Here is a 136,481-nt window from a genome sequence, read left to right as displayed (position 1 = left end):
GAGTAGGGCAAGCCTGTCTGAACCCTTCCCACCCCAGACCTGAAAGCCAGGCCCGCAACCAACCCCAGCCAGCCCTCCTCCACGCCTCTGCTCCAGGGCCCAGCCTGGCAACCCCCTGGCCCAGGATGTCCTGAGTTCCTGTGCCCACCAGGTGGCGTGGTGCACACAGAAATGCGGTTTGATCGCCGGGCTGCCCTCCCGGCAGAGGGGCTGAAGTTTCACAGCAGTCGGTGTCTTTCTCACTTTTATCCCCACTCTTCACCACCTCCTGCCCCTCATGGCCAACCATTTGCATGTGTTCTTGGGAAAACCTCAGCCTGCATTTTCTAGTTTCATATTTAATACACCATATATTCTCACTGTTACTCAGCACCATATTTTTTTAAAACCCACTCATGTTGCAATGGTGGGTGCCCTCCACATGTATTTACCCACTCTGATGGTGATAGGCACCCACATCCCCTTCAACACCGCTCAACAATCCTGTAGGAGCTCCCTTGCCCGTGTCCCTGTGGCCCTGCCAGAGAACCTAGGGAGCAGAATTGCTGGGTCACAGGGCATGCGTTGACAATTAAATGCACACCTCCAGCCAGCTCTCAACTCACCCAGTTCTTGGAAGGTTCCTGGGGAAAGTCTGCGGCCTCATGGGACCATGTGGCCTGGCCCAAATTCTTTCCTCTTGGGCCTCAGGGCAGTTGGAGGGCTGCTGGAGGGTGGTCTCTGTCAGGAGTACCTTACAGAATTTCCTGTCCGTCCAATGGTTAGGACTCTGCTTTCACTGCCAAGGCGAGGGTTCAACCCCTGGTCGGGGAACCAAAATCCCACAAGCCGTATGGTACGGCCAAAACCAGAACAAAACAAGCAAACGAAAGAGCACCTTGTGGTTATAAGACCTTAGGTCCTGCTGTCTCTCGCATGGCCTGCTCTGCTTATCTCTACCCAGCCTCGCCAAGGCCAGGCTGGTCCATGACATGTCCCTGTCCCGTCTTCAGGAGTCTTTCTGGTGCTAAGAGCCATTCTTTCCTACTCCACCCTGCCACTGAACTACCCCAGTTTTCTGCATTTTCCCCAAGGTCTCTGCATCAGCCTGTCCCTCCTATGTGATCAGTTCTGTGCTATATGTCCATGGGCAACTTACTTAGATTCTCTGTATTCTCTTATGTAGATTCCCATATTGTCTGTAATATGGAGATAGTAATATCACTACTCATAATCGGCACATAGATATGATCCCTCCTGGCTGCTGCACTCAGCTCTCTCTGTGACTCACTGATGCCCTGCTTCTCACACATTCAAGTAGCTATAACTCCTCCTCCTGCAGGAAGTCACCTCTGATTGAACCAGATATGCTCCTGAAGCCCTTAACCCAACTATCACCTAGTAAGTACTCAAATATTTGGGGAGCTAAAATTTAAAATAACGATAATGGCTGTGATTCATTGTGCACCTACTATGTGCTAAGAGTTCTTTATCCTACTTCACCTTCACCAGAGCCCTGGAAGGCAGATTTTATCATCCACATTTCACAGAAGAAATTGGAGACTTAAAGTGACTTGCCCAAGGTCACAGGCAGGTAATTGTCAAGGTCAGGGCTGGAATACAGGATTGTCTGACACAAATGTTTTTCCCCTACCCTACCCCACCTCCTTCAGAATCCCTCCCCCTCATCATCCTTCCCCCATATACCCTGTGGGTGTGCTGCATTTGAAAATTAGTTTTCAGTATACACATAATTTAGGGATAGAGTCTCCTTATAAAAATGTTAAAGCAGTTCAGACAGACCTGTGTCACCTGGAAGCAAGATCTTCCATTCTGCCCAAAGAATCCCACTACAAATAGCATCCTGTGAATCATTCAAGCCCATTTTCCATGCATTTTTGGGCATTCTTCTGCATGTGTAGGGCATAAATAATATGGCTGAGTGTTTTTGTTTGATTTTCCATAAATGATGTGAGTGTGCTGTGTCTCACTCTTCAACATGCCTTTCCCCACCCAGTGATATGTCCTGGGGAGCTGTGCCTGCTTAGAGCCTTGCCATCTTTCCTTGGAACTGCCATGTGCTATTCCAGATAGATTTTGCTTCCAGAACTGCCCTCTACATGTTGTTAACAGTTCTCAAGATTAAATAGAAGACTGAGGGGCTTCCCTGGTGGTCCAGTGGCGAAGACTGCGAAATCCCAAGACAGGGGCCCGGATTCAATCTCTGGTCAGGGAACTAAATCTCACATGCCGCAACTAAGAGTTCACCTGTCATTCAAGATTCCACATGCTGCAAGGAAGATCAAAGATGCCGCATGCCACAGCTAAGACCGGGGCAGCCAGATAAAATGAAGACTAAAAAATTAAAGTGAGGCTGAAATGCCCCCACATGCAGCCGTCCCTGTGTGCTACGATGTGTCCTGTGAAGGGTGTGGGCAGTCGCCGCTTCTAACAACACGTGCCACAGTTCTCAACTGGGAGCCACTGAAGGCTCTGGGGAGCCTCAAATCCCTGAAATCTCGCCTAGAGTTATCTATGTGTGTGGACTATTCTGGGGAGAGGGTCCCCAGAAAACCTCACCAGTTTTCACATTTCCAAAGGGCCTTATAAAAGCTAAAATACTCTTCCACCAGTTTTCACGTTTCCAAAGGGCCTTATAAAAGCTGAAATGCTGTCCCACACTACCTTCTGTGCCTTTGCATAATACCGCGTGATGAGCTCACAAGGACAGGGCGGGCGGCATGAAGCATATTCCTTCCCAGAGGTTGTGCCAACAAGGATTCAATCTAGTGCTGAGATGACCTTTAAAGTCAGATCTAGGTCGAAAGTCTGGCTCCAACCCTCACTGTGGGCAACTAAGTAATATCTGAGCCTCAGTTTCCACTTTATAAAGTCAGATGACTAATACCTGCTTGGTGGGGTTGTTGTGAAGACAGAATAAAACCAGCTGTGCCAGGCATCCTGCCCCACCCCTCCTGCCTGCCCTGGGGCCTTGGCCATCCATTCCCCCACCCTCCTTCTAGCAGCATCATGGAGACTGAATACCACAGTTCCTGGCCCTCGCACCTTAGACAGGTACCAGTTACTCCTCCAATTTGAGCTTCAGTTCCTGCATCTGTAGCACAGGGTGAAACCCAGTAAGACTATTGGAGCCTGACTCCTAGGGTGCTGGGAAGTCAAGTTGTCAGTGCACGAACTGATTGGAAGCGGGCTGCTGGCCAGAGAGTGGTCTTCAAAGTGCTCACTGTCGCTCTGGCCCCTAGGCACACCTCCAGCATCTGAAGGGCACGAAGTCACCACTGAGTGATCACTGGGTGATCAGGGATGCAGAGACCAAGGGATGGCACCAAATGATGGCTTGCTCTCCTGAAAGTCATCTTTCAGTCCAAATCAGATGAACTCCTAAATCCTTCCCTCCTGGGGTCTTCCCCCAGAGCCCCACCTTCCCCCCAGGCAGTTTTGTGCCGCGCTGCTATGAGGGGTGGGAGTCAACTTCCTGAAGCCTGGGCACCCCTGGAGGCCCACACACGTGGGTCTTCTCCTGCTGCTAAGGTGACCTCCTGGTACTCACTTTGCTAACATCTTCTTACCAAAGACCTGGCACAGCAAGGGGAGAACCCATATGTCTGCGAAGAGGTGCTCGGGTCTCTCCAACCTAAAGAACTCCTTGAGAAGCAGTTGTGACACAGAGAACTCAGCTTAGCGCTCTCTGATGACCTAGACAGGTAGGATGGGGGCAGGGGTGGGTGTGGGAGAGAGGGCACATAACATACTTAAGGCTGATTCATGTTCCTCCAAATAAAAACAAATAAATAAAAAGCTCCTTGGGGGCGCCCCCTAGCTATAGCTCACCTCTCCTCTTGAAGAAGTTCCCTTGCCCCGTTCCTCACCTCCCACCCCACTGGCTTTGCCTGGGTGTTCCAACTGAGGGATGGGTTTGGAGAAGCAGAGACAGCCTTTCCTTGGGTGTAGGAGGGGGCTGGTGGCAGGTGGGGAAGGACCCACACCCTCTGTCTGGGAATCCGTTCAGGACTGGGTGCCAAGGACTGCACCGTGAGACAGGGCACTGCCAAGGAGCCCGCAGGCAGCTGGGCAAATGCAATGAAAGGCAGAGACCCGTTTCCTCCTTTCCTCAGCCAGCGTAGGCCCCAGGGGCCGCAGCGGACAGGAAACTGCAGATAGCTGGCCTCCAGCGGGAAGAGCTGCCCTTGGCCGGGTGGAGGGAGCTGGCCTAGGAGGTGACTGGAAGTGACTGCCAGTGTCCGCAGAGCTCATGCAGCTGGCGCTTCCGGAAGACAGTTTTAATAGCTGAGTGAGGGCACGTAACCAAAAAATATTTCCACCAGAGTCAGTGCCGCAGAAAGAGCAGGAGCTATGAGGTCAGATGCACTGACTTCAAACCCTAGCCCACACCTGACCCCCTGTCCCCTGACCCTTCTCAGCTAGGCTTTCTCAGCCGTATCTCAGGCACCCGTGACCGCAGTGTCACTGTGAGGACTGCTTGGGATAGAATCTGTCAAGTGCCTGGCACAAACTGGCACAAAATAAGCCCCTAATACATTGCTTTCTTAATACATTGGGGTCTCTGCTCCTGCTACCATGTGCTAGAGACCCCAGGCCTCTAGATGGGGTGATGGATGAAGAGATGGAGTGTGTACACCAAGAGCTGCCTCTGTAGGGGGAGTGGCTGGACATTGACAGTAACTGGGTAGCAGTGTGCCTAGCCTGGGTTGGGGAACTGGGATGGGGCCCTGGGATGGGACAGGGATGAAAGGTCACTGTGCTATAAGAGAATAGGCAGCACTTTGTGAAAACTGTCAATAAAACTGGACAGGGAACAGCAAGACAAACCCCAAAGTGACCCCAAAGTTGTGAGTTTGTAAGGTAGGAAGGTTACTGCTAGAACAGTCACGGAGAATGAGCAGGGTTTCAAAGCTCTGGGAAAAGTGACTCACCAAGGTAACCCATGGAGAAGGAAATGGCAACCCACTCCATTATTCTTGCCTGGAGAATCCCATGGACAGAGGAGCCTGGCGCAGCCTACATGTAGTCCATGGGGTCACAAAGAGTCAGACATGACTTGGTGACTAAACAAAAGTGACCCAACCTTCGGGCAACCCCACAAGCAGCTGATCTTGACCCCCAGCCCAGAGCGTCTTGTGTGGACCGAGTCCCTCCATCTGCACTCTGTGAGCCAAATGACCCAGTGTTCTGATGGCCTTGACTTGCTGCTCTATCATCTCAACTGTTTAACAAGCTGCAGCCTTCTAGATTCTCCATCACCTGCTCTACTGCTGGGGCTCAAGTCAGGGCAATGGGCCAAACAGAATTCAAGTACAGAGATGCACGAGTTCTATGTGGGTTTCATTCCTACAAATCTACACTGGTATTTAGGAACCAATGTTTCATGATAATTCCCATTCACCTGCCTGAAGTGATGGCTGCCCTCTGAACCCTGTAGAAACCACAGCCTCATAAACTGCTTTGTAACTATCTTTACTGTTTTCTAAATGTTTGAAGATATTAAAAATATTTTTGTGTGTGATTGAAAGCAAATTTAGGAATATTCTATATTCGGAAAAGAAAGAAAACAAATTCCAGTTAAGGGTTCCTTGTTCATGCCTGGCTAATCCTGGTACGATATTTCCAAGTTACAACCAAAAGTCACGTTTCATTATGGGTTTTCTCCAGAAAAGCACACATAGATTCTTTGGACGCAAACATGAACTCCAGCTTAACAGGGTTATCAGTCCAGACTTGGCATGGGAAGATAGCCTATGAGCAGGAATCGGTGGGCATCCAGCCAGTGTGGGCGAAGTCCACTGGGGAAGGATCTCCATGCAGATATGCGACGCTGTGGGCTTCCCAGGTGGCGCTAGTAGTAAAGAACCTGTTTGACCCCTGGGTCAGGAAGAAACCCTGGAGCAGGGCATGGCAACCCACTCCAGTGTTCTTGCCTGGGAAATTCCATGGACAGAGGAGCCTAGTGGGCCACAGTCCACAGGGTCACAAACTGTCAGACACAACTGAAGCGACTTAGCATGCATGCACGCAACCCTGTCCAGCACCAGTCCCTGGAAATATATCATAAATGTCAATGTCTGCCGACTCCTATACTAGACACCTGTACTGACTCCTAAATTGAGAATCCAAATTTTAACCTTTGAGCTCTCAATATTTTTTGTGTGCATTTACGGAGCACCATAGAGACAGCCATGAACAAAACAGTTGCTGTTTCTGAGCCCCAGTGGGGGGCGGGGGTTATCAGTTACAAAGAGGTGTGGCAGCACTGTGCTGGGGCGGGGAGGATTGGTACCAGGCATAGCAGAGGCCCCATAGAGTAATAAGAAAGGATGCTGGACTCAACTCCTCTGTGCACTTACTCCATGTATAAAATAGGGACCTCAGCCCTGCCTACCACCCAGCGTCATCATCGAGGCTTCAGGAAGCCTTCGCAGTAGGCACGAAGTGAGATCACAAAGGTAGAGACATCTGTCCAGCAAAAGGACTGCAGAAGTAGAGGTTTGCCCTCAGTGAAGTTCAGAGACCACACTGAGTGAGGAAGTTCCTGGCTATCCAGGAGGAGGAGGAGAAGGCCGTGAGGGGGCCTCTAGAGCCCTGGGACCCAGTGAGTATATGAAGGGTCGGAGGGGAGGTTTCAGAGCACAGCAACACAAACCTGCTTCCTCCTGATCCCATCACCACTGCACACCATGCCTCAGGAAATATCACAGTCACGGGGGAGCCCCAATCCTCCAAGCTTCTCAGAAGCAATGTGGCTTCCTACCCCTGCGGACTGGGTACTGTAAAGCCCCAGGCAAATATATTTTCCAGAAAGTTCATCATGTCTCTAAACTCCGTGGTGAAAGATTCAGTGATGCTGTGAGGTGAAAAGAACTGGACTGGGCCCCAGATAACCCAAGCTCCAATTGAATCTGCTGCTTTCCTCTGTGAAATGCAGTGGGCTCCTCAGCCCCCAGATTGACACAGTCATAGTGAAATGCTCAAACCACACGGGTGGGAGTTCCTCCACTTCTGTTTGGAAATGAACTCGGGCCACAGCTGGGTTAGCTGTGACGTGTCCTTGGTGAAAGAGGTACCCTACGCCTTCCCCAAAACAAACTACATATCAACCAGCAGTGACGCTTAGGAAACACAAAGCTCTCCTCTCCTTTAAATACTCACCACCAACTTGAACACAGGGAATCTATTCGTTTGACATTTACTGCACATCTACTATGTGGCAGGTGTTGGAAATACAGAGTTAAGAGAAATACTATAGCAGGACTTTCCTGGTGGTCCAGTAGTTAAGAATCCATCTGCAATTCAGGGGATGTGAGTTCAATTCCTGGTCAGGGAACTAAGATCTCACATGCCAAGGCAAGATCTTATCTATGACACAACACCCAATGCAGCCAAATAAATATTTTTTAAAAAGAGGAAGAACAAAATCAGAATTGAAAGAGACAAGTATACCCCAGTGTTCATCTCAGCACTGTTTACAATAGGTAGGACATGGAAGCAACCTAGATGTCCATTGGCAGACAAATGGATAAGAAAGTTGTGGTACATATACACAATGGAATATTACTCAGCCATTAAAAAGAATGCATTTGAATCAGTTCTAATGAGGTGGATGAAACTAGAGCCTATTATACAGAGTGAAGTAAGTCAGAAAGAAAAACACCAAAACAATATACTAACGCATACATATGGAATTTAGAAAGATGGTAACAATGACCCCATACATGAGACAGCAAAAGAGACACAGATATAAAGAACAGCCTTTTGAACTCTGTGGGAGAAGGTGAGGGTGGGATGATTTGAGAGAATACCATTGAAACATGAATATTACCATATGTGAAATAGATGACCGGTCCAAGTTCGATGCATGAAACAGGGCACTCAAAGTTGGTGCACTGGGACAGCCCAGAGGGATGGGATGGGGAGAGAGATGGGAGGGAGGTTCGGGATGAGGGACACATGTACACCCATGGCTGATTCATGTGAATGTATGGCAAAACCCACCACAATACTGTAAAGTAATTATCCTCCAATTAAAATTATTAAAAAAATTTTTTTACTAGGAAGAACAGAAGAAATACTATAGCCACATTCGTATAGAATACAACCTGAGCCCTGGCCCAAAGGCAGGGAGGGAGGTGGGACCGGCCAGGCTAGCAGCTGGCATGTGGGCAGCTGTGCGTGGACTTGGTGGCCACAGCTCCTGCTGCCAGGACCATCCCATCCCCATGGGCCAGCAGAGAGCCACAGCTCGGGGCCAGCCTGGGTCCCAGCCAACGCGAACACATTTGGAACACAGGTTTGGTGTTCATTAGAATTTTTTGTGTGTGGGAGAGGGTGATCTCCACGTCATTCTGTTCTGCCATCTTGATTCCTCCTCCCAAAATTTTTTTCAAAGTATTTATTTATTTTTGGCTGTGTTGTGTCATGGTTGCAGCATGCGGGCTCTCTGTCACAGCACAAAGGCTTCTCTCAAGTTGTGGCGCCAGGGCTCCAGAGCACGTGGGCTCAGTAGCTGTAGCAAGAGAGCTTAGTTACCCAAAGCCTGTGGGATCTTAGTTCCCCAACCAGGGATCAAACCTGTGTCCCACTGCATTGGAAGGCCGATTCTTAACCACTGGACCACCAGGAAAGTCCCTAGACTTCAGGGTTGTTTTTTTTTTTTTTTTAAGTCATTCCTTTTTATCTTTTATCCCTAGCATTTTTGAAAAGTTGGAAAAATAGTACAATCGACATATACTCCTCATTTAGATATGACGATTGGTAATTTCTTTCAGATATCATGACACTGATATCAGATATCATGATTCAGATATCTTGAAGCACTGACATTGCTTCAGTATCAGACTTTTTAAAACCATAAATATATCTTATAAATAACGGGAACGGGTAAGACTAAAATCAATTTTTATGTGTAACAAAAGAAAAAATACACGTAAGTGGGGTATCACTCTGCAAGCAGTTACTTACTAAAAAGCAATTTAATTCATTACAAAGGGAAGCCTATGGGACAGCAGATCTGCAGCACACTGTTCAAATAAATGGATAACCGTGTAATTTTTTAAAATTTTTATTGGAGTATAGTTGCTTTACAATGTTATGCTATACAGAAAAGTGAATCAGTATATACATATATATATATACACACACACATACACACTGTGTTGTGCTTAGTCGCTCAGTTGTGTCCAACTCTCTTGTGACCCTGTGGACTGTAGCCCAAGAGGCTCCTCTGTCCATGGGGATTCTCCAGGCAAGAATACCACAGTGAGTTGCCATGCCCTCCTCCAGAGCATCTTCCTGACCCAGGGATCAAACTCAGGTCTCCCACATTACAGGTGGATTCTTTACCATCTGAGCCACCAGAGAAGCCTAAGAATACTGGAGTGGGTAGCCTGTCCCTTCTCCAGGGGATCTTCCTGACCCAGGAATCAAACCAAGGTCTCCTGCTTTGCAGGTGGATTCTTTACCAGCTGAGCTATATATATGCTTCCCTGGTGTGTATATATGTGTGTGTGTGTGTGTGTGTGTATCTCCCCTCTTTTTTAGATTTCCTTCCCATTTAGGTCACCATAGAGCACTGAGCAGAGTTCCCTGTGCTGTAAAGTAGGTTCTCAACAGTTAACTATTTTATACACAGTAGGTGGGCTACGGTCCATGGGGTCGCGAAGAGTCAGATACGACTGAGCGACTTCCCTTTCACTTTTCACTTTCATGCATTGGAGAAGGAAATGGCAACCCACTCCAGTGTTCTTGCCTAGAGAATCCCAGGGACGGGGGAGCCTGGTGGGCTGCCGTCTAAGGGGTCACATAGTTGGACTGAAGTGACTTAGCAGCAGCAGCAGCAGCAGCAGTGTGCACATGTCAGTCTTAAATCTCCCCATTCATCCCACTTCCCCGCTCTCCCCTTGGCATCCATTTGTGTCTGTGTACCACAACTTTACCCTCTACATCTGTGTCTTGTTCCAATTTTAGTATACGTGCTGCAAAGCGAGCACCCATGCAAGGATTCTTAATCATTTGTCTATTGTGGGGACCCTGCATGGAGAAATAAAATTCGCAGACAACTCTAAAATCTCATTTCAAGCAAGGGTTTCATTCTTCTTCATGAGCAAACCTTTAACCAGAACCGGCAGCAAACCGATGAGTCAATGTAAGTGGGTAAGGACAGTGTCAGTACAGTACATGAACACGTGCCAGCTGGGCAGGGCGTTGGGTGAGCCTGTGGGGCTGGGGCATCACTGCCCACTCCCAGCCTGGGAAATCCTGGCAGACCCAGCACAGCATCCCCAAGAAAGGCCAGCACTGGGAGAGAAGGTCTCTCTCTTTCCTCTTCCTCAGGAGAGATAAATCAACAAGGAGCCCAGAGCAGGGAGCCGGGAGGGTGGCTCTGATCGCCCGCCCACCAGATCATCAGTCTCAACTGACCGAGAGTTGCCTCTATTTGTCATGTAAATATTTGCCCTAAAATCAACTGCCAATCACAGTTTCATAATACCCAAGGGTATCCCAATTATCCAAGGGCGCTGATGAAATTCTCACAATAAGTTTAAATTCACTTCCTTTAAAAAAAAAAAAAAGGGACTTCCCTGGCTGTCCAGGGGTTGAGACTCCACGTTTCCAAGACAGGGGGCACAAGTTCAATCCCTGGTCAGGGAGCTAAGATTCCACATGCTGCACAGTGTGGCCAACAAAATAAAAATAAAATTTTAAAAAGCTAGTGGTATGTCTTACTATATAGCCTGTCATAATATCAAGCAAGTGACAGCTGGTTATCACTGAATCTGACTGGAAACCACTGGCTTTAAGAAATCATAAAGAAACTGGCTTGATGGTAAAAATGGAGAAGCAAACTCATTTTCACTTTGAGCCTAGGAAGTCCAACTAATTCGGGAAATTACAAGCATTTGGCAAAAACAATTCAGCAAATGTCCAAAATACTGAGGGGAACTAACCTGCAGGTGGGAAACAATAAAATGAAATCCTGACATTTTTTTTGGTTGTTAAAAAGACTGAATTACAAAATTAGGGGAAGGAAAGAAAAGCAGCTGTTGGGACAGATTTGAATTTCAGTTAATCATCTGATTCCAGTATCATGAAATTTTCATCAAAAACAAAAATTTTCAGCAGCTGAGAGAGGACATGAGGCCAAGAAAGGCAATAGGAGGATGGAGCAGAGAGGCCAAGGAGGCTGAGATCAGCTGAGGCCCAGCCACGCCCTGGCCCCACCCCTGCAGAGGGGAGGAGGCCGGCCTCTGGCAGGTCCTGCCCACCAGTGCCCCCTCCATCCCCCCACTTCACTAAAGCAAGGCTGGGCTTGAGGGTGTGAGGGACTGCCTGCCATGCAGGCAGTGATGTGGCCTCACCATCCCTGCTAGAGGTGGCTGGCTTTGGGTTATTTTTCCAGGAGTGTTTATGGCCACAGGCTGATCCCTGCATTCTTTGCCTAGGTCCCCATCTGCCACCAAGGGCACACCCTTCCAGGTGGCTGGGGTGAGGGCCATGCCTGGTGACCCCAGAGGCACGCCCACCAGTGGAGGAGCCAGCTCCCTGAGGTGGTGACTCGCCCAGGCACTTGGCTAGTTCGCCGCACAGGCCTGACGGGAAGTCAGTCTCCCAATCACAAGCCCGATGTTCAAGGTCTGTCTGGCGGTGGGGCAGCAGAGAGAGTCAACCCAAGGGTGGAGCCGGAGGCTGCGATGCTGCAGCAGACTTGTGGATGAGGTCTATGAACCCAGAGAGATGAGGCTCTTTGACTTGTCAGAGGCAGCTTCTTAAGGGCGGAGGAGGGAAAACAACAAAAGCAAGTTTATACTCATAGGGAAACATAATCTGTGATTATAAATATTTCATGAGCAAAGAAAGCGGTACTGACTGAGAGACTGGGGTGGGGAGGGTGGACAGCAAATTAGATTCCACTTTGCAAAGTGATAGGGCAGCTGGGATAGAGCGCAGTCTAGGCTATTCTGGGCGGTGCGCTGGAGGCCCTGCGTCACGGTCACTGTCAGGGAGCGGGCTCTGGCCCCCGGCCTCTGGAAACCACAGCCTTCCCACGGTCAGCACAGAACACCTTGGGAGGCAGTCATGGGGGGAGGAGGGGGTGGGGAGTGGATGGCAGGACGGTCATTTGAATGACTTGGGCAAACTTCAACAGCAGGGAGGCGGGCCAGTGCCCTGCAGACCCATGAAAGGATGAACATGCATTCTGCTGACTAAGGGCGGGGGGAGAAGTGAGCCCGACCCCAGAAAGCAAGTGCCCTTCCAAGCTAGAGGGCAGCTCTGGTCAAGCTGCCCTGGTCAGAGCAAAGGCGATGCCCGGAGCAGTTGGTGCCAGGCTAAGGACAAGCCCGCCCTTCCTTTCCCTCAGGACAGGGGTCTCTCTCTCTCCTGCAGCCCTTGAGAAGCAGCCCAGAAAGCAGAGGCCTTAAGGGCTTGCTGAGTAGCAGCTGCTGCAGCAGAGACTCTCCCCACTGGGCAAGCAGGCCCCAGTGTGGGGCAGAGACCTCAGCCAGTCTCCCAGCCCTTCCAGAGGGCCGGAGGAAGAGGGCGGTTACTCCTAAAATACCCAGAGGCCCTTGAATCAGGCTTGGTCAGAGGAGCCCTGGCAACCAGTGCACGCCTCGACCAGGAAGATGGAAACAATCTCCGCTTCCAAGCAGTCAAGGCGGAGCTGGTGAGGCTCCAAGTGAAGCCATTGAATCTGGGAAAACCAGACAGTCATCACCTAGACTCACAGCCGGTGAGACTCTGCTCAAGACGGCGAGGACTCCCCAGCCATGAAAGACCCCAAGACGTCATGGGAGGACCCCCTGAGCTGAAGTCACTGATTGGATATGCCCTTGAGACCAGCTGCTAGTTGCAAGAATCACCCTGAGGAATCACGTTACCTCTGAAAGGCAAATCCTTGTGGAAAATACAGGATCAGGGGCTGCCAAACCTAAGGACCGTGAGGAACTCCAAAAATGCACACCCACATAAATGCTTTCAGGACACACCCTAAGTGCTATTCCAAATGAAGAGACTGTTTACATCCAGCTACCTGCAGGACACCTCTCAGAGGCGCCTCCGTGTGGATCCCCCAAAGCGCCTCCTCCCCCACCCTTGGGCCTCTCCCCGAGCACCCAGTTCAGCGTTCTGCAGGACCAATCGTCCAGCAAAGGCAGCCGCACACCAGGGACCCACTGGCCCTTCCCCAGCATCCGAGCGCATCACCAAGCCCAGTCAACTGCACCTACTAAAGGCTTCCGCTCCCCTCCTCCACCCTAGGCCAACAGCACATCATGGTGCACTCCGGCCTCCCCAAGTGCCCCTCCACGATCAGTCTCCTTCAGGAGATCAGCAGGGAGGCAGGCCAGTGCCCTGCAGACCCATGAAAGGATGAACATGCATTCTGCTGACTAATGGTGGGGGGAGAAGTGAGCCCGACCCCAGAAAGCAAGTGCCCTTCCAAGCTAGATACAGACTTCCTGTATCTTCCTTCCCACCACCCCAACCCTGCTTGCTAAATACCCTACACCAGTATCCCAGCACCCCCAGGATGCAGCAGACTTCCCAGGCCCAGCCAGCCCTGCCTCTTCCAGCCCCATCCTTCCCCACATTCCCTCCTGCTCACCTGCTGCAGCCACACTGGCTTTTCCTTTGAGTCCCTGGGACTTACCCAGTCCCTTCTGCCACAGGGTTTTTGCACATCCTCTTCCCTCTGTCTGGACCACTTTCCCCTCCTCTCACTAAGCTAATGCCTGTCCACTTATTCTTCCTAAGGTATAAAGTACATACACTGCACTGAAATACGCAGCTCAGTAATTCTTCACAGATGTGTACATTCATGTGACTCCCACTCAGATCTAGATTTAGAGCGTCCCCAATATTGTAAGGTTCCCTTGTGACCTTGGCAGTCTACGCTCCTCCCCCACCCCCCAGGTGACCGCTGTTCTGACTTCTATCACAACGCCCCTTCGTTCAGAAGGCAGCCAATGCAACCATTCCACGGGGAAGCTGCCTCCGTTCCCACTGAAAAAGCCTCACCCCGCCATCACAGGCACTTGTTACACCTGGGGACCTGCGCGTGTCGGAGTCGTTAGGTGACCGGGGTCGATCTGCCCAGGAGATCAGGGATCTCTGCTCACCCTCACCTTGTTCCCAGCACTGGCAGCTGCAGAGCAGCGATGATGGAAAACAGCTGATGCTTATCACGTGCTTACGATCACCAAGCACTCAGAGGTGCTAACTCACTGAAGTCTGACATCAACCCAATCAAGCAAATACCATTATCGTATCCCCACTTGACAGGCAAGGAAACTGAGGGACTGAGAAGTGAAATAACCTGCCCAAAGGCATTGAGTGCAAGAGGTGGAGTCAGGAACAGAGCATTGTGTTCTTAATCATCAGGCTATTCTGCCTCTAGAGGCCGCTGGAATGTTTAATAACGAGAAGTGGCCAGGACATTTTGAATGAATCAAGGAGTGACTTTATTTTTTATTTCTGGGCCACGTCGTGGGGATGAAGCATCTTAGCTCCCCTGCAATGGGAGTGCAGAGTGACTGTAGAAATGAATGGGAGAGATTCCATTCGAAGGGATGGAAGGAGCCCCGCCCAAACCTCCACAAGGAGGCCAGCAAAAAAACTGGAGATAAACTATCACTGAATCCCCTGCACAGCCCCACCATTAGGTGCTCTGCAAACACCAGGGCTAGCGCACTTCCTGCGGTCAGGGCAGGCAGCTGTCATCTCTGGGCCCAGAGCAGCAGTGGGGGCCTAGCAGAGGGCAACCCGTGGTGGAGGAAGGAAGGCTGGGCGGGTTCTCTTGGAGCTGGGAGCCCACGGTCTGCTGGAGGAATCAGTCCCCTGCTTCACTCACACTCACCCAGTAATCCAGTCACCTTTACTGAGCACCTCCAGCCCTCTGACACAGGGAGATGACATTCTGGAAAGCAAGTAAGTAGTCTGCCTGGCTAGAAAGTGAGGTTCTACTGTTTATCTACAAATTGGCATTCAGCTTGTACTTCAATTTTCCAGCACCTGATAATCCCGGGTGAGCTCACAGGCTACTGAGGGCAAAGACCAACCGTCTCGAGTGGCACCTTTTAGCCGTTCCAGTGCCATTTACCGCACAGCCACACCCAGAAAGCTCAGGAAGAGAGGTACGTGGAAGCGTTTATTTTCCCACAGGACACCGTTCCCGGGCTCCCTCTCAGCAGAGGCACAGTTCTCAGAACAGCTCCATCCACGAGTCCCCGCGGCCAGTGCCTGGGCTCTGCTCACACGAAGTTCTGCGCGATGGCCAGCACCTTGGAAAACTCGCCTTCCCTCTGCCGGAGGCTGGTGGGGATGGGTGTCTTGATTCGGGTCCCCACCGGGTTCCCGTTGTCCTCAATGAGGACCACGTTGTTGGAGTCAAACCTAGGGGTCATTGTGGGGCCAGGCATGCGATGCCCCACGATGAGCGCCTTTTTCTTCTGCCCCTTGATGGCCAGCAGGATCCGGTCGCCCACCTTGCCCACCCCGTTCTTGTTATAGACATGGATGCAGCGAGGAGGGCGATGGTAAGGGGTGTTCCCCAGGGCGCTGTTGTCCACCACGCGCACCCGCGTCATCTTCTGAATTGCGCCAAGGCTGCCAGTGGTGCTGGTGGAAGAGGAAGAAAGTCTGAGGCCTGCAGCTCTGCCGGCCAGGGCGCAGCGGCCTCGGCCAGGTCCGGCTTGCAGCTCGCAGATCAGCAGGGCTCTGACAACGGCGGTGCCCTCACTGTAAGAAGTTTGTTACAGCTTCTGGTGCCGGGTCAGGACCTTGATCTGGGTGGGTTTTAAAGGGGACCCAATATTCTGTTACAGTGAAAGGCATGGCAGCCCTAATTTAAAGCCTCTGGTTTCCAACAGGCCTCGGAGGATTAAGGGAATACCTACAGGCCAGGCCTTGCCCCGCCAAGCCTGCAAAACCTGCTCCCCCTGAAAACACTGACTCCCAGATGTCCCATCTGCATGGTGTTGGGAACCATTAGATCCGAGTGGGTATGTCTGCCTAGGGAGTCCCTTGACACAGCACAGCAGAAATTGAAAATAAGCTAACAATCTTTTAATGTCCCCCCACTAGAAAGAGCACTATTAAAGGCAAATGGGCTACTGCTGGGCCACCTGATGACAGCAGGAATTCTAGTTTCCTCTGCCACTAGGACCCCAGTGCTGGTTCTCTGGGGTGACCCACGGTCCTCTTCTCTCCTTCTACATGCCTGCCCTGGGCAATGTCATCTATTCCTGTTGTTTCCGACTAGTGAACTCCATCTCCAGCCCTAGGCCTTGCCTATCTTCCAGTCCTGCAGTTCCACTCCAAGCTCCTCAAGTGTCCTACCGAGGCTGCAAATTCAGTCAGTTCCACAGTGACCTCACTGCCTCCCCTGCAAGCCTCCTCCAGCTGGTGGGCTTTCTGCCTAGACAGTGGCTTCTCCAGAAACTCTAGCTCGCGAGCCATAAACCTCTCTCCATCCAACCTCTACTGGCACCACCTCCTGAACACCTCTGACCCTCCCCTCCACCCCATCAACAAATTCCTTCATCCAGCAGCTCACACTCTTACACCAAACCATTATGTTCGTGTCCTAAGCAGCTCCCTGCATACCTCACTCTGCCAACCAAGACCTCTTTTTAGAATATAAAACGGAGGCCACTCCCTTGCTCGGGACTGTTCAGTGGTTCCCCTCGTCTACACTGTCAACAACCTGGTCCTAACGTACCTGTCTTCTCACGTCCTCCACCTCCTGCCACTCACACATCTGCTCTGAGCCCCAGGGCCAGGAACCCCTGGAGCTCTCCAAGCCTGCCCAGCCTCACAGCCCTCTCTGGGGGCCAGGACAGGGCCTGCCCCCACTTCCCTTCCAGGAAGGTGGCCTCTGTCCGCCTCCTCCCCCTTCCCCCCTCTTCCTCCTCTATTAGCAGTCCCTGTCTTGAGCCTTCCAAAGAACTGTACAAGCCTCTATTATTATACTGGTCACATTTTTCTTAGAGTTATTTGTTTCCAACTTTGCTCCCATGGCCAACTGTGAGAACTCTGCCAGGGCAGGAGGCAAGTCTTATTCATCTCTCTATGACCAAACCCAGGCACAGGCTCAGTAAACGCTTGCAGAATGAGTGCACGAACAGGGCCAAAAGGCATGTTTGCCAACAGGAGTGCAACCTGCACTCTCCGCCCTGGCTTAGCATCTAAACGGGAAGGGGGAGGCTGCCACACTTTCATCATGCTTGAGTGGTCATAAGCCTGTGATGTAAAAATACATATATTCCATTTTAAAAAGAGAAGAGTTTTGCCCTCTACTTTTATTCACTTATATATATATTTTAAACTGAAGTGCAATGTGTTAATTTCACATGCACACCGAAGTTATTCAGTTATACACATAAATATATAGATATTTATTCTTAAAAGAGAAGGTTTTAATGCACTTAGGGAAGAACAGGGTCAAGAGACAGCATTTTCACTGGAAGAGTCTGGTACGCATGGAGGTTTCATCTTCCTCCGGGTCCATTCCCAGTCCCGTCCCCAATAGCACCATCGGCCCTTTACCTATCCCCATCCCCCAACCCAGGCTGCCCAAACCCCAGCTCCATCTATTCCTTTAGTCTGCCCGGACCCCAGGCCCACCTCCCTGAGTATCCACTGCCACTCTAGTCACCACAATACCCAGCCCTGATGGGAGGCTTACTCAAAGACACAGCTGGAAGAACTCATTAGGAAAAGTTACCTGAAACAGCGCTGGCTGAATGCTCTGCTCATGTGGACGCAGGGGCCCCAGAGCCCACTAGGGAAAGCCATGGGATTCCAAGATGGCAACTCCTGCAGGGAAAGAGAGGGGCAAGAATTTATTTCTAAGTCAGTGTCCTCACTCAGAGCCAGTAGTTTGGTGTATTTGGTTTTTGTTTTGTTTTGTTTGAAAGACTATTGGGGACTTGTGTGGGAGATGGCACTTTGAGCACAAGATCATTAGTCACTAAATATAAATCTTAGTGGTTAAAAGATAGGCAGATGATTAGATGAACTCCAGCGACAGTTTTGCTGATTCATATTCTAACTGGGGTCAGAGGGCTGGAATGGCCCGCAGCAGTTCTCACTGTGGGTAACACAAGAGCACAGTGAGTGCCTTCACCATTACATCACTTCCACAGGCAGGAGGAAGAAAGGAATCCCATGGGACACAGCCAGGCAGGGACCACTTCCCACATCCTCCACAGAGGACACTGGTCCCTTGTTGACACTCAAGTGCCTCTTGAAATCAGAACTTCCACTCCTTGGAGGAGAGCAGATTACCCGGAGGAACCACCCAGGTTGTCCACCACCATATCACCTTTCCCTCAAATGTAAAAGCCAGACACCTGGACAGCTCAGGGTTAGCAAAGCAGTGCAAAGGACACCCTCGCCAAGCCAGTGACCTCGGTCTCTATTTGGATCAGGGAAACTACCTGCCCCACACAGCAGCTGAAAGTGGGGTTTGGGAGAACAAGGTGGAGATAAAAGAGTAAACAGCAGCCCAACACTGGTGACGCCAGCTTGCAGAACCTCAACCCCGTGGCTCCCTAGCACCAAAAACTATGGTCCATCCCCCGGTTTCCGCAATACCTGGGTGTCAGTGACGGGAATATTTAAGAAAAACCTACAACCAATTGGTAATTCCAGCTGCAAAACAGGCCTGTTTTCCACCCAAATGTTTGGAAACACAGGGCCTCATTCAAGAGCTCTGCTGAGAAAGCCTCTACCACTGTAGTATTTACACAAAGCTCTGCCTTGCCTAAGTTCAAAGCACCTTAGATAAGATTTTATTTAATAAAGGTGGAGAAAAGTCACTATTTACTTTCACAGAAATACCTAAACACTCCAGAAATGCTTATTAACTATGATTTAACCTCAAACCTCAAGCTTATTCTCCAGTGTTTCCTTAAGACAACCCAAGGAGGAGTGGCCCAAGTGATCAGAAAATTACATGCAAAAGAAGATGGTCAACTTATAGAACAACTGACACATAAAATCAAAGACTATCAGATGACGCCAGCTTTACCTTCACAGCTCCGTGGCCCTGGACAAGGAACTATCAGCTTCGGCTTTCCCAACTGTAACTCGGGGTTTCCCCACCAGTAACACCTACTCACAAGGCGGTCGCGAGGTAAACCATGCAAAGCATGGAGCCCAGTGTGCACACTCAATACCTATCAACCCTCTCTATCATCATCGTCATCATATCACATCCGTTTTGAAGATGAGGAAACTGAGATAAGAGAGAGAGACGGGGACTTGCATTAAGCCCCATAACTAGCCAAGGGCACAAGCAGAACCAGAAGTGGACCCAGCTTTGGCCCAAGGGTCTGCCCTCCACACTGTGTGGCCTCACTCTCCGTACAAAGCCCACTTCACACGGGGGCTCGGGGCAAGAAGCAGCTTTGGGGGTCACCTGGTCTTTTTCTGCTTGCTTCTTTTATGAAAATGGATTCGGTAGAGTAGTTACACTGTGTCTCAGCGCTTTCCATTATCATCTAAGTTTCCCCAAAACTATGAAATGGGCACTATTATTCACTCTACTTTATACTTGAGGAAATGAGGTCCAGAGAGGTTAGATAATCTGCCCAAGTTGCACAGCCAGGAGCGATGAAAGCTGAAATCTGAACAGCAGTAGTTGGCTTCCCGAACCCACACTCTCTTATTCAGTGGAGTTAACATGCTAACTTCAATTTAAATGTTAATACTTTTCCGATCATTAGATCATCTTTGTTCCATCAGGAATACTGCGATCACAGGCATGTTTTACTCAGCCCCAACCAACTCAGTGCTTGCTGAGTCAACTGAAACGTAGACAAACAGCAGGTGAAACTTATTCACTTTTATCCAATTTAGGTTTCGAAGACAGTTTGTAGTGTAGGTGGCAAGAAGAGCTCCTCACACTGAACAATAATGGAAAATCGGCGTGTTTTTTTTTTTAAAAAGAGCTCTGAAAAGCAGTCTTTCTGGTCCAGGTTGACGCTATGTCCAGTCTCGGCCAAGCCTCCCCATCTCACTCTGGGGCCCCTGCTCGCTCTCCTGGGAGAAAAGAGGCTCCTCAGAACCCCCAAGCGAGCCAGGCTGCACCCACATTCCCTCTCCTGAGGACTGCAACACCCAGCCTCTCCACTCAGCACCATTTCCTCCACCATACTCATGGGAGTCCAACAAGTGCAGAGGAGCCTATGGGCTTCCCAGAATTTTCCCTGCCTTGGGAATAACAAACTCTCCCATTCAAGGCACCTCCCGGAAGCCTGCAGGGCGGTCTGTACACAAATCACAACGGGCCTGTCTCTGCGCCTTGCTCAAAGCCACCCCCACCCTCTGGGCTCACCTCTGCCCAACTCAGCAGCCCTGGCTCCAAACACACCTCCTCCGAGCAGCTCTGTATGAGGCTGTGGCATCCGCTGCCGCCCCTACTGCACACCGAGGACATCTGGGCGTCTGTGCCAAGGAACTCCGTGGCTCCAGCTTTCATCACCAAACTCAGACATGGAATACATTTGGATTTTTAAGATAAGGCTGATCTCCCTTAACATTCCAGTTCTTGCTACTCACTATCCAAAACTCAAAGACCACAGAGATCTTGACAACGTGGTATCTGAACTCTCTACAGGAATTCAGGACTCACACACACAGAGAGGATCACTTGTACTGCCCTCGAACACAAGAGTAACACACTCCCATCTCCAGGGAGCACCTCCATTTTCACAAGAAAAGGCCCAATTCAGAGACTTTTCACTAGGTCTTTAGCGGAGCTGATAGTGACCTCTAGACCCAAAGGACTTAAAGACATCCAGTGGACAGCAGTAAGCATTCCTATGAACTTGAAAGCATAAAATAACCAAATATATTTGTATATTAAAAAAAAAGCTGTGGTCCCCTCCACAGCACCCCAGCAAAGAATCCCAGCAGGTCCTCACAGAGTGGGAATGCAATAAATATTTAATGAATAAAATAAATGAGGTAGCCAATAGGCAGATTCCCCCACCCATGGCTCCACACAGGGAAATCTTATCTGTTTATCAGGAACCCACACATCACATGCAAACGGGCTTTAGGAGACCCATGGTGCTAGTCGTGGGAGGATGAACCCATGCTACGTCTAAAGGCCTCTGGAATCATCTCCTGGGCCTGGCGCCATCACTGCCCACTGTGGAAAAACACCTCATCCCACCACTGAACAACTGGTTCAGATCAGGGAGGAGTGATAGAGGCAGTAATTTACTTCACAGCAACTTTGACTGACCTTGATGTTATTTCTTAGGACAAATCCATCCTGTAGACACAGGCCCTGATCCACTTCGGATCAGACTATATATACTGCTCTGTTTCACAAACAACGTTATTCTGAGTCCTGTGTTTGTACAGCAAGCTAACTCCAATGGTATTTCCTCCTCTACACTCTCACTCAGAGGAGACAAAGTATTCGGAAGACTATGGTGCCAGATTCGGCTTTTCAGGCCACTTCCTGATCAGCGTGGAGTACTGTCCTCCAGGGTGAGCACATGAATCACAACTTCTGGTGGTGGGGGAACGGGGAGGGCAAGAGGAAGAAGTGAGAGAGACAGAGAGAAACTACTTAATATTACCCAAGAGTCGTGCTTATTTTCCATCCTGGTTTAAGCTCTCCCTTCAGTTGTGAAGGTCAGGGAGGACTGCAGATTTCAGGGACACATAGGTGAGTTTTTCACTTGGCATCACTTCGGGTTAGGGTGGGTCCCACTGGACTCTGTGATGGCAGGAACGGTGCCTGCCCTGTCCAGAGCTGCCTGCTCAGGACCTACAACAGTGCTGGGTACACAAATGGAGCTCAGCAAATATCTGTTAAATGAATACTATTTACCTGCAATTGCAATTCACCGTCCAGGTCTAGAGAGACTCAATATCGGAGGGTTGGTGGTCTTTCCTGTGTCCTTCATTCAGCCTTCCACTGGCTTGGGGGAGCTTCCTAGAAACTGAGAGCTCATTTTTAGCTAATTTTAATACAGACAGACTGAACTAAAAAAGCAGAGGGATGCTTTGTAGAAAGCTAGAAAGTACCATTACTTGAGCTTTGCATGCGTGCGTGCTAAGTCTCTTAAGTCATGTCCGACTCTGCGCAACCCCATGGACTGTAGCCCACCAGGCTCCTCTGTCCATGGGATTCTCCAGGCAAGAATATTGGAGTGGGGTGCCATGCCCCCCTCCAGGAGATCTTCCTGACCCAGGGATCGAACCAGTGTCTCTCACGCCTCCTTTAATGGCAGGTGGGTTCTTTACCACTAGTGCCACCCGGGAAGCCTACTTGAGCTTTAAGATCAGCAAAATATTGTACTTAGTATCACAGATCCATGTACATTTATACATTGTTTCTACCTAAACAATTTCCCTCTTTAGGTCTGGGTTCTAAAGAAGACAGAGAAAACAAAGAGCTCAATACAATCACAAATGAAGGTTTAAAGGGGAGGTTTAAAGGGGATTCTGTTAGTAAGTGGAAGAAGGGAAAAACACTAAGAGAAATTAAATGCAAGGTCCAGCCACAAAACAAACTCTGCCTAGTATAAAGATATAAATGTTCTTCTTCATTAAAGCAGGAAAACACTGAGGCCTGGCAGTTCCAACAAATTAAAAAAAAAAAAAAAGAGAGAGAGAGAGACCTCCTTGGACCCTTCACCCTGTCATGCAGACAGCTCCTCCCATCTCCTTCAGGTTTCGCCCCAATCATTCTGGACCAAAAACTACTCTTAATAAGTTGCTTAAGTACTCATTATTGTTTTGCTGGGGAAGGAGTCTCTTTCAGTAGTTTTGTGTTTATACACCATCTCACAATTCTAAGTATTTTCACACAGATCACTTTCTTGGCTGACTTCATTCCCGAGCACCCAACAGAAACACAAAGACATGACAAAGAGCAACCGTTCGGGGAGGGTTGATTCCACTAAGGATTTCTCAACAGTTCTGAAGGTTCAACAGAGTGCCAAAATTAAGTCAGAATTGCTAAGCGACTTGTCCTAGGAATGGAAGAAGGGTAGAAAGCTGTTTCTACTACACCCAGCACAATACCTGAGCAGGTAAAGTGCTGCTTTAACCACTAATAAACTTTACAGAAACTAACATACCCCACACAGTTCCAAGTACTCTTTCTCCTTTCTCAAAGCTGCCACATCATCTTTTAAAAATCAAAACAACCATCTTTTCAATAGATAGCTGCTCTACACACAGCACAGCCTAGGACCAGCTCTCAAGCTGATTCTGATACGCCTGCAAAGGTGTGAGTTTTCAGTGTCTACTATCAAGAAGCAAACATCCAGGATTTCCCTGGTGGTCCAGTGGTTAGGACTCTGCGCTTGCACTGCAGGGGGCACAGGCTCGACCCCCGGCTGGGGAACTGAGATCCCACACGCCTGGGGAACTGAGATCCCACACGCCGTGCAGCGGAGCCAACAAACGTTTTCAAAAGAAGCAAACATCCCTCAACAGCTCGATGTGCTGTTTCCACCATGGCTACCAATGAGGACCCCAATTCTCCATTTTTTTTTTCTTTTGGGGAAGTCCTGGATGTTTCCTTCTTGATAGCAGCAACTGTGAAAACTCACACCTTTGCAGGTGTATCAGAATCAGCTTCAGAGTTGGTCCTAGGCTGTGCTGTGTGTAGAGAAGATATCTATTGAAAATAAAGATAACTGTTTTGAATTTTAAAAGATTACGTGGCAGCTTTAAGAGAGGAGAAAGAGTACTTGGGCTGTGTGGGGTATGTTCTTGTCCGTGAGGTTGCACAGCCTGTGGGATCTTAGTTCCCCAACCAGGGACTGAGCCCAGGCCCTCAGCAGTGAGAGCCTGACATCCTAACCGCTGGACCACCAGGGAATTCCATCCAGTTCTCAAGCTGACTCACAAAGAAAAAAACATTTCCAGGGTTTTTGTCTCTGTTTATTTACCTTTATGTGTTTATTAACTTCTATATCTGTTTGTTCCACTTTGTTACAGGAGTATTTAAAATCATGGTTCTTAAAAATATCTGACAGCTCTTGATTATTCAAGTTGGTTTTTCAATATGTAGGTTTTAATCTATTCTAGCTTTGATCCCCTGCCATCCCACCTCACAGGTATGGCAAACACCTATATTTCTAGAAGTTTGTAGCATTCCTGGTATGGTCAAACTGGGAAAAACTGTACAAGGCAAAGTTAAATTCTAGTTAATCACCTCCACCAAGCCAGTGGCAAGGAGCTAGGTTTATGGAGATGTCAGATGGGCAGGCAATGGCAGGGGGGTGGTTGGGGTGGGATGAAAAGCCCAAAGAAAAGTTATCTCCTCCACCCCACCTCCCCTCTTCTCCTGCCAAGTCTATGACCTTGGAATCCACTTCTCCAGGCCTCAGTGACGCTGTCAAGCAAGGGTCATTGGGAAGAGCAAGGAGGCATGGGAATGAAAGTGTTTTAGCTTCACTCACAGAAGGGGCTGTTTTCAAGTCGGGGAATCCCTCTCTGGATTCTGACCAGTGAAAACAGCCTCACTTCCCAATTCTCAGGGCAACACTATGGGTGTCAAAGATCACTCAGTCCTGAAAGTGTGTTTCAGCTTAAGGTACACATGGAAGGGCTTCACTGGTGGAGCAGTGGATAAGAATCCACCTGTCAATGCAGGAGATACAGGTTCCATCCCTGGTTTGGGAAGATCGCACGTGCCTTGGAGCAACTAAGCCCATGCACCATGCCACAACTACTGAGCCCACATGCCCCAACTACAGAAGCCTTTGCACCCTAGAACCTGTGCGCCATAATGAGAGAAGCCACCACCACGAGAAGGTCGCTCACCACAACTAGAGAAAGCCTGTGCAGCAACCAAGACCCAGCACAGCCAAATACATTAATAATTTATCTTTTAAGGTAGATATGGAAAAGTGGTCCCTCTTTTCTAATGACATAGATGATTTTTTTTTAAGCTTTTGACAAGGAAACTTTCCCATTCTGAGCTGTGTTTCATTGGGGGAATAATAGGCTACCTGGCACCTTTTTTGTTTTAATTAATTATTCATCTGGCTGCACAGTTACCATACACGGGCTTAGTTGTTAAACATCACACATGATCCTAGTTCCCAGACCAGGGATGAAATCAGTGTCTCATGCACTGCACGGCAGATTCTCAACCACTGGACCACCAGGGAAGTCCCCTGGCACCTTTCATAAGAGAGTATATTACTTGACCCAGAGCAATGTTTCTGGGATCTGAATCATAGCCTTCTCACACAAGCTGGTTGTCATTGTTAACACACGTGTAAAATTGCACCAGGGTGAGCCACAACCCAGAACAAACCGTCAGCTTCTAAAAAGGAAGATCAATTGTAACCTGATTTCTGAAACCCTCCCAAGCCCCTTCATGGCCATAAAAACTATTCCAATAACAAAAACAACAGGAAAATCCAACTTATGTGGGTCCAGGTGTCATAACACCAAGACAAGAGTGGGGTGAGACAGGCTTCAAAGGACTCTTGCATCATGTAAGATGCTAAAAGCTGAGGAGAGTATAAATAATTATGTTCAGTGCCCAACAGGCTCCCTTCTGAAATATGAATTCCAGGGAAGGTTTGTACCATTCATATTCAGGGGCAATAATAAAACATTTTGGCCGTTGTCCCTTCATGTATTCCACAGTGTATTCAATTCAATTCTCACTTCGGGCTTTCTGAAATGTTTCCTCTGTTAATATGCGGTGACTCTTAACTAGGCGCAGGCAGAAATCGATCGGGAATCCACCGCATGTTAACATACCTAACTGCATTATTAAAAAGATAATAATACATGAGAAATACCTTCTAGTGATCCTCAGGGTTCCCCAAACCAGGTAACAGGGGCTCCACTTCCACTTTCCAGATACCCATTACAAGTGCTACTCGGCAAGGGATCGCACCAGCTCTACAACCATAAAATCAACACAATATGTAAAAAGTTCCATAGGAAATACACATCCAAGAAGCTCTAAGGGTAAAACGGACAATTCCACACAAGGGAAAAACAACAACACAAAGAGAAGATTCCCTGTCATCCAAACTGCTTGCTCCTACCCAAAACAGCTCCCAGAATACAAGCCTACAAGGACTCCTCCCACCAGGCAGTCTGCCAAACATGGCTTAACCCCATCTCCCTTTCTGTCCTTCCTAAGTAACATTTCCTACTCCAACAAAATCCTCTTTCTTCCATTGTACATAATTCCATGAGTGAAGAGTGAATTTTCTTCTAGCACAGCCTCCCTGAAAAAACCAACCTACCCTACTCCTTACTACATATCCCTGCTGTCCTGACTGCATCCTCACAGACAATTTTAAATGACTGAAAACTCAGGTTGATGAAGGCAAGACCACAAACAGGAGAACACAGGAAATCAACGCGCTTCAAACTTTAGTGACACACAGAAACACATTGTATAACACCTCCTAATATACTTACACACACTTCCACGTGTGTATACTTGAAGCAGGTGTCCAGAAACAATACTACCCTTCCTAAGTACAATGCACTGATATTTTCTATTCTACTTCACTTTTTCTTAAATGATGGCCATGATCCACTAAATTGATTTCCAGCTAACCAATGGCACAGTTGGAATGGGAATTCAGTTTGAACTGCATGTAAACCTTACCAGTGCCTTCCACAAGCTACTAATGAGCCCTTGAAAAACCCAGCAGAGAGCAGACACACTAACCAACCACAACCAAATAGGCAGTGCCCATTTTCTGTCCAGCAACCCCACAAGTATCTGCCAACCTTCCAGCTTTCCCCCAGTAACCCAAAGTGACTCCATCATATGCTATTTTATTAACCTCTTTATAAATTCAGCCCATCAATCTCTTAGGGTGGCAAAGTTCATTTACTGCCCACCACATAAAGCAGTATTTCCCTTCTGTCCGCAAGCTTGTTCTCTAGCTTGAAGGGAAGAAAGCCTTCCATGAGCCCACAATTAAACAAACAAGTTGGTATTTCCTATGCCTTTGTCATCTATTTTGTGGGTAACATACAGGAGTTATGCACACGCGCAGACACACACACACACCCACCCCCTCTCTCTCTCATCTTTCCAGTCTTAATCCCTGGCAGATGCAGCCCCGGGTGAAATGAGAAACCAGGGAACCCCCTGGAGCCGGGGGAGCCACTCATCGGCATGACCGTGAAAGCGGTGGACTCACCCTCCACACCAGAGAAGCGCCTGGCAAAAGAGTCACAAAGTCATCTCAAGACCCAAGTCGGGAAAGGAAAGAGAGAAAGAGAGAAATAAGACAAACCGGAGGAGCCGTGCCAGACTGATCGGCCTAGGCCACCTTGTGAAGCCTGGCGGCAGCCCGCCCCAACCCCCAAAAAGCAGGTGAGAGCGGGCCGGGAGCGCGGGGTCTCACAGGCCCCAGAGAGCGGGGCCGCCCTCGGAGACTGGGAGGGAGCAGGGTCCGGGTCAGAGGCCTCCCTCTCCGTCGGGACCCTCTGCCCCTAGAAGGCCCAGGATCCCCGCACTCCGGCCCTTCCTCACCCACCCCGGGGGAGCGCGCCACGGCTCCAGCCGGGAAGAAAGGAAGACGGGAAGCAGAAAGTCAGGAGCGTGACGTCCCTTCCCCCCAGACACTGCATACCGCCTTCGCCGCCCAGGAATATCCCGCCGCGGGCCCCACTGGCCGGGCGCCGCCTTCCCCCCCACGCGGCCTCACACTCTGCGCTTGCGCGGCGGACACAGCCGGGAGGGCGGCGATCTGAGGGTGCGCGCGCCTGGCGTGTCCTGGCGTGGGGGGTGTGGCCTGTGCGGCCCCGCCCCCTCCTCCTGCTCCCCCTCCCTCCTCCCGCTCCCCCTCCCCCAGACACTGCCGCGGCCGCCGCAGGAGCCCGGAGCTCCAGCCGCCCAGCGACTCCCCCTCCCCCTCCCCCAGCCCCGCCCCGCCCCAACCCGGGGCTCGGAGCCGGAGCCGAGTCTGCGCTTGGGGGTGAGTACGCGACCCTTCCCCAGCCCCGTCTCTTTTCTTTGAGGATCCCACCACCACCCTAAAGAAAAACCCCGATCTCAGATGCGCGTCCCCTCCCTTTCAACCTCCTGCGGGACCCAGAGGTGCCTGGGGCCCGCGGGACCAGGGGTGCCTCGCTCTGCCCCCAACCCCGGCACCATCCAGAGCCTATCGTGTGAGTCCTCCGACCCCTGCCTGGGGTCCAGAGGTACTCCGCCCTCTGTCCCCACCCCTCGAGAGATCCAAGGGGTGGGACCTCCGCCCCCGGTCCCCTAGCACCACTCTCCTCCCCACCTGCCCCGTCCAGGTGCGCGTCCCCTCCGCGCCCCTCCGGGGTTCCAGCTGCGCGCGATCAGCCCGCCGCCGCGGTAGGGAATCTGCCGCCCCCGCCCCCGAGTTCTGGATTCCAGGGTCGCCAAGTCCAATGCCCTCGGCGTCTTTTTTATCTTTTCCCCGGCTCCAGGGGCCGAGTACCCCCGAAGCCGGCCCGGGGCAGGGGGTTCGGGCTCGGGCAAGGGCAGGGTTCGCGAGAGCTGGCGCGAGGCCGGCCGCTGCCCTCGGCCGGTCTGGGGACTGATCTGAGGGCTGGGGAGGCGACTGGCCCCGGGAGCGTGTCCTCTCCTTGCGCCCCACACAGTGCAATTCATTCATGAGCCGCCCGGGCCTGCGTTGGAGGGTGCGGTGGGGAAAGGATTGGTTCGCGGAACCGGAGTGGGGCAAAGGCCCTGTTGGGGGGAGGGGGCGTGCTTTGTCCCTAACCCTCCCTAACCTCCTAGGGTGGACAGTCCCAAAGCTTTGGCGCCTTCTTCCCCAAAAAGATAAGGACCCTTGGGAAGTGGAGAGGAGAGGTCAGAGGGGCCGGCTGCCCTTGGGGCTCTGTGCTGCCACCTGCCTGGGTCCCTTGGGTGGAGGACTGGCCGGTCAGCACTCCACTTTCCTGGAAGGGGCTGAGGGGGTTGGGGGGCGCACAATTGTGAGGACTAGGACTTCCTTACCCAAGACCACTCTCCAGCCTCTCCCTGAGTCTGCATCCCCAAGCCCCTCCTGAGGAGGAGCCCCAAGTCCTGCCTCCCAGGCACCTGTGAGGAGGGGAGTGGCCCTGCCAGCTGGGGGCTACCAGCAGGCATGTACTGGCAGTGTGACTATCTTCCAGGCTACCAGAGGGTCCAGGCCCTGGCATGCCCCAGGTGGCACATGCTGGGACCTGCTGTTGGCTCACCCGGTTGGATCTTGGCCTCTGGTTGGGAGGGGAGGGATGTGGCAAGGCAGAAGGCAGGTAGTGAGTAGCCAAGAAGCCCCTTTTAGACATCTTACAAATTCCCTCCAATTATAACAGTCTTGGAGACCTGGGTTCAAATTCCAGCTCTGCCATTCTTTAGCTGTGTGACCTTGACAAGTTACTTAACTTCTCTGAACCTTAGTGTCAATTTAAAAAGTATGCTTACTACCACCTCCTTACAAGATTAATTATGGAGATCAATCTAGATAGTACAGGTAAAGAGCCTGGCATCCTGCCTGGTAGTTGATCAATAAGAGCTCTCCTCTCTGAACTTCTGACCCATCCTGGTGTATCACCACCCTCCCATGCTCCCCCAACCCCCAACCCCGGCCAGCCTGCTGGGAATGGATCAGTTTGTTTGAAGAGTTTAGAAACATTCCCCTGTCACTCACTGGCTGAGTCCTGAAAGCAGTCTAAGCCCTTAAGTCTCGACAAGAAGCCCATCTAGACTGAGGAGTTCTGGCATACTAAGTTCTGTTTTATTTTGATTTGCACCAGTTCTCCACTAAACCAATCCCTTTCATTCCACACTTTATTGATAACAATAGCTAATTTTTTTTTAAGAATCCATTTATGCCTTTAACTGTACTGAGAGCTTCACCTAAAATCATCTTGTGTAATTTGCAAAACAACCATGTGACTGAATTATTATCCCCATTTATAGATGAGGGAACCAAGGCCCAGGGTGGTGAGGTAATGTGCTCAGGTCAGAAGCCATTATCTGTCTCATCCTAGAGCCCATCCTCTTGGCCACCAGGCTCTGTTGCCTGTCCCCTCCGTCTGCTTCAGAACCCGAAATCACAAACCCAGGGAGCTAGAAGCAAGAGGGAAGGCAAACAGGTAGAAATAGGGTGTGGCATTTCTCCAGAGCTGTAAGTGGCAATCCCCAGCCCCCAGCCTCCTGATGGAAGTGACTCCTCTGTTAGCTGAGGCCGCAAAGTGCTGTAGTTAAAAGCATAGACTTGAGCCACGTTGCCCAAGTCCATATCCAGATCTATCCCAGACTAGCTGTGTGTCATTGGGAAAGTGATGTACCCTCTCTGAACCTCATCGTCCTCCTAAGGTTGTGATGAGGAGTAAATGAGACGATATTTGTAAAGCACTTGGAACAGTGCTGGCATAAAATAAGAATTAAATAGATATTTGATAAATGCATTCTTTTCCTACTACTTTTATCCTCACTTGTGGATACATTTTTTGCCCACCTCTCAGAAGTTGGTAGGGATGGAGTGAGGACACTAATATCTGTTACAGAGTGAAAGACTGAAGCCCAGGTTACATAGTAACAGAGCTAGTCTCCATCTTTATCTCTTCCCAACAGACCATACTGCCTTCCTATGATCCCAAGTCCTAAATTAAATCTTCCCTAGTAACTCTTTAAGAAAAAACTTTTAATTTATAGCTTCCTGCCCCCCCCCCAACATGCACACACTTCTTGATGATAAAATAACCTTCAGTGAGCTAGAAATAAAATCCTCCATCACTCTCCCTACACCTTTCCAGCTAAAGCCTCAGTGTCAGACCAGAGAAATTCTGGGATACCACTGACTCAGACAACCCTGTAGAGTGGATGAAATGCCCCTCTCTCCCCCAAATATTCTGCCTCAGTCTCTTCCCTTCTCTCAGCTGCTCTCTGTGAAGGCTTTGAGAGCAGCTGCCCAGGGTGAAATTCAGCCCAGCAACCCCGCCTCCACAATTAAGAGCTTGGAGTAACCCAGTCGGCAAGCTGGCAAGCTGAGCCACCAGCCCTGGCTCCACCCTTTCCTGCCCTGTGACCTCCCTGTGAGTGGCTTCTCCTCCGATGGGGAGTGTGCCCTGCTTACTTCTGGGTGCAGGTGGGAAGAGCAGTACCACTGAGGAGGGAGTGCTTTGTGACTGTAAAGAGGGAGGTGGCAGATGGACATGGTGACTTCAGTCACTAAAGCACAGACCTTGCCCCTCACTCCTCTCCTGGGTTCCCTTATGTAGGAGCTCCCAGAATGTTCCACCTTCTTCCGAGTGGAGAAGATAGAATGAGGGGGTGGGGGTGGGCATGTAACTCCAGGGATGTGGGCTGGATCGATTTCTGAAATGTGTTTGAGTTGGGAGTTAGGGGTGGGGGGACTAGTATAGAGGCTCCCCAATTATTACAGCCCTAAGATACCTCTACCTACCTTTAACCTTTCCTGGGGCTTTTTATATGTACATACCCAGGCTCCCAGACACACCCACATACACATCTCCACTTAGACACTAACAACTCTCTTCATTTCCAAGGACAGCCGTGTAGTCACCCAGCTCCCCACCTCCACACACACAGATACACATATCAACACAAGTTTACACACCTAAACACACACATTCTCTCAGTGCTCTGGTGTTCCCTAGCCAGAGAACACATAATGAAGATTCACAAAGCTTCTGCAGCATCCTGTTCTAGCCATGTCAGAAAAGCATCAAGGTGCCCTGAAAAGTGTTCAGGCTTTAAAAAAGAAGTTGACCTAGGTTTGATGCCCAGGTCCATTATTTTATGAACAGTGTGACTTTGTTGAAACAGTGGGCACTCTATACCTGGCACCTGCTATAGTTACTGAATTAAAAAAAAATTTTTTTTAAGGCAACATGGGCTGGAAAGGAAGAGGGAGGGCACAGAACACAGGCAGTTATTCCCTTAGCCTTCTTAACCCAGGCTTTTCAGAGACTCCCTGGAACCAAGTGAGACACACAGACAACCCCAGCTTCTCTGGTGCCTCTTACCCTGCAGTTGAAATGTTAGGAAGAGGCAGTGGAAAATCTGGGACTGGTGGGTGGGCAGGGGAAACTTTCTGAGCCACCCAGGGGGCTGGGGGATGCTTGCTCCCAGAGTTGCTGACACCCATCCTAGGTCTGTTGTTCTTTCTTTGTCTGGTTTCCTTTCTTCCCTGGGGACACCCCCCGCCCCCTGCCCCCACAAAGCAGAGCTTCAGTGTTGTCAGCAGAAGCGGCCCCCAGGGGCCCTCCTGTAGGATGGGGGTGGGGCCATGAAACCACACCCACACATCTCCTCCACCCCAGAAGCCTCCCCAGAGCCCTGCCCAGCTGGTCCCCAGGCACTTCCAGAACCCAGGCATCAGGGCTAGCTGCCCCTTCCCTTCCCCTCCCCATGCGTCCACTGGGACCGTTGAAGGCTTGAAAGCCTGGCAGTGTCAGGGAAGCAGGCCAGAAGGCACTTCCCTGGCTACAGGGAGCTTGGGCTGGTTAAGAGGCCCCTGGCTCATTCTTCCTTCCTTTGCCAATCAATGGAAAAGCTCGCTGCAGGGCACGGCATTCCCAGCCTGCCCTGCTTGGGGGCAGGAGCAGGGCAGGCTGGGAATTGTAGTCCTTACAACTCAGATGCAAAGAAAATTGGAAAGAGATGAGGAAACCAGAGGAGAGAAAGGTGTAGCTCCTGCCATGACCCAGGAAAAAGAATGAGGGTAAACAGGTGTGGCTGGGCTGAGTGAGACAGGTAGCACAAATGCAGAAGTCCTGCTTTTTAACAGACTTCCCACTGACCCCATCCTCAGACCCCTACTCTGAGGGCAGAGTTGAACATCTCACTCTGAAGCCAGCTATACTGGGAAGGTGGTCAACTGAGTTGCAAACTGAGCAGATGAAACCATGCCATTGTTCTAACAGGGGTAGGAAGAGACAGTCAGGGTCAGGTAACTGGCTCCTGACCCATCTTCCCCTGGCCTAGAGACCCTTCCACTTAGTCTTGGATCTTCAGACCTAAGACCCCTCCCCATCTTCCCTCAGATTCAGCTCTGCTCGCTGCCTGAGACAGACAGAGATACAGAGACAGAGAGAGCCAGTTTGTGTTTGAAGAGAATGGATGTGTGTGTGTGTATGTGTATGGAGGTGGTGGGAGGTGAATTGCTAGAGACTCAGACATCTTCCAGCTTAGAAAAACCGGTCGCCCCAGTCTAGACCCAGGCTGAGTTCCCCGGACCCAGAGCCCAAGAGCCAGGGAAAGTAAGTCTGTGTGACTCAACCCTCCCTTCCTAGGCCCTTATCTCCAGAGGCCAGGGCTCCCATCCACCCAGGCAGCCCGGTGACCTGTCCTCACTGTGCCCTCCCCACGCTTCCCCTGCTGAAGCCCTGAGCAGAACCGTGAGGCGGGCAGGGGCCGAGCCCGGCTGACCACTCCGCCCTCTGCCCAGGAGGACCATGCGGCAGTAGCAGCCATGCTGCCCTTCCTGCTGGCCACACTGGGCACCATGGCCCTCAACAGCAGCAACCCCAAGGACTACTGCTACAGCGCCCGCATCCGCAGCACCGTCCTGCAGGGCCTGCCGTTCGGGGGCGTCCCCACTGTGCTGGCTCTGGACTTCATGTGCTTCCTTGTGAGTGCCCACATGCCCCCCTCCACCCTCGGCACCACACCCTGTATCACAGCTGGCCCACACCCACCACTCTAACCACTCCCCCACCTGCCCCTGACTCCCCACGTGTAACTGCAGGTGGGAATCCCCATCACCCAGCCCAAGTTCAGCCTCGGACCTGCATCCCACCCAGAGTCCTCCTTTTCTCAGACAAAAATCCTGCTCCTCTACCCTGCCCTCCTAGCTGGTCCAGGGGGTGAATGGCCTCCCATCCTGCAACCACCCCCTCCTTCCTCAGGCACTGCTGTTCTTGTTCTCCATCCTCCGGAAGGTGGCCTGGGACTACGGGCGGCTGGCCTTGGTGACAGATGCAGACAGGTGAGGCTCTGGGACCCTCCCCTACCCCTACACACAGGCTGGTGTGCACATTTGCACACCCCCACACACACATGCACATACACCTTGTCCGTGCTCCTCAGGGATAGGAGAGTCAGCCCGCTCTCATCCTCTTTGGTGGGGGGGGGGGGGAGGCGGGGACAGGGGATGAAGAGGGACCGGTCCCAGAGCAGGCATGGGGACACAGGGGCCCACAGCGGGCCTTGGTCCCTTGCCAGTGCCTGGAGACCCATCCCGGCCCCGCTCACCCTGTCTGTTCTCTGTCCCCAGGCGCCGGCGGCAGGAGCGAGACCGAGTGGAGCAGGAATAGTATGTGGGGCGGCAGCCCCCTCGCCCTCACTAAACCAGCTTTCCTTTTTCTTCTCTCTCATGCTTCTCTTCCTACCACATTGCCGGTGTCTTTTTTCCGTTTTCTCCTCTGCAGGCTCATGTTGGGATTAACGCAGGTGGTGTGCTTCGCAGAGCAGGGGGCTCCCCAGCTTGTCTCTGCTGTACTCCCCCATCTCTCCCTCTGGCTCCTGGCCTGGGAGAAGCGGCTCCCTGTGCGCCCCACGCGCGCAGGCGTCCACCATCCCGGTTGGCTGGGGTGGAGGAGCTGTCTTCCTTGGGAACCCACAGGACAGTCACCCTGTTGGTTGCAGAGACAAGATTGGGCGTCTCCAGTGGCTTCTCACCCCCTAACAGCTAGTTCTTCCTATTTCAGGGTTCCCCGCTCACCCGCTCTGGAGGCCTGGGAGGGGGGCGGCCAGAGAGGCTCTGAGCGTGGCCCTCTGTGTCCATCACCGTCTCTGTCTATAGACCTGGCATTGGAGTTGCGGCAGCTGCTGGGGCCGGGGAAGGGGAGGGTGGGGGACACCTCTCAGCCCCCCAGCCCCCGGCCCTTCTGGGGCTCTCTTGGTCCAGCCTGTCCTTCCCCATCACCATGCGCCCCCTACCATTGCCCTGTGCCCAGCGTGGGCTCTGCTCCCCCGGCCCCCACTGGTCAGCTCCGGAACTGCAGGGCCCCGCTGACTTCCTTCAACAGTCATGGGGTGCTGATCAAGACTCACCCTCCCATCCTTCCCCCATCCCTGCATCAGGGCCCCCGGGGCCCCTGAGGGGAAGGCGCGGGTTCAAGGGAGGCAGGGAGAGGGCAGTCACTCTTGCGTGCTTCTGCCTCTGCGCTTTCTGTGCCTTATCTGGAGCTCTGGAGTGGGAGCCCACCCACTCCACCCGGCTCCCCAGGGACTCAGACTCACCCACTCTCTGATCTCTCGTCTCTCCACTCCCAGTGTGGCCTCAGCTATGCACGGGGACAGTCACGACCGGTATGAGCGTCTCACGTCTGTCTCCAGCTCCGTCGACTTTGACCAAAGGGACAATGTGAGTGTCCTCCCCCCAGCTTCTCAGCAGCCCCCCTCCTCCAGGGCACGTGGCTTCAGGTGATACGGAGTCAGAGGTCTACGCAGTGGGGCCTTCTGCCCAGCAAGGGTGATGCTCGTCCGAGAGCCACAAGGTAGCACCCAGACCCAGAACTCCGGGCTCTGTCTTCCATGACAGCCTCCAAACCAGCACAGGTTGAACATCTGCGGTTTCTAAATGTCATTTTCCCCCGTAGAGTTCTGTGCCCCTCTCCAGTGAGCAATCCTAAGGACCTCTTTTTCCTTAGACATTTTCCTGGAAGTAATCATGAGCCTTCCAGGCCTGCTTAGCAAAACATGCAGAATCCATTGTGCTGCTCAGAGGTTGCAGCCTGGTGGCCCCTGGCAATCCAGGGCCAGCTGACCTGCTTGTAGATTGGAGCTGAGGGGCAGGGCTCCTGTAGACAAGGCATGTACTTGGGGAGGCATAGCAGACCCCAGACCCCTTTAGATCAGACCCAACACTCTGGCATTACCCGTCTGGCCACCTGTCATTCTGCCAGGGTGAGAACTCTTACCCTGGTCAGAACTCTAATCCTCAGGCTGTAGGGTGGCCCTGGTCAGTCCAGCTTAGGCTGGGGCCCCTGGGAGCAGCAGCTCCTGTAGCCCCCGTAGCAGAAGAAGCCTGTCAGCTTTCTGAGTTGGACTCATACTGATAAGTGACAAAGCAGAGGTGTCACCCCTCCCAGCCAGAGCTGTCCAGATGGTCCCCAGACTTACTGTCCTGTATCTTGGCTGGAGGGCACCTCTCTCCCCCATCCCATGTTATGCCTGGAAGTCTCCCAGTAGGAAGTTGGGTCAGGGTCTCTCTGCCCAGCTCTTCTCCATATAGCCCCACCCTGCCCTGAGCGGGGTCTCTGTCTGAAGACGAGCCTGGGGGTTTGAGAGCAGATCACAGCTCACAGTGACCCTGGGCTGGTCCCTCTGGGGTGTTCTTGGGGCTTCCCAGGTGCTGCTAGGGGTAAAGAACCCACCTGCCAATGCAGGATTCACAAAAGATTCAGGTTCGATTCCTGGGCAGGGAAGATCCTCTGGAGAAGGAAATGGCAACCCGCTCCAGTATCCTTGCCTAGAAAATTCCATGGACAGAGGAGCCCAGTGGGCTACAGTCCATGGGGTCACAGAGAATCAGACGCAACTGAGCACATAGAAGGTAGGTGGCAGGACCTTGGGCACCATGGCCCACTCCTCTGCTCTTGGCAGCCACGTTGCAGACTCTTCACATTTCAGAAGCTGCAGGTCTGAGGTCCCTTCCCCAGACCCCGGACCCCACCTATCCCCACCCACACAACTGCAGGACTTTTTCTCTGGTTCTGCTGCCCTTGGGTGTTTGCGGGGACCTGCACTCTGAGCCCAGGAGTCTACAGGTGACCCTGTGTAGGCTTGGTCCTTCTTCCTCCCTGAGGGCAGGCACCCCCACTGCCCCTCTCTGGGATGAGCTGGTTTCTCGGGGGGCTGTGGAAGCTGTGACAAGGTGAGCCACAGCCTGGAGGTGGTCAGGAGGTTGGGGTCAGGTGGGAGGGAGGCTGGGCGGGTGGGAGGGAGGCTGGGCGGGTGGGAGGGAGGCTCAGGGGCGGCGGAGGGTGGTGGGATGGGGGCACCAGCTGACAGCCCTCTGCACCCCCAGGGTTTCTGTTCCTGGCTGACAGCCATCTTCAGGATAAAGTAAGTGAACGATCTTCAAGCTCTAAAGAAAAGAGAAACAGCAGACCTGTCATCTCCCTACCAAGTCCAGAGGCCGGCACCTCTGCGGGCCTTAGCGCTCCTAGCCAAGCCAGCACCCACCTCCCTGCTCCGGGGGCCCAGACCCCTACTGTTCCTCTGGGCCGGCCTCACTTTACCCCCCAACAGTCTCCTGTGCCCCTCCCCTGCCCGGGGGGCCGGCTCTGCCCTCAGCTCTCCTCGCCCCTGCCACCCTGTGCAAGCAGGCGCTGGCGCTGCCACCTCAGAGCCATGTGCAGCCAGCGGGTAGGGGCAACAGGCAGGCTGGGGGCAGCCGGCAGGCTGGGGGCAGCCAGCCAGCTGCAGGCAGGAGCCAGTATCCAGCAGGCAGAAGTCAGGAGATGGAGCCAGAGTGCGGCAGGCAGGCAGTGAGCCTTGAGAGAGGCAGGAAGCCAGGACAGGTCAGCACCGCCACCGTCCTGGCCCGTGGGCCCCCAGGGATCCCCACGTCTAAGGGGGAGCACCACTGCTTCCCAGACCGCCCTCCGCCCTCCCCTCCCCCCGTCCCCTCCTGCCACCATCTTCGTCCGCCCTCCTCGAGTTGTCCTCTCACCTCCGTTTCTCCCCATCCCTTGCTGCTCTTCCTCTCTGCAGTGTGCCTTGTTTTTCTTCTCTCTGTCTCTCTCCCCCCATCCCTCTCCTCCTCCTCTCTTTTCTCTTTCCCTCCCCTTCTCCCTGCATCCTTCCTTTTTCTCCCTCCCCTTCCCTCTCACTTCCTCCTCCCTCTCCTCCCAGGACACAGGGGACCCAGAACCTCACCTCCCCTCTTTCAACCCCATCCTGCTGCCAGATCAGCCAGGGCTAGTGTGGACGTGGGCTGGGGTGGGCCAGGGCAGACGAGCCATGGCCCCTCTGGCATGCTGGTCCTCACCGCATCCGCCTGTCCCCGGTGCCCGCAGGGATGACGAGATCCGGGATAAATGTGGAGGCGATGCCGTGCACTACCTGTCCTTCCAGCGGCACATCATCGGGCTGCTGGTGGCCGTGGGTGTCCTCTCTGTAGGCATTGTGCTGCCCGTCAACTTCTCAGGGGACCTGCTGGGTCAGTAAGGGCCAGGACCGGTGTAGTGGGAAGAGGAGGGGATGGAAGGGGACGTGCCCTGACCCCTCTGTCATCCTCTCCCTTGTCCCACCCCCCCAGAGAACAATGCCTACAGCTTCGGGAGAACCACCATTGCCAACTTGAAATCAGGGTAAGAGTGGGAAGCTGGTCAAGTGAGGCCTGGGTCTGTGGACAGAGTCTGGGTGGGAATGGGGAGCGGAGGAAAAAGGGGGGTGTTTGGGGGAGAGGTACTGAGGCTGCAGAGATGATGGTGGGGCCTTGAGGACTGGGGATGGAGCCAGAAGGAGAGGATCCCAGGGAGGCTGGCTGGTGGTGGCTAGAGGGCAGTGTACCCAGCAGGGAGGGTGTGAAGAGATGACCTCTGGGGACAGTGTGGTTGGAATGGGACAGTCTTGGGGTCAGGATGTGGGGTGTGGGGCCTGCCTTGGGAGGGTGTCAGAAGACCTGAGTCTCTAAAGGGGCCCTGTACCAGGGTTGTTGTTTTTAATACTTATTTATTTTGACTGTGCTGGGTCTTCATCGCTGTGTGTGGGCTTTCCCTAGTGGCGAGCAAGGGCTACTCCAGTTGCACTGCGGTGGCTTCTCGTTGCGGAGTGTGGGCTCTAGAATGTGGGCTCGGTAGGTGTGGAGCATGGGCTCAATTGCCCTGCAGCGCCCACGGCGTGTGAAATCTTCCCAGAGCGGGGATCAAACTGTGTCCCCTGCACTGGCAGACGGATTCTTCACCACTGGACCACCAGGGAAGTCCACCAGGGTTTCATGAACACTGGCAGGTTTGGGGGTGTTTGTGAGTGTTCCCAGCCCTGGGGGCCCCACTCACCCTTCTGTCCCACCAGGAACAACCTGCTATGGCTGCACACCTCCTTCGCCTTCCTGTACCTGCTGCTCACCGTCTACAGCATGCGCAGACACACCTCGAAAATGCGCTACAAGGAGGACGACCTGGTGAGTGCAGCAGAGCCAGGCCCGCCCCCAGCCCACCCTCCGGGGACTCTCCTGCTGAGTCCTAAGGTGTGGTCAGCACCCAGGTGAGGCCAGCTGGTTTTGAATCCTGGCTCAGCAGCCCAGGAGCCCCCATCCTGCCGGTTAAGTTACCTCCCCCAGGCTCAGTGCCCTCCTCTGTAGGAGGTGAGAATGGTCCCTCTCCCAAGGTGGGTGGGGGGTGAGGCGAGGAGTGCCTGGAAGGCCCTGGGGCAGGAAATGGCTGTGGGAGTGATTGTCCCTGTTCTCCTATATTTATTCCCCAAACCAGCACTGAACACCCACTCCTTGCACCCACCCTGCTGGGGCCTCAGGGTCTGAGGGTCTGCAAGTAGTACCTGCTCCGCACCCCCATAAAGCCCTCAGGGGGCAAGAGGCCAGGGGGCTTTCACTCTGCTCTCTGTCTGATTTCTATTAGAAACACCGCCCCTGGCTTATCCCGAGGTCTGCTTATCCCACCTGCCCCTCTCTGCTCCCCCGTTCCCCACCCCCTCTCTGAGGGTCAAGCCTCAGGAAGGCAAACTGGCCCCCTTCACTCCCCAGGTGAAGCGGACTCTCTTCATCAACGGAATCTCCAAATATGCAGAGTCAGAGAAGATCAAGAAGCATTTTGAGTGAGTAGCTCCTCCGCCCACCCCGTCCCCAACCCAGGACCCGGGGACCCTTCTTTGCCTTCTTTCAGCTCCAAAAGCATCATCGCAGGCCTCTCTCCTGGGGGGCTCAGGGGCTGTGGTACAGGGTAGGGGGTTATGCTAAGAAAGAATTCTCTGACTCCAAGGTGTTGGGCTGGACTTCAGGTCCCTCAAAGAGCTGGAGAAATACTTGAAAAGTGAGTCCCTGGGCCTTTCCTCCTCCTGGCTTGAACCAGGTCATGGTTTGTTGACCCCGGGTCCATGGGCCCTTGAGGATGTGGCCTTCTCAGAATTGTGCATGGTGTTCTGGAGGCTGTGTGCACGCGGACTGGCAGGGAGAAGGTTCTCAGTTTTCAGTGCATCCTCAGGGAGCCCAGAAGAGCTGGGCTGCATGTTCTCTGAGGTGCTTTTTAGACAGAAGTCTGTCTTAGTAAAGTGAAGAAAATTCACCTCCAGTGGCCAGAACAGTCTGTATACAGCATCTGTTCATCTGTCCACTCAGCGGTTGTTCTCAGGAGCTGCTGAGGTCCATGTGGTGGCCTGGGGACTACAGAAATGAGTGCAAGACCATCGAGTTCTCAGGGCTTCACAGTGCGGAGGCCAGCTTTAGAGGCCAGTCCAGGGTCTGCTTAGAGACTGGTCTGGGGACAGTATTAGGAGTTGGCCAGAGGTCCTGACTAGGGCCATTGGTGGTCTGGATCAGGGCTCGGTCTCTGGTGAGGATCAGGATTTAGTGAGGTCGGTTGACCTGGATGAGCAGTCAGTTGTTGTCCTGGATCAGGATGGGATTGGAGTCACATTCCAGGCCCCTGTGTTACCGAACGACTGGTTTGTGACCAGGGTTTCCGAGTGAATCCTCTTTTTTATTCAACATGCATTTATTGGTCACCTTCTGTGTGCCAGGCATAAATCAATTAGAAACAAGTCCTGCCCTCCCACAGTTTACAGAACAACAGCTATAATTAGCTCATCAATCATTGGTCAGTATAAGAGAACAATTTGGGGTCCCATCTGGAGTTCAAGCTGTACTCAGCATTAGGGAGCAGGCTGGGTCAAGATTAAGGACAGTGTGTGCTGAGAATTAAGTGACATCTCTAATGTTACCGTCCAAATGGAGTCAGCTGTCAACTTGTATAGACAAGTCCTTTAGTAACTTGTCTATACAAGTATCTTTTTTTTTTTAATTGACCCTTTCTTTTATTTATGTATTTATTTGGTTGCACGGGGTCTTAGTTGTGGTAGGTGGAATCTAGTTCCCTGACCAGGGATTGAATCCAGGCCCCATGCATTGGGAGCGCAGAGTCTTAGCCACCGGACCACCAGGGAAGTCCCAATAACAGGTGTCTTTTGGGCAACTTGTGTCACACTAGAGCAGGAGCCTGAGGGTATGGCAGGAAACCTGCTCTCATCTGCTTATATTCTAATAGGGAAAACCAGATGGCAAAGAAATGACCTTGGCAGGTGGGGGTGGGTGCTTAGAAGAAAACCAGAGCAGGGAGAGGGGCAGAGGGCGGGGTCATGGAGGGAGAGGGGCAGAGGGCGGGGTCATGGAGGGAGAGGGGCAGAGGGAGGGGTCATGGAGGGCTGCTGTTTCTGATGGGGTGGGCACCAGGGCCTCTGACAGGGTGGCCTTAGAGCAGAGCCCTCTGTGCACTGAGGGAATGAACCCTGTGAGTGGAGCATCCATGGATCCAGCACACGTTTGTTGTATACATACTATGTGCTTTGTCCCGGGGGACAAAGAAGAGCCAGACGAGTCATGGCCGTGAGGAACTCACAGTCCAAAGTGGCTGTTTCAGGGGTCAGTCTGTGGTATTGCTTAGGAAACAGCCCGATTGGCAAAAACCATCCCAATATTGTAAAGTTAATTATCCTCCCATTAAAATAAATAAATTTATTTTTAAAAATAAAATAAAACTAACAGTCAGGGGGACTACCTGGTGGTCCAGAGGTTAAGAATCTGCCTTCCAGTTCAGGGGACGGAGGTTCAGTCCCTCACTGGGGAATTAAGATTCCACATGCTACATGGCAGCTAGGCCCCTGCACCGTAATTGGAGAGCCCTCACACTACACTGCAGCAAAGACTCGATGCAGCCAAATAAGTCAGTTAATTAAATAAAAATAACGTAAAAGTAAAAAACGAAAAGAATGTAAAAAAATTATTGACCAGCCTATAAGCAGGGGGTTTGGGGAGACTGCAGGCCTCATTGGAGTTTTTAGCATCATGGTGAGCATTATTTCATTGACTCATCCATTCAGCACAGCACAGTGGGTGTTTATTGAGCACCTACTATGTGAAGGCTGTTGACCATGTGAGGGCTGTTGACCCAGCACCTGGGTATATGGTGCTGAGCGGGAGGCAGCCCTCATCCGTGTGGAGGCCCTGCTAGTTGTCAGTATCCGCCAGGGTCTGGGTTCCAAGCCTGGGGTCTATCTGGATTGGAAGACTAACCCAGAAGAATCAGGGGATAACCTATGTGCAAAATCAGGGAACCTGCGTGGGAGGGATTAGAGGATTAGAGATTAGCTGGGTGAAAATGAGGACTTAGCCTGCCACAGGGCTCACAGCCCTTCCAAAGATGAACCTAAAATGGTTTGAGCCACAGCAGTATCAGGGGGCTTCCCAGGTGGCGCAGTGGCAAAGAATCTGCCTGCCAGTGCAGGAGACGCAAGAGACTTGGGTTCGATCCCTGGGTGGGGAAGATCCCCTGGAGAAGGGAATGGCAGCTCACTCCAGTATTCTTGCCTGGGAAATCCCATGGACAGAGCAGCCTGACACGCTGTAGTCCATGGGGTCGCAATGCGTCAGACACAACTGAGCATACACCCACAATTCTAATCCTATATCCAGCGTCAGGGGAAGAGTCCGGAGCCGCCTAGGAAGTGCCTTTCAAGGACACCATCCCAGATTTAAGTTCCCAAATTCTCATGGGTTTGTGAGGTCCATCTTGTTACTTTAGAATCATGTCTCCACATCTTTAACACTTGGTATTTCCTTCTTTAAATATTAAACAAACCAAAAAAAGGCAGGACCTCTATCTAGATTAGGGATTAGGCTCAGGGAGAGCAGTGTGTGATCAGGATGAAAACGGAAGTGTTCCTCCACGCAGGCTGTAAGCCTCCCTCAAGCCCTACTGGGCACCAGCTTCTGAGAGTCTGGTCAGTCTCGAGTCAAGGTGGAGTCAACCTGGGCTCATGGTTAGAGGGTCAGGCTTGGGTCTGGGTTATGCGTCAGGTGGGTCAGGATAAAGGAGCAGTCTCTGGTCAGTGTTAAGAGGTCAATCTCAGGTTTCAGGATCAACCTCTGGTCATTTTTGCACCAGAGACCATTCTGCCGCCCGGGGCTGTGGGCTGGTTAGGATCAGCTTATGGTCAAGGCTAAGTGTTGAACTGTCGCCAGGCCTCCTGGGAACAGGCTTAAGAGAACAACCAAGACTAAAGGAAGTTTCTCTCCACGTAAAGTCCCCAGACAGGCATCAGACCACAGCTGTGGTGTCCCCAGCGCCCTGTGAGTATGCGCTCTCATCTGGGTCCGTGCACACTCCCCCCGCGCGGATGAACAGGAGGAGCAATTTCATTAAGTTTTATTCTTGGGAACTGTCATCTTTGCAGACTCAGAAAGAGGGGGCTTGAACTGGGGCTGTGTGTCTTGAAGGGGATGGGGTCATGGAGGAAAGCTGGGGACAAGCGGTGGGTGGGGTCCCTGCTGAAGGTGATGGTGTGGACTGTTTCAGGGAGGCCTACCCCAACTGCACAGTTCTGGAAGCCCGCCCGTGTTACAACGTGGCTCGTCTGATGTTCCTCGATGCAGAGAGGTAGTGGGGCTGGGGGTGGGAGGGCAACATCAGAGGGGCCCCTGCCCACTGCGGGGGGCATCTTGGCTGCCACTCAGGAGTCTGGTTCCCCTTCCAGTTGTTTCCCAGGGCGTCTGATTTTAATTTACCCCTCGAGCACTTGTCAGTTAAGCTCTGGAAAGATCAAGTCCTGGAGGTTGAAGGAAGGGGTTCCATTGTCCCCCCCCAACCCCATTTGAGGACGTACCCTTCCTCTGCTACAGTGTGAGAAATTTAGGCTATGGAAAGAGCTTCTGGCCCTCAGGGGATGGTGGGGAGACCCTGGACTGGGGACATGTCTGAACCATGCACCCTAAGCAAACCCAAGAGCACAGTGGCTTTTGTGCTTGGGGAGTGGACTCCATGACCCCCGAGCTGGGCCACCTACCCATCCTCCAGCAGACCCAGCTGGGCGGTGGGTGACTGGGCACCTGGGTCCCACAGAAAGAAGGCCGAGCGGGGAAAACTCTACTTCACAAACCTCCAGAGCAAGGACAACGTCCCCACCATGATCAACCCCAAGCCCTGTGGCCATCTGTGCTGCTGCGTGGTACGCGGCTGTGAGCAGGTACGGGGCGTCCTGGGCTCGGCTCAGGCCTCGGGGCCCCCTGGCCAGGGCGGGTGGGAGGTCCTGGGGAGGCAGGTCACAGCGGAGTCGGATGCATCTCCCAGTTAGGCCTGTCCCACAACCTCAGGAACACCCAAACACACAAGCAGGCCTTGCACATAAATACCCCAAGGTCGAGAGGTCCCAGAGGAAGCAGAGCTGGGGGTGAGGACCACGGGCAGGGGCAGCCCCTCCCATCTGTTCCTACATCCTGGACTCCCTAGTCCCGCTGTTGGGTCTGTTCCCTGTACCTACAGCAACCAAGTTTTCAAAACCCAAATCAGAAGAGGTCAGCTAAGAGGCCAACTTGCTGAATTTACTAGCTCTGGCTTTCGGCAAGTTTCTGGATCACTCCGTGCCTCAGTTTCCTCATCTGTAATACAGAGCTGCTTGTACCCACCTCTCGGGGTGCTTGTGAGGAGAAGCGAGTGAACAGAGAGCTTAAGGCCGTGCCCAGGCTGCCGTCGGCTCCGGGTGGGGCCTTTTGGGTGAAGGGAGGGGACCGGCGGCTTGACCAAGGCCCCACCTCGCCCGTCCGTCCTGGCAGGTGGAGGCCATCGAGTACTACACAAAGCTGGAGCAGAAGCTGAAGGAGGATTACAAGCGGGAGAAGGAGAAAGTGAACGAGAAGCCGCTCGGCATGGCCTTCGTCACCTTCCACAACGAGACCATCACGGCCATGTGAGCCCCGCCCGCCCGCCCCAGCCCCGAGGGGCCAGCCGGGGCTCTGGGTCCCCAGTAACCATGCCCGCCTCCCCCAGCATCCTGAAGGACTTCAACGTGTGTAAGTGCCAGGGCTGCACGTGCCGCGGGGAGCCCCGCTCCTCGTCCTGCAGCGAGTCCCTACACCTCTCCAACTGGACCGTGTCCTACGCCCCCGACCCCCAGAACATCTACTGGTGAGCAGAGGGGGATGGCGCTGGGGTGGTTCCGTGGGGCCAGTAGGGCCCACAGTGGGGCGTGGGAGGAGAAGGAGGTCCTAGGTGTCTCTGGGGTGGGGTCAGGCGTGACGCCTCCACCTCCGCAGGGAGCACCTCTCCATCCGCGGCTTCATCTGGTGGCTCCGCTGCCTGGTCATCAATGTTGTCCTCTTCATCCTGCTCTTCTTCCTCACCACCCCGGCCATCATCATCACCACCATGGACAAGTTCAACGTCACCAAGCCTGTGGAGTACCTCAACGTAAGGCCCACACCCCAACCCTCCACACTGTGTGCCAAGACACAGACCCCAGGCCCCCGATCCCCCCGGCCAAGGGCATGTGAGGGGCGTGGAGCCACTCTTCCTCCTGCCCAGTCTACTCTTGTCCTGCTTTTCCAGCCCAGCCCCGCCAAGAAGGTCCCACACGACCATGGGTTGCAGACCCCTCTGTGCTCTTCCCTCGGGCTCCCTGCCACCTTTCGCCAGGAGAGGCCTCCCTCAGTTCACACTCACCTAGAGGGGCTCTCCAGGAAGAGAGAGCCTGGGTCCATCCCTAACTAATCATGTGACCTCAAACCAAGTCCTTATCCGCTCAATCTCTCAACCAAAGCGTCAAGGGCCAGAGCAGATCCTTGGCCTCCAAACTTGGATTCTGATGCCTTTTATCCAAAGAAATTGTACATGAAACTCAGTGTGGAAAAGTGAGGTCGCTCAGATGGCAGTAGTGGCGGTACGGGGGAGCTCCTGCTACTCTGTCCTCACTCCCCCTACAAGCCTCCTGGGAACCTCAAAGTTCATGAGAAGGCACTTTGACAGTCACTGGGTGATAACAGCATAATAGATAAGACCCAGGCTGCCTGCGTTCAAATCCACCCCCCACTCGTACTTCTTACTACCTCATTTATTGAATCTCATTTTGCCTCAGTTTACTCATTTTTAAAATGGGGTAATATCATTATTGTAAGAATTAATACATGAAAAGTACATGATCAAAAAAAAGACCATCATCAGTGCTTGGCACATAGTGGGTGTTCAGAAATGCTGACTGCTAATACAGTTCACGCAGGGATTGTACAGATGGCCCTGGCCCCCAGAGGTTCTGGGCTTATCTATTCATTTGGCTGCGTCGGGTCTTAGTTGTGGCATGCTGGAGCTTCATTGCGTCACGCGGGGTCTTCCATTGCGGTGCACAGATTCTCTGGTTGTGGTGCACAAGACTCGGTAGTTGCAGGATGTGGACTCTCTGGTTGTGGCACTTGCTCTCCAGAGCATGCAGGCTTTCAGTTCCTCTGAGGCATGTGGGATCTTAGTTCGCCAGTCAGGGATTGAACTTGCTACTGCACTGGAAGGCGTGGTAGGACTTCCCACCAGGGAAGTCTCGATGTTCTGGACTTCCAATGAGGCCCTGGGAGCTGGGGGCAGGGGGAGGGGGGCCTGGGGCTCAGTGGAGGAGGGGGGCAGGTAAGCCATGCCAGCTGGGCCTACTAGACCACCCTTACCTGACACATCCTCCCCGCTGCCCTCTGCAGAACCCCATCATCACCCAGTTCTTCCCCACCCTGCTGCTGTGGTGCTTCTCAGCCCTGCTCCCCACCATCGTCTACTACTCTGCCTTCTTTGAAGCCCACTGGACACGGTGAGACAACACCCCTCTATACCCACATAGTGACACTCCTGGGTGTACCCCCTCCACCTTCAGACCCCCCACGCCCCGGGCAGTCCCAGAGCTGGCAAGGGAGGGATGCTGACTGGGATCCTCACCTTGGGAAGGCCCCCTCCTTCCCAGGGGACCCTCCTGGGACTTCAGGAGCTTGGGGGAGCAGGCACGGGGCTGGCTCGCCTGACCTCTGCCCCCACCCCAGCTCCGGTGAGAACAGGACCACCATGCACAAGTGCTACACCTTCCTCATCTTCATGGTGCTGCTCCTGCCCTCGCTGGGACTGAGCAGGTGGGTTTCGGAGGAAGGGGGGGGGAGCTGGGGTGGGGGACGGCGAGAGGGGGAGCAGCCAGGGGCACCAGGTCTGGGGCATGTCCTCAGAACTCGTGGATGGGACGCTCCCTCCTCTGGTGTTCTGGCTACTCCAGCCCCCAACACCTCCATCTCCTCTCCTCCCCTCCCTAGCCTGGACCTCTTCTTCCGCTGGCTCTTTGACAAGAAATTCTTGGCTGAGGCAGCTATCCGGTTTGAGTGAGTGACCAGGGTCCCCAGGAAGGAGACCAGATTGGGGGGTGGGTATTTCCCCCATTGGAGGGTGCAGCAAAGCTCCCACCCCTGCAGTGGGGAGGAAGAGGGGCTTATATCATGGTCAGGCATCCCAAAGGTCGTCCCTGGAGGCTGTCTTGGGTGCATACGTAGGATGTCCGAGGGTCTGTGTTGGGAACCACTCTGGATTCTGAGGTCACCCTTAGGGTATATTTGGGGCTTTGGGGCTTACACTCGGGGGGGTTTCTATGGTGGGCTCTGGGGCTTGTATCCTGGGACTAACCGTGGGAGCTGGAGCTTCACCCAGGGGGTTTGGAAAGGTCTATAGCAGGATCTTGGTTGTGCTGTGGGAATGACGTGAGGGTTCCTAGGGGACTCCATGAAGGTCTCAGGTGCCAACCCTTTGAGTCTCTCACCTCACTCAGAATGACCACGGAGGACTCTGGGGCTCACACCTTGGGGTGTTTCTGGCACAAGCTCTGGGAACACCACTGAAGTCTCAGGCTGTCACCCAGAGGTGTGACTGTGCAGTTCTCTATGGGGTCCCTTCCCTGGAAATCCCTGTGAGGGGGTCTTGGGGGACATGTGCCATGGCTGTTTATGTGGGAGCAGGTTCTAGGGGTCTTGCTCTAGGCCATCTGTAGTCACCTTGGGCTCACATTTAGGGGGTCATGGGTACTGACAAAGATCCCTGGGCTCTCTTTAGGGGTCTCTAGCACTCTCTCCAGGGGTCTTTATGTGGTGCAAGCTCTAGGGGTGCCTCTGGGCTCACACACACTGAGGTTATCTTCGGCTTACTTTGGAGGCATCTGGGGGTTCACATTCAGGGGGCTCAGAGACATGGGTGCTTTGAGGGCTCAGCTGGAGGGTCCACGTGGAAAAGGGCACCTTGGGGGTGCTGGCACGCTGGCAGTGGGCAGGGGGGCCTCTGGGTCCCCCAAGAGTGCAGAGCTGGAGCACCTGGTGCCCGCAGGTGCGTGTTCCTGCCGGACAACGGCGCCTTCTTCGTGAACTACGTCATTGCCTCCGCCTTTATCGGCAACGCCATGGACCTGCTGCGCATCCCAGGCCTGCTCATGTACATGATCCGGCTCTGCCTGGCGCGCTCGGCCGCCGAGAGGCGCAACGTGAAGCGGGTAGGGCCGCCCGGGGCTGCCGCGGCGCGCACAGCACCCCCTGGTGGCCCAACCGGAAACTGCAGCAGCCGTGCTAGAGTGTGGGGGCTCCAGGGGGCCGGGACGTGGGGAGCCGAGTTCCGTGGCCCTCAGTCTCCCCCTTCCCGTCTGGGGCCCCAGTTTTCCCGTGCGTACAGTGACATAGCGTAGCTAACCCTGAAGGCCCCTCCATTTCTGACAGTGTAGTGTTCTGTGATGGGAACTGGGGGAGGTCTGGATCTAGATCCAGGGTCCCTCTGCCCTAATCCCACACAGAGGGCTCTGGGCATCCAATTCCCAAGCCCACCAACCCCGCCAGCCCCTCATCCCTCGAAGGCCCCATCACTGTACCCACCCTGACCTCCGTTTCAGCCACAGCCCCTCTCTCCATCGGCTTCAACCTGCCCTGCCCTGGACACTGGGTTCCCTTCCCACCCCCAGCTTCTTTTCTGGCCCCAGAGCTCCTGTTCCTTCCCCTCCTCCCACCTGCCTGAGCCCCTCCAGTCTTCCCCTCCTCTCCCCTCCCTGAGCCACCCTCCTGCCCATCTCCCCCCCAGCATCAGGCCTACGAGTTCCAGTTTGGCGCAGCCTACGCTTGGATGATGTGCGTCTTCACGGTGGTCATGACCTACAGTATCACCTGCCCCATCATCGTGCCCTTCGGTAGGCACCGCCGCGCCGGGACCTGGGCCCTGCTCGGGGGGACCCAGGACCTCTCCCGCTCCACTCTAGCAAGGCAGGCCACCCGAGTGGACAGGGCCCTGGCTGGGAGACCGGCCCCTCGGGCCTCCCGCCTGGTCCCTGGCTCAGTCTGGGGCTCAGCCTGTGGGGGAGGAGGGTAAAGCCATCTCAGCTCAGGCTGGCTTCGGCCAGTGTGCTGGACCCCTGGACCACATCTCTCCAACATGGCCATATTGCCTTACACCAGTGCCTTCCCGCAAGTGGGTTACTTGGACAGATCACATGACCACTGAGGAGTCTACACGCACACACAGTCGTACACGGGATCCACAGGCACACTTGTACACAGCCCTGTACACTTGGGAAGACCCCTGGGTTTCAGGGAGGGTTTGGGGCCTTACCGCTCATGGAAATACCCTGCTGTAGCTGCACCTTCTAACCTTGACAAGTCCCTCTTCTTTCTGAAAAAATTAAGCGGTTTCTCTTCACCCCCGTCATCCCCTCATCTGTCCTTTCCCCCCACTAACACCCTAATCCGTTCACCACCCTCCCTGATTACTGAAGGCTCCAGACTCCCAAACTAACCACCTTGTCCCCATTCGAAACGTCCCATTCCCTCAACCTCCAGGAAGAGAGACCTTACCGCCTAACTTACACCCCTCTGTTTAGGGTCAGGGATAGGAAAAAAACGACATGCAGGAAGGTGCTTGCTGACCCAAACCAGTAGATTCCTACCAGTGAATTCCTGGTGAGGGGCTTCAGAGTGAGGGGGTTGAAGCAGGGGAAGCTGGGGTTCCGTGCTCCTGCAAGGAGCTTGGGGCTCTATTCTCTACTGGGCCTGGGGCAGAAGAAGCAGGGGGCCAGCCCTCCAGTGACCTTGAAAGGCCCGGGACAAGCCGTGACAGACCGGGCAGCGCTGGTTCCGAGGTCAGGGCCCGTGTGGCTTCCCCCAGGGCTCATGTACATGCTGCTGAAGCACCTGGTAGACAGGTACAATCTCTACTACGCCTACCTGCCGGCCAAGCTGGACAAGAAGATCCACTCGGGTGCTGTCAACCAGGTGGTGGCCGCGCCCATCCTCTGCCTCTTCTGGCTGCTGTTCTTCTCCACCATGCGCACGGGTGAGGGCCGCCCCCCACCTTTGGAGGCCAGGGAGGGGCGGGGGGCAGAAGACCCTCGGGCCATGGTGCAGGCAGAGCAGGCCCCCGGGGCGGGGCGGGGTGGGTGTCGCAGGCTAGGGTCCTGGGATAAGCCGCAGCATATGGGAGCAGAAGTCCCTGGGAGGGGGCCTGGAGGAGAGGTCGCAGCCCTTTCTCTGTCCTCCCACCCCACCCCAGGGTTTCTAGCCCCGACGTCCATGTTCACATTCGTCGTCCTGGTGATCACCATTGTCGTCTGTCTCTGCCACGTCTGCTTCGGACACTTCAAATACCTCAGTGCCCACAACTACAAGGTAGGGACGAGGGGGCAGGGAGGCGGCCCGGGGCGGAGTCCACGCGCTGGGGGTGGGGGTGGGAGCTGAGGGCAAGGGCCTCGCCCCTCACCCGCTGACTCTTCCGGGGCCCCTCAAGATTGAGCACACGGAGACAGATTCCGTGGACCCCAGAAGCAATGGACGGCCCCCCAATGCTGCCGCTGTCCCCAAATCTGCGGTGAGTGCCCCGCCCCCGCCACGGCCAAGCGCGGGGTGGGGGAAGCATGGCTTCCTCAGGAAACCAGGTGTCCCGTCAGCCATCCAGGAAAGGGGGAGCCTGTCCCAGAGCCCGGGGGTGGGGTGGGGATCTGGTTCCACCAGCTGGGGGCTCTGCTCCATGTCCCCTTGGAAGGAGAGTTGCTGCTGCCCCTCCCCCCACAGGCCGGGAGACCCCCGCCCCCTTCCCCCCAGGCCCCCCCACGCTGTCCACGCTCACACCGCCCCCTTCTCCCCCTTCAGAAATACATCGCTCAGGTGCTGCAGGACTCAGAAGTTGACGGGGACGGGGGTCCCGGGAGCTCGGGGGATGAGCCCCCGTCGTCCTCCTCCCAAGACGAGGAGCTGCTGATGCAGCCTGACGGCCTCACGGACACAGACTTCCAGTCTTGTGAGGACAGCCTCATAGAGAACGAGATCCGCCAGTAAGGGAAGGGAGGGCCCTGGCGGCCACGCCCTGCCCCCGCCCGCCCGGCCCCCCACGGACACTAAAAACAAAACGCTAATAATTTATTAGATCTAAAGCCCCTTCCTTCCCCATCCCCTGCTTTCATTAAGGTATTTAAACCTGGGGACTTCACCGCTCTCCCCGACCACGGAGGGAGGGTGGGCGGGAACTCCCCCCAACCTCAGTGAGGAGAGCCCCGAGCCGGCCCCGGGGCAAAGAGGGGTGTGGACAGGGTTCCCCCAGATCAGTACCCCCCCTGGGCTAGTAGTATGATCAGGAAAGGGTTAATGAGAGCCAAGAGGGGTACCTGGTGCCGTGGCTGGAGACCTGGTGGGGGCAGACAGACCAGGGGCTGCCCCCCCCAGTTCTTACCTCCCCTCCCCCCAAGTCCCGCTGGGATCTAGCACCCCAGGGAAGTGGAACCTCCAGCCCCTAGGGGGTTGCATGAGAGGGGAGAGGGTGCTGAGCGGGAGGAAAGAGTCCAGCCCCGAGCCAGGGGGACTGACCTGGGGGGGGGGGGGGGCGGGTGGGCATGGCTGACACTGGAAAATGGGATTTTGCACTGGTTTTGTTTTTTGTTTTTTCCTTTAAAATAAAAATGAAAAGCTCCGAGGCTCTGATTTGTGTTGCTGCCCTGGACTCGTGGCTGGGGTCCAGCTCTCTTCTCTTGGTCTGGAGGACCTGCAAGATCAGCATCGCCACATGACCTGGGCAGGAGACTGCCTGTGTGTAGTCTCGGCATCTCCATCAGGGAGAGGAGAGGGTTCACCATGCCAACCTCCCCAGCGCCCTCCCCTTGCACCCATGTCCCCCCCCGCCCCGCCCCTGCCACCTGCCCTGAGGAAATTGTGGGACCTTTCAGACTGGGGAACAGGGACCCGGGCCCACACTCTAAATCACCAAGATGGACACAAATAGGACAGAAATTCAGGGAAGAAAGGCCAGGGAGAGCCACAGATTCCACGCTGGTCCAGGAAGTCTTCCTGGAGGAGGAAAATTCCAGGACAGCTGCTTCCAAAAACATTATTAGCAGCCTGCTCTGGAGGAGGAAAAGTAAAAAAATAAAGCCACAGGAAGGGACCAAGTATTGTCATTCTTACTTGTCATTGTTGATGCCATTTACCAAGTGGTTGTTATGTGCCTGAAATTACACTAAGTGACTTCTATCCTTCTTAAAGCATTTATTCAGAGCTTGCTGTGAGGTCAGGCGTGGGTTTGCTGTGAGAATTGTATGAGATAATATATGTCAGGTGCCCACTTGGCCCAGTGCCTGGCACAAGGTAAACACCCCATAAATGTCAACTGTAATTAATACTATGCTCATTAATAGGACCTACAAAGCAGGTGTGGTTTTCCTTGTTTTATGGGAAGGGACGCAGGCTCAGAGAGGGTGTGGGGTTTGCCCAAGGATACCAGCCTGGGAGGGATCTTGGAAATGTTCTCCTGAGCATCTCAGTGAACTGGCCCCCAGCCCATCTGTCCCTTCCCCAGTAGTGCCCCCAGACAGACCCTCCAGTTGAAAACTGATCCATCCTCTAAGATCCAACTCAAATTCACCTTCTCTAGCAAATTTCCCGTGAGCATTCTGCTCCACATCCCCTCCAGAGGCCCTCAGTAGGCACAACGTGTACAATAAGAGCCAGCGGACCTGGACTCCAGTCCTGGTTCTGTCACTCACTCGCTGTGTGTCCCCAGGGGACCTGCCTCTCCTCTCTGAATCTGTTTCCTCATCAGTAAACTCAGGGAGCATGACCAGGTGACTCCTAAGGCCCTGAAGCATCTACACACCTGCCACCCACTGCCCACCAAGAGGACCCAGAAAGCAAGAAAGCAAGTCAAAGAACTCCCAAAGGGGCGAGGAGACCTCAGAGGAGGCAGAGAAGGAGGAAGAAATGAGTACCCCAAGGGCCTGCAGACTGTCACCAAGAAATGGCCAACAGCAAGGACAGCAGACAGTGGAAAGTCTGATAAAGACTGCCTGTGTGTCCTGTATGTCAGACCTGCAAATGTGGGAAATGTGTACCCCAGGGGTAACCCAAAGTCCTGGGGGGCTGGAGCTGCTGCTGGGCCAAGGGTTTGGGGAAACCAACCAGCCAGCTGCTGGATGAGCAGAAATTGGCTGAGTTTCCAGCAGGGGCGCAGTTTCCAGTGGTCCCCTGAGGCTGCAAAGGGCGTCTCACCCTTGATCCTTCCATCAAACCATCCTGAGGACCTACTATGCACCAGTGACACAGTGAGGGGCAAGGCTGCCTCCTGGGCATCCACAACCCAGAGGACAAGACAGACAGAGATGGGAGTGCTCACTAGGTCTAGCACTGTTCTGGCACTTTCTATGAGTGACCTCAGAGATAATTGAATTCCGTGCCAGGCCACCACAATAAAGCAAATATCACAGTAAATCAAGTCACAAATTTGGGTTCCCAGTGCACAGGCTGTATATTGTCACCCTGCTTATTTAACTTCTATGCAGAGTACATCATGAGAAATTCCAGGCTGGATGAAGCCCAAGCTGGAATCAAGATTGCTGTGAGAAATATCGGTAACCTCAGATACGCAGATGACACCACCCTTGTGCCAGAAAGCGAAGAGGAACTGAAGAGCCTCTTGATGAAAGTGAAAGAGGAGAGTGAAAAAGCTGGCTTAAAACTCAACATTCAAAAAACTAAGATCATGGCATCCAGTCCCATCACTTCATGGCAAATAGATGGGGAAACAACAGAAACAGTGACAGACTTTCTTTTCTTGGGCTCCAAAATCACTGCAGCCATGAAATTAAAAGACACTTGCTCCTTGGAAGAAAAGCTATGACCAATCTAGACAGCATATTAAAAAGCAGAGACATTACTTTGCCAACAAAGGTCCATCTAGTCAAAGCTATGATTTTTCCAGTCGTCATGTATAGATGTGAGAGTTGGACCATAAAGAAAGCTGAGCTCTGAAGAATTGATGCTTTTGAACTGTGGTGTTGGAGAAGACTCTCCAGAGTCCCTTGGACTGCAAGGAGATCAGTCAATCCTAAAGGAAATAAGGCTTGAATATTTATTGGAAGGACTGATGCTGAAGCTGAAATTCCAATACTTTGGCCACCAGATGCGAAGAACTGACTCATTGGAAAAGACCCTGATGCTGGGAAAGATTGAAGGTAGGAGGAGAAGGGGATGACAGAGAATGAGATGGTTGGATGGCATCACCGACTCAGTGGACATGAGTTTGAGCAAGCTATGGGAGTTGATGATGGATAGGGAAGCCTGGCGTGCTACAGTCCACGGGGTCTGTGTTGCAGTCCATGGGGTCGCAAAGAGTCAGCCATGACTGAGCGACTGAACTGAGTGCACAGAAAACTTATGTTTACACTGTAGTTTATTAAGTGTACAATAGCACTATTTCTAAAAAAATAAAAATAAATCTACATACCTTAATTTTAAAATACTTTTTTGCTAAAAAAATGTTAGGCATCATGTGAGCCTTCAACAAGTCGTAATGTTTTTGCTAGTGGAAAGTTCGGAATACCAAAATATGACAGTCACAAAAGGAGTAAATGCTGTTGGAAAAATGGCTCCGGTAGACTTGCTTGACCAGAGCAAGGTTGCCACAAACCTTCAATTTGTAAAAAATGCGGTATCTTCAAAGTTCAGTGAAATGAGATGGACCTGTCACTGAGTCCTCAGAGGAGCCCTATTCCAATTGATAGATGAGAAGTGTGAGGCCCATGGCCAGGATGTCCCTTGCCCCAGCTAACACAACCTGGACACAGTGGAGCTAAGGCAGGATGAAAAAAACCTTAGGATGCTATGGGAGCTTAAAGACAGGATATCTTGCCTCATTCAAACTTTTTACGGTTCAGCTGAGAAAACTGACATGGAAAGGAGAGTAATTAGTCAAGGACCCCAAAATAAACTGAAATGACTGGCATGGTACCAGACCCTTTCCCCAGGGGTCATGGAATTAAGCCAGGAACACCCCCTCGCCTGCTCTGAGGCATACCAGTGGCCTAACCATGCCAAGAAGAATGTTATGGATTGAATGTCATCCCCCCAAAAAGATATATTGAAGTCCTAATCCCCAATACCTCAGTATGTGGCTTTATGTGGAAATAGGGTCATTGCAGAAACAATTAGATAAGATGGGGTCATGCTGAAAAAGGATGGGTCCCTAATTCGGTACAACTGGTGTCTTTATAAGAACAAGAGAGAGGCACAGTGAAGACCATGTGAAGTCAGAGATGCACAGGGTGGATGCCATGTCAGTGGCTTCAGGAATCAAGGAGGCTTTCAAGGTAAAAGAGATCCCTTTGGGGTGTCAGAGACAGCCCCTACCTGTCAATCTTGGACGGAAAAAGAGGGACTCAGACATCCTGAGATGATGGCATGAGGACAGCCAGCCTGGTGGTGGCCCCCAGGGTGGGAGTCCTGGGTCTCCTGTCCCCACAGGGAGATGGCCCTTGGACTGGTGGGTGGGGACCAGCAGATAGAAAGGGGCCATTAGTACCGGCACCAGCCTGTGGGGGACAAGTGGGAAGGAGGCAGCTGTTAAAAACGTGCCACTGACTTAGGAATCCCAGGGGATTCTGGGAGAGTTCTGGAGGGGGAGGGGTCCTCTGCAAACCCCCCATCCCCAGAACCTTCAACTGTCAAGCACCATGCAAGGTACCAGCATGCTGTACTCTCCAGGTAGGCGCTGATGGGGTTTGTCCCACTGGCGTACCTGGCCGATGAGGACCTCCCCCACCCCAGGAAGGGGCTGTGTGTCCTTGGGGGTGACTACTCCATCAGACTGGATGCTCCCGAGGCTCAGGAGTTGGGCCTCTTCCTCAGCCAGTCTGGGAAAGAACAGGCCATGGATGGTCAGACCCTTAGGAGAACAACTTCCTTGTCTCCGCTGAGTTGGGGAAAGGAGAGGGACCAGCCACTCTGCTGTCACAGCCGCCTGGGGAACAGGCTTGTGTGAGAAGAGCCCCCTTGGCCGTGGCCGTTAGGGAAATAAAAGGCACCCTAGACCCAGTCTCCAGGCTTCTTGGGAAGTGTAGGCCAAGGGGAGACCCAAGCCCAGTCTAGACAACATCTTCATTTACTTAATTTACTCTCTGCTCTGAGAATTAAGGTGGTGTCCCTAAATCTTCAGTCTTTGCCAGCATCAGGGTCCCTTCCCAAAACTGAAGGCAAAGGGAGAAGGGCGCGGCAAAGGATAAGACGGTTAGACAGCATCGCTGACTCAATGGACATGAATCTGAGCAAACTTGGGGAGACAGTGGAGGTCAGAGGAGCCTGGACATGACCTAGCCCCTAAATCTACAGGTCCCCGGTCTGATGGGAGAGACAAGATACGCACCTGGGACCAATATCATCCTATCTATTCACCCCTTGCTTTCACATAGTGCTCTGGCCATCTGCCTCGCCTTCCCCCAGCCAGCCTTGTCTGCCTGTCTGTCTGAGCTTGCCCATGCCTAGGCCTGAGACATTTGGGGGATAACTGTGGTGGAGTGTGCGTGTGCGTATGTGTGTGTGTGAGTCCTCCCTGCCAGCCCAGCTGCTGCGTCAGGAGCGCAGACCAGGACAGTGAGCAATGACCTCTCCGCTGGGTGATGAGCTGGAGGGAAGGCTCCAGGGAGATTAAGGAGACTCATCACCTTGGTTTCTTCTCTGATGTTCTCCAGTTTTCTGGGACACGAGCACCTTCTGTGGTCCTCCCAGACCCCCTCCCCCATCCCAAGAGCTCAGCACAGCCACTCTTGGGGGCAGCCGGGCAGAGGTCTCGGGGAAGCCCCGTTGGAGGAAGGGCACAGAGGCTTCCCTCACTACATGGGGCTCTAGGCCTTTCACTTAACCCGGGTTTCTCACCCTCCACCCTCTTGATGTTTGGGGACAGGATAACTTTTGTTGTAAGACCTGTCCTGCACACTGTAGCACATTTAGCAGTATCCCTGGCCTTTACCCACTGGACGCCAGCAGCCCCTGCGCCCTGCTCCCCAGTTAAGGCAGCCAAAGCATCTCCTGACAGCGTCCCCTGGGAAGAAGAGCTGACTTACCTTCTTTGGGGGGGCCCTGGGTTCCACCCACCCAAGTCAGGAACAGCCTCTCCTGCCAGCAACGGCAACACTGGGTGAGGACCGGCCTGGCAGTGAAACGAGCACGAATTCTGGGTTCGTCCTTCCTCTCAGGACCCTCTTCATCTCTGGGCAAAAGAAAAAACATCCTCCTCCCACACATATACTCGACAGATACACTCATAACTCTTTACACACAGAGACACACACACACTACACAGACACACAGACACATTCGACACAGCCATACACACATACGTTCTCCATGGAGACAGACACACACATACACACATGTACTCCACAGATACACACATACTCCACATACACAGACACGCTACACAGACACACCACGTAAACACAAACACACACTCTCCACACACACACACCCCTTTCTTCGCTTTCCCCTAGTCTGAGGGAGGGAGAGGGAGCTTCCCAATCATTCCTGAGGGAAGCCCAGAGGGCTTAGGTTGGAAGAGAAAGGGCTGGAGGGAAAAGGGGTGAAGGGAATAAGTCCCAGATTCCTACCCACCTACTCTCTCCCCTGCCCCCAGCTCTGGTCTTCCACAACTGGGAACCCCCCAACCTTGGTGTCGGACACCAGGGCAGTCCCAACTTTGCACAGGCCTGTCTGGGGGCGGCCTCACCGAGCGGGTGGCATTGAACCAGGACTCTTCCCAGTGGACAGATGTGAGCATGGGGTCAGGAATGATTCCAAGCAGAGGCACCGAGGCAGCCCCTGCTCCGAGGTGCTGGGCTGGTCAGGGGCAGCCTGGGTGGGTTTGTCAGGCTAATAAGTGGAGAGAACAGGGGTCATTCCTGGACCCGGGGAAGTCCCAGAAGACACTAATGAGGGACTGAAGACTGGGTTTCTCGCTTGGGGTGGTGGGAAGAGTAAGGGGGCATCAGGTAAGTTCAGCCACAAATGGCCTGTGGCCTCCCTAGTCGATGAGCATGGGGAGGTGGTGCTGGGTCCCCTGGCCTGCCTCCAGGGCAGTGTGGCGAGAAGGTCACGAGCCTAGCCTGGGCTCTGCGGTCAGACTGAATCCACCTCAACCCTGACTCTGTGACCTTGGGCCAACCCCTGACCTTGGCGCTGCGGCTTCCTGTTCTGGTAACTGTGGGTAAAGCACAGCCCTCTCTTGGGCCTGGTGTGCCCGGCAGAGCAGGCGCTTAGGCCTGTCGGCTCACTGCTCTAATTCTTCCTGACCAGTTCGAGGGAGGAAGCACAGCTAAGCCCCCGGCTCCTGCCTCTGAGGAACACAGTGCCCCTTCGGGGGCCCAATCCGGTCTTCCCTCTAGACAGCCCAGGACCCCTGCCCCCCTCTCTGCAGCTGCCCCCTTCTTTTCCTCACTCTGGGTTCCTCCTTCACCCCGGGCCCCACTGGGCTCTGTTTAACTTAGACCACATCCTTCCAGCCTTCCCGCTAAGTGCTTCCTTATTTCAGAAACAGCTGAGAATATGGGAGGACTGTCCCTGGGTGCCCGGGGGGTAGGACTGGAGATTCAGAGTGGGTCTCGCACTGTGGTCTCAGCTCCTCTTGCCCCTCCTCCGTGCTCTGCCCTGGGGTTCACTGATGGTGGCAGAGGGCAATCAGTCCACGGTTAGGAAAGCCTCAGGAAGCAGGTAAGAGCCTGCAGTCTCTGTGCAGGAGGACGGATCCTGGGTCCCCCCACTGCCTCTGACCCAGGGTCTGTCAGCCGACCTGACTTTTCCTCTCAGAGACTCAGCTGTGGGGCCATTCCCTAACTGGCTCTCGCCCCTGAGACGCTCCTTTCCTTCTGCCCTCCTGCCCTCGACTCTCCCTTATTTCCCCTCTCCCCAAAAGGCAGTGTCTGTTTGCACAGTCTGGAGATCATTAAAAAAAAAAAATGCTCTATTGAACTGTGATTCACACACACACCTTATAATTCACCCATTTAAAGTGTAGGAGTCAATGGCTTTCAGTACACTCACAGAGTTGTGCAACCATTGCCACAATCAATTTTAGAACCTTTTCATTCTCCCCCCAAAGAAATCTCATACCCTGTAGCTATCAATTTCCAACCCCGCAACCCCCTAAGCCCTAGGCAACCATGATTATATTTCCTGTCTGTATATGAATTGGCCCATTTGGAGCACTTTGCATAATTGGAATCATATCATATGTAGTCCTTTGTGACCGCTGTCTTCACTTAGCCAAGTGTTTTTAAGGTTCATCTCAGTGCTTCATTTCTTTTCATCGTCTATGTATTCCTCACTTTGCTTGTCCATTCATCAGCTGATGGACATTTGGGTTTTTCCCCCCACGTTTTGGCAATTATGACTAATCCTGCTGCTATAAACATTTGTGTACAGGTTTTTATATGGACAGATATTTTTTTATTTTATTTACTTATTTATTTTTGGCTGCGCTGAGTCTTTGTTGCTGCACACAGGCTTTCCCTGGTTGTGATGAGTAGGGCACATCCTAGTTTCAGCGCACAGGCTTCTCACCGCAGTGGATTCTCTTGTTTGCGGAGCGCGGGTTCGCTAGTTGTGCCGCACAGACATAGTTGCTCCGACTCACGTGGAGTCTTCCAGAACCAGGGATTGAACTCATGTCCTCTGCGTTGGCAGGTGATTCATAACCTCTGGACCACCAGGGAAGTCCTGGACGTATTAACATACTTTCATCTCTCTTGGGTATATATACCTAGAGGTGAAATTTCTGGGTCGTGTGGTAATTCTGTGTTTAACTGAGGAGCTGCCAGACTATTTTCCGAAGTGGCTGCACCCTTTCACAGCCCCACCAGGAGTGTCTGAGAACGCCAATTTCCCCACATCCTCACCAACACGTCTCATTACCAATCTTTTGGATTAGAGCTGTCCTAGCAGGCTTCCCTGATAGCTGAGACGGTAAAGAATCTGCCTGCAATGTGGGAAATCCAGGTTCGATCCCTGGGTCGGAAAGATCCCCTGGAGAAAGGAATGGGAACCCACTCCAGTATTTTTACCTACAGAATTCCATGGACAGAGCAGCCTGGCAGGTTATAGTCCATGGGGTTGCAGAGTCAGACATGACTGAGCGACTAACACTTAACTTTCAGTGGGTGTGAACTGACCTTGACCTGCATTTGTCTGGTGACGAATGATACTGAGCATTTTTCATGTGATTGTCGGTCATTTGTATATCTTCTTCAGAGAGACCCCGATTCAGATCCTTTGTCCATTTTTTTTTCTCCCAAAGGTCCAGGTTTATTGAGGGCATGGGGGTCTACAGGGAAGCCCAGTACCTGGGGGGAAGGCCTGCTATCAGTCTGGAAGGCAGTGGCCTGGCAAGCAGCTGGAGAGCGGGGTCTCCAAAACCTGGGTTTACTTGAAAGTGTGGCTTTCGGCTCCACCATGCCCAAAACCTTTGCATCTGAGCATGGCCGCATAGCAGGGCCTGCCTTCATGTTCCACCTGATCCCCGCCCCAAGCTAGGCGTCTTTCCACAATTCTCATGCTTCAGGCCAGGCCAATGCCAGTCCTTCCCCAGGGATGTCACCCATTCAGCAAAGTACACCTCCTTGTTGCACACGGGGCACCAGGGCATGGTGGCGCTGGATCAGGGACAGGCAACTGGGCTGGAGCAGATTGGAGCGCTGGACTCCTTTGTCCATTTTTAATGGGTTATTTGTCCTTTGATTATTAAGCAGAGACCGTTTTTGACAGAGGGATTGCGGCCCACATAAGCCAGAACCGACTCAAGGCCAAGGGCGTGGGCCAGCACCACAACGCCCAGAACTACAACAACCAGAGCTTTGAGGAACTGCGAGCACTCTGCCTACGGAGGGGAGAGCTGTTCGAGGACCCCTTTTTCCCTGCAGAACCCACTTCACTAGGCTTCAAGGAACTGGCACCCAACTCCAAACACGTGCAGAATATCAGCTGGCAGCGGCCCAGTGTGGGCACCGGGAAGGGAGGCGTGGACTCCTGGGGGAGGGGACGTGTAGTGACGCCCCAATCGCTTGCATAATTCCCAATCCCCCACAGCCCTCTCTTGGCTCTGCCCTGGATTCCACCTCCATTCGGGTTAAGGACAGTTCTGGAAGTGCTTAAGTAAAATCTCTCAGGTGACCCTGGGAAGGTCACTCACTGACTTTTGCTGTCACAGCTTACACCTATGCCATCTTCCCACCTCCACCCCATTTCCCCCATCCACGTTTCCCCTAGAATCCAAGAGGCAGGCAGCATTCCCTGAGGAGGTAGGAGGGAGGTTAAGAGGAGATGGCTTGGGCTCTCTGAAACCTTTCTTTCTTCTCTGCAGCAAATCACAAGCAATCCTCAATTCATCGTGAATGGGGTCAGCCCAACTGACATCTGCCAGGGGGTGCTTGGTGAGTGGGGAGCAGGAAAGCCTGGGGTGTCTTTTGGGGCTGGGGAACTGGGACCTCAAGGCTCAAACAGCTCTTCTGTTTCCCTGCTCCTCCACTAAGCCAGATTCCATCCCCACCTGCTGCCATCTGGGTCTGGGAATAAGTAGGGTGCTATATTCATTATCGGGCTTTCCAGGTGGCTCAGCAGTAAAGAACCTGCCTGCAGAAGATGCAAGTTCAATCCCAGGTTGGGAAAAATCCCCTGGAGAAGGAAATGGCAACCCACTCCAGTTTTCTTGCCTGGGAAATCCCATGGACAGAGGAGCCTGGTAGGCTACAGACCATGGGGTCACACAGTCCAACATGACTTAGCAACTGAACAGCAACATATTAGTTATTAATTGCTCCAAGACTCAGTGACTTAAAGCAACAACAAACATCTATCATCTCACAGTTTCTCCGGGGCAGGAATTAGGAAGCAATAGAGCTGGGTGGGTCTGGCTCAGGGTCTCTCATGAGGTTTCAACGGGAGCTGGAGGGTCCCCTTCCGAGATGGCATGCTCACGTGGCAGGAGGCCTCAGGTCCTTGCCACGTAGCTTCTCTGTAGGACACTCGAGCGTCCCCACATGGTAGCTGGCATCCCCCAGAGTGAGTGGCCTGAGACAGAACAAGGGGGAGGCTAGACTGACTTCACCAGCTGGTCTCAGGAGAAACAGGAGGTGACCTCCCCCAGGTTCTGCTGTTAAAAACAAACGAGCCTGCAGGGACTTCCCTGGTGGTCCAGTGGTTAAGACTCTGTGCTTCTCCTGCAGAGGGGCATGGGTTTGATCCGTGGTGCAGAAACTAAGATCCCACGTGCCACTCTGCCAGGAAAAAAAAAAGCATGCGTGCGTGCACTCCACTCCCATGGAAGGGAAGGGGAACTAGCCTTCTGCTCTTGGGGGGAGGGTTGTAGAAGGACTTGTGGACAACATTTTTTAAAGTCCTGCAGGTGCTCCGACTTCCCCAGTCTAAGGTATTAGGTGAAGGAGAGCCTCTCTCGTGTGGGCTCCCACTGCCTGTTCCCATCCTCGGCTTGGACTCCGGGGCCACACACACGGGAATGCGCAGCTGGGCAGTCCTGCTGTCTTTTCAGGAGACTGCTGGCTGCTGGCCGCCATTGGCTCCCTCACCGCATACCCTAAACTGCTGTCCCGCGTGGTGCCCAAGGGGCAGAGCTTCAAGAAGAACTACGCTGGCATCTTCCATTTTCAGGTGAAGGATGATTGGAAAGCCAGAGTTGATTTGTGTTTGAGGCATGTGCACGTGTGCGTGGAGGCTGCGTGAGAATTAGTACATGCTTTGAAGCTTAACTTTCCCCTTTCCTTTTGAAAAAAAAAAGATATTTATTAGGGTAGATTTTTGCCTAATTATTAGAGAGATATCCTCTCACTAAAGAAATTGTGTAAGCTAAGCTTTTAAAGCCCCAGAAGAAAATAGTTGTATTGGTTTGTGATTTTCCTCCTCTATCTCTGTCTCCTACTTCTCGCTGTGTCTCTGTCTCTCCTTCTCTCAGTAGAAGCACACATATACGTATCAATATATGCATGTATATGCATGTGTTTGTCTGTCAACATCTATGACTTGGGAGTTTTGCATAATTTTTGTAATCTGCTCTTTAAATTATGCAATATGTGGACAAATTCCTCAGGTCATAAAAATATTTCTGAAAGTCACAAGAGTTTTTCTGAATCACAAGACCTCAGAAATAAAAGACCAGCCAAAGTCCAAAGGCGGATGGATCCCTCTGGAGGCCATGGCAGAACCTGACTAGAGGCTGGAGGGGCTTTCAGATCTTTCATTGCTTTTCTTGAGGTGGGTGGGCTCTGTGTCACTGGTGTGTCATTGAATTGGCCACCAGGGGGCACTTGTGTAACAGTCCTCTTGCAAGGAGAGGGGAGTGTGTGTGTGTGTGTGTGTGTGTGTGTGTGTGCACGCGTGCGCCTTTGGAAGGGGGCCTGGGGCAGACAGATGCCCACACCTCGCTGACACCCACCTTGCTACCCCTAGATCTGGCAGTTTGGGGAGTGGATGGACGTAGTGGTGGATGACCGGCTGCCCACAAAGAATGGCAAACTGGTATTTGTGCACTCAGCGGAGCGCACTGAGTTCTGGAGTGCCCTGCTGGAGAAGGCATACGCCAAGTGAGTGCCTAGCCAAGCGACTGGCCTGGCCTCCAAGCCTGCCCTGACCGTTGGCAGCGACGGAAGCACCTGGAACCAGGGGAAGAGGCAGGGGGACTGCGGGGCATCCCTCACTTCCCTCCCCGCCCCCTCTGAGGTTGAAGCTCACAACCAGCTGCCTCCCAGACAGAGCCCAGACAGTGCCTTCTCTGTGCCCGTAGGCTGAATGGATCGTATGAAGCTCTGTCGGGGGGCAACACGGTGGAGGGCTTTGAGGATTTCACGGGGGGCGTGACGCAGAGCTTCCAACTCCAGAATCCCCCTAGGAATCTGCAGAGGATGCTTAGGAAGGCCGTAGAGCGATCTTCCCTCATGGGCTGCTCCATCGAGGTAAACCATGCTTGGTTTCGCTTCAGGGCATTTGTGCCTGTCGTTGCTTTCACCTAGAAAGTTCTTTCTCCAGATACCTGCATAACTAGCCCCTTCTCATTCACATTTCCACTCCAGTGCCCCTCCCTCAGGCTAGTTTTCCCTGCCTCTCAATCTCAGTTAGCTGTTCCTACCCCTGATTTCCTCTCTACTTTGTTTTGATTTTTTTCCCCCAACATTTATCACAGTCAGAAACTGTCATACTTGTTAATGTGTATATTCATAACCAAACTTCTCCAGACAGTTTCCATATTCCACGAAGGCGTGTCCAATTCTTTGAGACCCCATGCACTGTAACCCGCCAGGCTCCTCTGTCCATGGGATTTCCCAGGCACGAACACTGGAGTGGATACTGGAGTGGGGGATCAAACCCAGGTCTTCTGCCCTGCAGGGAGATACTTTCCCATCTGAGCCACTAGGGAATCCCTTCCATGAAGGCAGCTACCTCATTTGTCTCTTTGACAGCTGATCCTGGGACTTAAGGTGGTACTTGGCATACAATAGATTCCCAACACCTATTTGTTCAAATAAACAAATAAACCCAGAGTGCCACTGTGAGGCTTCCCCATGGCTCAATGGTAAAGAATCTGCCTGCAAGGCAGGAGATGCAAAAGACTCGTTCAATCCCTGGGTGGGGAAGATCCCCTAGAAGAGGAAATGACAAGCCATTCCAGTATCCTTGCCTGGAAAACCCCACGGACAGAGGAGCCTGGCAGGCTACAGTCCAAAGTGTCACAAAAAGTCAGACATGACTGAGTGACTGAACACAAGAGTGTCACTGTGAGACCCAGCAATTGCATTCTTGGGCATTTATCCCAGAGAAATGAAAACTTTGGTCCACACAAAAGCCTGTGCCCAAATGTTCAAAGCAGGTCTATCTGTAATAACCAGAACCTGGAAACGACTTAGGTGTCTTTCAACGGGTGAACAGTTGAACAGACTGCAGTGAACTCATTTCAGGGGATGCTACTCAACAATAAAAAGACGTGAACTATTGACACACACAACAACTTGGATGAGTCTCAAGGAAATTCTGCTGAATTAAAAAAGCCAATCCCCAAAGGTTCCATATTGTACGATTGCTTATATGACAGTGTTGAAATGACAAAATTATTTTTTTAATCTATTTATTTTTGGCTGTGCTGGGTCTCCATTGCTGTGCAAGTTACTCTCTGGTTGCAGCAAGCAGGGACTACTCTCTAGTCTTCACTGTGGCTTTTCTTTGTTGCAGAGCATGAGCTCTAGGGCTCCCAGGCTTCATAGTTGTGGCTGTGGGCTTAGTTGCCCCAAGGCATTTGGGATCTTCCCAGATCAGGGATGGAACCGTGTCTCCTACATTGGCAGATGGATTCTTTACCACTGAGCCACCTAGGGAAGGCCTTGAAATGACAAAATTCTTGAAAAATGGAGAACAGATTAGGAGTTGTCAGAGTTTAGGGAAGACGGTCATAAGAGGTGATTGTTGGCTATAACAGGGCAGCATGTGAGATGTTAGCGGTGATGGAAATGTTCTGTATTGCGATGATGGTGGTAGATACAGAACACTATACATATGATAACAATACATAAAACATACACAAATGAATACTAGTAAAAGTGGAGGCATCTGTGTTAGATCAACAGATTGTGTCAACATATTCATTCTGGTTTTTATATTGTGCTATAGGGACTTCCACGCTTCCACTGCAGGGGACACAGGTTCAGTCGCTGCTGGGGAACTAAGACCCTGTATGCTGTATGGCATAGCTAAAAAAATAAAACAGAACAAAAAACCTTGATATCATGCTATAGCTTTTTTTTTTTTTTAGCAGTTTTTAAAAACTAATTACTTATTTTTATCTGGACAGCCCTGGGTCTTCATTGCGGTGTGTGGGCTTAGTTGCCCCACAGTGTGTGGGGTCTCGGTTCCACAACCAGGGTTTGAACCTTGGTCCCGGGCTGTGGAAGGTGGGTTTTTAACCACCTGACCACCAGGGAAGTCCCTGCACTATAGTTTTGGAAGATGTTACCGCTGTAGGATGTTGGACATGGGGCACACAGGACCTCGCTGTATCATTTCTTAAAATTGCTTGTGAGTCTGCAAGCACTTGAAAAGGCAAAGTTTAATTAAAAAAATAAAAGTGAACCCAGATCTAAATAAGAACAAAGTCCTAAAAAGAGGGGATAACATGTACACGTCTAGCCGATTCACTTTGCCATACCTCTGAAACGAACGTGACATTTATTGTAAAGCAACTCTTCTCCAGTAAAAATAAGTTTTAAAACAGGGAGTTCAGAGAGTTGTCACCTGTCTTCAGGTGCCCCCCGTCCCCCTGACCCGCTCCTGAGTTCCTCTCGAGCCCTCTGTGTTCTGCAGGTCACTAACGAACATGAGCTGGAATCCTTGACCCAGGGTATGCTGGTGAGAGGACATGCTTACTCAGTGACCGGCCTCCAGGATGTGAGTCTGAGCCCTGTAACCCCAGCCAGGGAGGCTCGAGGAGAGCTTCTCTGACCCTATGCCCCTGACCTCCGCCCACAACCCACCCAGGTCTCCTACCAAGGCAGGACAGAAACGCTGATCCGAGTCCGGAATCCCTGGGGCCGGATTGAGTGGAACGGAGCCTGGAGTGACAAGTAGGTGGCCCGCCAGCGCTCTGCGGGGAGGGGCAGAGCACACCGAAGGCCCCACCCCCACGGAGCAAGGCCGTGCCACCGAGAGATTCTCCATCTAACCAGGGCTCTCAAGTAGCTCCGGGGTGAGGGGAGCCCTGGGGGAGGAACGAGCTCTGCTCCCCCACCTGTCTCTGCTCCAGCGCCAAGGAGTGGGAGGAGGTGGCCCCAGCTGTCCAGAGGCAGCTACTGCACAGGAAGGAGGACGGAGAGTTCTGGTCAGTCCCACGCCCACCCCCTTCATCCTCCCGCCGCCCATTGCACCCGAGCCTTGGACGGGGAGGTTCTAGGGGGGTCCATGGGGGTGGGTGTGCCACTGATGGCTCTGCGCACCCCCTACCACAGGATGTCCTACCAAGATTTCCTTGGCAACTTCACCCTCCTGGAAATCTGCAACGTGATACCCGACACGCTCTCTGGGGACTCCAAGAGCTGTTGGCACACCACCTTCTACGAGGGCAGCTGGCGGAGGGGCAGCACTGCAGGGGGCTGCCGGAGCTACCTGGGTGGGCTGTGCAAGGGTGGGGGTGGAACTCGGGGCAGGGAGTGGGTGATGGGCCACTGACCCACTGCACAACGGGGCCCAGGGGCCCAGGGGCAAGGTCCATCAGATGCCACTGGGCCCTGTTGAGGAGGCGGGCGTGTGGCCTGGAAGCCCGTCCACCCCGGGAAGGGCAGGGCCATCCTGACCTGCTTCCTCCACAGACACATTCTGGACCAACCCCCAGTTTAAGATCTGTCTCCCCGAGGAGGATGACGACATAGAGGACAATGAAGCCATCTGCACCTGCCTGGTGGCCCTGATGCAGAAGAACTGGAGGCGGACAAGGCCCCACGGAGCCCAGCTGGAGACCATCGGCTTCGTCATCTACTCGGTGGGCGCCCAGCTGGTCCCCTGGCCACTCTTGCTCCTGCCTCAACCCCTGGACCACTGCCCACCCACAGCCCCAGGACTAGGACATCCTCCCTTCAACCACACCCCTAGCTCACTCTTTCTTCTTTGCTCCCCACAACGTTGTGTTAGTTTCAGATATACAAAAAAGTGGATCAGTGGTATATAGACACACACCTACTCTTTTCCCACATAGGTCATTACATAGTATTGAGTAGAGTTCCCTGTGCTGAGCAGGAGATCCTTATTGGTGGTGGTATTTAGTTGCTAAGTCGTGTCTGACTCTTCTGCGACCCCGTGGACAGTCCATGGGATTTCCCAGGCAAGAATACTGGCATGGGTTGCCATTTCCTTCTCCAGGGAATCTTCCCTGAACCAGGAATCCAACCCGTTACTCCTGCCTTCTCTCCTGCATTACTGGCAGGTTCTTTACAGCTGAGGCACTGCGGAAGCCAGGTCCTTATTAGTTACCTGTTGTATTTACAGTAGTGTGTGTATATCAGTCCCAGTCTCCCAGTTTATCCCTCCTCCCCAACCCCCTGCCCTGGCTTTTTCTTGAGTGGTGTGTTGAGCTTTTAAGGCAGGGCTGACAGTTTTCTTTCCAAATTTTTTAAATAGAAAACTCTTAAGGAGGGACTTCCCTAGTGGTCCAGTGCAGGGGGGGCAGTTCTATTCCCAGTTGGGAACAAAGATCCCACATGCCTCGAGGTGTAAACAAAAAGGAAAAAAAAAAAAAACATTTAAGGAGCACTTCCTCTGTGCCAGGCATTGTTCAAAGGGCCTTTCAAATAGTAATGCCTTTAATAAAAAGGAAGGAGACTGGGAACCAGAGGCAAGGTCATGTCCAAACTCATCCGGGTTTCAACACACTCAGAGATTTCTCCACAGCCCCCAAACCTCCGCAGAGCCACCGCACCAAGGGCATGGAGTCTGGCCAGGAAAAACCCTTGACAAGTGTTTCCCAAACTGTGCCTTGCAAAATCCTAGAAACGCCCATTTGTCCTTTCACTTACATAGTCAACAGTATCCATGGAGCACCTTCTATATGCTCAATCATGAACAAAAGCAGACTTGAGCCCTGCCTTCCTCCTAGGCTGTGTGTCCCTCAGGTTAACAGACACACCCAAAGCCATTTCTAAGGTTAGATGCGACCCCTCCCGGAAAGGCTGCCTTCTCTACACCCACCCAGAGCTCCCCTGGGCCATTAGTATATTAAAGGTTCTGCAGGAACCTATATTTCTGCAGGAGAGCAATTATTTATCTTGGTTTAAGTCACCTTTTTATAGAGCACCTTTTTAATGAGCACCTTTGTGCTCATTCCTGAGTTTCTATGAATTTTCTGGGAAAAATTAGCACTTCATGGAAAATGCTCTCCCCATGTTTTTTCCCAGTTCTCCAACTGCTCAGCAGCGTGAGACTGGGTGAGTTAGTTCACCACCTCTGGGGGATTTCCTTTCCATCCTTAACCCGAAGTGATAAAATATCCTCTTCGCAAAACTTGGTGTAAACCATACTTTGCTGTCCAAAGCAAAAGGAAAGGTTATTAAGGCTGGGACTTAACAGCTCTTAGATCCCACACGCCTCCCCACACTGGTGTCCCAGGGCCCTTATTAGCAGCAGCCCCCCCAACACCAACACACACACAGCCTAACTTCCATGGACCTGAGCCCCTTAGCCATCCTGGGGATCTGACCTTCCTCTTTCTTCCCTTCCCAGATCCCAAAGGAGGTACCGAAGACGAGGGGCTTGACGCCCGGCAGACACCCACCCCATTCCTGGCTGCGTGTAGATGGGCCAGGGGTGGAATTCGGTGAAGGGTCTGGGGGCCACTGGGTCAGGGTTCCAGCCCCCTTGGGCCCTGGGTGGGAGTCAGGGAAGGAAACGACCACACTGGAGTTACCTGCCAGCCGGACAGCGTCCCCCTAACCTTGCCCAGCTAGGCCTCACTGTGGGGGTCCCTCTCTCCCTGCCCTCCCCCGGAGGACCGTGGACCCACTTGCAGGGCACGTACAGTTTCAGAACCTCCAGGATGTCCACTTGAAAAAGGACTTCTTCGTCAAGTACCAGGACCTGGGTTTCTCGGAGATCTTCACCAATTCACGGGAGGTGAGCAGCCAGTTCCAGCTGCCCCCGGGGGAATACATCATCATCCCCTCCACCTTCGAGCCGCACAAGGACGCCGACTTCCTGCTGCGGGTCTTCACCGAGAAGCACAGCGAGTCCTGGTGAGGGGCCCCACCTCACTGCTCCAAGGCCACCTGCCCCCACCCCGAGGTGTAGGATGTCATGCTCAGGGATCAGTCATCCGGTAGCCCCCACCGACACTGACACTATGTCCCTAATTTTACAGTCAAGGAAACTGAGGCACGAGGCAGGGAAGTCCAAAGTAGGAGCAGAGTCAGAATTGGAACCCCAATCCCATGGCACCCATTCCCTATTGCTTCAGAGACACATGACCTCCCCACCCTTCCCACCGGAGTCCCTGTCTCCCTGAACCCCTGCTAACTCCACACCTTCATCCACTTCTGCCCAGGGAACTGGATGAAGCCAACTATGCTGAGCATCTCCGAGAGGTGAGGGGAGGCCATGGGGTTGGGGGTTCAGGGCAGTGTGTGTGGGTTGGAGTGTGAAGGAGCGCTCTGGATCGTGTCCCTCTCCCACCCCTCTCCCTCCAGGAGAGCATCTCTGAGAGTGACGTAGACCAGGACTTCGTACGTTTGTTTCAAATAGTGGCAGGTGGAGAGGTGAGAGGCAGAGGTCTGGGGGTACTGAAAGGAGGTAACTGGGGGCTGAAGGGGCCAGAGCGAGAGTTTACAGTCCCCCTTTCCTAGGGCAAGGAGATAGGCATGTATGAGCTACAGAAACTGCTCAACAAGGTGGTCTCCAGATGTGAGTCTTCCACCCGCTACAAGCTTTCCTTTAATCACCCTTAATCACCTGCCCCTCCCCCCATCCCAGCAACACACAGCTCACCCCTCCCCTTCTTCCTGCCCCCTCCCTCTCTCCCAGTCAAAAACTTCAAAACCGAGGGCTTCAGCCTGGACGTGTGCCGCCGCATGATCAACCTCTTGGATGTATCTTCCCGTCCAGTGGGCCATCCTGCCCAGGGTTATCCTGCCCCAGCCCCTACCCCTGAGCCTGCCCCGAGGTGGCCCCCTCTCTGGCCAGCCATGCCCTCCTTCTGGATGGGGATTAGGCTCTGGGGTAACAAAAGATGCCAGTTTCTCCTGGCTGTCACCCCAGTCACCTACAGGGCCCTTCAGTCTTGGGGTAGTGAGCACCTCAGTGAGCTGCTCTGCTTCCCAGCCCCCGGGATGTCCTCCCCACCCCCTCCTCTGATATCCTTGACTGCCTCTCCTCTCAGAAAGATGGCTCTGGCAAACTGGGGCTTCAGGAGTTTCAGGTCCTGTGGAGAAAAATCAAGAAATGGACGGTAAAGGGCATTGAGGGGGCAGTTTACGGGGCTGAGAGAGGTCCTTGTGAGGAAAGAGGACTAGGCGGTCTAACGAAGATGAACCTGTAACAGGAGCCCCTGACGAGACATGCGCGTGTACACAAGCACACACACACATATCCCGGGATGGAGTCGTTGACATGCTGCCATATGAAATAGTCAAAATGTTCCCGGGACTTTCCTGACAGTCTCAGTGGTTGGGACTTTTTCCAATGTGGGGGCCGTGGATTGGATCCTGGGTCAGGAAACTAAGGTCCCTGCCTTGCAATGTGGCTAAAATATATATATATTCAATAACCAGCAGAGTCTAGGTATCAACTAACATAAAGAATACAGGCAGAGAGCCCTGAGCAAGGTGCCAGGAGCCAGCTCTGCGGTCACCAGGCGATAGGAATATGGGAGCTCAGGTGTAGGCCAGCGGGGGACAGGGCACGGGGGTCCTGGTTGTGAAGCACTGTGCCCTGCACACGGCCCTACCACAACTGCCTGTCCCTTCAGGACATCTTCCGAGAGTGTGACCAGGACCAGTCAGGCACCTTGAACTCTTATGAGATGCGCTTGGCAATTGAGAAAGCAGGTGGGCTAGGGGCAGGACAGGGTTTGGGGGCTGGGATAGGGGAGGCAGCGGCCAAAGGGCTGGACTCTCTCCTTCCGCACCCCTCTCTCTCCCAGGCATCAGACTGAACAACAAGGTGACGCAGGTGCTGGTGGCCAGGTACGCGAATGACAACTTGATCATGGAGTTTGACAGCTTCATCAGCTGTTTCCTGAGGCTGAAGGCCATGTTCAGTGAGTCAGGCAGGCACCTGCCCACGCCCCACCCCGGGCCACTGGCCCACCTGCCTTCTCCCGCATACCTGCACGAGAAGCCCTGCTCCAGAACACTCCCCTCCACAGGGCGCAGACAGTCTGGGTTCAAATCCCAGCCCACCACTTGCGGGCTCTGTTGCCTTGACCAAGTCACTGTATCTCTCTGTGCCTGTAAGTGAAGATAATAGTGCTGCTTGCATAAGACCACGGTAGACATTAAATGAGACAGTATTTGGAGAGCACTCAGAACTGGCTGTGGTTCAGAGCAAGGCTTTAGGAAGGAGTCCTTATCATTAACTCCCTACGGGACTGGGGATGTAGCTGGAGAGAGGGATACCCTTTCTGACCTCTGCCCTAGTTGAGAATGGGTGACCACTGACTCACCTCCCAACTCTCCTCCCTTTGCCTCCTCCCCGAAACAGCGTACTTTCTAACCATGGACCCTAAGAACACTGGCCAGATTTCTCTGGACCTGAACCAGGTACATGGATGAGATCTCAGGCACCCCCCACCAGTGGCTCCTCTGACCCTTCCCTCTCCACGGACATCGTGCCCCACCTCTCCCATCTTCTGACCTTCTTCTCACTCCACAGTGGCTGCACATAACTATGTGGGGTTAGTCTGCAGGAGCCCGACTTCTTTCCACCACCAGCCCCCCAGGGCTTCTGGCCTGGGGTCGGTGTACTCCCCGTGGCACTCAGCTCTGCAGCCTGCTGATGGAACGTACCCTGGATGCCAGCTTCACTCCATCAGCGGGCCTCCGGGCCCACCCTCCCGGGCCACCCTCCCCACTCAAAGTGTTTTTCTTTTACCCCAACCAGACTTCGGTGGCTGGATTTACTCCAGTTTCCTCCCTCTCCAAGTATATTTCACTACAGGTTAAGTGACACTTTCCCCAGAGTCTCCAGCTGGGGAGGTGGTCCACGCTTTCCACGCTGCTCAGGCTCCCCTGTTTCACGACCCCTCCCTTCTCCCCTCACTGGTGTGGGGGGCATTAATATACTGAACAACATGTGCCACTGGCTTCTGTGTCTCTGTGTTTCTACGTCAGGAAGAGGCTAGCAGGGGCGTAAGTCGTTTCCTCAGCTCCAAAAGGGGGAACCCAGTAGCTCTCCGTTGGGGTGGTACCACACCCCTGTCCAGGGAGCATTTGCAAATGCAATATTGTCACATAGCTAGAGGGCGCTGTTGGCATTTATGGGCAGTGCTGGGGACGCTAAAGGCAAGGAATGCCCCATCACAGTGTGGTACCTGGAGCAACATCCTAGGGGAGAGCTGAGCCGCCGGACACTGAGCCTCCCCTCTCATCTCCTCCCTCAGACTGGAATCTCCAAAGGTGGTACTTCTGCTGTCTCACCAGAGTTCAAAAATCCTACAGGAGTCAGCCAGTCACAGAAATGCACTGAGCCTCCTGGATGTGTGGCTGGGAAGGAGTGGGGGACTGTGGCCACAAATTAGTTCATTCCTGCCTTGAAAGGTATTCCTATTCAAATCATTCTTATTGTTTAAAAACTGCGGCCTGGCTATTGTCCTTAGTCCACCAGTCCTTGACCTTGGAGTCTCTGCCTCAGATGCCTCCAGCTTTCAGCCCCTAAGACCCCAGCCTCCTGCTGCAGTGGGAAGACTGAGACCACCAGCAGTGCCCCCAGCTGCACTTCTCTCAACCTTCCAGATCTCCCTGTGGCTCTCTCTCCTTACCCCTGCCCCGGGCAACTGTGCTTGGGAGCTTTGCAGCCTCTTGTATAGAGACAGCCTCTAAATTCCTTTAGAATAGGGTCTAACGAATCTAAACCTCCAATGAATTGGAATCCTTCCCAACTCTGCGTACTTTGAGCTTCCCAGGGTAGCAGGCTTCATTTCCTCCTGGAATAATAGCTCAGAGGCTTCCTTCTATTTGCATTAAACCCACCCATTCCTTTTAGGCTTGGGGGTGGGGGGTGGGGGTGGGATTCAAGTCTTCCTGGATCTGGTAACCAATTCCCAGCACCAGCCCTGCCCTTTGTCGCCTTTGTGAAAACCACCCATTGCTCCATTGCCTCCCCCACCGCCTTGGAGCAATCATTTCCGGCCCTGCCACCCTCCTCTCCCACCCTCTGCGGTCTTGTCTGAGAAAGAGGTCACAGTCTGTTAACAAGGGTCTTAAAGACTGATTCCTTGACCCACCACCACCTTTTCTTTTCAGAGCAGCTAAGGAGCGAAGGTCCCTAGGTAGGGGCAGGGATCCTTTGGAAGAGGCTGGAAAACTTGAGTTTTTGAGAGGACCAGGCAGTCCCAGTTGGTTCTGGGGAGTCCAGCCAGATGCTGACCCCACCCCTTCCTTGTCCCTTGCCCCAGCGGGAGATGTCACCATCTTCTATCGGATCCCAGGCTTTCACCGCCATGGCTGGGGTTTAATCCCTGCTCTGGGGACTGAGATCCTGCAAACCATGTGGCATAATGCCCCCCAAAATGGGGGTGACAGTGCCTGTCTCAGAGGGGTGCTGTATGGATGACTAAGATGAAGAGGGTGAAGCTCTCATTGTCACCTGAAAACTGGGTTCCCCTCTTAGTGGATGCTAAGCCAAAAGACAATCAACTCAAAGAGCAGAAGGAAGGATTTATTACTTGCAGCAAATAAGGAGAACACTGGAGATCTTCCCCAAAGCTGTGTCTCTCCAAACAGCAAAACTGGGCAAGTTTTTTGTTTTGTTTTTGTGTTTAAGTTAAAAAAGAGTAATTTTTAAATTTTTTATTGGAAGTTTTAAACTGAGGGTATATGCATATGCATGAAGGGGCTTGAGAGCAGGAGAATTCTGCTTGGAACTACGGCAAAGGTTAACAGAGGACAGGCTTCAGTTGATTGAAGTCACCAGGGGTCAGAAAAGGTCAACCTTGTCATCCCATACGTTTCTGTTGAGCTGGTGGTTGAGCACCTCTGGCTAATCTTTACCAGTGAAACAGAACTGGAAGTCATAATTTATAACTGATTGGCCATTCTGACTTCTCTTGCCTCATGAGTCATTTGTTCTTCTGTTCCCTTAAGACCATCATTACTGAGACCTACTCAAGTGCAAGCATTGTGGCCAGGCCTGGGTCACAAAATAGGCTTCGGCTCAAAATGATTTCTCTCATGTTAAAAAACAGTATCTGGTTCTTTTCCTCCGGGGACCCCCCTACCCTCTCTGCTTCCGCTGTCACCATGCTGAGCAGAGCCCCATATATAGTCTGTGCTCTGAACAACCTAAGGGGGCACCATTCACCCCAATTAGGATGTGAGAGGCACCCTCAGAGTTTGACCACATGACTGCGCTGTACTGGAGAAGTGAGATGAACCAGCATACACTGAAAAAATATATCTAATTCACGCATGCATTCAACACGTTTGCAAACATGCCTTCATCACATTCTTCCACACCCAAACTCTAAAAGAGAAGTTGTCCCCCAACCCCCGCCCCCTAGCTACAGCCAGGCCTGGTTGCTCCCTCCTCTTGGTGGTCAAATTTGCTCTCTGCATGCACACCCTGACCACTCTTTCTGACTCAATCCATTCAAATACCCCCTCCGCCAATGCCTGGGAGGCCATTCCCATGACATCTCTGCCATCTCCAGAGATGGTCTGTAATCACACTTTCTGCTCTTCTCCTCCGGTCCTCAGTGTGGGGAGCTTCCTCTGCTCACGGCAGTGTTTTGCTGGGAAAGGGCATGAGACCGTGCTGCCAGCACCCTCCTCAGCACGTGCTGGGTGCCTGTGACTGAGGTTACGTGGTAGAGCTTGCCTCGGGATGACTCACCGCCGCTCTCCATAGCTGCTGCCCCCGTTCCCTTCAGACCCCCTCTTCAGCCTCCATCTGTATTGCAAAGACGAGCTCACAGCGGGGAACATAGGTCCCCCAGAATAGCTCTGGAGTTTTTTCCTCTGCTCTCTGAGAAAGTGGGGTCAAAATAGACCAGAAATCCTGCCATTTGCAATAAAAGGAATGGCCCTTGAGGGCACCGTGCTAAATGAAATAACTCAGAGAAAGACAAACACAGGATGATCTCATGTGTGGAATCTACAAAAATGTTTTAAATAACTTAAAAACAGCTCAGATACAGAGGACAGATTGGTGGTTGCCAGAAGTGGGGATGAGGGCAGAGTGGAATATGTTAAAGTGGTCAAAAGGAAGATATTTCAGTGACAAACATGTGCTGGAAGGAATTCCCTGCTGATCTAGAGGTTAGAATTTCAGACTTCCACTGCCAGGGGCCAGGGTTCAATCCTTACTCAAAGCACTAAGATCCCGCAAGCTGCACAGGTTGGCCGAAGAAATAAAAAGAACAAAAAGTCACGGGGATGTAACATATGGCACAATGACTATGGTTAATAATACTGTGTTGTTTATTTGAAAACAGCTAAGACTATAGATCTTAAAAGTTCTCATCACAAGAAAAGTGAGAAAGGAATGTCTAAATCTAGGAATAGGGTGGAGGGTGTGACAAGAAATATACAGAATGAGCCCAGAGCATCCTGAGTGCCGAAAAGTACGGAAATGCTTTTTTTTTTTTTTAAAGTAGCAAAAACAAAAACCACAATGATGAGAATATGTCAAAGGTGACGTGTAATTCCCCACATCTCAAGTGTGGGCAGCTCATAGTGACTAACTTCCAAAGAGGGACAGGGTGGAAACTGAGAGAAAAGAGTACCTTCAAGATAGAGAAATGTGGGACTTCCCTGGCGATTCAGTGGTTAGGACTCTGTGCTTTCACTGCCGGAAGCCCCTTAGGGGAACTAGGAACGCACAAGGGGTGCAGTGTGGCCAAAAAAAAAAAAAAAAATCTGACAAATAGGAACTTCAACCTCAGGCAGGTAATCAAGGTTAGCATCAAGAGAGAAAAACAATGTGGATAGAATATTTCTTTGATACGATGTGATGAGAATGACATTTTATGGCTATGGTTTCATTCCCCCAAACTGCAAACTCCAGAACTTCCCTGGTGGCTCAGTGGTTAAGAATCTACCCGCCGAGGTAGGCGACACAGATTCAATCCCTGGTCCGGGAGGATTCTATATGCCGAGGATGCAACTGAGCTGGTGGGCCACAACTACGGGGCCCGTGCTCTAGAGCCCACGTTTCACAACGAGAGAAGCCACTGCAATGAGAAGCCTGTGCACTGCAACGAAGACTAGCCCCTGCCGGCCGCAACTAGAGAAAATCTGCATGCAGGGATGAAGACTCAGTGCAACGGAAAATGAATAGTAAGGAAATAGATAATAAATGTTTATTTTAAAGTTTAGGCTCCAGTCTAATCATAAGAAAAATAGCAGACAAATTCCACTTGCGGGACATTATGCAGAACTCCTGAGCAATACTCCTCCAAACTGTCAACATCATCAGAAACAAGGCAAGTATGAGAAACTGTCACAGTCAAGAGACTATATACATACAATGGAGTATTACTTGGCCACAAAACAGGGAATGAAATCTGGCCATTTGTGACAACATGGATGGACTTAGTATTATGCCAAGTGCAATAAGTCAGACAGAGAAAGACAAACACTGGAGGAGTTTACTTACGTGTGGAACCTAAAAAAATAAGTGAATAAACATAACAAAAACAGAAGCAGAGTTATAGACACAGAGAAAAAGCAGATAGTTGCTCGCAGGGAGAAGGGTGGGGGGAGGAGATACAAATCTTGGAGGTATTTTTCTATCAGTATACAGAGAGCTTCCTTATGATTTTTTTTGTTGTCGACTATGCTGGGTCTTAGTCTCGACATGCGGGATCTAGTTCCTAGACCAAGGATCAAACCTGGGCTCCCTGCATTGGGAGTGCAGAGTCTTAACCACTGGACCAGCAGGGAAGTCTCTCCTTTTGATTTATTATAGCTGCATAGTATTCCACTGCAGCAAAGTCTCATCATGTATTTATCCGCTATTTATTAAGTTGTTTGTAACCTTTCCCTACTATAAACAATGCTACAGTTAACATGTCCATATGTCATCTTATATAGTGGAAATATTTCTATAGGATAAATTTCTAAAAGGGGGTTACTGAGCTCAAGAATATATAGATCAGTAACTCAGATACATATTAAATTCTCCTCCATAAAGGTAATACCAATCTAAGTTCCTACCAGCAATATGAGAGTGTCTATTTCCCCACCAGTATTCTTGCCTGGACAGTTCAATGGACAGAGGAGCCTGGCAGGCTACAGTCCGTAGGGTTGCAAAGAGTCAGGCATGACTGAACCACTGAGCACACGTTTCCCCATTCACGGCAGTGTGTGGTCAAACTTTTGCATATTTATAATGTGATAGAAGAAAAACGATTTCTGACCTTGTAATTTGCATTTCTCTTTTTGCAAATTGAAGCTGAGCAAATATTTACATTTTCCTTGCATTTCATTTTCTGTGAGCATAGTCTTTGCTCATTTTTATACTGGGCTTTTGTGTTTTTCCTTATAAAATTCTAGGAGCAATTTACATTTTAGGAAGATTTGACCTTTGTCTGCATAGGGGCTGCAAATATTTTCCTTTGTCATGTGTCTCTCCACTAGGTTTTTTAAGCTTGCCCCATAGACTCCACCCCTTCACTTCTCAGAAATTCCCTCTCCAGGCCATGGGGCCCCTCTCACAGACACATCCAGAAGACCCCCTAGTTCCTCACTCTTCCTGGTGGCTTTTTTTTTTTTTTTTTGGATGTATTTATTTATTTGTTTTTGGCTGCTCTGTCTTTGTTGCAACACAGACTTTCTCTAGTTACGGTGAGCAGGGGCTACTCTTTGTTGTGGTGCCAGAGCTGCACATTGAGGTGGCTTCCCTCGTTGCAGAGCACAGGCTGTAGGGCGCTCAGGCTTCAGTAGTTGTGCTGCACTGGCTTAGCTGGTCAGAGGCACGTGGGGTCTTCTCGGACCAGGGAGTGAACGCATGTCTTCTCCATTGGCAGCCAGACTCTTATCCGCTGGACCACAAAAGGAATCCTTCCCGGCGTCCTTTGATCTCTTGGTGACATCTGACTCTAGACGGAAGAGGCCTCTTGTGAGCAAATAACCTTTATTCTGTCCTTTATCGACTTCAGCGGTTGCACATTCTCATTAGGACACTGAAAACATGGAAAAGTACACAGATGAAAAGCAAAACTCACCATATATTCCGCCTCCCAGGGTAACTGCTTCCAGTTTACCAGTGCCTATGTACATTTTTAATTGTGTGTAGATTTTTCTATTTACAAAGTAAATTTCTTAAATTTATCCAGTCCCTTTGGGAGTGGATAGCTGCACTCTCCCACCTCTTGGGTTTCTCTTTGTCCCTATTCTGTCTCACAAGGAGGTGATCCCGAGGTGCTGACATGGGGGAACGTCTCCCTCCTGCCCACCCCCAAACAGCCTCACTCTCTCCTGGACTTGTTTCTCCTGCCTCACCCCACCCGCTCCAAGCTTAACTGCTGCTCACCCTCCTGCCAGAGACGTCAAACTCTTGGTCTCCTTTGTTCTTCAGAACCACCCAGGTGGAAACCTGAGTTTATCAACTCATCCTCCCAAACAATGCTGGTTTCCCTCCTTCTGCTAGTAAAAGAAGTCAGGAGTAACCTCCAAGACTCACTAAGCATGGTTTCCGGCCACATCTTGTCTTGCGTGCCAAACATTTCCCTAATTCACCCTACTCTGGTCTCTGGGCTTTCCTCATGCTCTTCCTCGCCTGGACACAGTCCCCTTCCTGCAGCAGATCTTCCCAGGACCCTTGGTCACATTCTGCCCATCCTCTGCCCCAGCGCAGCCCTGGCTTCCCTTCCTGAGCCCCACTGCCTCATAGTCCCCCCCACTTCCCTGGCTCTGCTCTCCAGGGAGGCCCCCTGTGAGGAGCCACACTGCACGCACACACCCAGGCCCCTTGCTGGCAGGCTGCCCCATTCTCCCAAGGTGCCAGGCACTTCCCCTGGCAGAACATTTATCTCTCTGTATTGTAATTTCCTATTTACTCCTCTGTCTCCCTACTGACCATACACGGGGGGCAGGACTGTTTTTTTCATTGATGTATTTCGAGTGTCTGCACATATGAACATTAAATAAGTTTGTTGACGTGGAGGAAAGGAATAACTCTCCAGCTAACGTGACTGCTCCCACATTGAACCCTCAAAGCTCTCCATCCAGCATGATTCCTGGAGGGCTAACTTGGCCTGGCTGGACTTGGTACCCTCTTAGGTCTGCTATGCAAGCCCCTCCACCTGGACTGACTGCCTTCCGCTGACTGTCACCGGGTCCTCTCCAAACCTCAACTTACTCATCTGTCTACAGAAGGGAACATTCTGGAAAATTGTGAGGACAAGTGAACGATGTACCTTGTAGATGGCAATGTGATAAATGTGATAAACGGAGTGGGTACATTATTTTTTAAAAAGTGCTACTGTTCATCAAACATGTTTTCTATACCAGGCATTGTTCTAACACCCAACTATTGATATTAATGCCTTTCATCCCAACAAATTAGCTCCTTTTCATAGAAAAGTATACCAAGGCACAGAGCAGTTCTTGACTGATTTGCCTTGATTCCACACTGGCAGTAGAGGAGCTCAGATTTGAACCCAGGTCATATAGCTCCTCAGGCTTCCCTAGCAACTCAGCTGGTAAGGAATCTGCCTGTAATGCAGGAGACCCCAGTTTGATTCCTGGGTTGGGAAGACATTTAAAGACATCTGTTTTGTCATACTTGACATGGAGTTACCGTCAGTGGTACTTATAGACATCTGTCCCCACATCCACACTTCTAGGTCCTCCAAGCATTCTGAGGATGAGGTTTCCAATCCCTTCCCTCATTTTCAGAATTTCCTCACCAAGAGAGAGATGGGGGAAGGAGGAAAGAGCTTACTTAGCCTGGGTGCAGGAGAAGAGAGATAGAAGAGTTTGTGTGGATCCTTTGGTGTCTGTAGCTCAGACCATGGAGGGTGGCATGGTGACATCACCTCCATGTAAGAAGTTTCCCTAGTCTCCCCTCCTGCTCTGTTCTGTTCCCACCCCCTGATGCTAGCCTTGTCCCTGGCGCAAAGCACTATGGGGACCAGAGAAAGGAGAAGGGTGGAAAGAGGCCAGCGCTGGACACCCAAGGAGAGACTGAGACAGAAGGGAGGAGTCCCCCTCCCCAGGGGACAGCTAGAAGCAAGAGGTCTGCCTCCCAGCACCATGCCCCCTAACTGCTAGGTAACACTCTCTTTACTTCTGGGAGGCCAGAAACTTGTTGGATGCCAGGAGTAAAAGAGATGGCAAAAGATGGAAGAGCGTTAGAGAGATCCAGAGAAAAAGGGCCGACGTGAAGGGGACTCTCGTTCATTATTAAATGATCGATATGCAGAATTCAGAGAAGATGCAGAGGACAGCAATTAATGTAACAGAAAATGTCCATGTATTCAGCAGTGTCAACATTTTGCCATATTTCCTGTAGTTTTATTCATTTAGACTTATTTATTTGATTTTCGGCTACGTTGGGTCTTTGTTGCTGCGCTGGCTCTTCTCTAGTTGCGGTGAGTGGAGGCCGCTCTCCCGTGGTGCTCGAGCTTCTCCTGGTGGTGGCTTCTCTTGTTCAGGAGCACGGCTCTAGGGCACTAACTTCGGTAGTTGCATCACGTGGACTCAGTGGTTGTAGTTCCCAGACTCTAGAGCACAGTCTCAATAGTTGTGGTCCATGGGCTCAGTTGCTCCATGGCATGTGGGATCTCTCCAATTCAGGAACTGGACCCTGCATTGCCAGGTGGATTCCTTACCACTAAGCCACCAGGGACGCCCTCTTCATTTTTTTTTTTTTAAGGGGTAGTACATTACAGGGGCTTCCCTGGTGCCTCCGCCTGCCAATGCAGGAGATACGGGTTTGATCTGTGGGTCAGGAAGATACCCTGGAGAAGTAAACGGCACAACCCACTCCAGTATCCTTGCCTAGAAAATCTCATGGGCAGAGGAGCCTGGCAGGCTAAAGTCCATGGGGTGGAAAAAGAGTTGGACATGACTGAGCAACTAGACAACAACAACAACACGGTACATTATCGACACAGCAACTTAGAGCCTTCCTCTCATCTATGTTTCTTAGGTTACTTTTTTTTGTTTACACTTTCTGTATAAACCACATGGCATGTGGGATCTTAGTTCTGAATAGGGATGGAACCAGTACTCCCTACACTGAAAGCTCTGAGTCCTAACCACTGGTCAACCAAGGAATTTCCTTCCCATCTATGTTTCAACTTTTACTACATGGGCATATGTGGGTTAGGCATCTATAAAAAATATATACTGTTGCTTATGTGTTTTACATTTTTAAATACTGGGTATGATTTGGCTTACATTCTTTTGCCATTTGGTTTTATCTTATTCAACATCATTATTTTGAAACTTATCCCTGTTAATATATGAGAGTGCGTTCATTTTATCTGCTGTATTGTATTCCATTTTGATTGCATTTATATTTCTGTTATTTTGTTGGTGGACAGTGAAGTTGTTTCCAGTTGCTGTTATTATAAAAACCATGAATGGACTTCCTTATATATATATCTCCCTGTGCGCACCTGCGAGAATTCCTCTAGAGTCACACCTAGAAGTAGAATTGCTGAGTTCCAAAGAAATGTGTGTTTTCAGCTTTACCAGATATTGCCAAATTGCCCTGTAAAATGATTGTGTCCAGTACTCCATGAATTTCTTCTTCTCAAATAATTTGCCTGTCTCCATGAACCAGTGTGGATAAATAGCATCTCACATTTATGGACCACTCGGAGAAGGCAACAGCACCCCACTCCAGTACTCTTGCCTGGAAAATCCCATGGACGAAGGAGCCTGGTAGGCTGCAGTCCATGGGGTCACGAAGTCGGACACGACTGAGCGACTTCACTTTCACTTTTAACTTTCATGCATTGGAGAAGGAAATGGCAACCCACTCCAGTGTTCTTGCCTGGAGAATCCCAGGGACGGGGGAGCCTGGTGGGCTGCCGTCTATGGGGTCGCACAGAGTCGGACACGACTGAAGCGACTTAGCAGCAGCAGCAGCAGCAGCAGCATCTTTCCTTTTCAAAAAATGACCTGCAAATATCCTCCATTCACTTTTCTGTAATGCTTTTTTCTTCCTGATTACAAAAGTACTTTATTTATGATCAATACTAAATCTTTTTCAGTTATATGGGTTGCAAATTTCTTCTCCTGGTCTGTGAGAGACTTTCACTTTGTAGTGTCTTTTATTTTTGTTTGTTTGTTTTTTTAATTTATTTGGCTGTGTTGGGTCTTAGTGGTGGCACAAGGAACCTTTCATTGTGGTGCATCAACTCTAGTTGTGGTGTGAGGGCTCAGTAGTCGCCGCGCAAGGGCTCAGTAGTCGCCGCGCGAGGGCTCAGTAGTCGTGGCATGCGGGCTCAGTAGTTATGGCATGTGGGCTCAGTAGTCGTGGCATGTGGGCTCAGTAGTTATGGCATGTGGGCTCAGTAGTTGCAGTGTGCGGGCTCAGTAGTCGCCGTGTGAGGGCTCAATAGTCACAGCGTGAAGGCTCAGTAGTCGTGGCGGGCTCAGTAGTTGCCGCGTGAGGGCTCAGTAGTCGCTGTGTGAGGACTCAGTAGTCGTGGTGTGAGGACTCAGTAGTCGTGGCGTGAGGGCTCAGTAGTTGCTGCGTGAGGGCTCGGTAGTCGTGGCCGGCTCAGTAGTCACGGCGTGCGGGCTCAGTAGTCGTGGCGTGAGGGCTCGGTAGTCGTGGCGTGAGGACTCAGTAGTTGTGGTGTGAAGGCTCAGATGCTCTGTGGCAGGAAGGATATAATTTCCCAACCAGGGATCAAACTTGCATCCCCCGAATTGCAAAGTGGATTCTTAGCCACTGGGCCACCAGGGGAGTTCCTATAGTGTCTTTTGTTAAATGTTTTCGAATTATTATTGAAGCTGGGTGATTGATACATGGGGAATCATTACACTGTTATCTCTACTTTTATGTAATTTTGAATATTACCCTAACAAAAATGTTCTTAAAAATCCATAAAACAATTCTCTATCATCCCAAATTCCTAAAGATCAGCTCCTATATTTTATCATTTTACTTTCCACATTCAGGTCTCTAATGCCACTGGAATTTATTTTTGTAGTTGCTGTGCGAGAGGATCAAATATTATATTTCCCTCATAGATGGCCAACTGTGTCCAGTTCTATTTCTGATCCTGTTTATCCCTTCTCCTCTGACCAGAAACTTCCCCTCTGCCCCATATATCCTTAAGTCTGCTTCTAAGCTCTCTATTCTGTTCCTTAGTCACTGTGTGTACTCTCATCTTGCCACATTTTTTTAAAATTAATTAATTGATTTGGCTGCACCTACAAATACAACTAAGTAGAGTCTTAGTTGTGACATGAAGCATTTTTTACTTTAGTTGCAGCATGTGAGATCTAGTTCCCTACAGGCCCCCTGCATTGGGAGTGTGGCAGCTTAGCCAGTGGACCACCAGAGAAACTGGTGGCCACAGTTTTAACTCCCATCTTACCAGACTGGCCACAGTAGTATCTGTCAGGCCAGACTGGTATCACTTCTTCTTTTTCTTCTTCAGATTGACTTGGCTTTTCTTAGCCTCTTTCCTTCCATACAAATTTTACGATCAGCTTACACAATTCCAGAAAGGAAAACACACACCCACACACACACACACAAACCCCAACAGTCCTGGGTTAATTGGAATCCTGTAGAATTCCAGATTCATTTTTGAGAGAAGCAGCATCTTTCTAACATCTTCCTGACCATCGCCTTGTCATATCCGTCCATATACAAGGGCTTTTATTTTGATCCTTATATAAAAATTTGTGTTTGGGGACTTCTCTGGTAGCCCAGTGGTTAAGGCTCCAAGCTCCCAATGCAGGGGACCTGTGTTCGATCCCTGGTTGGGAAACTGGATCCCACATCCTGCAGTGAAGATCAAAGATCCTATCTGTTGCAACTAAGACTCAGCACAGTCAAATAAGTAAATAAATATATATATTTTTAAACGTGCTTGTTTTCTCCATGAGGGTCTTAATCCGTCTTTGTTAGATTTGTTCCCAGGGCCTGTGGGGTTTATGGCTGGCTTTCCCCCCTCCCCCAGCCCCACATCAACTATGCCAGGTACATCCTTCCTTACCCGTTTGGTCCACACCCTCCCCCCCAGGTCCAGGGAGCAGCTGTCTACTCCAACAGCTGACTGTGTCTGTGAGACCTTGTCGAGTGCACGGGGCTCCCACCTCCCACCTCAGGGCCTGTCAGCTGAGTCTGGGGAGAGGCACAGCTGTTTCAGTGGGGACAATGATGTGCATTCTATACAGGCCCCTCTCTGAGCCTCCCTCCCCCGGTCCAGAGCAACTGTTCTTGTGGTTAGGGAAGGGCCCCACCTGTCAGCTCTAGCTACTCTTTCCGGCAATGTCCAACTCCCTGATCCCTTTTCTTCATGTCTTCCACCCACCCTACCCCACCCCTTCCCACCCCTCATGCAGAATCTAGCTCCCTGATTAGGGATCAAAACTGTGCTCCCTACATTGGGAGCAAAGAGTCTTAACCTCCAGGGAAAGTCCCTTCTGAATGTCCTCTGAGCCCGTCTCTCATGTGTGTCTTATGGGCTGATTGCCTGTTCACGGCTCTGTCATTGCCTGGAACTGGTGGGCAGAGAAAACGTGGTCTTGGAAACGGATCATCCCTCTCTAACCTTGGAGGACTGGCTGTTCCCACAGCGTTCTCTCAGTTGTCACCACGTTCAGGTCTCAAATCCTCAGGTAGATTAGCGACTACTGTTGCAGGCAGAGAGGTGCTGTGATGAGTGATAAGGCTAGGACTCTACCCCTTCCCAGTGACACGTCCCATACCTGGCTGGCCTCTGCACCTGCTCCTGGCACCTGCTCCCCTCCGCACTCCCTGCCCTCGGTGAGGCCTCTCTGGCCTCTTTTCAGCATCCTTGTTTGGGGGTTGACCGCTTTCAATGGCCCACCAGCTACAGCCCAGTGCTGACTCCCCCCAGGAATGATGACCCTGGAACACAGCAGAACCAGAATCCAGGCCTCCATGGCTTCTTTAGGTGATAACTGAGCCCCACCACCCACTGTCAGTGGCTGTTCATGAGTGTCGGGGGGCCTTGTAGCAGGCCTTCAAGGAGCAACCTGTCGGGCTGGCCTTAGACACAAGATGTCCTGGGACATTTGGACAACCGAAAATGATGGAAGAAAGGTCGTTCTTTTTTTTTTTTTTAACTGCAGTATAGTTAATTTACAGTGTGTGTGTGTGTTGATTTCTGCTGTACAGAAAAAGTGATTCAGTTATATACATATATATTCTTTTTCTTATTCTTTTCCATTATGGTTTATCACAGGCTGTTGAATACAGCTCCCTGTGCTATACAGTAGGGCCCGGTTGTTTATTCATCATATATATAACAGTTTGTATCTGCAAATCCCCAACTCCCAGTCAGGCAGGAAAATGTTATTTATTGAACACCTTCTAAAAGCCTTCTGGACATCTCCCATCTCTTGTCCTGCCTGAGCAGATTATATGATGATTACCACTGTAGGGAGGAGGACCGACACGCAGCACAACTCCAAGACGTCACTCACACCCCAAGTTGGCCTCGTGCATCCAGAGCAGTACTGAGAGGGCCCCCGAGCCGGAGGGTGAATCCAGATTGGAGTGACCATCGGAAGCACTCTTCACGGGTCTGTCTGGGTCCTAGCAGAATGACTGGCAGGGTGGTACAAGGCTCTGAAGCCCTAGATGGAGACAGCAGACAGGGGTGGGAGGAGCAGAAGGCCCAGTGCTTCTAGGTCTCGCGAGAACACGTTAGCTCTATTCCCAGCTCTCACCACTGAACTGGTTTGCCCATGTTCTTGTCGGTCATGCTGTTGACTCTTGATGTGTGTGTCCTGTGTCCTCAGCACCGCATACACGCTTGCTGTTGACATGAATGGCCCAATTAAATGATGTCTACCTGGGTTCCCCTGGTGGCTCAGTGGTAAAGAATCCGCCTGCCAGTGCAGGCGATGTGAGTTCGATCTCTGGTCCAGGAAGATCCCACATGCCTTGGAGCAACTAAGCCTGTGCGCCACAACTATGGAGCCTGTGCTCTAGAACCCGGGAACTTCAACTGCTGAAGCCCGTGCACCCTAAAGACTGTGCTCAGCAACAAGAGAAGCTACTGAAATGAGAAGACCGCACACTGCGACTAGAAAGTAGCCCCCGCTCATCATAACAGAGAAAAGCCCATGCAGCAACTAAAACCCAGCACGGCCAATAAATAAATACATAAATAAAGAAAATTTATATGAAAAAAATGGTGTCTATGTATGGGGGGAGGGGGTCCCCAGGACATTTCTGGGAAGCCTGTAGATCGGGGAAAACCACTGAAAGGACCTCAGGGGTCATCTATGACTCAGCCTACAGGCCTTAACTTCACAAGTTGGCACCCAAATACATCATTTTTTTAATTGACTTTGAGGAACAGGAGTTTGGGCCAGTTTCCTCCCCTGCCAGCAGAGGACTGGGGGCAGAGGTCAGAGCCACGCAGGCCGGATCCATTACACAAAGCTAAATCAGGAACTAGAAGGAACTGCTCCCTGGCAGCTCTGTTGCCAGAAGGGATGGTTATCTTTCTAGGAAAGGCTGAGGAAATCCTTTTCTGCCCTGGGGAAGGCCACTTGGTGGGATTAATCCCAGGTGAAAGTGGGAAGGAGATGAAGAGAGCTAATCCCAAAGGGGGATGAGGGGTAGAGAATGAACTAAAACCAGATCCAGGCCCTGGACACAGCTGCAGCCCTTCCCCCACCTCCCTTCCCAACCCCCTCTGGGGTTTCCCACTGTTACTGGAGACATCCTGTTTCCTTTACCTGCCTCACTGTCCCAGGTCCCTGGAGCCCCTCCCTGTCTACTGGGGACAGGGAAGGGACAGAGGTCCAGCCCCAGGCCCAGGATCCAAGGATCTCACTGTTGGATGTTTGGTGATTGTTTTATATGGGAGAATTAGAGTCTAAACTGTTACCAGTTCCTTAGCTCAACAGCTCTTCTTTGTTTCTGCATCTTCACATTTCCCGATCATGAACTCTTGAGTCAACATTTCACTTAAAAAGACGAGGACACGGGAGCTTGTCCACGGTTTCAGAGAATCTCACATCTGTGTACACTGAGTTGGGAGGGATGGACTGTGACTTACCCAAGGTCACAGCAATTGTAGATCTGGGTCAGTGGGTGGTGGGATCTCTAGGGTTCCCTGGAGATTACATACTATGGCAGATCCCAGAGGGAACCTACTTCCCATCCCTTGGGCTCACCGAGGTCACTTCCTCCCCTCTGAGTGGCTCTTTCCAGGTAACTGTGTACAGGGGTTCTGCACACATCCTAAAAATGTGTTCAGATTCACAGAGCTCTGGGGCTCAACAGCACAGGCTCTGCAGCAAGCAGGCCTGGATTTGGAGCCCTTGACAGAATACGTACTTATTTATTCTTACAAGAAATATTTATTGCTGAGCACTGGGGACAGAGCAGCACACAAAACAGATATAAGTCCCTACTCTCATGGAGTTTACATTCTAGTTTACATTCTAGGACACAATCAGCAAGATAAGGAAAGAGGATATACAGTTTGTCAGAAGGATTTGCTGAGGAGGTCAATAAAGCAAAAGAGAGGATGGAGAGAAGGCAGGATGGAGTGGAGTGAATGTCCTGTTAAATAGAGTGGATGCATAACATTTGGACCAAGATTTAAAGGAGGTGAGCGATGGAACCATATGGATGCTTGAAGATAGTGCCTTGTAGGCAGGAGCAATGGTAGGTGTAAAGGCCCTGAGGCAAAAACATGTCTGGCACAGTTAAGGAGCAGCAGGAAGCCAGTGCGGCTGCCACAGCCAGAGAGGCAAGGAGTAGAACTTGGAAGCCAGGGCCTCGGAGGTCACAGTTAAAGCCTTTGGCTTTAATTCTTAATGAAAAGAGAGTCATTGGACGGTTTAAGCAGAAAAAGGACAGGATCTGACACATGTTTTAGAAAGATCACCCTGGTCATTGTATGGAAAAGAGAAACAAGAACACCAGTTAGAAGGCTATTATAATAATTCACATGAAAGATGACAAACAGAGCCCTCAGGATTTATTACTGTGGGTAGTGAACTGTGATAAGAAGACAGAGGTCAAGGATAACTTCCAGGATTTTGGTCAGAGTAATTAGAGAGAGGTAGTTGCCTCTCACAGATATGGGAAAGCCTGGAGGAGGGGCAGGTCTTGGTGGGGTGACCAGGCCATTTATCCCCTGTGTGATCTGGGGTAAATTGCTTAACCCCTCTAAACCTCAGTTTCCTTATCTGTACAAAGGTCATGATAGTTATTTCCCTGAAGAGCAATGGTGAAAATTGAGTGAGATCATGAACTCCTTGCCTGCTCCTTGGAAGAAAAGCAATGACAAACCTAGACAGCATATTAAAAAGCAGAGATATTACTTTGCCTACAAGGGCCCGTATAGTCAAAGCTATGGTTTTTCCAGCAGTCGGAAATGAGAGCAGGATATGAGATGAATGGATATGACAGCAGGACAATAAAACAGGCTGAGCACCGAAGAATTGATGCCTTCGAACTGTGGTGCTGGAGAAGTCTCTTGAGAGTCCCTTGGACAGTAAGATCAAACCAATCAATCCTAAAGGAAATCAATCCTGAATATTCATTGGAAGGACTGATGCTGAAGCTCTAATACCTTGGCCACGTGATGTGAAAAACCAACTCATTGGAAGACCCTGATAATGAGAAAAAATTGAGGGTGGAGGAGAAAGGGGCAACAGAAGATGAGATGGTTGGATGGCATCACCAACTCAATGGACATGAGTTTGAGCAAACTCCAGGAGATGGTGAAGGACAGGGAAGCCTGGCGAGCTGCAGTCCATGGGGTCACAAAGAGTCAGACACGACTGAGCGACTGAACAACAAAATGAACACACAGGCATGACACACAAGTACTCAATACATGTCCCAACCATAGTCCAGGGAAGACACTGACCATCACAACTCCTCTGGAAGGGACAGGAAGGGACAGGAAGGAAAGGAAGACCACACCTATACATCTGTACTCTAGCTGCCCCCACTCCCTGCTTCCTCTGGGTAGGAGGACAGACCTTTTTGACAAAATTGAAAGTTTTCTTTCTTCAGGGTTGTTGATGGTGGAGATGTGATCATGATGATGCTAATGGTGGGTCGTGACAGGTTGATGATAAATGATCATATTCCTACATCCTTATTCTACAAAACACTTTCGTGGCCATTATCTCATCTGAGTCCATCAAGGCAGAAATTATATCAATTTTAGGAAGTAGAAGAATGAGGTATTTATCTTATGTACTATTTAAAAAATTTTTAATTTTATATTGGAGTATAGTTGATTAAAAATATTGTGTTAGTTTTGGTTGTACAGCAAAGTGTATACCTGAATATATATATATATGTATACATATACAAAAAAATTCTTTTTCAATTTGTTTCCCATTTAGGTTATTATGGAGCATTGAGCAGAGTTTCCTGTGCTATACAGCGGGTGGTTGTTGGCTATCTATTTCAAATATAGCAGTGTGCACATGTCAGTAGGAGGTATTTAAAAACAAAATAAAAACAAATCTGGACCATCTCTACCTGGCTATCTCATGGAACTCCATTTAATCTTCCAGAGAAAAATGTGGAGAGGGTCCTGACATGGGTATGCCTCTTCCCATCCCTGAGTGGGAGTACCACCTAGCTGTGTCCAGTTATGATATGGACTCTGACCCCACTTCTCCACTCCCCAGGAGACAGCCCACAATGCCTGCTCCCATCCTATTCTCTGTCTGGGCCACTCTGAGCATGCCTGGTGTGTGGGTTTGCAGCCTTACTGCTTCTGAGGTTTGGGTCAGTGGGTCTCATACGTTGTCCCATTCCAGTTACTCCTCCCAATTATTGAGGTAACAGATGAGGTGCCTGGAACCTAGAAGAATCAGTGTGCCTCAGATCACACCATTAGAAAGTGCAGTCTGGGTTTAGACTCTGAGGTCTGCATCCGGTAGGACAAATTACTGCATCTCTTCCTCCAGCCCAGCTGCCCCCTCCCTTCACCTATCAAATACCAGAACACAGCTGTCTCTCCCTTGCTCCCCCAACCCAGGCAAGCTGTTCTGGGTGGGGCTGAGCTGGGTGGGGCAGCTCTGTGTAGTGTTTAGTGAGGATGTGGCCCCTACAGGCAAATTCAGCCGGACATTGATGCTGAGCAGCAGTTCTGACTGGTGAGAGCTGCTGCCCATGGGTGCGGGTGGGGAACTGGGAGGGTAGGAAGTATCAGGTCTGGTTGGATTGAGGTCCCTGAAAAGAGAACTTAGAATTGTCTAGGGAAGAACTCCTGCTGGGTTGAGGGAGAGGGGTTAGGGAATGCCAGGTGACTGAGGGTGTGCGAAGGAGCGGGTGACTGATGGAAGGGAGGATTCCAGGGACAGTAGGAGCGCCAGAGGCTGGGAATGGTGAGCTGGAGGTCCCAGAGCGGGCTTCTCTCTTGCCTTGACTCCATCTCCATCCGTGCTGTGATGAGAATCCTCCGGCCCCAGCCACCCTTTCCAGAGGAAGGGCTTCCAGAAAGCTAAAATGACCCATGAACTGAGATCTGGGGGCTGGTGGGTGTAAACTGAAGCAGGAGTCTACTCCTGCCCACCTCCTTGTGTCTTTGCCAGGTGAGAAGGGAGCAGAAAGGAGAGCCTGGAGTCTAGATCACCTTGCAAGTCACCAGCCATGCCCGCTCCTCTGCTCCCGCTGCTGCTCCGCACGCTGCTGGCCCGTCTGCTGCTGCCCGCTGCCCGCCTGGCCCGCCAGCACCTCCTGCCCCTGCTGCGCCGGCTGGCCCGCCGCCTGGGCTCCCGGGATTTGCAAGAGGCTTTGCTGGGCTGTCTGTTGTTCGTCCTCAGTCAGAGACACCCGCCGGACGCTGGGGAGGCTTCCAGAGTGGCCCGCCTGGAGAGGAGGGAGAGGCTAGCCTCCCAAAAATGAGGCCATGAATCCTGGTAGCAGCCGTGCCCCCTGAAATGCTTTATTTCGGAGTAAGACAGTCCTGGCCCCATCACTGACTGCAGCCTGCCCAGTGGGCAGAAGACGTGGTGGGGGACTGAGCATGAGAGGGGTCCAGCTAGGACATGCCCCCCATCTCCCAGCAGAAAGGACTGGAAGGATGCTCTGCTTCTAGAAAACACATCACCGTCCCTCCCTCTCTGCATTCTTCCCAAGACCTTTCCTAATCACTTCTGGCCTCTGGTGGGAGGGGAACTGACACTCCTCCACCACCCCCACCCCCAGGCAAATGGAGACAGGAGGTCCAATGAGGGGCAATGCTTAACCCTGGGACAATGGACAATTCGGCTAATCCAGACTGTTTCTGGTTTGAGATTTCCCAACTATTAAGAACTTGGTTCCCTACTAGAGAGTTAGTCCTGCCCCCAAAGCCCAGTATGCAATAGGAGCTCAATAAATATTTGTTGCCTTTAATTCTTAGGATGCCTTTGCAGTCCTGTCACACTCCTGCAGTGCAGGACAGTCGAAACTGTCCAGAGGAGACAGGTGGGGGAACACCGCAAGCTTTCCTTTTGCTACCTCTGTTATTGTCCCTCTCAGTCCCAATGCCGTGGAAGCTGTTTCTCTAACTTGACTGTCTCACACTGGGAGTCAGCAGTCTTGGGTCTTGCTGGCAGCTCAAGGTAAGGAGGTTAAAGTCCTCCAGCGAGTGTGGATACTCTTCTCAGCTAGTGGTGTGGGCAGAGGGAGATTTGTTTTTGGAGGGACACTGTGGGCAGCCTCCCCATCCGGAGAAGCAGCCTAGAGATGCATACCCTGAGGGGTACTCTGCCCAGGATGGGGTCTAGGGGGCACAGGGTAGGTGGGGTGTAATCTGAGGAATTCACCTCTTCATTTCTCCTCTCCAGTGGGAGGACCCTCGGGGATCTCAAACAAGAGTTGTCAGAGGCATTTTGCAAACCTGCCTGCAGATAATTTGCTTACTATTTTCCTGCAACACTCCCCCCTCCTACCCGCCTCCACCCTGCCCTGGGCTCCCAGTTCAAGGCGGTAAAGTGAGGACAAGCCCCTTTCAGGACCCTCACCCTGTCTGCCCACCCCGTTAGAAGACTGGTCTAGGGGGAAGCCTCCAGATCAGAGCTGTGGGCCCCCAAGCCGGCCCCGCGGGGCTTTCTGCCAGACCCCGCCTCCCCACACCCGGACACCATCTGCTTCCTCCAGGGGTCATCAAAGCCAGTGCACGTGCTCGCAACCCTTCTCCCCACTCCCGCCGCCCACTCAGAAAGGTGGCCTGGGGGAGGGGCGGGATGAAGGGGATTCGAACCCCTGGTCCCTTCCAAGGCCCCGGGCGCCTTATTTATTCAGCCCGCTCCAGGCTTCTCCTCCCGCTGGCCTCCCAGAGTTCCTCTCTTGGGAGTCTGCGACCGTGCGCGGGGCGGACGCCTGGGTAGTACGCTGCAGCCCCTTCCCCGCCGGGTGGCACAGACAGGTAAGACCCTGAGCGGTCTGCAGTTTCCGTCCACGGCGACGACACCAGTCCCGCAGGGAGTAGGCCTAACGGGAACCAGGGGTCAACTGGCCCGGGAACTTCCGTCCCCGCTCCCCAAAAGCGGAGGCCCCCTGGGAAGTCCCAGCAGGTGCGCGAGGCAGCAGAGGCTGGCAGCGGCGAGGGGGCGAGGCAGTGGTGAGGAGCGGGGCCTGCTATTTCCCCGGTGGGCGGAGCGGGGCGGGGCGGAGAACAGAGTGGGCAGGGCTATCGTGGGGTGGTGGAAATCAACGGAGTTTGCATCTGCGGTTTTTGGCGGAGGTCATTTCCCCGGACTTTGGAGGCCGTGGTGAGATGACTGCCCTCCCCTAATCACTTGCAGATGTACCCAAGGTCAGAGACCTCGGAGCAAAGGATGAGGCAGATGTGTGAGACATGAAGCTGGAAAACCAAGTCCAGTCTTCTTGAACCCTGACCCCCTTACACACCCAATAAGGAAGGTGAGGGACTTGAGGTATCTGACTGAGAGGGCTGGATTCTGTCTTCATCTTAGCTGATATTTTGTTCGTCGTGGATTTTTGTTTCTTGCATTCACTTTGATTTTTTTAAAAAATATTGTATTAAAACATAATTTATCCAGATTCTGGAATATTTGGGCTCCCCCTTAAATACTGCACCTCAGGCAAGTTGCCTCTTTGGCCTCTGTCTGGCCCCAGCCCTGCCACGAGGCCATGGAGATAGAGTCACAAACACAACTGAGAACATACAGTCATGAGACACGTTGGTGACAAACTGCAGAGCCAAGCAAACACACAGCAAACCCAGATGGAGGCAGGGCTAGGAAAAGATAGGACTATGTGTGAGGTGATGAGGCACCCTTGGGGCCTGGAAGTGGGAGGAGGGAGTCACAGGTCACAGCCTCACAGAGGTGGGGGATCGGGTTGGGGTGGGTGTGCAGCTGGATCAGCGCTTCACACCCTACTCCTGTACCCAGGACCTGAGGGAGCCAAAAGATTGGGCAGCGAATGACAAGCACTGGCCTGGTGGGCACAGGCCACTGTGAGTTGGGCTCCGAGGCTGTCCAGCAGAGGGCCCTGGCCCTCAGCAACTGTCCCTGCGTAGAGAGGCGATGCTGGAGGGGTGTGGGTGCTGGCTGGGGGCCCAGGCAAGGAGAATGCCAGACAGGCTTCTGTCCAGCAATAACAGCCCTGCCTGTTGCCATCTACTAGCAGGCTAGGCTTCAGCGGGGGTGGGGAAGGGAACCAGCCTTACCCTGTCTGGTCTGGGACCCTCACCACTTCCTCCCAATCTCTTTCCGCTTACAGCCCCCTTTGCACACAACTGCAGCCACTGGCCACCAGTCTGGCCATGCATGCCGGATCCATTTGGCCACTAAAGCCTGCCACCCCCACAGGCTCAGAGACGGGAAATGAGGATGCGGAGAGAGACAGGGGCCAAGAAAAGGGGAGAGGAGGACCCAGAGAGGTAGAGAGAGGCTGGACAAACACAGGGTAGGAATGGGGTGGGGGTGACCCAGACATGAAGCTGCCCTCAAGCTGTGGGGCAGTGCCTAGAAAAACACCACTCATACCCCTCTTCCTGCCCTCTGCTGGTTAAGGCCAGGGATGATTGAGTGTCATGTCTCTGTGGGTCCCTGAGCCAGTAGGCTGGCAACAGCTCTTCTGAGTACCTTGGGGTGAAGCCACTGATCAGTCCTAAGAAGAAAAATTACCCTTTGCCCAGTCTGTAACTGGAGAGAGGGTGTGACTCTCCCTTATCCCTGTGATGTTAGTACTGCTAATTGTTAATTAGTGTCTGTGACTTTCTCCAGGGTAAAGGCCTCTTGGGTAATTGGGTTAAGGGAGTGGGACTGGACTGGATTTTCTGTCCTCAGTGTCTCTCTAGCCTTTGGATTGTCCTTCTGTATTGAGGGCTGCTGCAGGGGCAGTGATTCCCCTGTTCCCCCAAATTTACTGACCAACCAAAAAGGAGGGAATCCTTCCTCCTTCCTTGCAGGTACGAGAAGGACCAATCATCCCTCAGCGTGCCCATCCCCTTTTTCTCAGATTGGGAGGATGTGGGGCTCAGCAAGTCTTCCCTCCCTGAGTATCTGGATTACGGGATTCACTCAGGATGTAAGACTTTTCCTGTTCCCAGCAGTGCCATAGCTTTTCCAAAGTTCTGGATTTAGAAAGGGTGAATCATGAGAGGGCTACAGTAAGGGCTGCCACCTCCCCACCCCCCACCCCCCGCCAACATTCTCCTCCACCCCCTACACACATTCTCTCTCTAAATCACAGTTGTGGGTGAGCGGATCTGTAAGTGTTAGAGGTGGGAAAACCCTGGTCACACATCATACTGATTCGGTCAGAGGGATGCCCCGGCATGGGGGCTGAGAGGATAGTTCCAAACGAAGAAAGTGGCACTGAAAAGGGAAGAGGGCGCTGGGAAGGAAAAAGGAGCGGCGTGAGAGCGGTGTATGTAGGAGGCAGCCTCGCGAGCCATAATGGAACGTCTGAGACTGTGTCTGGACCGGGCGGTGGTGGGGGTGGGGGGCTCCGGATCTGCCTCAGCAGGTTTGTCGCTGAGAGAGTCCCGAGACGGCCGAGTAGGAGTTTGTGTAACCCCAGCGAGGAGACCAGGGATACATTCAGCCCTACGTGCTCCGTGATGGGGCAGCGTTTGGCGGGGCAGGGCCCCCAGAGGTCCAGTCTACAGAAATAGTACAAAGTTTGGGCCAGGCAGGTACGGGGTCTCGGGTCTGGGGGTCCCTCGTAGGTCCGGGCTGGCGTGCGGGGGGCGGGGCGGGGGCGGGGCGGCGGCGAGCGCCGGGGAGCGGACGTGGGCGGGGGCGCGCCGGGGCGGGGCGAGCGGAGGGCGGGTTTGAATGTGCTCGGGCGGGCGCGGGAAGCTGCCCTGGTGAGCGCGCGGACCTCCACGCGGGAGGACTCTTTCCCAGCAGGTGCTGCCCGGGGGGTGGGAGGGGATCGGGAAACCGGCGGGAAGCGGGGGTCGCCGGGGCCGAATGCGCGCCGCTTTTGCCTGCTGACACGCGGGCAGGGAGGCTGGGCCTGGCAGCTGCGCCGCCGGGACTGGGGGATGCAGGGTGGGGCCCCCGTGCGGAGCCGCGCGGCACGTGGCGCGCCGGGGGCCGGGCGTAGGGTTACTGTGCGGGGACCTGGACCCCAGCAGGCAGGGACGACCTGGCTACCGGGCCTGAAACTGCCTGTCGCCGAGCTGACCTCCCCAAGCGGCGGGCGAGTTGAAGGTTAATCTCGATCAATCTCGTCGTTGGTACCGGGGAGGGGCCGCACCGTTAACTGCGCCGGGTGCGGGGAATGGCCAGGAGAGCACGCGGAATAGAGGTGGAGGTGCTGCCTCTTTAACACCCGGCCTCCTATTGGCCGAACCCGTGTACCTGGCCTCCCTCCCTTCCTGGGCGCGTCCTCGTTTATTCCCAGAGAGAACACCTTTGCTTCACTTAAAAGGACATCCCAGATTTTCTTCCCAGGGGAGAGCTGTGGCGGATGAAGGCTGCTTCCACCCCTGCCCCTCACCCCTGTTGGGGCCACTCCTTTGCCCGTTCCTCTCGGTCACGGTCACCTCCAGATCCTCTTGCCTTGTCTTCCTGTCTGTGTGAGCTCTCTTTGCCAGGATGTGTGTGTAATGGGGTGGGGGAGCGCCTTACACCCGACACAAGTCAGACTGGACATGACCTGACCCCCACCTTACTTTTTAGCCCTTAGTTGGAGTAGAGTTACTCCACCTCCCAGTATATGAGGCTGGCTGGGAAGCTGCCTTTAAACCTCCCTCCCCTCTCCGGAAGGAGCCTAGAGTAAACTTCACATTGAGTTTTGAATTCCAACTCACTCCACTGCTCTGTTGCCTTAGGCAAATGATTCAACCATTCTGAACTTGAGCTGTCCTCATCTGTTCAATGGAGACAATCTATACGAGTTTATGGTGGTTGTGAAGGCAGCCAAGGGCCAGAGAGGGTATCTGCAGGTGGTGGCTGCCCCATATGGGATCCATGGAAGTGGTGAATTTGATGCTACCACAGAGATGTCTCTAGAAGCTGGCGCCGGTGAGAGGTGTTGGGGGCCAGGGGGCCGGGGAGGTGCCCAGTTTGGTGGCTGCTATCAGGGCCCCATCTGGGCAGGCCAGGGCATGGCTGGAGGGAAACCAGATGTTCTGAACTGGTATCAAATCCCTGATTGGGCCAAGGCAGACAAAAGCCAAAGGGGTGACTGATCTTCAGGATGTGGGCAGGAGGAGTGGGCTGCCCCTGGAGTTGAGTTGTGCTCAGGGCTGGGGTTGGGGACAGCAGAGAGCAGGGGTGTAGCTGATGGGGCGTAAGGGTGGGGCTGGGGACAGTGAAGAGGAGGGCCAGAGGGCAGAAAGGAATACTCCTCAGTCTAAAAAAGATTTTCCTGAGAAAGAGGAGATACTCTTGTCTGCCACCCCAGCCTCCACCTGTGTTGAAACTGTACCTGCTCTTTACTGCCTGGAATCTTGCCTGTGGGTAGGGAACAGGGTTGGCTGAAGTAAGAAGCTGGGGGTTTCCCTCCTTCTACCTAATAGAAAACATGAGTCTCTCACCTCCTCTGCCCACCTCCCAGAGTAGAGCCCTCTCACCACCACCCCCATCCTTCTAGAAAATGTGAAAACTGTTGTTCACCACTCTCCCAAGTGCCTAGAACATTGCCTGGCTGGCATGCAGGGGTCCTAGGGAAACATTTATGGAAAGGAAGGGAGAGTGAAAGAAGCCCTCTGGCTCCTTCTGGGGTGTCTGGGTCTGCCTCTCCCTTCCCTGTGCTATCATTGTCCAGGTGTCATGAGGGGAGGAGGGGAGGAAGGCCTTCGCAGAGGCTGGAGTTGACGCAGGGAGGGGTGGAGAGGAATTTTGGGAGGAGCAGAAAGGCCTGTCCAGGTCCTTTCTCAGAGTCCCGAGGGCTGTCCATCTCAGGCTGGGGCCTGGAGTACTGGCTGCACCTGGGAGTTGACCCACCCCCTCAGCTCCCCTGCTGAGACTGCTGGTGGGAGATAAGGGCTGGGTTTTATCTCCCTGGCTGTGTTAGTTCAGAAGGCTTCTCAGAATGGAGGTGTTGCGTCCCCCGGCGGGACCTGGGGGGTTCTCTCCTGATACGCCTGCTGCCGCAATTTTCACTCTGGACCCTTATTCAGGAGCCCGTGGACAAGACCTGCCGCCTACCTCTGAGCTAGGACCACCTCCCACAGACCGCCCGGGCCCCCTCTGCTCCGACCCTTCTGCTGGCAAGTCTGGGCATCCGGTGAGTGCTGGCCCAGGTGGGCGAGGGTGCTGATCCAGTTGGGCGAGGAAGCTGGTCCTCACCCAGAACAGCAGAGCTGGCTCCAGAGCTTGCACCAGAGCTGGCACGTGGGGGACAGGCCCGCCCACCCCTGCCTGACTTTCCATGCCATCCAAGGGAAAGCTGGTTCTTCTCCTAGTGCCAGGGAGCCACACTCCCCCCGCCCCCCACCCCCCACCCCTCCTGAGCAGGGAGCAGGGAAGGGGTACGAAGTGGGGAGGCTGGGGATTGGACAGGCCTGCGTTCCTATCCCTCCATCTTGCCTCCAACTTTGCCTTCAGAAAGGGGAAGAAGCCAGGGGCCTGGGAATGAGTCAGAGAGGAACCCAGCGGCAGGGAGGAGGGGGGAGATGGGATGTCCCCAGGGTTCAAGGAAGTGGCTGTGTCCCCATGCGCATCCTAAAGTGTTTTTCTGGAAAATGGGCCAGGAACCAGGAAACCTCTGGGCATTGGCTGGAAAGGATGGTTAAGGTGCCACCCACAGAGAGGCTGGCATCTGGGGTGCCTGCAGAGGGGGACAGGCTCTCCAGAGCCTGCCCTAGCCATGAGCCCAAGGGCTCCTCGGGAGAGCAGAGAGATCAGACAGAGAGCCCCAGGGAGGGAGGCTGCCCTGGGAGGGAGGCAGGCCGGCCTCTCTGGCTGGCCTGGTCATCACGCCTGAGGCTGCTGCTGCTGCAGCAGATCTGTTTGTTTTACGTCCTCCCGCCCTCCCTCTTCCCCCTTATCTCTTTTCTGTTTCCCTCCTCTTTCCCCACTTCCATCCTTGTCACTGTCCCTGACCCCTCTCATCCTCGCATGACCCCCCTCATGCCTTTGCCTGTTTTTTTCCCTCCCTCTCTGCCATACTTCCTCCTCCTCCTTGCCTGCTCTCCACCCGCCCCTGATTCCCTGCTCACAGACAGCCTTGGCTGCTGGATAAAAATAGCGGAGGCAGTGGCCAGGCCAGGCCGGGAGCCAGGTAGCGTCTGAGCAGGCAGTGGGGCTCAGCAGGACCGGCCCAAGGGGGTCAAAAGGAGCAGCCTTGAGAGGCAGGGCCAGGAGCGGGGCCTTCGGGACCCTACAGCTTGCTGTGTCTGCCCGGCCCTCTTCACCCACCCACCAAGAGTCTGAAGAGGCCTGTAGGGAAGCAGGGCCACAACAGGGCCTCACACTGCTTCTGCCCCCAGCAAGCACCGGAGGGAGGAAGCTGTCAGCCAGGCATAACCAAGAACGCCATCACCATGACAACCAGTCACCAGCCTCAGGACAGGTACCAGGGAGGGAGAACTGGGGTGCCGATCTAGGGGAGTGGGAACGGGTCTCCAGGGGGGCTGGGTGCTGTATCCTTTGGAATTTGGGATTGCCACTGATGATGAGCCTTCCAGCCAGGTAGCTACCAGTCATGTTTGCATCAGAGGGCCCTGCTTGTCGTGGCTGGGTGCTGAGAGCGGTGTCTCCCAGGAGGCCCAGTGCGGTGGTGGCGGCCCCTCCCTGGCCTGTCGGAGTTCCCAGTGTTGCTCTTCGGCAGCTTCCGGCTCCTTGGGCCAGCACCGTAGGGAGACATTTGGCAGCACCCCTCATTCCCAGGCTGGCCAGCCGACAGCGTTGGCCTCGGCCTCAGATGACTTTGGCCCGCCCTGGTCCTCGCTCTGACCTCCCTCTCACTTCCCCACCTCCGGAGCCTAGGACTTCCCTCCAGTTAGACCCATAGCTGTGGCCATGCCTGTGTGTTCTGGGGGAAGAGACCGTAGCTGGTTTCAAGTTCTTCCAGGAGTCTAGACCCCAAGAAAGTTGATAAAGCCATGCCTGGTGCCCAAAATATCTTTCCAGTGCAGTCCCACAGCCCCATCCCCTGCTCATCCCGGCCCTCTGTGCTGAAGGTCACTCTGGCGGTGGGATCTTAGGCACTTAGCTTTATCTCTCTGGGACAGCCTCCCACTTGTGAAGCAGAGGTGAGGTTTACTTGGATGGGAGGGAATTGAAGGAGACATAGTAAGTACAGGCCCTAGAGGTTGTTTGGTTGCATCCTTCCTGGTGTCCTTCGTTCCCAGGCTGCCTGCCCCCCAACCCTAGCACCCCATTCTGGTGGCAGCCCTCTGTGAACCCCTCTGCCTCTCCAGTGGCCCCACACTGGGTCCCTATTCTGTAGGACCTTGGCTGGGAGTTGCTCCCTTCATTTGGGCCTCTGAATCCACGCCTTACCTCTCTTCCTCAGGGTAGGGACTATAGGAGGGAGATGGGAGGGGGCTGCAGTTGTCAGGACTCAGACCTGCCCACCTGGGACGCCCACCCAGGCCCCCGCCCTGTGGGGCCAGGCCCTGCTCAGTTTCCTCATTGCCCTGGGCTTGTCCCTGCCAGCTCTGTGAAGACCGCAGATGTGGACAGTGGGGAAAGTATGGCAGACACATTTGGGGACCACAGGGCTGCCTGGGAGAAGCTGTCCCATCCCAGACAGGCCCCACGGTGTAGGGCTTGGGGCAAGTGAGTGTCCTGACCCAGGCTGGGAGGCTCTTATTTACACTCTGGAGCCCGGATGACGTCTCGTGGCCCATCCCTCCTGGCCTCCTATGTGGTGTAGCCTACAAAGCTGGTTCTGTGTAAGCCAGGAAAAAACAGCTCCCTCACTTCTCAGCTGTCCCAAGACACCCGCATCCCTGTCCTCCTAGATCCAGAATGGTCTGGGAGTTTCCTGACCTCAGATTCCTCTTTGGAAAGCCGCACAGCCCTGCCCAAACAGTGTAATCACTTCCAGCCTGCCCAGCGGGGGTAGAAGACTTGTGTTTTGCTTTCTCACTCACCCACCCACCCCCCCAGCCTTTAGCAAGATTTCCAAAACCACCTGCGGATGTGTGGGTCACATCGGTTCCCAAGCCTGCAGGGTCCCCCGAGTCTTTGGGACTGAGACCCAAGGTCCTTCTGGCCATGCCCTTCGGTCCTATGTCCCTGGTCCCCCTCCGCCTCGGGACTCATCTGTGCCCTTTCCCCCATCCCAGGCCACCTCCTCCTCTGCATGTTCTGCGCCCTGGGACAGCTGGAGAGATGGAAGGGGGTGGCGCTGCCCCAGGTTTGATTTAGGAAGGAAGGTGGGATGGTGGGTCACCTGGCCCCACTTTCCTCTCCCATCCCCAGGTACAAAGCCGTCTGGCTTATCTTCTTCGTACTGGGTCTGGGGACGCTGCTGCCCTGGAATTTCTTCATGACGGCCACTAAGGTGAGATGTGGGAATGGGCTCCCAGGGACTCATCCACTGGGCATTTAGGGCCTGGATACGTGCTTGCAGGCACAGGGCGAAAGGTGCCAACACTCCTCTCTGCAACCCTCACAGTATTTCACAAACCGCCTGGACATGTCCCAGAATATGTCCTTGGCCCCTGCTGAAGTAAGCAAGGACATCCAGGCCTCGGCCAGCCCCCTGGCACCCTTGCCAGAGCGGACCCATCTCAGCACCATCTTTAACAACGTCATGACCTTATGTGCCATGGTGCCCCTGCTGATCTTCACCTGCCTCAACTCCTTCCTGCATCAGAGGTGAGCCCCCAGGCCCCCACCCTGCCCCCCTCGCTGCCTCCTGCCCTCCCTGGGCTGGCCCCCTGGCTTCACCACCCGTCTCTGCCACCGCCTCCTCTTTGACAGGATCCCTCAGTCTGTGCGGATCCTGGGCAGCCTGATGGCCATCCTGTTGGTGTTCCTGATCACTGCCGTCCTGGTGAAGGTGCCCCTACATGCGCTGTCCTTCTTTGTCATCACCATGGTCAAGATCATGCTCATTAACTGTAAGCCGGGCTGGGTGCGGACCTGGGCGGAAGTCCCACGGCTGGTCAGAGAGGAATCTTTTCCTCCCTCTGGGTGGTGAAGATTCAAGAGCCTGAGCAGGGCTGGGAGTTGGAAGGAAAGGGCTGCTCAGCGTCAGGACTTACTGGGAGTCAAGCAGGAATTGCCAAGGCCCCACGACCCACCCGGCTCCCCTCTCCCTTCTGCTGTCCACCCTGTTGCACAGCTTTCGGCGCCATCCTGCAGGGCAGCCTGTTTGGCCTGGCCGGCCTCCTGCCCGCCAGCTACACAGCTCCCATCATGAGTGGCCAGGGCCTGGCAGGCTTCTTCGCCTCCGTGGCCATGATCTGCGCCATCGCCAGTAAGTCCTGCCATCTGTCTGCCTGTCACCCTGGTGGTTGCGGGGAGGAGGGGACAGGGCCGGCCTCTGATCGCTGACACCCTCCGCCCCAGGTGGCTCCGAGCTGTCGGAAAGTGCCTTCGGCTATTTTATCACAGCCTGTGGAGTTATCATTTTGACCATCATCTGTTATCTGGGCCTGCCACGGCTGGTGAGCACTTGAACCCCAGGTTTGGAGTTCTTGGCGGGGAGAGAGGGGGTCCAGGGCTCCAGACCAAGGGGACGAAATCTGTGGGAGGGAGAAGCTCTGGAGATTCTGCTTCTGAATCCACCTTCCTTCCCTTGATAGGAATTCTACCGCTATTACCGGCAGCTCAAGCTCGAAGGGCCCGGGGAGCAGGAGACCAAGCTGGACCTCATTAGTAAAGGTCCGAAGAACCCGAGGAAGCTGGGGTGGAGGATGGCTGCTCAGCAGGGGGGCAGCATGAGCTGGGGGCAAGAATGAGCTTCCTGTAGTGATGCCACAGGGTGGGGGGTAACGCCAGTAAACAAGGGCTGGGCTAGAGAAGCTGGGGGAGACGCTGGGTGGCCTTGAATGCAACTGGGAAGCAATTATGGATTTGGGGGCAGGGCGTGACCTGACCTGAGACTCCTGGGAGAGGTCAGGACCCAGAGGACTTGGGGAGTAGGGGTTGGAGGCCATCTGGGCTAAGCCTTGGGTGGGGCTGTGCACTGGTTTAAGGGGGTGTCCACCCCCAGCTGACCCCAAGCCCTTTTGGGGATTGTGTCATTTCCTGTTGCTCTGTTCCTCCCACAACTTGAAGACCCTCTCACCACCTGTCACTCTCCAGGAGAGGAATCAAAACCAGGCCAAGAGGAGACCGGATTCTCGGCCCCCAGCTCTCAGCCCAACAAGGAAAGCCACTCTGTCCGCACTATCCTCAAAAGTGTATGTGGGGCTGGGGTATCCTGCCTTCTACCCCTCCCTTTCTTCCCTTTTTTTCTGATCCTTTCCCACCCCATGCCCCTCCCCTCCCTTTCTGACTGGAGACTGGCCACTTTCCTGGATTTTCCTGCATGTATGCGTGCACGCATGTGTCTGTATTGGGGAATCTTGGTTCTTTAATGATGCACAGCCACCAGGAAGACACAGACCAGGGTCCCTTTCCTCCAGATCTTGGTCCCGGCTTTCTCCGTCTGCTTCGTCTTCACCATCACCATTGGGATATTTCCTGCCGTGACAGCTGAGGTTGAGTCCAGCATTGCGGGCACCAGCGCCTGGAGTGAGGAAACCACGGGTTCCCAGGATGGGGAAGGACAGGGGCTTAAGAGCAGGGCTAGGAGCCTGGGCGAGGGGAGCCTGAGCTGTTGCCTCCGCAGCCAGGCTCTGCTGGCCCACTCACCCTTCCCCGGCCTGGAAGCACCTTCTCCGTTTCACAGCTGGGAAACCCAAGTCCCAGTGAGAGTCAGGGTTGCTAGATCCTACCTTTCTTGGACCCACTAACCCTCTCCTAATCTACTCTTTGTCTTCCAGAGGCCTACTTCATTCCCGTGTCCTGTTTCTTGACTTTCAATGTCTTTGACTGGCTGGGCCGGAGCCTCACAGCCATCACCATGTGGGTAAGTGAAGGAGGGTCACCAAGCCCCTGTGAGATGGGAGAGTCCAGACTGAGACACCCAGGGAGGGGACCAAGAAAGTACGGTGGAAAGGGGACCGTGCTTTTTTTAAAAAACTGAGACATAATCTATGTATAGTAAGGTGTACAAGTTGTAGATGTACAGTTTAATGACTACACACACATAAATATACACACACCCCTGATGATCACCACCCAGGTCACGCTGTAGCACATGGCCAGAAGGTCTATCTGCCATGGCCAGTCCTGATCAGTAGCCTACAAGGGTAACTAGGCTTGGAGGTTTCAATTCAGATCCTGAGGGCCTCCGAATGGAGCCCCGGGGGCTGGCCCAGCCTGACCGTGGCATGGCCTGGTCCCCGCAGCCTGGGAAGGACAGCTACTGGCTCCCGAGCCTGGTGCTGGCCCGGCTGGCCTTCGTGCCCCTGCTGCTGCTGTGTAACGTCCAGCCCCGCCGCAACCTGCCTGTGATCTTTGAGCACGACGCCTGGTTCATCATCTTCATGGCTGCCTTCGCCTTCTCCAACGGCTACCTTGCCAGTCTCTGCATGTGCTTCGGGCCCAAGTGAGTGGGGAGTATGGTGGCCTCAGGCGGGGCCTAGTGCTCCAGCTGGGGACCCTCAGCAGAGGGAGAGTGAGCGGAGGGAGACTCCTGATCACGGAGCTCAGGGTTTCCAGGCTGAGAGGAGCCCACTGGCCGTCGGGGCCCAGGCAGTGGGAGGGGAGGAGGGGCTCCCAGGGAAAGGTAGAGACAGCCTCAGTACACACCCCCTCACCAAGAGGGAGAGTAAGACAAGTGGGTCAGCAGAATGAGATGCTCTGGGTGGGGCAGGGGGCTGGGTCAGGGACGTCCTAAGGTCGGCTCACCCTCCCTCCTTTAGGAAGGTGAAGCCGGCTGAGGCGGAGACAGCTGGAGCCATCATGGCCTTCTTTCTGTCTCTGGGCCTGGCCCTGGGGGCCGTCTTCTCCTTCCTGTTCCGGGCAATCGTGTGACCGCAGATGGACAGCAAGATGGCACCAGCTGCCTGCTCCTGCCTTCCCCTCTGGGGGTGGGCAGGGGTCCTCTGGAGGTTTTCCTGTCTAGCCATCTTCTGCTTGCTCATGGCCTGTGCTAGGCCCGGCATCCAGGCCCCGAGGAGAGAGCCTCTGTGGATGAACATGAGGACACTGTGGGCTGGAGGGTCAGAGTCAAGGGAGGGGACGCAGCCTCTGCTCATGCGGACCCCCCACTCTTGGCTCTGACCAATACCTGCCCGGGCAGGGGTTCCTAGGCTCAGAGAGAGTTGGGTGTCTTTTCCGTCTGCCTGTACCAAGGGTGGCTGGGGGCCAGGACTGCTTGTTCTGAAGTCTGATCTGGGATTTCTGCAGCCCCCTTCTCCCCATGTGCCTCTTCCCCCCACCTCTCCATGTTCCTACCCATCATGAACACTGTACATTTGCCATTTTACTGCCTTTTTTTATACTCAAACCAGGTGCCTTCAAAGGCTGGTTAAATAAACTTTTTTTTTTTTTCCTCTGTGGCTCCCTGTGTCCTCCAGCCATGGCTTCACGCCCTGGAGAGGCTAGAGGAATGGCAGCCTGAGTCTGGGGGGATGAGCATGACCCAGATGGGCCTTGGCCAGCACTGGGCCTGGGTCCAAGGCATTAGGGATGGGGTGGATCCTCTTTAGTCTCAGAGGCACTACAGTGCCTCCTACTGGGGCCACAGAAGAGAGACAGGCCTGGAGCCAGGACACCCAGACTGTTGGCTGAGATGGAGAAAGGCTATTTCCTTTTGCCATTTCATTCCTCCTTTTGGAGGCCTGGGGGTGGAGACAGTGTGCCATCTTTCTTTTGTCTTGAGTAGCCCCCTCCACTCTGTCCTCACCCCACAGCCTGGGGAGGGAGCTCTCTAAAAGCAGCCAGCTCCACCTCCCCACCCCCACCCCACCAGCAGGAAGAGGCTGTAGCCGGAGGGTTCTGCCTGCCTGGCACCAGGCCCTGACACTGAAGTCAAGGCAGACTTCTTGGCGAACAAGGGGCCTGTGTGTCCTCAGTGAAGCTGGGCCCCTTTCTCCTCCCAGACTCTGGCCTAGGGAGGTGTGCAGTGGCTCAGGAACGTGAGAGGACTCAGTGGAGGGGCCCATACCACTGGAGTGCCCCTTCTCAGAAAGAGCTCTTCCTGATAGGAAGTGAAACCAGAGCTCTGGCTGTCGAGCTGACACTGACCACCCGCCCCCCACCACCGCTCCCCCATGCCCATGGCACTTGTGTCAGGGCTTCATTTCTAACAGTTTAATTGAAGGCTTCAGGCTTAAAAATGTTGGCACATTTTTAAGGGTCTTTGATTAGCTCTGAAGTCCTAACAGGACAGTTAAGTATTATCATATGGGGAACTGGAGTCCACAGATATACCCCAGGGTACACGTCAAACCAGGACACATAATCTGAGGCTAATGGGAAACAAATTGTTCCTTTCATATCAGTTTCAAAAGCAAGGGGTGCCCTGAGTCTTCGCTCATCCCTGCAGAGCCCTTTGGTCACGAGGCTGAGAGAAAACCGCACCCTTTCTCTGCTCCCTCTCGACAGACCCCTGGTACTCACACCGGACAGTCCTGCTGGGCTCCCTCCTCAGGACCACAGCCCTTCAGGGACCCTGTGCTTCTTCCCTGGGCCCCTTCCTGCCTCTCGCCTGCCCTCTCAGTACTCCAGCAGGTCTACTGCAGCCCATCACACACACGGCTGCAGCATAATCTGAAAAGAACACTGAGTCACAGGCTGGTCTCTCCTGGAGCACGCCAGGCATTTCCTGATCTTCCTCCACCACCAGCAGCCGCCAGTTTCCACAGTTCCTTCCCCCTCTGCGCCTTTTGTCACTGTGGCTTATGCTCTTATCTTACTCCAGCTACCAGTCATGCTTTTCAGGTTCAGGTCCACGTCTTACGTTTTCCCTCTAAGCTCCTAGGGATACTCGGAAATGTTCGCTTCCTTGCCTCTGCTTGTTCACCCTCAGTCTGCAGGCCAGACTCCAGCTGTGTGGTAGGACTCAGTTCAACTCCAGCAGTGACTTGAAGGACAAACATTTTAGATTACAGTCACATCTTTCTGCACTTTGAAAAAAAATTTTATGTATTGATCTGGCTGTGCTTGATCATGTGAGATCTAGTTCCCTGACCAGGGATTGAACTCAGGCCCCCTGCATTGGGAATGTGGAGTCAGCCACTGGAAGTCCCCTGAGTGAAACTGATGTTTGAAGATTAGTAGAATATCTTTTCCAAAACTTTTTCTAATGCAATTATCAAAAAAATGTGAATCTCACTCATTTTACTCAAGACCTCACTGTTCTCACCTGAGAGCAGGGTGGTTAGAAAGCTCGGGGGGGGGGGGGGGGCGGGGTTAGAAGAGCTCCCGGCCCAACTGCAGTGGCGGTTTCTGACCACAAGAGGGCGCTCTGCAGGCAATACTGCCTGCGGGAGGCAGGCCTCGGGGGCCTCACCTTTCCTCCGCACTTTGCTTCCTGTAAGGTGGGCAAAGGCTGGGCTTGTGCCGGTCATCTTCCGTGTGACATTTCTGCCCCAAGCAGTGGTCTGTGCAGAGGCTGCTGTACTCCCTGAGGTGGCCACCACAGCCCCACAGAAACTTCCTTCTTTAATTTTATTTGATGAATTGTTGGGGCTTCAAACCTTTGAAAAGTTAAAGAGCCCCAGCAAAATTAGCCATCATCCTTAAAAACAGAAGTGAACCATCAGGTATAACTGATGAATTGGAATATACCTGTTTGCAGTCTTTGGAGTGAAAAGGGGAAGAGTAGGGTGAGGGGTAGTATGATGGAGGCAGGTGCTTGACAGGCAACCCCCCATTACTGGGAAATTTATTCTCAGGATGTAAAACTCTTGATAGTGAATCAAAATGGATGTGAGCAGAGAAGTACAGAGTCACCTTAAAGAGAGCCGGGTTCTGGCCGGCAGGTCCTGCCTGAAACCCAAGTCTTGACACACGGGAAGAGTGGCAGTCTGAAGGAGGGACGCCAGGCTTGCAGGGAGGCCCGTCTGGTTTCTGGGGCAAGCCAGTAGAGAGGGTGAAGGTGTGCAGAACCCACGTTTCCCCACAACCCACCAGGAGCCTGTGTCCCCAGTGGGTTCCTCTCGCTCGTCTCCAGCTGACCCGGCTTCCTGCGTGGGTGCCCTCGGGAGAGTGTGCTCATCAGAGCCCCACAGCCTTGGCGGTCCGGGTGGTCCCTGCCAGTGAGCCCGCCGGCGTTCTGGCTGCAGACAGCAGGGCAAATGCTAAATGAGTCAGCAGAACCACACAAAATCAGGGGCTTCTGCTCAGGACAGCTACCCGCTCCCAGGACCTTTGTACGGGTTGGGGACGTGCTTCAGATTCAGAGACGAGGACTCCATCTTGGGCCTGCCAAGTACTGTCACCCATCCTCTGTGGCCCAGATTGTTGTTATTTAAACGGGGTGATGTGTATGAACTTGCTAAGGGAATTAAACGAGTCTGCGGGAGAGCCTGGGTGCGGGAGATGCGAGCCCTAGAGATACAGGTGCAAGAGTCATTAGGACGACCTCTGCCTGGTGGGCTCCCTGCCCCCGTCTAAATGACCTGCGCCTCATCCCACCACGCTGTTCGGGCCCCTCCCCTGCATCTTCAGCCCCGGAAAGCCTCGAGAACCAGACCTCATTTCCTTACCCCCAGCCAAGTGCGAACGAGCACTCGAGTCCCTGCCTCGCGCGCGACAGCCGAGAACCGCCAGGCAGGGACGCGAAAGAGGGCAGCCCGCGTCCTTCTCAGCCCCGCCCCGCGGCGGGGGCTGGGGGAGCGACGTCACCGTGCTGCGCGCGCCCCCTCGCGGGAGCGCGGCCTGCATCTGCGCAGCCCTTCTTCGCATCCGGCCCCTGCCAGTTGTAGGGGGAGGCGGGGGCGGCAGACTTTACTACCCCTTAAGTCCAGGTGACCTTGAGCCAAGCGCTTTCCATCTCACAGTCGTTCATCTGTAAAGCAGGGGTAATAATATTTGCCTAGCCTACCTCTCCCGGTTGTGAAACTCCACGGAGTTAATGAATAACGCTCATCTGCGGCTGCTTGTACATATATTGACTCCTGCGAACGTCTAATAATCCTAAGGAGGGCTGACGATGGCCAATGCCTGTTTTCGTCCATAAAACCGAGGCTGGAAAGGTTAACGGATGGGAAAACATTTTGTAAACTTCAAAGCACCAGGTAAGTTTAAGTCTCTGTTTCTCTATCTCTGTGTATCTCAGCCCTCATCACACACACACACGTTTCTAGGTAGTGAAGGGCGTGGGAAAAGGTCCAGAGCCTCACGTGACAGGGTGGTACCATCACCTGCCTCCCTGCCTCCAGAACATTGCAGAGAGGCATCTTCTGACTTCCCAGGGATTCTAAGCCTCCTAGGACCCCGAATTCCCATGGCATCCTTCCTGCGAGAAACCAGCAAGGCCCTTCCTGATGTGTAGCCTCAGCCCCTCCTGTTAGTGAGTTCCTCACCCCCCTACCACGGCCCTGCCCATCTCTTACCTGGTGCAGGTGGACCAGGCAAGCCTTGAGTCCTGTGAATGACCCAGAAATCCAGGCAGTTGAGACCTTCGCATTGAGCGGTGCCTTGCGCCTGGGGCAGGACAGGTGTCAGGCAGCACAGTTAAGCAGGTCAGGGTTGTTTGCGGTGTCACCTGCCCCCTGCACCTTTCCCTGACTGTAACCTGCTCTGAGCTGAGCCGGTTTGGGGTTATGTTTTCCCTTCTTAGTCAGAGCGGACCCAGAACACTGACCAATGCCCAGGACAAAAAGAGCTGCCTGGTGGGTGTAATGGCAGGAGGAGGACAGACACTCTGGGGCCGGGCTGACCACAGCGGGTAAGCAGGACTCAGCCACACCCCCCAGGCCACACATAACTATGCCTTCACAGAGTCCAGACATTGATATTGAATATTAAAGAGAAAGTTACCAAAGATGTGCCCCATTTACAATTCCTGAATGGCTTAGACCACAGTTTCTAGCTTACGCACCCCACTCTCCTGAGATATTTCATTCTTGCTCCTGACTTCAGCCATCGCCTCCTGAACATCTCACTTTGATGCCCCACAACCCTGAAATAGACTTCTAGACCCCTCCAACCCAGAGTGGTCCTCCTCCCCTCAGCCCCCATTTCTTTTTCTTTTTAAAATTTATTTCAATTGGAGGCTATTTACTTTACAATATTGTGGTGGTTTTTGCCATACATTCACATGAATCAGCCATGGGTGTACATGTGTTCCCCATCCTGACCTTCCCTCCCATCTCCCTCCCCATCCCCATTTCTTTTTTTGATATTTTTTATTTTATGCATTTACTTAGCTGCACCAGGTCTTCATTGCAGCATGCGGGATTGTCTCGATGCAGCAAGCAGGATCTTTAGCTGCAGCATGTAGGATCTTTCTAGTTGTGGCATGCAGGATCTAGTTCCCCAACCAGGGATAGAACCTGGGCCCTGCATTGGAAGCACAAAGTGCCTCAGCCCCCACTTCTCTCACCCTACCTCAGAAAAGGCATGCACCCTGCCTCTGCCCCACCCCTGTGTGAGCTCCCCACCTTCAGCCTCTCCCTTCTCCAAGCTATGTCCTAAGGAGTCTCCAAGTGGGTGTTTTGTTTGTTTGGAACAACACAATTAACTGGCTTGATTTAGTAGGTTTAACGTATTTAGACTTATCCAACAGCTAGGTGATAGATACTTTTTCTTAAGCACACGTGCAGGGTTTATCAATATTAATCACATCCTAGATTACAAAGGAAGTCTTAAATACAAAAGTTCAGCACCATACACACCATTGTATATTGTTGACATAAATGAAAAGATAATATAAAACTGACCATTTTAAGCACTTTTAAATGGATCAACAAAGTACCATAAGGGTAATCAAAATCCTTTAAACTGAGTTTAAAATACTATATATTGAAATTTGTGGGATATAGCTAAAATAGTACTTGAGAAGAAACTTATAGTCTTAAATACTTCTGTCTGAAAAGGGGAAAGGCTGAAATTTAATATGCTAAGTATTGAAATTAAGAAAATAGAAAAAGAACAACAGACTCGTCCCCCCAAAAATAGAAGTCATGAGAAAAAGTTTAGCAGAAATTTAAAAAATAAAAGAATAAAGTAAAAAAAATTAAAGAATTAAACAGAAAAATTATGTAAATAAAATAGATAAGTCCCTGGTGAAACTATTATAAAAAAGGAAAAGACACAAAAAACAATTGTAGGTGTGAAAAAGGATACATACTTGAGACAGACAGAGATTTAAAAATTAGTCAAGGAAATAGAATGCCATAATCTTTAAAGCTTTCAAGAAATATCTGGAAAAATTATTAAATAAAATTCACTCAAGGAGTAAGTAGTAGAAAACTTGAATGCACTTATATCATGAAAAAAAAAGTTTCTAATTAAAATGTTTTCTTTAAAAAAATTTTAATGTTATTTATTATTTCTTTATTTGGCTGCACCAGGTCTTAGTTGCGGCACAGCACGTGGGGATCTAGTTCCCTGAACAGTGATCGAACCCAGGGCCTCCTTCATTGGGAGCATAGAGTCTCAGCCACTGGACCATCAGGGAAGCCCCTAAAATGTTTTCATATACAAAACAACAGAAACAGCAGGAAGTTTTATAGATGGGTTCTACAAAACTTAAAATAGATAATTTCAGTGTAACATTAGTAAGTCTATTAAGGAATTTAAAATATCGATAAAGGAAATTTTAAAAACAATATTTTCAATAGATGCCAAAAAAAAATCTGATACTTATTCAGTTTAAGATGTATCACAAGTGGGGAGCAGAGACAGTAAATATGCTCAATGATGAAGGGTTCCTTTTCTGATCAGAAAGGAGACAGGGATGTCCAGGACCACTCTTTTCACACATCATTTTTCTGCAGGTCCTAGCTGGTGCAGTGTAACAAGAAATAAGACACACAAGGGTTAGAAAGGCAAAAACCAAAATATCATTGTTTTCAGATAATAGCTAGGGTTGTACTAGAAAACAACAAAATACTGACAGACAAATTAAGAATTACTAACATAGCTTACCAAGTTGTGGGATCGATACACAACAATCCCTTTTCAGACTCTCCGGGAAACGGAAAATGAACACAAATTTCCGTGTGCCACTGCATCAAAAAATAACATAATAATCAATTGAGCAAACGCTGTGCAAGATATATCCCAGCAGAACATGGAAACTGAGGCAAAGAGATGGAACACTGGTTGGCCCTGCAGACTTGCTCAACTGTCCCAACATATCTTAGTGTCAGATCCATTGGCCCAGGAGGATGTCAGGCTCAGGAATTCAGAGATGTAAACTTGGTGAAACCAGGAAAACCAAAACTGATAGAGCATGCCTGGCAGGCTCTGAACTTGGGGGGCTGCCTGTTCTGGCGGTTAAGGGTCCAGAGCTATGTGCATGCTGAGTCGCTTCAGTCGTGTCTGACTCTGTGTGACCCTATGGACTGCAGCCTGCCAGGCTCCTCCGTCCATGGGATTCTCCAGGCAAGAATACTGGAGTGGGTTGTCTGTGTCCTTCTCCAGGGGATCTTCCTGACCCAGGGATCAAACTCACCTCTATTACATCTCCGTCCTTATACAGTCTCTGATGTCCTGATGCCCTCAGTTGTTTGATTTATCCATTGCCCTGTATCTAAACTCCCCTCAGTGGTCCCCTGACCCCCATGAACGACCATCTGCATTTCCTAACTAGAAGTCCCAGAATGAGCAGCAGCAGGAAGCCTCTACTCAGGCTGAATCTGTGCGCCCTGCAAGACCCTACTTTGCTTTAGCTAGACAGGGGGTCTGCAGCACTTTTCTGCAAAAGGTGAGAGGGTATTTAGACTTTGCAAGCTATATGGTTTCCATCTCAACTATCAGTTCCCTCATTGCAGTGTGAAACAAACAGAAGCCCACGTGTAAACAGAGAAGCAAAGCTGTGTTTCAGTAAAATTTTATGCACACAAATTCAAATTTCATCTACTTTAAAAAATATTTATTTTACTTGGTTTCACCAGGTCTTAGGTGCAGCATGTGGGATCTTTTAGCTGTGGCATGTGAGATCTAGTTCCCTGACCATCAGTGGAACCCAGGCCCCCTGCTTTGGGAGTGCAGAGTCTTAGCCACTGGACCACCAAGAAAGTCCTCACATATTTTTCACATGCCAAAATACTATCTTTCCTTTGATTTTTTTCAACCATTAAACAACATAAAAACCATTCTTGTTCACAGGCCATACAAAAGCAAGTGATAAGATCACTGGCTGAGGGCCACAATTTGTCAGTCCTTGCTTCATCTGGTGGCCCTCCAGGCAGCAGAAGGTGAGGCTGGGTCTTTGAGGCCTGGTTGGAAATAAAGGGTATCTTGGGAATATCAAGGATTGCAAATGCTGCTGAGAATAGACTTCTGGGGATCCGGGGTGGGGATGGGGTCAAGTCATCTTTAACAGCTTTCAGTGGCTTCTCTGACCCTAAGTGAAGGTCAGAACTACTTAGCATGGCATTGTGACCCTATGTGACCTGACTCCTGCCTGCCAGGCCACTTTCAGTGACCCCTGCCTCCCCAGGCTTCCTTGGTGGCTCAGATGGTAAAGCGTCTGCCTGCAATGCCGGAGACCGGGTTCGATCCCTGGGTTGGGAAGATCCCCTGGAAAAGGAAATGGCAACCCACTCCAGTATTCTTGCCTAGAAAATTCCATGGACGGAGGAGCCTGGTGGGCTACAGTCCATGAAGTAGCAACGAGTGGGACACGACTGAACGACTTCACTTTCTTTCACTTTTACTTTGCCTCCCTTGAGGGTTTCTGGTCCCCCTGTCAGGCCTGTGCCTTCCCCATGCTTTCCCTTTGCTGGGGGTAGACCTGTGCCGGCCACCTTCCCCAGGATGAGCTGGGAGACTCTGAGGTTTCTCCCCCGTTTCTAGCTGCTCTGATTCACAACTGGTCTGCTGCAGCGCCCCCCAGGGGGCTGAGGGCTTCTTGTCTTGTTTCCACATCGCGTGGTAAGGCAAGGCTTACAAGTGGGGCTTAGTGAGTGTCGGTGAGCTGGAGAGGTCATCCTGGGAGGTTTCCAGAAGAGAAATCAGAATTTCTGCGCTGGTGCTGAGACTTGAGATTTTCCCATTAGGAACACTCTGAGGAATTTTTGGTCCCGACACTGGTCCACGGGAGTGATTCTTGTTCTGCTTCCTCCTTGAGTCTGGGAAGGGAAACAGCATCCGCACTACTGGGCTTCTGCAGCAGGGGACACGGGAGTTAGTGGAGCAAAGGCTCTGAGCTGATCCACCCAGGGGTACTCACTAAAGCCTTCCTCTCCCACTTTCTAGGTATGCAGACTCACTCCCACCCCTTCACAGGACTGTGAAATACTGTGAATGCTCTTGTGAACCAGGGAGCAGGTGTTTAACTAACCCCTTCTATGCATAGGAAGGGCAGGTGCACTGGTAGGGGTGATGCTCCTGGTTTGAGGTTTCCATCAGGAACAGAGCAGCCGGGGGCCCCTCCTAGCAGCAGCGCCCACGCCCCTTCCCACCCACACTCACTGACTTCTCCCAGCCACAGGCTTCTCCCAGACCATAATGAAGAGAAGTAGAAGTCTATGGAGAGATGAAATTGAGGTAGTGGGGGCGGAGCTGTTGAGGTCTGGAGTGTGGGCCAAGGAGAAGGGAAGGAAGGGTCCTTTGTTCCCTGGAACTCAACACATGAACAAAGAAAATGTGAAAGGAGGAGACTGGGCACCGGGGCTGCTGAGGGAGGTCCGCGGGTGGGTGGTGTGGGAACCTCTCCCCAGGATGCCAGGGACCGACAAAGCAGGCCACGAAGGGAGTTGCTGGACATCCACAAGGTCACAGCGTAGGGAGGGGCCATTCTCTCCCGGAGAGTATCTGCAGGAGGCTTCAGAAATAAGGCCTTGGAAAAGTAAGGCCAGCTCACCAGCTGGAGAGCACGCAAACGGGGCAGAGACAGCAGAGGAGGGCGTCCCTCTGGCACTCCCTAGGCAGGCCCATGGCCTTGAGGCTCCGGCGCCACAGCCGAAGGGCAACGACTAGCTTCTGGCACCTGGAGCGGGCCACACTCTGACCAGCGTCCTCATGCTGCCGCCAAGAACTCCTGCCACCCTGCAGGAGTCCTGGGAGACCCGACTCTTCCCAGATCTAGGCAGCTGCAGGAGGAGGGAAGAGGGTGGGGGAAAAAAAAAAAGAAAAAGGAAGCCAGATTGAGAAACAACTCGATATGCAAGTCTCTGCGCTCCCTCACCTGTGGGCGGCTGGGGCTGGGGGGGGTGGGAGCGGTCCGTCGGGTAAGCGACCGCATCCCCAGTGTCTGCTCTCTGAAGGCGGCACCCTCAGAGCCGCCCCACCGGCCGGTGTGCTGTGTGATCGATGGGGGGAGAAGTGGGGTCATCCCCGCTCCACCCCACCCGGACGCAGTGCCCGGCTAGCTGGGTCTGGCAGGTAGGGTAATAGGTCCCCTCTGCAGTTTCCTGGAGGAAATGTAATGAAGGTATAGCCCACTTGGCCCCCAGGATCCCAGCAGTGCGATTGAGGGGCGGAGCCACCGCGGAGGCACAGCCCAGGCCGCAGAGGGCGGAGCGGGGCCTCGAGGGAAGGGGCGGGGCGGGGCCTCCCTGGCCGGTCTGGAAGCTGCTGGAAGTGTCGCAGCGCCGCCGCCCTGGATCCTTCCGCCGCGTGTGCAGGCAAAGAGTCCCCTCGCCGGCTGGAGCCAGCGCCCGGCCCGCAGCCGGAGCCACGCCTCACGGCGAAACGCCGGCCCGCCCCTGGGAGGGCCTGTATTCCGGGCCTGCCCACGAAGTGGGACCTCTTTAATTCCGCAACGCCCGCGGAAAAGACCCCGTTCCCGTATCAGGCAATTAAAGCATGTGTAGGGCAGCTTTTAATGAGGAAGTCGAGCCTCGGAGCGTAGGGGGTAGTGGGTGACCCCTGTTTAGGCTTGGACCTTAGTCCCGAGGCTGGGACTCTCAGGAGTGGAGACGCCTGCCCTACAGGTGTTTACAGAGGTCAGTGGGGAATCCTCGCCTCTAGTTCCACTGCTTATGTTATATGAGCACTCCCAACATATGTTTCTGATGTCGTCCTGTTTTAGGAGCGCGGAGACGGGGCTGTGAACATGAGTAAATACTGTACTCTCAAGGCCGGCGGCTCCGCCTTTCAAGATCCCCTCCCCTATTTTGGACCGTGACGTCAAGGTGGGCGGGCGGGCGGCGGCAGGTGCGCGGCAGACAGGCATCCTCCTTTAAGGCGGAGGGATCCGGGGGCGGGCAGCTGGGCGGTGCTTCGCCTTATATAAGGTGACTGGGGGCACACAGCCGTTCTCTTGAGTCACCCCCGCGCAGCCTTCTTGTGGCAAGTGAGCCCGAGGAAGCCATTGCCTGCTCGGTGTTCTCTAGTACCTGTGATTCTTATCCTGAAGGTAAGGCTCCGGTCTCACCTGGGCTTTTCAGGTTAGCTTGTTCTTTCCCGTTGCTTTCGGCCCACGCGTTCTTTCCGAGACCTGCATCTCGTGTTGGGGCGGATTCTGGCGTAACGCTCCCATTGCTTCTCTTGGGGGAGGGCTGGGAGCGAGCTCTTGAGTTTAGACTCTTTCTGTGGCTGGCGGCGGGGCTGCTTTCCCGCAGCTGTAAAGCGTCGTTTTGTGGGGCCGCAGAATGGGGTGAGGGGGTAGGCACTGCACGTGGTGGCCGCGCCGGCCCGGGACGCTGCCATGTTTGCCTCTCCACTTCCGGACGCGGCTACGGGGCGCCGGAGGGTCCCCGAGCCGGGCGGGTGGGCGCGCCCTCTGTGACTCAGCAAGGCTGGTCATGACCAGGTTTTGCCACTTGTTCTATCGGACGCAATTTTTTTAAAGTCCTTTCGTTCGGGGCTTTTCTGTGAGGCTCTGCGAAGAGCTCCGTTTTCGGTGGCCGGCGGCGTAAGTCGTGCTTCCTCCATCCTTCCAGATCTTTCCTGCGTCTCGGTGGAGGAGGGGCTGGCGAGCGGAGGGGGCAGGCTCTGGGATTCGTGGGCACGTCCCTTCCCCCGCCTCTCCGAGAACTGAGATTGTTCTGGAAGCTTCTGGAGCCCGGCGCCCCGCCCTGGTGCCCGGATGTTGGGGCGAAGGGAGGCTGCGCGGTGGCGCCCCCTCCTCGCGTGGTCGACGCATGTCCAGCCGTGACGAGAGTCGGCCCCGCAGACTAACGCCACCATCTTAGTGTTTGGTTTGGTCTTGAGCTTCAGTCACGTGTGCACAGGGGTCACGATGGAGCCCTTTCTTTATCGGTTCTTTGTCTTAATAGCCCACCTGGATGGGCATCCCGCCAATCTCGAGTTAGCTGTCCCTACTACGGGAGGCAGCAGTACCACATTATCTCCTTGGAGTTACCTAATGGGAGGACAGTTTTAAATCATTGCCCTTTAACGTGAAACTAGTTACCTTGAAGGTGTAACTATAGTCAGTAATTTGCGTATATAAATATGTGTGAATTTACCTCGCTTTCGAGATACCTGGGTTGGAGTGCCTAACAAACTAGATTGTGCTGATCTATGATTCACTTAACAGGAGTTTGGGTTCAAAATACCTTACAAGAAACATTAACGCAATTTGTTCAATGTGTTAGGCGCGCCCCTCCGCCCATTGTTTCTAAGGGTGCTGCCTGAAACTGATAGAGGGAAGGATTTTCCAGTCTTCGTACCCAGCTCAGAATAGAGTCTCTGTGTGTATTGTGTCTGAGGGTGAACTTGAGGAGTCTTAAATTCTTTCTTTTTATTTTAGATGCCTGAGGAAGTGCACCATGGAGAGGAGGAGGTGGAGACATTTGCCTTCCAGGCAGAAATTGCCCAACTCATGTCTCTTATTATCAACACCTTCTATTCCAACAAGGAAATTTTTCTTCGGGAGTTGATCAGTAATGCTTCTGATGTGAGTGCCCTGAATGTCTTCATTGACGTTGGTTTTTTGTTTCTCAAGTACTCCGAGAGGGAAAGTGGGGGTGGTTTGGCATTTTGTGGTGTTTACTGATAAAGGGGATATAAACTGCTGTTCCCAAAAAAGTATTGCCTTGCTCTCTGTGGATAGATAGGACTGTAACCCACTGGATGTCGTTCTCAACCTACAAGCTATATTTGGGGAGTTTAAAAAACTTTCTTTTGGGTGAGATGGGTTTTGAGGAAGCAGAATTGTAAAACTGCAATTTTGTACTTTCAGGCCTTGGACAAGATTCGCTATGAGAGCCTGACAGACCCTTCCAAATTGGACAGTGGCAAAGAGCTGAAAATTGACATCATCCCGAACCCCCAGGAGCGTACTCTGACTCTGGTAGACACGGGCATTGGCATGACCAAAGCTGATCTTGTAAATAATTTGGGAACCATTGCCAAGTCTGGCACTAAAGCATTTATGGAGGCTCTTCAGGTAGGTGGTTGGTTAGGCACACTGCATTTATATTATTGGCGTTTGCTTTGCCATTTCTTTGAAACTTGAGTTTGACTTTTTTAAACTCTTTGGCAGGCTGGTGCAGACATCTCCATGATTGGGCAGTTTGGTGTGGGCTTCTACTCTGCCTATCTAGTGGCAGAGAAAGTGGTTGTTATCACAAAGCATAACGATGATGAACAGTATGCTTGGGAGTCTTCTGCTGGGGGTTCCTTCACTGTCCGGGCTGACCATGGTAAGTTGGCTTTCCTGTTAAGGTGTCTGGATTAGCGTTCTGGGGAAACAGTAATGAAGATCTTGAGTATTCTATGTGTAAAGCAGTTATAGTTCTGCGTTTATTTAGGTTCTTGTATTCTGTTCTGATTAATTTTTTCTAGGTGAGCCTATTGGCCGCGGTACCAAAGTGATTCTCCACCTGAAGGAAGACCAGACAGAGTACTTGGAAGAGAGGCGGGTCAAAGAAGTGGTGAAGAAGCACTCTCAGTTCATAGGCTATCCCATCACACTTTATGTGAGTATGGACTGGTAACTCAAGTGCAGGTAACTGCTGCTTTAGAGAATTGCATGGACTTTGGGGGGTTTTTGCCTTTTTGTACTCTGAAACTGTCATCTTTGATACTTCTAGCTGGAGAAAGAACGTGAGAAGGAAATCAGTGATGATGAGGCTGAAGAAGAGAAAGGTGAGAAAGAAGAGGAAGATAAAGATGATGAAGAGAAGCCTAAGATTGAAGATGTGGGCTCAGACGAGGAGGATGATAGTGGCAAGGATAAGAAAAAGAAGACAAAGAAGATAAAGGAGAAGTACATTGATCAGGAAGAACTGAACAAGACCAAGCCCATTTGGACCAGGAACCCTGATGACATCACCCAGGAGGAATATGGAGAGTTCTACAAGAGTCTTACCAATGACTGGGAAGATCACTTGGCAGTGAAGGTAAGAAGTCTTGCTTGTTGGCTCAATAGGAGGAGCTGATACGGACAAATGGAACTTACCCAGCTGGTTGGTAGCTGGGAACTGTGAATGCTATGAGTTCATTTGCTAATGGACCCTTCCAGGGTGGAGAAGTGACATCTTCCCCCGTGACCTGTTTCTGGTGGCTTTACCCACCTGGAGTCTGACCCAAAGATGATATAGTGCTTATAGTTGGCTTCATTTAGGCCATTAGGGCTTAAATTTTCTCTACAGAGATAGGAAGGTTTTTGTTTCAAATAACTGGATATTTTGGTATTGGGACCAAAAGCCACTCTTGAGTACATAGTTGGCTTATCTTGGATTTCTTTCAGCACTTCTCTGTAGAAGGTCAACTGGAATTCAGAGCACTGCTGTTCATCCCCCGTCGGGCTCCTTTTGACCTCTTCGAGAACAAAAAGAAAAAGAACAACATCAAACTGTATGTCCGCCGTGTGTTCATCATGGACAGCTGTGATGAGTTGATTCCAGAATATCTCAGTGAGTATCTTTTTTTTTTTCAGTGAGTGTATTTTTTTTTTTTTTTTTTTCCAGTGAGTATCTTTTTGCCCTAATGTAGTTCATTTCAGCGTTCTCAGGGGGACTGGAGTCTTTATCTTAGATTAAGGATCCTCTGCAACCTAACTAGTGAAAGTTTGGTGAGAAAATCAGTCCTTCTGTTGAATCCAGATGACCTTATATACCTTTTATCTTTATCTCTGCCACTCCTGTATCTTTAAAACCCAGCTTCCATATTTTGATTTCAGACTTCATCCGTGGGGTGGTTGACTCTGAAGACCTTCCCCTGAACATCTCCCGAGAAATGCTCCAGCAGAGCAAAATCTTGAAGGTTATTCGTAAGAACATTGTTAAGAAGTGCCTTGAGCTCTTCTCTGAGCTAGCAGAAGACAAGGAGAACTATAAGAAATTCTATGAAGCATTCTCTAAAAACCTGAAGGTAAACAGCAAGTACTTGCTTAATAATTATAATGGATTTTTTTTTCATTCACTGAGAGGATAAGAAGTTATTTCCTAACAAAATTATTTTTTTCCCCTACCCATAAAGCTTGGAATCCATGAGGACTCCACTAACCGGCGACGCCTTTCTGAGCTGCTGCGCTATCACACATCCCAGTCTGGAGATGAGATGACTTCTCTCTCAGAATATGTGTCTCGCATGAAGGAGACCCAGAAGTCCATCTATTACATCACTGGTGCGTTGGAACCTGGGTCTGATAAAAGCCTTTTTTTAGTGGTGTGGGGAGAACACTCAAGGGTCCTGGGGAACTGGCAGGATGAGGCATTTTGGCTCTTGAGTCACACTGAGTAATCCTACAGGGGAGAGCAAAGAGCAGGTTGCCAACTCTGCATTTGTGGAGCGTGTGCGGAAGCGGGGCTTTGAGGTGGTGTACATGACGGAGCCCATCGATGAGTACTGTGTACAGCAGCTCAAGGAGTTTGATGGGAAGAGTCTGGTCTCTGTGACCAAGGAGGGCCTGGAGCTGCCTGAGGACGAGGAGGAGAAGAAGAAGATGGAGGAGAGCAAGGCAAAGTTCGAGAACCTCTGCAAACTAATGAAGGAGATCTTGGATAAGAAGGTGGAGAAGGTAAGCCGTTGTGAAGCGAAGTTATCTTGTTAGCGATGCCTTCAGAGTGGTTTCCTCCCATCTTTGGCTGCTACAGTTATTAGTGCCATCCTTTTTGTTCTCTTAAGGTTGGTATTTCTATAGAACTTACCAAAGATGACGCATCTTTTCCCCAGAGAGTAGAGATGAGCATCTTTGCCTTGAGGAGGTAATTCGATTCAGTACAATGAGCTTTTCTGCCTACCCTCAGGTGACGATCTCCAACAGGCTCGTGTCCTCACCCTGCTGCATTGTGACCAGCACCTACGGCTGGACCGCCAACATGGAGCGCATCATGAAAGCCCAGGCGCTGCGGGACAACTCGACCATGGGCTACATGATGGCCAAAAAGCACCTGGAGATCAACCCTGACCACCCTATCGTGGAGACCCTGCGGCAGAAGGCAGAGGCGGACAAGAACGACAAGGCCGTCAAGGACCTGGTGGTGCTGCTGTTCGAAACTGCACTGCTCTCCTCTGGCTTCTCACTTGAGGATCCCCAGACCCACTCCAACCGCATCTACCGCATGATAAAGCTTGGCCTGGGTGAGTACCTTTGTCCTCTCAAGTAGCAAGGTGTGTCAGACACTTTTGAAGGCTTTGGGGGGCATATCTGAAGTGGTTTCTTTCCTCTTAGGCATTGATGAAGATGAGGTGACAGCAGAGGAGCCCAGTGCTGCTGTTCCTGATGAGATTCCCCCCCTTGAGGGTGACGAGGACGCCTCTCGCATGGAAGAAGTAGATTAGGAGTTTATACCTGCAGACTGCTCCCTCTGTGTAGCGTCCCCATGAGTCCTGCCGCAGCAGCAGCCCCAGTGGCCCTGGCCCATGTGGTTCCCTCTGCTGATGTCTAGTGGTTTTATTTCTGTCCTAAGGCAGGATACATGGGCCTCAAGCCCTATTCCTCTCCACGTTTGACATGGGGTTTAAATGTTGTGTGTTGTGTTTTTTTTGTTTATTTTGTTCTGAAATTAAAGTATTGAAAATAAAGAAGATGCAGGTTTTTTTACACGGTTCTGCTGTTGTAGATTTAAGTATATACAGTGCTGCCTTTGGAGTTATCCTGTATGTATCCCTTTATAAATCTTAACCTGCCATCATTCTGAGTAGATAACATGGTACCTAAAGTGAAAGTCAGAGTTGTTCAGCCGTGCCTGCTCGGTTTTGTCTGAGTCTTGAAACACCTGTGGACTAGACAGTCCATGGAATTCTCAAGGCCAGAATATTGGAGTGGGTAGCCGTCCCCTTCTCCAGGGGACCTTCCAACCCAGGTCTCCTGCATTGCATGCAGAGTCTTATCAGCTGAGCCACCAGGGAAGCCCAATTATGATACATAGGAAGATATTAAAACCATCACGGGTAAATTTAGAAGTCATAAAAACAAAATGAGTCAAAGTGGGAGAAAATAACTGCATATGAACTCAATCCAGTCAAAAAACGGGCAAAGAACTAAAGAGACGTTTCTCTTAAAACATAGGTGGCCAGGAGATACATGAAAAGATATTCAAGATGCTAATTTGAGAAATGAAAAAATGATGTTCTACACACAGGGGTCCAAATGGCCATCATTGAAAAGCTGCAGTACCATGCGGGAGAGGGTGTGGAGAAAAGGGAACCTTCCCATGCTGTGGGTGGGGCTGAAGTCTCTTGCTCCAAAGCTGGTGCAGCCACAGTGGAAAATGAGGTTCCTCGGAAAACTAAAAAAGGCAGTCCCACTCCTGGACATAACATCAGAGAAAACATCAAATAAACCCACACCCCTGTGTTCACAGCAGCACTACTGACAGGAGTGGACACAGGGTCACTGATAAGATATACACAGTGAAATAGCCATTAAAGATGAAGTGATGCCATTTGCAGCAACATGGATGCCACTGGAGGTTATACTAATAGGGAAGACAAACACCACTTGATAACCAGCTATGTGGGGTATATGTGGAAAATATAACATGAATCTCTGAATCAAATCAGGAACAAGGTGGTTGAGAGGGTGATGGAGTGGGGCATTAGGGTCAGCTGGCCCAAGTTTTCCTATGTAGAAAGAAGCCCCACAAAGAACTATATTCACTATACCATTATAAACCATAATGGAAAAAAATACTGTAAAACAACCACTGCTGTGCAGCAGAAATTAACATTGTGAATTAGCTACAACTTTAAAAAATAATGATAAAGAGAAGGTAAGTGGGATAGCAGTAAAGAACCCACCTGCCAATGTAGGAGACGGTAAGAAACGTGAATCCAATCCCTGGGTCGGGAAGATCCCCTGGAGAAGGGAATGGCCACCCACTCCAGTATTGTTGCTTGGAGAGTTACATGGCCAGGAACCTGGAGGGCTAATAGTCCATAGGGTCACAAAGAATTGAACACAACTGAAGCAACTTAGTACATGTACTAACAGTTTCAGAAGTCCCTTTCCTAAGCTTAGCATATACAGACGATTTTCCACTCAAAATTTGAGTTTACTATGGTAGTACAAAAGCATAGATTCAGTACTTTTTGAGTTTTGATCTTTTCCTGGGCTGACAATATGAGGTACCTTCACTGGTGTTGCTGGGCATTGAGCTGCAGTTTCCAGTCAGCCACCAGGCCACAAACAAGGACAAAGAAATGGTACATGTTAAAAACCACTTTTTTTTTTTTTCACTTTCAGTATTTAAACAAGTTAAACATTTGACACTTGTAAAACAAATTGTAGGTGGTTCTGAGCTAATGGAAGTTTTAGGTATCTGGAGTTGAATGTTTGTACTTAGTCAACCAGAACACAGGACCAAACCCACTGCAGCAATTTAATTTAATAAAATAAAATCATAAGAGCAAAAGTTATATTTCCAAAGTACCAAAACCTGCAACTGGTTCATAGGGCAGACCCTAGGGATCCAGGAGTAGGGGGGCTGGTGGTGCTGGGCAGGATTCCCAAGCCCTCACCCAGCACAGCACCATCGTTCACTTTCTCTCCTGGGAAAGCAGCATCGGGAGCCTACGACACTTGTGCTTCTCTCACCAGAGTAAGAAATGCATGTCTCGGAGTCTGAAAGGGTAGTAGTCAAGGTTGGGGACAAGCACAGGTGAGGCACTAACAGAGCCTCCAGGGCAAGACTTCGGGGAACCAGAGAAGCAGGGGCTTTGGAAGGCACCCCCACCTTCTCAGTCCCCCACTGTTCTCTCCACCCTGGGGAGAATCCTGCCCACTGGAGGCTGGGTGACTTAAGGCAATGGGGAAGGCCGCCTCCTGGGCTCCCTGCCCCCTGCCGCAGCGCTGGTCAAGAAACCTGCATTTTGCCCTGGAGCCAGCTGCCTCTGAGGAGTGACAGGAGAGAAACTGGTACAGCGAGCGGGTCCTAGTCATTCCTCGGGCCCTCAAACCTTCTGCACGGATGACTCGACTGGCACGGCCTTCTTTCCCCGCTGCTTTAGACGGCCCCGGGCGTAGACCCGGAGCAGGAGGGCAGCAAAGACCACAGCCACTCCCAGGCCCCCCACCACAGTGACAGTGTGGCCGTAGAGGAGGCAGGAGAGGAGGATGGCGAAGGCCTGGCGGAGGGTCATGATGATGGTGAAGACGGCAGCCCCAAACTGCCCGATGGTGTAGAAGATGAAGAGCTGGCCACACGCAGAGCAGATGGACAGCAGCAGGGTGTGTGCCGCAAACTCGCTGTGTCGCCCCATGAAGCGGATGCCCTCCAGGAGGGCCCCCTGCTCCAGCAGGGAGCCCACCGTGAAGAGACAGGAGAAGAGGTTGACCCCAAACATCATCTGCACTGACGACATCTTATAGGCGAACAGGGCGTCCTGCCAGTTGGAGGTGAAGCTGTCGAAGGCAATGTAGCCTGCCAACAGGATGAGGCCCGAGAGTGTGGTGGCCGGGGAGCTGTGGGGCTCCGGTCCGCTGGACAGCAGGAACATGCTGACCCCGATGGAGATGAGGCCAGCCGTCAGATATTCCCAGTGCTCATAGCTGCGCCGAGACACCAATTTTCCCATCAGCATAACGGGGATCACCTTGGAGGCCTTGGCCAGCACCTGGGTGGGGAAGCTGACGAACTTGAGAGCTTCGTATTGGCACCAGCTGCTGAGCACATTCGACAGGCTGGCAAAGGAGTACCGGTACATGGGTGCTCCATGTCGGGGCTGCTTGCATAAGATGCAGTAGACGCCAGCCACCATCAGGGCCAGGATGCGGTTCATGAGCACTAGGAACTGAGAGTCCGAGAAGCGCTCGCCTGGAGACGTGGTTGTGGCCCCATAGCTTCGGGTCATCACTCTTTCCTGCAGCACTCCCCATGTCAGATAAGACACCTTGATGCGGCAGGGCAGAGACAGGGGAGAAGATACGCAAGAGAAGGAAACAGCAGGCAGGCCCCAAAGCATCCTGACAACCTCCTCTCAGGATGATGTTGAAAATGATTAGGATGGACAGCATGACTCTCTGTAGTAACTACAAGTTACTTGCCTCTTCTCTCCCAAACCTGGACTCACCTTGTCGAGAATCAAGTGTGTGTGAAACACAATGACTAATGCTTTAAGACTGACCAGACCCTGTTTGTCCCCACAGTAGCGTATGTCAGAGCTGACTCCATCCAAGTATTTTCTTTTCTATTTTCAACCAATTCGGGGGGTCGCAAAGAGTCGGATGCAACTGAGCGACTGAACTGAACTGAGACTTCTTAACGAAGATCGGACACCCGTGAGTCCAACTTAGCATACAAGGTGGAAACAGAAGTGCCCACTCCAACGTGCCGTGGGGTCAGCGTCCCTCTCACATGCAGTAGTGGGGGAAGGCTGAAAATTTTATCAGTCCATTTATGGTATATTTACAAGAGGAAGGGAGAAATCACGGAGGGTAGAGAGAGGAGGAAAGAAATGACAGTGCTTCCTCCAACCACCCCTAAGATGATCGTATGCCTCTGGGAGAACACACAACACAGCCACCAGCAAACTGCTGGGACTGGCAGGGGGTGAGCGCTGGCTCCTTGGGGACCCTACCCAGGGAAAGCGGTAGAGCCCACCTACCTACCTGGAGCCCGGAGGCACAGAACAGCAGCTTCAGGGCCTGCCAAGTGGGACTGGTCTCCGCTGGCTCTGCCCGGGCAGCCAAGGGAACCTCATCCGGGGCCTTGGGCTCATTCCCAAACACACAAGTTTTCACCAGGGGGAAGCAGAGACCCCTACCTGGAGAAAGTACACAAGCTGAAACCGAAGCTTTTCGCTAGCACTTCACCTTCCCCGCTGCTGCCAGCCCGCCCTGCCTCGCTTGCCAAAGCACATCCCGTTTGCACGGCCGGCCAACTCTCCTAATTTTTAATCTAGAGCAAGCACACTTCCCCCACCCTTTCCCCACACACCTGTTTCCAGGTAGTTCTTCCGCCTGAAGTACTGCACCAGCAGGTAGCCAGGCACCATAAAGCTTGCATAGCCAGCCGCGTTCACCAAAAAGCGGAAGAACCAGAGCTGAGTCCACGACTCCGGAGGGGCTTCGGGGTTCTTCTCCCCACCTGCCCCCAGGGAGGGGAGCGCAGCCAGCACCACCACTGCCCACCACCTGCGGGCACCGCGGGCAGAAAGATCAGAGTACAGCTCCTCACCCTCTGGGCCCTCCAGAGGGGACGACACTGGAGAAGGGCCCGGAGCCTCCTCCCCGCCCTCCTCAGCTGCAGCCCAGCACGGACAAAGAGCCTCTCTCTCTCCTGGGGGCGGGGGCGGGGGCGGGGGCGGCGCGGGCCAGGCTGGGCTCCCTCCGTCCCCAAGAGCGGACCCGCCCCTCCGGCCACACAGGTTCCCTCTGTTCCCTCCAGCGCCCGCCGGCCGCTCGGGTTAGAGGCGCGGCGCCCCCCGACCCCGCCCTCGGGGCTCTCGAAGCTCCAGGGTCCCTCTCACGACTTCTCTCCCGACCCTCCTGGAGACCCGCGGAGCACAAGGCCACGGCGCGTCCCCACCCGCTCCGGCTCCGGGCGGCTCTAGGCCAGCCACCCGCCTGGGAGCCGGGACCCCGCCCGGCCCCCCGCGCGCTCGGAGGAGCGGCGGTCACGTGTCGCGGGGCTCGGTCACGTGGGCTCGCCGCTCCCCCAACCCCTTAGTCCCCACCTGGGGTCCATGGTCCTGGCTGCGTGGGGCGGAGGGGGGCCGGGGACTGCGGGGCCCCGGGCCGCGCGCTCCCTCCGCTCCCACTGTGGCCTTCAGGAGCCGCCGGCCAGCGGAAGTGCAACGCTCTTCCCGCCTCCCTCCCGCGGCCCCCCCTCCGCCCCCGGCCGTGACCACGCAGCGCCCCGGGCCGCCGCTGGGCCATATCGCCCCCTCGCGGTCCGGCGGGAGACGCGGCTCCGCGCGCGGAAGCCCGGCTGCTGTGTCGCTGGGGAAGCAGGAGCTCCAGCTCGGTGCCGGCTCCGCTTCGTCATCGCCTGAAGCCCTGTCCACCGGTCTGGAGGTGGCGGTGACCACTGCCGTCCTAGGGACGCGGATATGGAGGTTCTGCATTCCAAGTATATCCCCGTTATGTTACCGTTTTAACATCCCCCTTATGTTACCGCTTCCCCGTTTTGTGGCAGGAACATGTCTACTTGGTTGGGGGCTTGGGCTGGCAGTTCTGTCCCCCCTATCCCCATGACATTTGAAGATGTGTATGACCTGTCCCCCGTGTACCTCGCCCACTCATCCATTCCCTGCAGATTCCTACTGGCCTGCTCCCGGTTCTACTAATTCACCAAGAAAGCTTTCCCCAGGGAAGCTCTCCCCTGTCCCCTCCTGAAGCTTCCCAGGTGGCTCAGTGGTAAAGAACCCACCTGCCAATGCAAGTCGAGACACAGGAGATGCAGGTTCGATCCCTGGCTCAGGAAGATCCCCTGGAGGAGGAAATGACAACCCACTCCAGCATGCTTGCCTGGAGAATCCCATGGAAAGGAGCCTGGTGGACTACAGTACATGGGGTCACAAAGAGTTGGACACAACTGAGCAACAGAGGGCGTGTCCCCTACCCAGGCATCCCGGGACCATCAAGTATGGCCCTCCACCCAGTCCATCATTCTCCCTCCACAAGCTTTTCTTCCCATTGCAACTTGCAATTACATATTTATTTAGATGTTTATGATTTTAATATGTCTCACTCACTAGACTATAATCTCTAAATGGTCAGAAACTGTGCTGCTTTATTCCCCAAATTCTATCACAACACAGATCTGACCTAATAGATGCCTCAAACATATGTGGAATGAGAGAAAAAAACATACAAAGCCACGCTCCCTCGTGTACTTTTCACAGGCTAGCCCTCCTCCCCAGGCTCTTCCAGGGCCATGATGAGGCCTCCCACTTGCATCTTCTCACTCCTCTTTCTCTTCCTCCATCCTCTGCATTTCCACAGAAAAGGCAAGAGACTGGTCTGGACAGAGAGGCCTGAGGACCATCAGCCTCCCTACCCTCCCTGGCAAGGCCCTACACTGCTCAAGTACCAATTTCCTTCTCTCTGCCTTCACCACAAAGTCACAGGACAGGTCTGTCTAGAAATCCCCAGTGCACACAGGCACGCACGCACTCACGCACACGCAAAACAACTGGGGGGGTGGGGGAGAGTTAAAAGTCTCTGCTGTTTTAGTGTCATGTTATTGAAACTTCCCCTTCCCCAGAAGTTCAGGGCCTTCTGTGTGAAGTCTTTAAGCAACAGTGTTTCAGAGTCCTCCTTGGCAGAGAGCTGGAACCCTTCCGGAGCCCTGCTCACTCACAGTTCAGTATCTCTCCTCATTTGGGAGAGTCCATGTTGTCTTAACTGGTTGGCAGCTTCAGGCTGACCCCATGTGGGAAGAGATGAGAGCCCCACCATCTTCGACAGAGGCCAACAGGCTTCGCCCACACTGCCTGGGGCTTTGAGGAATCTTATATCCATTCCGAAGCTCTTCCTTCCAGACTGGCTCTCTTACTTGGGATGGTTCCTCTCAGCTCAGGACTGTGCTGGCCCCAGGCTCTGGCCTTAGCAGTTCCCAGGACACACGGCCTGGGCCCAGACTGCAGCAGCTGTGGCTCCAGCTTCCAGATGGGAAGAGGGGGAGTGTCTGGGGTCCGAGAGCCTGTCCTGGCTTCAGTCAGCACACAGCAGTGGCTTCCCAGAGATCTTCAGGTCGTCGAAGGGCAACAGGGCAAAGGGCTGAGGAAAGGAATGGAGAGAAGCAAGATTAGGGCCCATGGATAGAGGCGGCAGTGGGGGAAGGGAGCTGGGAGACCCATTAGGCCCTTTCCTCCCCACTAAGTGATCCCTGAAAGACATCAGGAAGCAAATCTTCCTACTAATCCCCAAAAGAGTGGTTCCTCAGGGCAACTGAGGCCTGTTTTTGCTTTCGTTTTGGGAGTAGAGGGTGGGAAAGGGCACTCACAAAATATGTTGAATTTCTTTTTACATCATATATTTTAAAATGGGAAAGACTCTACAGAAAATCTAGGTTTTATCTCTCTTAAAAAAAAAATCCAAGATCTAGAAATACTGGGCCTGTCTTCCTCCTCTGCAAGAATCTGCTAAAGCTGAGTAGAGCGAGTGACCCTCAAACAAAAGACTGTCTGGTTTCCGGCAGGCCCCAGCACCTGGCTGTCCACACCTGAGCCCGCGTTAGCTGCATGGCTCCTGCGGGAGTCCCAGGTTCAGGCCCTGGGTCCTGAGGACACAGGCTGAGAGAGTGGCAGAGCCGTGGATCACAAGCCCAGGCTCCTAACTCCTTGGCCCTTTCAGCTGTGATAGCTCCTGTCTCCACTAGGGATGTGGGAGGCCCTGGACAGCAGAGCTGAGTGTCCGCCTCTTACATCCTCAGCCAGGTCCTGGGGAGTCTCATCCTCCACGTTTCGCAGCAGGGAGTCGGCACCTGCCTCGCACAGGGTAGATGAGATGCTGCTGAGGCCCCGGCCCGCCGCCAGGTGCAGAGGCGTGCATCCATTGAGCATGCGGGCATCCACCCGGGCCCCTGCCTGGAGGAGGAATTGTACCAGACCCCGCTCCTGGGTCTCCACAGCCAGGTGCAGCGCTGTCTTCCCACTCGTGCCCTCCTGGGGGGAAGAAGGATGTCAGCCAAGGCCCTCAGAGGAGGCACGCCTCTAAGAAGAGGGGCCCCATGCCTGGGCCCTGGGCCTGGCAGCTCTCTGATGGGCCACCTCACCTGCACATCAATGTCAGCTCCGTTCTGAAGCAGCAGCTCCATGAGTGGCCGGTTCCTCTGCAGGGTGGCGATGTGGAGACAGGCCAGACCTGAGATGGGGTGAGGATGGGGGTTGCATCTACCAGCTTGCTCTCCCTTTCTTCAGGGACCTCCCTTACCCCTTAGCCCCAAGGGACCCCCCCGCCCCGTCCCTGCCTACTCAGTGCCCCTGATCACAAGACTGTTAAAACACAAACCCAAAAAACCCCTCAAAAGTCTGGGGGGGAAAGGAACTCAAAGTTTCCACCTTTTCAGTCATGTTATTGAAACTTTCACGCTTCGGGAGTCAGGTTGCTGAGTGACACCCCCCAATACACACACCCTCCCCCACCACATGCTGCCTCCCCTGTCCACACACACACATAGTCTTTTTGTAAAACTCTACCTGCCTTCAGGCCCCTTCTAAAAGTCACCTTCCTCAGAGCTCTAGGGATCCTCAGGCCCCCAGCCCCTGAATTAATGAATGAATGAACTAATTAATTCATTAGTTCATTTTAAAACAGAGTGGTCAGGGAGACCCTCATGGAGCAGGGACATTTGAGCAGAGACTTGAGAGATGAAGGATGTGAATTTGCATTGAGTTGTTTAAGAAGAAGGGCACCCAGGCCAGCAAGGAGCTAGCACAAAGACTAAAAATCCCATCAAGCCCCCCCCCCCACTTCAGTCCCCTCACCTAGCTCTCCCGTCCCCACAGCAGTGACTGCCTGTTAACCTGCCAGAGAACTCACTTCTTATGGTTATTGTTTGCCTCAGACATTATCTTGTTTTGCTCACAGATGCAAGTCTGGCTCCTACAATAATGTCTGGTACAGAGAAAGTTCTCAGTACATTTTTGTTGAATGAATTAACGAGTTCATCTAATCTCTGCCAAACTGAATGTCTTTTTTCTTTTTTTTATCATTTTATTTATTGATTTGTTTTTGGCTGTGCTGGGTCTTCGCTGCACGGGCTTTTCTCTAGCTGTGGTGGACAGGGGTTACTCTGCTAGTCACAGTGCTACGGCTTCTTATCGCGGTGGCTTCTCTTGCTGTGGAGCACAGGCTCTAGGGCACGTGGACTTCAGTAGTTGGCACCTGGGCTCAAGAGTGGCAGCTCCCAGGCTCTAAAGCACAGTCTCAGCAGTTGTTGTGCTTGGACTTAGTTGCTCCACGACATATGGGGTCTTCCTGGATCAGGGATTGAACCCATGTCTCCTGCACTGGCAGGTGGATTCTTTACCACTGAGCCACTAGGGAAGCCCCCAAACTGTACATCTTGAGGGCAAAGTTGAGCTCTCTGCTTAGCATATAATAGGTTCTCCATAAATTCTAACCAGAATCCATTAATTAATTCACTCCTTCATTCAACAAAGGTATTCTGAGTACCTGTGTGCTTAGAACTGGAGATGCATCAACAGACAAGCTGTGGCCCTCCCTTCCCTGACAGTGGAGTCCCTGTCTCCTGTCCCCTCCTCCTCCCATGGGCCCTGCAGCCACCTGTACCTTGCCAGTTTTGCAGCTGGAGGTCCAAGGAGTGAGGTGGTCCTCTGCCCGGCTCTGGCTGCCCCTCCAGTAGGCAGCGGGCACAGGCCAGGTGCTGGCGCTGGCAGGCCACATGCAGGGCTGTGTCACCATGTCGGTCCTGCAGCACCCGGCTGGCCCCCTTCAGCACCAGGGCCCGAACTGCACCTGGCTGGTCCAGATGTACAGCCAGATGAAGTGCTGTCTGCAGACACAGAGAGAGGGTCACAGGGTGGCTGCAACGTGCTGCAGCCTCTGGGAACCTGCTGGGGTGGGCACGGGAATTGTGGGCCCTGGTCTTCCTTCTGTTGTCCCCTATCAAATTCTCAGGGCCCCAATTCTGGAGGTAGGGTAAGGCAGGTGGCCCTCTGCTACTCTTGAAGTCCCCTTAGCGCTGGCCCTGCCCCCCCTACCCTGGAGAAAGGGCAGAGCCGGGGCAAGGAGGGATAGGGCGTGATGGTGATGGTGGGAGCAGAATCCTCATCCTCTGGGGAGGCCTGTTATCCTGGGTGAGGGGCTGAGGTCTCAGGGGGAGGCGACAGAGGCATCGAGCAGGCTCTGCCCGGCATACTCCTCCTTGAATGTTCCCTGCAGACATCATGTCCTGTACTAACACCTTCCCTGGCTGCTTCCCATAGACAGTGGTTCCCACAGCAGCTGGCATGTGTCTCTATCACGACTCTCGTCACCGCGCTGTGTCATTAGGTGTTGACACGAATCCTCTGGCCCAGGCTCGAGCACCTGGTGAGTAGAGTCTGATTCCTACTGTCTCTCTGTCCTCAGCTTCTTGCCCAGTGTCTGGTATATGGTTCCCTGAGGGAGCAGCCAAAGGATGCTGTCTGGTGGCTGGGATGGCTGCTGGGGCAGACATAGGTATCTGGGCTCAGCCCACCATCTCCACCCACCCACCTGGTAAAGGTTGTTCTGAATGTCCAAGACTTCCTGGGGCAGCAGAGCCAGGCAATACAGCAGCACGGCGGGGGCCTCGTGAATCACCGCCAGGTGGATCAGCCTGGGAGGCAGAGGCAAGGTTTGGGGTCAGGGCTCAGGCCAGACAGAGTGGGCTGGGGTTCTGGGGTTAGAAGAACACATCAGTGTCTAAGTTGCCACCCAGAGGGTAGGTGCAGGAAGTGAGAGTTTGGGCCAGGAAGTGAGGGTTGCTGCGGGAAGCCAGGATCCTGAGGGTGGAAGCTCCAAGTTCCCATCTCTGGCCTTTGGGAGGGCCTTGGCTGAGTGAGAATGTGGGCAGGGTGCTGACGGGACAAGGTCCTTCCTGTCCACCCTGCCCACACCCCGCTCCCCTCTGGCCCCCTGGGGCCCCCACCAGGCAGCTGCAGCTCAAAGCCAAACTGAAAGCCGCTGGGGTAGCACAGAGGTGGTTTCCAGGGCTGGGCTCCCCACCTCTGCCCCCATCATGGGGAGGGCAGAGATGGCAGGGGTGGGGTCACCCTCTGTCCCCTCATGAACACCTCCCAAAAGAGAGGAGACAGAAGCTCTTGGAAGAGGAGCAAGGAGACAGGGCAGTGCCCTGTCCTGCTGCTCTCCAAGGGACAGCCAGAGGCCATTCTGCAGGGCCGGGACAGGGCCTGAGCTGGGGCCCCGCTCCTGTGTGTGCCTCTGCGGGGAGGACTGTGCAGTGCAGAAAATGTGTGCCTGGGGTGGGGGATAAAGAGCCTTAACCTGGGGCGGCCAGGAGGGGAAGTTCCAGCCCTGGGGTTTCCCCACGTCAGGTGGGGAAAATGAAAGCCAGAGCCAGAGGGTCTAGGCCGGGGCGGGCAGCTGCTGGGGCATTCGTCAGGGGGAAGCCTGGCTGAAAGGCCCGTCTGGGCTGGGGAGGGGGCTGCTTGGGGCAGGGGGGGCAGGCTTTGGTGGCTGGCGAGGCCCAGGAGAGAGTGACGGAGGGAGGGAGGGAGGAACCGCGCTGGAAATCCCCTCGGCCAGGGCCTGCTCTCTGGTCACATTCCTGCAGCCACCTCCCTCTCTCCCTCAGTCTCCCTCCTCCCACTTCCTCTTCCCATTTCCACATGTCCACAGCCCAGACACCTCCGGAGGGAAGAAAGCACCCTCTCCTCTCAGGGAACCCCCTGGGGGGTCTTGACACCTCCCTCCCGCCCCCACCGGGTCTAGATTCCACACCTGTCTCTAACTAGAGGTGATTAAAGCTGGGGCTGAGAGGCTAAGCAAGGGGGGCAGGGCTGAAGCCTCCACTCCCTGGGTCAAAGGTCAACCACAGGTATTCTGCACAGAGCCCGCACAAACTTGGTTGTGGGCCTGAGGGCTGGTGATCTCTAGGCACAGAGGACAAAAAGGCCTAGGGTCACCCAGTGGGTCCAGAGTCTGTCTCTGTCAGAGGCCACCCAGGACCTTTGCATCTCCACAAAAGCAGATCAAGACAGATAGCTCCTGCCTCCTCCTCCCCATTCATTCCAGCAGCCCAGATCCAGGACCCCAGCCCCCCTCCACTCTGTTTCCCATCCCCAAATCCCAGCCACCCCCTCTCTTGTCCATCTTTTCTTCCTGAGGGGTGAATCCTCACCTGGCCAGCCCCTACCACCCAACTGCCTCTCTGACCACCCCTCCCCCCGGCCCCGCCCCAGCCCAGTCTCCACCAAGCTCCACCTGGGCCTGGGGAGAAAGGATGAAATGAAGGGGTCACATAGGACAGTGAGGGGGATTTGTAGGGCTGAGGAGGTGGAGAGTGTTGGTAAGGCTGACTCTAGCCCTCACTTCCCCTTTCTCAACAGAGGAGGAAGTTAGCTGGGGTAGCCAGCCGCCTATCTGTCTGCTGGGGCAAGAGTGCCCCAGCCTGGCTCACTTACTCCACAGGCCAGCCTCAGCCATGCACCCCTGGCAGCACCTCGGACCCCAGCTTCCTGGGCCCACCGGCAGCCTGTCATTGGCCTCTCTTGTTCTTTGAGACAGGGCATTCTGAGGTCAGAGGCCGGGAATCCCAGATATTAAGCAAACAAGGATGCCCTGTCCTCCAGAGAGAAAAACAAAACAAAACAAAACTGGGCTGGTCAGGGGAATTTTCTCTTCCCCAGGATGGGTTACTGGTAGATTTCCAAGATGCTAGCTGGGGTTCCAGGTGCCTGGTGAGGGCCCTGCCAAAAGGTGGGGCAGATAGACGATGCCAGGTCCTCTGGACTGGGTCTGGATACAGCTCAAAAGTGGGTTGAGAGTTCAGTTTGAAAGAGAGAGTGGGGACCGCCCCTTCCAGAGCTGGTGCCTTTAGGGATCCCCACATAGGGAATGCCCGGCCTGTTGCGGCTCTTGGGGAAGGCCCCGAGTTAGCATCGGGGCGGAGGAAGGGGTCCTCTCTTAGCCTAGCCCCCATACTCACGTGTCTCCGTCCTCGGAAATGTACGTGAGTGCTTCCAGCTGCTGAGGGCTCAGCGCCCCGGCGGCGGGGAGCGGTGAGTCTGGAACTGCGTCCTCGGTCCTGGGGTCCCCCGACAAGGACAGGGGCTCGGTGAGCGATGAGGAGCCGTAGGTGGAGTCAGCCCGCTCCCCGTCCGTGTCTTCCTTCTCCTCTGGCTCCTTGGCGGTTCCCGGAGGATGAGTCCAGGGCTGGGGGCCCCCGCCCTCTGAGGGCCCCGAGGCTGGGCGCGGGGTGGACTCGGGCAGGGAGCGCAGGGAGCGCAGAGACTCGATGCCCGAGTCATACTGGCTCTCATCGGTGTCGTCCGGCCCCTTCCGCGCCTCCGACATCCCCGCGGCGCCGGCCCGCCGGGCCCGGTCCCAGCAGGATCCGACTCCTCGCCGCCTTTCCGGGTTGCAGGTCCGCCTCACAGAGCGGGTGCGGGACCCGAGATGGCCTCCTTTCCGGGCTGCGGGGTGGGCTGAGGGGCTCGGCGAGAAGCGTGAACGAGGTTCGGAGCGCCGGCGGGGTCCGCGGCAGCCGCTACTCGGGGCAACTGGGCAGCCCAGTCAGACGCGCTCGCTCGCCCCGCCCTCAGGCCCCGCCCCCGGGAGGCGCCGCGCTTCCGGACGGAGGCCCCGCCCTTCGGAATCCCCCTTACCCCGCCCTCTGCTTTGGCTCGGAGTCAGGGGTTCCCCGGTCCTGACTCACTCTTGCGTTAACTCACCCATTCATTCATTCATCCAACCGTCCATTCATTCACTCTTTCCCCCTCCCTTCATTCCATGTATTAATTCCCTGAATTCTTTCTTTCCTTCCTTCACTTCTTCTGTTTTCTTCATTCATTTTCCCATTCATTTATTCTTTCG

The 136,481-nt window shown here is 52.9% G+C and overlaps 8 protein-coding genes, 1 long non-coding RNA gene and 1 pseudogene across 24 annotated transcripts; 5 read left to right on the top strand and 5 right to left on the bottom strand.

Annotated features, from left to right (window-relative positions):
* Positions 1 to 15,131: 15,131 nt before the first annotated feature.
* On the bottom strand, positions 15,132 to 27,759 carry MRPL14 (mitochondrial ribosomal protein L14). 11 transcript variants are annotated; one of them, XM_040249633.1, is made up of 5 exons: positions 27,615 to 27,719; positions 25,809 to 25,911; positions 21,863 to 21,974; positions 17,735 to 17,826; positions 15,132 to 15,627 (listed from the first exon to the last, which is right to left on the bottom strand). In XM_040249633.1, the coding sequence occupies exons 4-5, from the start codon at positions 17,803 to 17,805 to the stop codon at positions 15,261 to 15,263; spliced, it is 438 nt and encodes a 145-aa protein (XP_040105567.1). In that variant the 5' UTR covers positions 17,806 to 17,826; positions 21,863 to 21,974; positions 25,809 to 25,911; positions 27,615 to 27,719; the 3' UTR covers positions 15,132 to 15,260. The 11 variants fall into 11 exon arrangements, with proteins under 11 accessions (XP_040105567.1, XP_040105572.1, XP_040105574.1 ...); XM_040249638.1 differs by lacking the exon at positions 21,863 to 21,974 and having other exon boundaries at positions 27,519 to 27,719; XM_040249640.1 differs by lacking the exon at positions 25,809 to 25,911 and having other exon boundaries at positions 27,519 to 27,719.
* TMEM63B (transmembrane protein 63B) lies at positions 27,273 to 51,929 on the top strand. 4 transcript variants are annotated; one of them, XM_040249570.1, is made up of 24 exons: positions 27,273 to 27,355; positions 33,417 to 33,599; positions 33,877 to 33,956; positions 34,245 to 34,283; positions 35,246 to 35,336; positions 37,002 to 37,039; positions 37,996 to 38,138; positions 38,238 to 38,289; positions 38,996 to 39,104; positions 39,684 to 39,754; positions 43,507 to 43,587; positions 44,050 to 44,173; positions 44,760 to 44,893; positions 44,974 to 45,111; positions 45,240 to 45,393; positions 46,662 to 46,768; positions 46,995 to 47,081; positions 47,256 to 47,321; positions 48,310 to 48,472; positions 49,048 to 49,153; positions 50,125 to 50,292; positions 50,509 to 50,624; positions 50,743 to 50,823; positions 51,105 to 51,929. In XM_040249570.1, exons 2-24 carry the CDS (start codon positions 33,441 to 33,443, stop codon positions 51,288 to 51,290), a joined length of 2,493 nt encoding a protein of 830 aa, XP_040105504.1. In that variant the 5' UTR covers positions 27,273 to 27,355; positions 33,417 to 33,440; the 3' UTR covers positions 51,291 to 51,929. The 4 variants fall into 4 exon arrangements, 3 of the variants coding, with proteins under 3 accessions (XP_040105504.1, XP_040105505.1, XP_040105506.1); XM_040249571.1 differs by lacking the exon at positions 27,273 to 27,355 and adding an exon at positions 27,841 to 27,959; XR_005722721.1 differs by lacking the exon at positions 27,273 to 27,355 and adding an exon at positions 27,841 to 27,959 and having other exon boundaries at positions 33,416 to 33,599; positions 49,048 to 50,292.
* Positions 51,930 to 60,683: 8,754 nt separating this feature from the next.
* LOC120870097 lies at positions 60,684 to 60,938 on the bottom strand (annotated as a pseudogene).
* Positions 60,905 to 73,085, top strand: CAPN11 (calpain 11). Its single transcript, XM_040249044.1, has 22 exons — positions 60,905 to 60,954; positions 61,026 to 61,257; positions 61,621 to 61,690; positions 62,806 to 62,924; positions 63,720 to 63,853; positions 64,054 to 64,222; positions 66,618 to 66,701; positions 66,792 to 66,877; positions 67,057 to 67,131; positions 67,259 to 67,419; positions 67,619 to 67,788; positions 69,522 to 69,533; positions 69,819 to 70,030; positions 70,339 to 70,378; positions 70,481 to 70,549; positions 70,637 to 70,694; positions 70,815 to 70,879; positions 71,170 to 71,238; positions 71,758 to 71,836; positions 71,932 to 72,048; positions 72,492 to 72,550; positions 72,663 to 73,085. The coding sequence occupies exons 1-22, from the start codon at positions 60,905 to 60,907 to the stop codon at positions 72,687 to 72,689; spliced, it is 2,157 nt and encodes a 718-aa protein (XP_040104978.1). The 3' UTR covers positions 72,690 to 73,085.
* Positions 73,086 to 91,183: 18,098 nt separating this feature from the next.
* On the top strand, positions 91,184 to 92,012 carry MYMX (myomixer, myoblast fusion factor). Its single transcript, XM_040249644.1, has 2 exons — positions 91,184 to 91,261; positions 91,700 to 92,012. Exon 2 carries the CDS (start codon positions 91,758 to 91,760, stop codon positions 92,010 to 92,012), a length of 255 nt encoding a protein of 84 aa, XP_040105578.1. The 5' UTR covers positions 91,184 to 91,261; positions 91,700 to 91,757.
* A 4,365-nt stretch (positions 92,013 to 96,377) lies between these two features.
* On the top strand, positions 96,378 to 106,086 carry SLC29A1 (solute carrier family 29 member 1 (Augustine blood group)). The gene is made up of 14 exons (XM_040249610.1): positions 96,378 to 96,478; positions 98,698 to 98,807; positions 100,012 to 100,094; positions 101,954 to 102,035; positions 102,150 to 102,352; positions 102,458 to 102,597; positions 102,822 to 102,956; positions 103,049 to 103,146; positions 103,285 to 103,363; positions 103,787 to 103,884; positions 104,110 to 104,218; positions 104,470 to 104,555; positions 104,938 to 105,137; positions 105,454 to 106,086. Exons 3-14 carry the CDS (start codon positions 100,066 to 100,068, stop codon positions 105,563 to 105,565), a joined length of 1,371 nt encoding a protein of 456 aa, XP_040105544.1. The 5' UTR covers positions 96,378 to 96,478; positions 98,698 to 98,807; positions 100,012 to 100,065; the 3' UTR covers positions 105,566 to 106,086.
* A 5,195-nt stretch (positions 106,087 to 111,281) lies between these two features.
* On the bottom strand, positions 111,282 to 115,820 carry LOC120870102. Its single transcript, XR_005722726.1, has 3 exons — positions 115,518 to 115,820; positions 112,634 to 112,713; positions 111,282 to 112,485 (listed from the first exon to the last, which is right to left on the bottom strand). It is a non-coding gene; the product is annotated as an uncharacterized LOC120870102 (long non-coding RNA).
* A 623-nt stretch (positions 115,821 to 116,443) lies between these two features.
* On the top strand, positions 116,444 to 122,592 carry HSP90AB1 (heat shock protein 90 alpha family class B member 1). 2 transcript variants are annotated; one of them, XM_040249573.1, is made up of 12 exons: positions 116,444 to 117,014; positions 118,353 to 118,499; positions 118,785 to 118,991; positions 119,088 to 119,247; positions 119,390 to 119,523; positions 119,638 to 119,946; positions 120,297 to 120,462; positions 120,729 to 120,919; positions 121,028 to 121,175; positions 121,300 to 121,568; positions 121,798 to 122,131; positions 122,223 to 122,592. In XM_040249573.1, exons 2-12 carry the CDS (start codon positions 118,353 to 118,355, stop codon positions 122,330 to 122,332), a joined length of 2,175 nt encoding a protein of 724 aa, XP_040105507.1. In that variant the 5' UTR covers positions 116,444 to 117,014; the 3' UTR covers positions 122,333 to 122,592. The 2 variants fall into 2 exon arrangements, with proteins under 2 accessions (XP_040105507.1, XP_040105508.1); XM_040249574.1 differs by lacking the exon at positions 116,444 to 117,014 and adding an exon at positions 118,015 to 118,020.
* Positions 122,593 to 124,360: 1,768 nt separating this feature from the next.
* Positions 124,361 to 127,816, bottom strand: SLC35B2 (solute carrier family 35 member B2). 2 transcript variants are annotated; one of them, XM_040249601.1, is made up of 4 exons: positions 127,670 to 127,816; positions 126,931 to 127,127; positions 126,603 to 126,757; positions 124,361 to 125,884 (listed from the first exon to the last, which is right to left on the bottom strand). In XM_040249601.1, exons 1-4 carry the CDS (start codon positions 127,678 to 127,680, stop codon positions 124,946 to 124,948), a joined length of 1,302 nt encoding a protein of 433 aa, XP_040105535.1. In that variant the 5' UTR covers positions 127,681 to 127,816; the 3' UTR covers positions 124,361 to 124,945. The 2 variants fall into 2 exon arrangements, with proteins under 2 accessions (XP_040105535.1, XP_040105536.1); XM_040249602.1 differs by lacking the exon at positions 127,670 to 127,816 and adding an exon at positions 127,522 to 127,588.
* An 885-nt stretch (positions 127,817 to 128,701) lies between these two features.
* NFKBIE (NFKB inhibitor epsilon) lies at positions 128,702 to 136,215 on the bottom strand. Its single transcript, XM_040249604.1, has 6 exons — positions 135,595 to 136,215; positions 133,161 to 133,263; positions 132,234 to 132,456; positions 130,714 to 130,802; positions 130,364 to 130,603; positions 128,702 to 129,716 (listed from the first exon to the last, which is right to left on the bottom strand). Exons 1-6 carry the CDS (start codon positions 135,960 to 135,962, stop codon positions 129,651 to 129,653), a joined length of 1,089 nt encoding a protein of 362 aa, XP_040105538.1. The 5' UTR covers positions 135,963 to 136,215; the 3' UTR covers positions 128,702 to 129,650.
* Between the last annotated feature and the right edge of the window lie 266 nt (positions 136,216 to 136,481).

This window comes from Oryx dammah, unplaced genomic scaffold (assembly GCF_014754425.2).
Source record: "Oryx dammah isolate SB20612 unplaced genomic scaffold, SCBI_Odam_1.1 HiC_scaffold_11, whole genome shotgun sequence".
In the NCBI taxonomy this organism is placed as follows: domain Eukaryota; kingdom Metazoa; phylum Chordata; class Mammalia; order Artiodactyla; family Bovidae; genus Oryx; species Oryx dammah.
The sequence above is the reverse complement of the archived record's forward strand: the minus strand, read 5'-3'. Positions and strand labels throughout refer to the sequence as shown.

Bases quoted from the DNA above. Each gene is read 5' to 3' on its own strand.
- MRPL14 (XM_040249631.1), bottom strand. From the start codon at position 17,805: ATGGCTTTCCCTAGTGGGCTCTGGGGCCCCTGCGTCCACATGAGCAGA. The intron at 15,628-17,734 runs GTAACTTTTCCT...CTCTTCCACCAG, and splicing joins TTCAGCCAGCGCTGTTTCAG to CACCACTGGCAGCCTTGGCG.
- TMEM63B (XM_040249570.1), top strand. From the start codon at position 33,441: ATGCTGCCCTTCCTGCTGGCCACACTGGGCACCATGGCCCTCAACAGC. The intron at 35,337-37,001 runs GTGAGTGTCCTC...CTGCACCCCCAG, and splicing joins ACTTTGACCAAAGGGACAAT to GGTTTCTGTTCCTGGCTGAC. The intron at 46,769-46,994 runs GTGAGACAACAC...CCCCCACCCCAG, and splicing joins TTTGAAGCCCACTGGACACG to CTCCGGTGAGAACAGGACCA.
- CAPN11 (XM_040249044.1), top strand. From the start codon at position 60,905: ATGGTGGCGCTGGATCAGGGACAGGCAACTGGGCTGGAGCAGATTGGA. The intron at 66,878-67,056 runs GTAGGTGGCCCG...TCTCTGCTCCAG, and splicing joins AACGGAGCCTGGAGTGACAA to CGCCAAGGAGTGGGAGGAGG. The intron at 72,049-72,491 runs GTGAGTCAGGCA...TCCCCGAAACAG, and splicing joins GAGGCTGAAGGCCATGTTCA to CGTACTTTCTAACCATGGAC.
- MYMX (XM_040249644.1), top strand. From the start codon at position 91,758: ATGCCCGCTCCTCTGCTCCCGCTGCTGCTCCGCACGCTGCTGGCCCGT.
- SLC29A1 (XM_040249610.1), top strand. From the start codon at position 100,066: ATGACAACCAGTCACCAGCCTCAGGACAG. The intron at 102,957-103,048 runs GTAAGTCCTGCC...CCTCCGCCCCAG, and splicing joins CATGATCTGCGCCATCGCCA to GTGGCTCCGAGCTGTCGGAA. The intron at 103,364-103,786 runs GTCCGAAGAACC...GTCACTCTCCAG, and splicing joins GCTGGACCTCATTAGTAAAG to GAGAGGAATCAAAACCAGGC.
- HSP90AB1 (XM_040249573.1), top strand. From the start codon at position 118,353: ATGCCTGAGGAAGTGCACCATGGAGAGGAGGAGGTGGAGACATTTGCC. The intron at 118,992-119,087 runs GTAGGTGGTTGG...ACTCTTTGGCAG, and splicing joins CATTTATGGAGGCTCTTCAG to GCTGGTGCAGACATCTCCAT. The intron at 120,920-121,027 runs GTAAACAGCAAG...CTACCCATAAAG, and splicing joins CATTCTCTAAAAACCTGAAG to CTTGGAATCCATGAGGACTC.
- SLC35B2 (XM_040249601.1), bottom strand. The intron at 126,758-126,930 runs GTGTGTGGGGAA...TACTTTCTCCAG, and splicing joins GAAGAACTACCTGGAAACAG to GTAGGGGTCTCTGCTTCCCC. The intron at 125,885-126,602 runs GTAGGTAGGTGG...TGCCGCATCAAG, and splicing joins TCTGTGCCTCCGGGCTCCAG to GTGTCTTATCTGACATGGGG.
- NFKBIE (XM_040249604.1), bottom strand. From the start codon at position 135,962: ATGTCGGAGGCGCGGAAGGGGCCGGACGACACCGATGAGAGCCAGTAT. The intron at 130,604-130,713 runs GTGAGGTGGCCC...TCTTCCCCCCAG, and splicing joins GAGCTGACATTGATGTGCAG to GAGGGCACGAGTGGGAAGAC. The intron at 129,717-130,363 runs GTAAGAGGCGGA...TCCTTTCCTCAG, and splicing joins CCCAGGACCTGGCTGAGGAT to CCCTTTGCCCTGTTGCCCTT.